At 44.2% G+C, this 144,179-nt stretch overlaps 3 protein-coding genes and 1 non-coding gene across 7 annotated transcripts in view; 3 read left to right on the plus strand and 1 right to left on the minus strand.

Moving 5' to 3' along the window:
• Positions 1–1,198: 1,198 nt before the first annotated feature.
• On the plus strand, positions 1,199–54,173 carry MAN2B1 (mannosidase alpha class 2B member 1). The gene is made up of 24 exons (XM_073622730.1): positions 1,199–1,397; positions 9,486–9,588; positions 15,563–15,736; positions 16,437–16,630; positions 20,726–20,858; positions 22,479–22,624; positions 22,769–22,885; positions 25,687–25,769; positions 25,856–25,976; positions 26,513–26,591; positions 26,725–26,834; positions 27,146–27,253; positions 27,731–27,847; positions 28,657–28,842; positions 35,525–35,622; positions 40,566–40,683; positions 42,061–42,179; positions 43,364–43,468; positions 44,192–44,279; positions 47,918–47,998; positions 48,421–48,657; positions 51,218–51,367; positions 51,488–51,590; positions 53,933–54,173. The coding sequence occupies exons 1-24, from the start codon at positions 1,317–1,319 to the stop codon at positions 54,061–54,063; spliced, it is 2,982 nt and encodes a 993-aa protein (XP_073478831.1). The 5' UTR covers positions 1,199–1,316; the 3' UTR covers positions 54,064–54,173.
• Positions 46,166–46,273, plus strand: LOC141135733 (U6 spliceosomal RNA). Its single transcript, XR_012243592.1, has one exon. It is a non-coding gene; the product is annotated as a U6 spliceosomal RNA (small nuclear RNA).
• TRMT1 (tRNA methyltransferase 1) lies at positions 54,147–94,883 on the minus strand. 3 transcript variants are annotated; one of them, XM_073622732.1, is made up of 17 exons: positions 94,738–94,883; positions 90,570–90,704; positions 86,619–86,674; positions 86,397–86,533; positions 83,814–84,001; positions 80,879–80,994; positions 80,178–80,290; positions 77,730–77,878; positions 77,550–77,633; positions 74,317–74,386; positions 73,731–73,865; positions 70,337–70,419; positions 63,663–63,771; positions 57,830–57,906; positions 57,615–57,734; positions 56,996–57,107; positions 54,147–54,460 (listed from the first exon to the last, which is right to left on the minus strand). In XM_073622732.1, the coding sequence occupies exons 2-17, from the start codon at positions 90,695–90,697 to the stop codon at positions 54,353–54,355; spliced, it is 1,785 nt and encodes a 594-aa protein (XP_073478833.1). In that variant the 5' UTR covers positions 90,698–90,704; positions 94,738–94,883; the 3' UTR covers positions 54,147–54,352. The 3 variants fall into 3 exon arrangements, with proteins under 3 accessions (XP_073478833.1, XP_073478832.1, XP_073478834.1); XM_073622731.1 differs by having other exon boundaries at positions 90,570–90,797; positions 94,738–94,881; XM_073622733.1 differs by having other exon boundaries at positions 90,570–90,769; positions 94,738–94,832.
• Positions 94,884–129,095: 34,212 nt separating this feature from the next.
• NACC1 (nucleus accumbens associated 1) overlaps positions 129,096–144,179 on the plus strand; it is a 60,174-nt gene continuing 45,090 nt past the window's right edge. For both annotated transcript variants that reach the window (XM_073622734.1, XM_073622736.1), the window contains exons 1-2: positions 129,096–129,214; positions 129,649–129,790. The gene's annotated coding sequence lies outside the window, so the exon portion shown is untranslated. The remainder of the gene's footprint in view (positions 129,215–129,648; positions 129,791–144,179) is intronic.

Raw genomic sequence — 144,179 nt, forward strand, 5'->3', positions numbered from 1 at the left:
CCACTGGGGACTCCTGATGTGAGTTGGGGCTCTGCTGGGGACATCTGATGTAAGGGGGGCTCTGCTGGGGACACCTGATGTAAGGGGGGCTCCGCTGGGGACATCTGATGTAAGGGGGGCTCTGCTGGGGACACCTGATGTAAGGGGGGCTCCGCTGGGGACATCTGATGTAAGGGAGGGCTCCGCTGGGGGCACCTGATGTAAGGGGGGGCTCCGCTGGGGACATCTGATGTAAGGGGGGGCTCCGCTGGGGACATCTGATGTAAGGGGGGGCTCCGCTGGGGACATCTGATGTAAGGGGGGCTCAGCTGGGGACATCTGATGCAAGGATGGACTCTGCTGGGGGCACCTGATGCAAGGACGGACGGCTGGTGGCAGGCGAAGTGGCTAGTGACACGCTCAGGGATCCCACTGATTCTGCATTATGGTGAGTTGAATGATTTCATTTTATATTACAATGTAATAATAGAAATAATGCACTTCAATCATCCTGACACCATAACAACCATGGTGCCGGGATGATTGAAGTGCTAACACCAGGTGTTTGGAGTATCTTTATCTGCTGATTGTTAAACTTTCTAGAATAGACATATTTCTATTGTTATGTAGGATCTGGGGCTGCTGTCCCTTCATTCCTCTCCCCCCCTTTCCCTCCCCATTCCTCAGTCATCTCTGACTCTAACCACACCCCATTTGAGCCACGCCCATGTAAGTCACGCCCACTATTTTGCGTAAACCACGGCCATTTTCCTTTGCGCGCCACATTTTTACTTTTCCCATGTGCCACGCCCACAAACGCATGCCCCCGCCCCCTAATTATAAAAAGATTCCGCCTACAGCCAAAAAAGTGTCCCTAAATTTTTTTTTACAATGTTGGCAACTATGGTAAATCTTCCGGAACTGAAACTGGTTATTAATTAATACAAAAGAAAAAGAGACACCAAATGTATGCAGAAGCTTCATTCTCCTCCCTGACTTCACTGAGACTTTTCTGGGACCTGCTTATGCTAGGATTACTAAAATCAAAACTAAAATGTGACTCTCTTCCTCTCTGTACAAAGGGGAATTCTCAGCACCTACTTCTGTCTCCGCCACACACACACACAGCGTGACACCGCCGCCCCCTGCTGGCAGAACGGCTACGCTGTTTTGTAGTGGCAAGCAGAACCCTGGTCACGTGACCAAGCGATGCTCGCCCGCTGATTGGCCGCCGAGCCGGGGAGAGGCTGACAAGTCATGTGATCCCGGTGTAAATCCCCAGCCGCGGGCACAGTCTGTGTGTGTTGTGGGGGAGAGATCAGACACGGACAGCCAGGATGAAGAGCTGCCGGGGGATCTGCCTGCTGCTGATATTACTGGTGACCTGTGTGCCTGGGATCCGGGGCTGCGGGGAGGAGGTGAGTGCCCCCGCAATTTGCCATAAAATGCGATCTGATCCTCCATTTATGGTGCATCCGGAAAGTATTCACATCGCTTCACTTTTTCCACGTTTTGTTATGTTACAGCCTTATTCCAAAATTGGTTAAATTCATTTTATTTTCCTCCAAATTCTACAAACACAAACAATACCCCATAATGACAACGTGAAAGAAGTTGGTATGAAATCTTTGCAAATTGTATTAAAAATAAAAAAAGGAGAAACATCCCGTGTATATAATAAGTATTCACAGCCTTTGCTCAATACTTTGGTGAAGCACCTTTGGCACCAATTACAGCCTCAAGTATTTCTGAGGATGATGCTACAAGCTTGGCACACCTATTTTTGGGCAGATTCTCCCATTCTTCTTTGCAGGACCTCTCAATCTCCATCAGGTTGGATGGGGAGCGTCGATGCTCAGCCATCTTCAGATCTCTCCAGAGATGTTCAATCGGGTTCAAGTCTGGGCTCTGGCTGGGCCACTCAAGGACATTCACAGAGTTGTCCTGTAGCCACTTCTTTATTATCTTGGCTGTGTGCTTAGTAGAGCTGCAGAATTAATCGTTAAAAAAAAAATCGTGATCTCGATTTACCCCCCCCCCCCCTTGATGATCTCTCCTGCAGAATTTGTTGATTCTTTCATATAAACAAGTGGAGAGACTTTATCTGCTCACTCAGCTGTCAAAAGAAAGCATCCGGGAATACATTGATTTACTAGATCACATCCTGTTCCATCTTTTGTTTTTTCGAATTAGACCTGTTCAGTTTGCTCCCCTAGGGGTGAATAGGTTTATTCTTGGAGGTTTACTAGGTAGAAACTGAATTAAAGATATGAATTTGAAGGATTATTCACGATTATTATACTGACTTAATGTATTTATCAAAAATGCATTCGCTATATTATGTAACTGTAATAGTGTGAATCCTGTTATACTTTTCTTAATGTCTTTATTTGTTATTTTATGTTCTGATAACTAAATAAAAAAAAAGAGAGCATTCGGGCAGCCTGCCAGGTCTTTAACTTGAAACATTTGAACTAAGCTTCCTTCTTAGATCAAAGAGATAAAAATTCTGTGTAAATCAGTCTGACAAGTTTTCAACAACCTGTAAATACAGGAAGTTTAACCATTTAAAGTCTAAATCTTTTTCTGACACTTCTTTCTTAAAGAATCACTAAAGATACTTTTTTTTTTTTTTTCTTCTTCTTTTTTTATAACAAACATGTTATACTTGCCTCCACTGTGCAGCTCGTTTTGCACAGAACCTGGTCTTCTGGGGTCCCTCGGCGGCTGTCTTGGCTCAAACCCCCCCCCCGCAAGGACTCAACACCTTCATGCGAGCTCCCTCACATGGTGTTGAGTGCTTGTGGGCACACTCCCGTGATATAGACGGCGGCCATAGCTGCTCACTGTATCACTTGGCCCCGCCCCCCAGCGCTCTGCGTCATTGGATGTGATTGACAGCAGCGCGAGCCGATGGCTGCGCTGATTTGAAACCATCCGCTCTAGCCAATCAACGGCCAGGCTGAGCGGCGAAGAGGATGTCGGGGGCGAGCGCGGGACTTTCGAGCGGTCAGGTAAGTAAAACGAGGGGCTGGGGGGGGGGGGCGGTATTGTCGGATGTTTTTTTTTTTTTTTCACCTTAATGCAGAGAATGCATTAAGGTGAAAACTTTTACCTTTACAACCCCTTTAGGTTAAAATCAGTATTTTTTGCTAGAAAATTACTTGGAACCCCCAAACATAATAAATATATATATATATATATATATATATATATATATATATATATATATATATATAGCAGAGACTCTAGGGAATAACATGGCAATTGCTGCAATATTTTATTTCGCACTGTATTTGCCCAGCGGTCTTTCAAATGCAATTTTTTGGGGAAAAAAAAATACACTTCAATTAATAAAATAAAAAATCAAAACAGTAAAGTTAACCCAATTTTTTTTTTTTTGTTTTAATATGAAAGATGATGTACGCCGCGGGAATCGTGAGAGAATCATGATCTATCTATTAAGCAAAAAAAAATTGTGATTCTCATTTTAGCCAGAATCGTGCAGCTCTAGTACTTAGGGTCGTTGTCCTGTTAGAAGATGATCCTTCACCCCAGTCTGAGGTCCAGAGCGCTCTGGGGCAGGTTTTCATCAAGCATGTCTCTGTACTTTGCTACGTTCATTTTTCCCTCGATCCTGATTAGTCTTCCAATTCCTGCTGCTGAAAAATATCCCCACAGAATGATGCTGCCACCGTCATGCTTCACTGTAGGGATGGTATTGGCTAGGTCAGTGGTTCTCAACTCCAGTCCTCGGGACCCACCAACAGACCAGATTTTAAGTATTACCTTGGGGAGTTGCAGACTAGAATACTGCAATCACTGAGCAGCAAGTGATATCACCTGTGATGTATTTCAGCTATCTTGCAAACCTGGCCTGTTGGTGGGTCCTGAGGACTGGAGTTGAGAACCACTGGGCTAGGTGATGAGCAGTGCCTGGTTTCCTCCAGACATGATGCTTGCCATTCAAGCCAACATGTTCAATCTTTGTTTCATCAAACCAAAGAATTTTGTTTCTCATGGTCTGAGAGTCCTTCAGGAGCCTTTTGGCAAACTCCAGGCTGGCTGTCATGTATCTTTTTACTGAGGAGTGGCTTCCGTCTGGCCACTCTACCATACAGGCCTGATTGGTGGAGTGCTGCAGAGATGGTTGTTCTGGAAGGTTCTCCTCTCTCCACAGAGAGACGCTGGAGTTCTATCAGAGTGACCATCGGGTTCTTGGTCACCTCCCTGACTAAGGCCCTTCTCCCCCCGATTGCTCAGTTTGGCCGGGCGTCCTGCTCTAGGAAAAGTCCTGGTGGTTCCAAACTTCTTCCATTTACAGATGATGGAGGCCACTGTGCTCATTGGGACCTTCAATGCTGTAGAAATCTTTCTGTACCCTTCCCCAGATCTGTGCCTCCATACAATCCTGTCTCGGAGGTCTACAGACAATTCCTTGGACTTCATGGCTTGGTTTGTGCTCTGAAACGTACTGTTTACTGTAGGACCTTCTATAGACAGGTGTGTACCTTTCCAAATCATGTCCAATTAACTGAATTTACCACAGGTGGACTCCAATCAAGTTGTATAAACATCTCAAAGATGATCAGTGGAAATAGGATGCACCAGAGCTCAATTTTGAGTGTCATGACAAAAGCTGTGAAAACTTATGTACATGGGATTTTTTTTCTATTTGTAATAAATTTGCAAAGATTTCGAACAAACTTCTTTCATGTTGTCATTATGGAGTATTGTTTTGTAGAATTTTAAGGAAAATAATTAATTTAATTTAATCCATTTTAGAATAAGGCTGTAACATATCAATGTGGAAAAATTGAAGTGCTGTGAATACTTCCTGGATGTCCCAACCATAGACTGACACACTGCGCTGAAGCTGATCACACACAAATCATTCTAATTTCTGGTGTCTTTATTGAACACGCCCATTAATAATTCACGGTGCTGGAGGAAAAAGTGATTGAAAAAAGAATGACTTCAATGATAGCTAATGAGTTGGTAGTTTTCACAGCTGGGAGTCCAATTAATTAGGCTGGAGGTGTGATTTAGCTCTCTTTGAAGTAATTCTACTTGCTTTTTCCTCCAGTACTGTGGATGGTTAATGGTTCAATAAAGAGATGAGACTTTAGGATTGTTTGTTCGTTCTTCTTGTTTGTTCGTTCTTCTTGTTTGTTCGTTCTTCTTGTTTGTTCGTTCTTCTTGTTTGTTCGTTCTTCTTGTTTGTTCGTTCTTCTTGTTTGTTCGTTCTTCTTGTTTGTTCGTTCTTCTTGTTTGTTCGTTCTTCTTGTTTGTTCGTTCTTCTTGTTTGTTCGTTCTTCTTGTTTGTTCGTTCTTCTTGTTTGTTCGTTCTTCTTGTTTGTTCGTTCTTCTTGTTTGTTCGTTCTTCTTGTTCTTTCTTCTTCTCTTCCCCCTGACAGCGTGATGAGAGAAAAAGAGTTTACATCCCGTGATCAGCTATCATTGTCTGACAGCTGATTACGTGGTAAGGGCCGGGATCAGCCCCTTACTCCGATCTGTGATCAGCTGAGTCTCATTGACTCGGTGATCACAGAGCGCGCCCCACAGGGGACACCCTCCCAGCAAATGAGGCCCGCGCTGTAGCCGTCTTTCGGCTATAGCGCAGGTGGGAAGTGGTTAATTTAATATCATGACTATACATTTATTGTCGACCATTATTGGCACCTTTTAGGCCTCATGTACACTGCTGCTGCTAAACAAACATTTAGGAGCAGTTGGGCATTTTTTTTTTTTTTCAGCTGCCCCTGAACTCTCCTCTGTTATCTTATTAGTACATGTTCACAGGGTCGTTTATAGTCGTTTCTAGGCAGTTGTTTAGAGGCTTTTTTTTAAACGCAAAAAAATGGGTTCAGAAGATGAGTTTAGAGGTGTTTCAAAGGCTAAACGCGGTAACTCGCGTTTAGCCGCATTTCGTTTACAGGCTTTTTTTTTTCATTTTTTTGGCTATTTTGGTGGAAAAAACGCTTCTAAACCTAAACACGGCAAAACGGACATTTTAATGTGGGTTACTATCTGTCAAGTTAAATCGTTCAGGAGAGGTTGTAAAAACGTCCCGTGTACAGGAAGCCTTAGTGCAAGAAAAATATATCCCTTTAAATTCTACGTGTGTCTTCACACTGGTCTGTTGCGCTTCCATTGTGGTGTTAAAAAATCTTGCTTCCTGCATTTTTTGGTCAGTTAACAAAACTGCACCAAATATGCACCTCCCCGTTGAAATGCATTGAAAATGCAGCAAGAACGGATCAATAACACACCTGTGTTATATTTTTGATGAGGTTTTTGAGTCGCATGACTAAAATCGTGGTAAAATTGCATGCATTTTCATTGCCATTATGGGCACCTTTTTCTCTTATCGGCAAAAATGCAGATAATATCATTTTCGGCTGACAGTGTACAAGGATATGGAAATGGTAGTGTTTTTATCTTTTCAGTATTTGAAAAGGTTTATTATGAAAACAAATACTGGGTATTAATGACTTTTACTTTTTTTTTTTTTTTTTTTTACGTGCAGCAAGCATAAGGACGCCTGATGTCTCTTCTCAGATTTTGCTGATGTGTATACTTGTTCTGGGTCAGAGACTCACAAAGTGCTGAAGCCTGATAGTCAGCCTGATACAAGCTGATAATAAGGGAGAAAAATATAGCACATGGACATTTTGGCTTATGGCAGCCGTCTCAACCTTTTTACCCCAGAGGGAACTAATGAAAATATTTTCAGATCTCGGGGAACCCCTTTTTAAAAAAAAAAAAAAAAAATAATAATTAATTATATGTACAGTCCATTAGCTTGATCACTGAACATTTTAAATATAACGTCTCGTTTACAATACAATCCCCACATTTATCATGTGTTTCTGCATGTGCATTTGCAATTCCTTTTTTGTGTGTTTTACTTGCATTTTAGGTGTATTTTTAAATGTTATAATTCTATTTTTACAAAGTTGCGTTTGCATCCATTCACATGTTTGCCTGTGTCCACGTATGTTTTCAGTTCTCTTCCGTTCATTCACGTGCGTTTGCAGTTCATTCCGGTGCTGAAAAATGCAACATACTATACTTTTATTCTACGCACATTAAAGTATTACAGTAGCGTAAACAAGGCTCAATGAAGTGCATTCATTTTTCTCACATATGTATTTGTACCGTATTCTTACTGCGTTTAAAAATGCACGCCACTGAATCTGGTGTAAATGATGACCTCCTTGGCATGTTTGACACCCTGGGTAGATTATTCTTTCACATCCTCCCACTCTATACATCATTTTTAGTTTTCATTCTAAAAAATATATCAAAAGCAACACAGACAGTAGAATTTTGTAGTGTCCCTAGTTGTCAGTGTAGATGTGGCCCCCTACATTGATGGTCAATGGGGAAGTGGCGGTCCTTCCATTGGGCATTTAAGCCCCCCCCCCCATCCATGTGTTCAGCCCCCAATCTACATGCTGGGCGCCGGATGCATGGATTCCAATGAGGTTGTGTGTTTTTTGAAGCACATGATTGGAGCAAATATTCCCTATTGTCACACTGATTCTCCTCCCAGCCAATCGGGAAGCAGGTTGTGAGACCCGTTTCAAGATGTGAGACCGGTTTCCCGATTGGCCGAAAGGAGAAGCCATCCTATTGGCTTATAGGAAGGAGACATATGGTTCGATGCCGAGGAGATGCATGGGAAGCCATCTCCAAATGTCAGCCCAGGGGCAGCACAGGATGAGTGAGCTGGTGACCTGGGGGGGGGGGGTTGGAGGGTATAGTGCACGGTGCGGACTGGAGCAATGGGGGGTGGGTCTGTGGTCAGGTCCGTCTGCCACCCCCGACCGATGGAGCACCAGCTTCCACTGTTGTAGGGTAAGAAAACTTTTTTTTTTAATGAAAGTTCCTCTACCCTTTTTATTTTACCTCTGTTCAGCCAGTCCTCACTAAGGATAAGCTCAGGCGTGTTCGCAAACAGCACGTGCAGAGCCCGCCAGGAAGTCGGCGCTGCGGAGCGCTAATCACAAGCAGTGAGACATTGTCCCAATGCGTGGCTGCAGAGATCAGGAAATTTCTTGCTGCCTGTGATTAGCGCTGTGCAGTGCCGACTTCCTGGCGGGCTCGGCACGTGCTGTTTGTGAACGCTCCTGAGCTCATCCTTAGTTCTCACCTTTCCAGTGTCTGTGTGTGTCTCTAGAAGTCCAGGAGAAATGAGCGTAGAAGCCATCTGGTGCTACTACTACGTATGCACTGGGCTGCTGGAAAAGGAGGACTGGCCAGCCAGAGATGAACATCAAGGTGAGAGGTGGTTGGACAGGGTCCTTAAACTAGGTAAGTATGGAGCTTTGGGAAAAGGGTTTGTCCTTCCACCATCATCTACTTGCTTTGCAGCTCTCAGAATTTGGTCACATGACATCTCAGCTGGCAAGTTGGTGCTGGAAAACTTCCCTCTGCCATGGGCTGTAATTGAAAGTCTGAATGCACAGCGAGGCGCTATATAATTCTAATCCCTCCTGATCTATGTATTTTTGACATTTTCCCCTCCCTACCTTCAGTTCTGTTATTACTGCCTAGTTTTTTCGGTTATTGCTATGTTTTCCTCCTGCATCATATTGGAAGCTGTGCCTCTTTCCTGAGGGGTGTCCCAGCCAAGTAGAAAATTCTCCTTCTTTTACTCTCATTATGTCTTTTTTTTTTTTTTTTTTTTTTTTTTTTTTTTTTTTCTTTGGGGAACTTAGTCACTTATATTTGCTAAATTATCTTTATTTGTACTTGGGAAAACTTTAATAAACATATTTGAAACAGAGACTAGAGTGAGGCATGGTGGGTGTAGGTTTTGGGTGAAATTCAGTGTTGGGGAAGATAGAAGGGTGTGGTGTCTGGTCAGAGGGAAGGATGAGGTATTGAATGTGTAGGGCCCAGGTGGATGGAGGATGTGATAGAAGGGTGGGTGTCTGGATAGAGAGAAGGATGAGATATATTGAGTGTGTGGGGTTCAGTTGGATGGAGTGGATAGATAGATGTAGATCCTGGAAAAGATGGAAGGATGAGATCTTGACTGTGTAGGGTTCAAGTGGATGGAGGATATGATAGAAGGGTGTGGTGTCTGGACAGAAGGAAGGATGAGGTATTGAATGTGTAGGGCTCAGGTGGATGGAGGATGTGATAGAAGGGTGGGGTGTCTGGATGGAGAGAAGGATGAGATATTGACTGTGTAGGGTTCAGGTGGATGAAGGGTTGGGTGTCTGGTCAGAGGAAAGGATGATGTAATGAGTTTGTAGAGTTGATGGAGAAGAATATGGAGTGTGTAGAATTTGGGTGAACAGAGGGGGGAGATGGTGACATGGTGAGGTCAAGGCATTGGCACTACAAGTGGATGGAATTGGCAATTTCTAGAGGACCAGATGGGGGAAGGTGCTACGTGTGTGCAGCAAAGGGTGTCTAAGAGAAGTGGATGAAAGGGAGTCCACCAGTGAGTTGGTAGATCTGTAATCTGAATAATCTGTCTTTTCCTATAGACCTGCCTAGCAGCTCCTGATGGCTTCTTGAATGTTCACCTGATCCCTCACACGCATGATGATGTGGGCTGGTTGAAGACCGTAGATCAGTATTATTATGGAGGTATGTGGACGATATTTCCTTCTCTAGCAGTTGCATCTGTGAATAGAAGATAAGAGTTTTGCAGTTTCCGCCTATTTCAGCAATTTTCTATCGACCTTCATAATTTGGTAACTGAACAGAAAGTTTCCTGTGTAGATTATCACAGATCTGTATCCTCTTTCAAGCAGGATGTTCAAAAATTTTCTCCTTTTACCACCCAAAAAATATCAACTCCTCAATGTCTAAGTCTTTATAGTTCCGTTTTTTTTTTTTTTTTTTTTTTTTTAAGTTTAGTAAACTGTAAAAGCTGGTTACAAACATTTGATTCAACATTGGGGTTGATTTACTAAAACGGAAGAGTGCAAAATTCGGTGCAGCTGGTCATGGCAGCCAATTGGTGTCTAACTTTAGCTTGTTCAATTTTTTTTTTTTTTTTTTTTTAAAAAAAAAAACCCCAAAAAAACCTGGGAGCTGATTTCCACGCACAGCTGCACCAGATTTTGCACTCCCCAACGTTAGTAAATCGACCCTATAGTCTTTTAAAATGGTTGTCATCCCTTCTATTGCCTTGTGGCATTTTATTTCAGATAAATGCTGTGTTGATATTTTGAAGTGTATCACAAATCCCATATACAGTGGAACCCCGGGTTCCGAGCATAATCCATTCCAGGAGTATGCTCATAATCCAATGTACTCGCATAACGAAGTTTTCAAAGCGAGTTTTCCCATTGAAGTCAATGGAAACGCAAAAAAAATAGTTTCCCATTGACTTCAATGGGATGCAATACCGCATGCGGGCAGAGGCGGGGGGTGCCGGAGAGCCTTGGAAACGGCTGAAAAGGCCAGAGGACACTTCGGCTGACCTCGGAAAGACTCACGAGCCTTTCCGAGGTTTGCCGAGGTCAGCCGTACTGTCCTTGGGCCTTTCCAAATGGCGCCGATCGGCGACTTTCGGCTCAGCTCTGGCGCCCCTCACCTCAGGCCAAAAGCGGTACTGCACACCGCTTTTGGCCTGAATCCTGCTCGTTTTGCGAGACAACACTCACAAACCGAGTTAGGATTTTTAGAAATACAGTGCTCAGTTTGCAAAACGCTCGTAATTATATATATATATATATATATATATATATATATATATAGATATATCTATATCTATATCTATCTATCTCCATCTCTATCTATCATATTTTTAGACAAAGTGGTAATGGCTTAGAACCTCGATTAGATTTGAATTACTGTCTGTGTCTCCACTTGGTAGGTCAACCCTCTCCTGGTGTGTTGACACCTGGCCTATAAGTGAGGGTAAATCCAAAATTTAGAGTTGTCACCAAGACAGCAACATAGGGGAATTTGTCTTCCTGTACTACTATATAAGTGGATATCTAGCTCACAATGGAAAGATATTGTCACTTCCTGTTTGTGTCTTCATGACAGGAAGTGATGGGTAATCTTGCCAATGGCAAAAAATGCTGCAAAGGGTTCTAACCCTCCCCTGTATCCAAAATGGGGGGGGGGGGGGGGGGGGGGAGGTTGTTCTTTAAATATTCTTTTATCTATGGGCAGCCCTGGGGTCTTGCAGAGCTGGGTCCTGGTTATAGTTCCAAAAATGTACAAGTAGATAAGACCAGCTCTAACCATAAAATAATACTTTGTGTTAATTGGCTCACATCAGAAACACAAAATTATAGAACTTTGAGAAAAAAATCAAAAATAAACCCCTGAATTTTTTTAGGGCTTGTACATATAATACCGTGCATAAAAACTCATGAAAAAAAGTGTGCATTGATAAGTGTTTACTTGCATTCTATGCCCACTGAAATTCGTTGATTATTTTTTGTCATGGCTTTTTTTTTCCCCATGCTCCTTCCTTCTTCCTTCCCCTTTTTTTTTTTTTTTTTTTTTTTTTTTTTTTTTTTTTTTTTTTTTTTTACTTTGCAGAAGTCCTGCATTGTGCAGGTGCAGAAAAACGTCGGTCTCTGCACATGGGGTGAATGAGCCCTAAAAAGATGATAATCTTTTGTTACTAAAGCTACGGCAGCCTAGATCACATGATCTGTCTATTTGCAGACAACAGTTCTCACTGAAACATGCAATTCATTTACAAAGGCCATACCATATACATTATACAGGAGCACAAATAGAAGAACAAAAATGAATATAAAAACCTTGCCACTTGCCGACTTACACGCGGGGTCCCTGGCTAACAGACTTGGAGCGACCTACAGTGCCTTGAAAAAGTATTCATACCCCTTGAGATTTTGTCATGTAAGCAAAAACATAAATGTATTTTATTGGGATTTTATGTGATAGACCAACACAAAGTGGCACATAATTGTGAAGTGGAAGGAAAATGATAAATGGTTTTCAAAATGTTTTTCAATTAAATATGTGAAAAGTGTGGGGTACACTTATATTCAGCCCCCCTGAGTCAATACTTTGTAGAACCACCTTTCACAGCAATTACAGCTCCAAGTCTTTTTGGGGATGTCTCTACCAGCTTTTCACATCTAAAGAGTGACATTTTTGCTCATTCTTCTTTGCAAAATATCTCAAGCTCTGTCAGATTGGATGGAGAGCGTCTGTGAACAGCAATTTTCAAGTCTTGCCACAGATTTTCAATTGGATTTAGGTCTGGACTTTGACTGGGCCATTCTAACACATGAATATGCTTTGATCTAAACCATTCCATTGTAGCTCTGGCTGTAGGTTTAGGGTTGTTGTCCTGCTGGAAGATGAACCTCCGCCCCAGTTTCAGGTCTTTTGCAGACTCTTAACAGGTTTTCTTCTAAGATTGCCCTGTATTTGGTTCCATCCATCTTCCCATCAACTCTGACCAGCTTCCCTGTCCCTGCTGAAGAAAATCATCCCAACAACATGATGCTGCCACCACCATGTTTCACGGTGGGAATGGTGTGTTCAGGGTGATGTGCATTGTTTTCCACCACATATACCCTTTTTTTTGCTTTTAGGCCAAAAAGTTCAATTTTGGTCTCATCTGACCAGAGCACCTTCTTCCACATGTTTGCTGTGTCCCCCATATGGCTTCTCACAAACTGCAAACAGGCTTTCTTATGGCTTTCTTTCAGCAATGACTTTCTTCTTGCCGCTCTTCCATAAAGGCCAGATTTGTGGAGTGTACGACTAATAGTTGTCCTGTGGACAGATTCTCCCACCTGAGCTGTGGATCTCTGCAGCTCCTCCAGAGTTACCATGGGACTCTCTGCTGCTTCTCTGATTAATGTTCTCCCTGCCCGGCCTGTCAGTTTCGGTGGACGGCCATGTCTTGGTAGGTTTGCAGTTGTGCCATACTGTTTTTCCATTTTCGGGTGATGGATTTACCAGTGCTCTGTGAGATGTTCAAAGCTTGGGATATTTTTTTTATAACCTAACCCTGCTTTACACTTGCATAGTTACATAAAGTAACGAACCCTCTACGTCAGGGGTCTCGAACTGGCGGCCCTCCAGCTGTTGCAAAACTACAAGTCCCATCATGCCTCTGCCTATGAGAGTTCGCAACAGCTGGAGGGCCACCAGTTTGAGACCTCTGCTCTACGTAGTTTAAGGTTAAACCTCTTTTCTAATTTTAATCAGTGGCCACGAGTCTTGTTAAACTCTCTTCTGCGAAAAAGTTTTATCCCTATTGTGGGGTCACCAGTCTGGTATTTGTATATTGAAATCATATCCCCTCTCAAGCGTCTCTTCTCCAGAGAGAATAAGTTCAGTGCTCGCAACCTTTCCTCATAACTAAGATCCTCCAGACCCTTTATTAGCTTTGATGCCCTTCTTTGTACTCGCTCCATTTCCAACACATCCTTCCTGAGGACTGGTGCCCAGAACTGGACAGCATACTCTAGGTGCGGCCGGACCAGAGTCTTGTAGAGTGGGAGAATTCTCATTTTATCTCTGGAGTTGATCCCCTTTTTAATGCCAATATTCTGCTGGCTTTGTTAGGCTCAGCAATGCCAAGCTGCTGCTATCATCTACTAGGACCCCCAGGTCCTTTTCCATCCTAGATTCCCCCAGAGGTTCTCCCCCCAGTGTATAGATTGCATTCATATTTTTGCCACCCAAATGCATTATTTTACATTTTTCTACATTGAACCCCATTTGCCATGTAGTTGCCCACCCCATTAATGTGTTCAGACTTCCCCACAACTTTATCCCTGACCTGTCTGGTGTTTTCTTTGGCCTTCATGATGCTGTTTGTTCACTAAGGTTCTCTAACAAACCTCTGAGGGCTTCACAGAACAGCTGTTTTTATACTGAGATTAAGTTACACACAGGTGGACTCTATTTACTAATTAGGTGACTTATGAAGGCAAATGGTTCCACTAGATATTAGTTAATGGTATCAGAGTAAAGGGGGCTGAATAAAAATGCACGCCACACTTTTCACATATTTATTTGTAAAGGCCATTTATCATTTTCCTTTCACTTCACAATTTGTGTCACTTTGTGTTGGTCTATCACATAGAATCCCAATAAAATACATCTGTTTTTGGTTGTAACGAACATGACAAAATGTGGAAACATTCCAGGGTTATGAATACTTTTTCAAGGCACTGTAATGGCCCGTACACACGGTCGGATTTTCCGACGGAAAATGTGTAGGCTCCATCGGACATTTTTCCATCGGAATTTCCGCCACACAAAATTTTGAGATCTGGATCTCAAATTTTTTGACAACAAAATCCATTGTCATAAATTCCGATCGTGTGTACACTATTCTGACGCACAAAAGTTCCACGCATGCTCGGAATCAAGCAGAAGAGCCGCACTGGCTATTGAACTTCATTTTTCTCGGCTCGTCTTACGTGTTGTACATCACCGCGTTCTTGACGTTCGGAATTCCTGACAAGATTTGTGTGACCGTGTGTATGCAAGACAAGTTTGAGCCAACATCCGTCGGGGAAAAAAAATCCAAAAAATCGGAATGTCCGATCATGTGTACGGGGCAGTTATTCTCTGTAAATCAAGTCCTTGCCACATGAGCTGTGTCTCTTCAAACACCGGCTGTATTTCACCACATAGGTGCTCCAGAGCTCCCCAGTCTGACACACGTACAGAAACTGGGTGCAGCAGACTGGGGTGGCTGAATCTAGGACTTTCATACAATTGTGCTCACCTTTGGGATGATTTAGAATGGAGACTGTGAGCCAGGCCTTCTCGTCCAACATCAGTGCCTGACTTCACAAATGCACTTCTTGAAGAATGGTCAAACATTCCCATAGACACACTTCTAAACCTTGTGGACAGCCTTCCCAGAAGAGTTGAAGGTGTTATAGCTGTAAAGGGTGGACCAACTCAATATTGAACCCTACGGACTAAGACTGGGATGTCATTAAAGTGTTACTAAACCCAGTAATGTGAAAATGGTTCATCTGCCCTCCACAGTGCCCACAGCTTATAAATCTTCTTTTTACATTAAAATATGACCACTATATACTTTTTTTTTTTTTTTTTTTTTTTTTTCTGATCTGTATACCAGGATTACGTGGATTAAACTGCAGAGCTTCTCCAGTGCTGAGAGTTCAGGTGGTGGAGATTTCCACTGCAGCCTCTATACATGCCCACATGTGTGATGTCAATATCATGTGACCTGGCTATCTCTCAGAACAAGTAACTGTTCTCTCCAGCATAAGACACAACTGAGCATGTGTAGGTCGGCTACTGCCTTTGTTAGCTGGCCTTCCCAAGCTGGACAGTGCAGGATCGGAGGATCTGTGCATACAGGATAAAACGGCCTTTTTACACAATGCAGAGGATTAACCCCTTAGGTCCCACAGTGATTATAACAAGCATGCTATGCTGCATATACAGACTGATTTTACTGTTGTGGGTTTAGTAACACTTTAAAGTTCATGTAAAGGCAGGTGTCTCAATAATTTTGACACTATAGTGTATACTGTGACATGTTTCCCATAACTGATGAGAAGATGAGCTGATTGATTTGGATTACAGATTTTTATTTATTTATTTTTTTTGTGTCTTTCAGTGAATAACAGCATCCAGCATGCTGGCGTGCAATATATATTGGACTCTGTGATCCCTCAGCTGCTTGAGGACCCCAAAAAGAGGTTCATCTATGTGGAGATGGCGTTTTTCTGGCGCTGGTGGAGGGAGCAGAAGGAGTCTGTGCAGAAAGATGTAGTACACCTAATACAAGAAGGTGAGCCACAGGGGGTGGCACTACACATCTACGCCATGGTTTTCTGTCTGGTCTTACAGTTGGGTGCCCTTTGACACTTGTGACATACTTGCTGTGTATTCTTCCTCACGTAGAAAAATCTCGATCACATTTTTCTCATTTCTACTGGGTATCTAATCCTAGAAATAAAGGAGCAGGGCTCTAAGGGAGGAGGGAATGGTATGTGGAGTGCTCTTGATGGAAAAATAAGTGCATTCCATAGGCTCAACTACGGGCACATAATTATTTTACAGATATTCCTCAGTAGCTGCAAAGGATAGAAATCCACTGTGTGTGCCCCATAAAGCATGCATTGATACAATGCCCACCTGTGAATGGGCCCTAAATGCTGCAGACACCATGTACCAAGAAGCTTACACAAGCCGGGTCGGTGTCCACAGTACAAAGCTACTGAAGGCCACATGACTTGGTGCTCTGGTGGGATCTCCTTGTTGGGATGGATGGTAAGTAATAATAATACCCATACACAGTCTTACTGATTTGAGTTTAGTTCTGCATTCACATACATATCGCATATAGTAATCGGGCAGACTACTTCCTTATGCGTTCCTGTTTTGAAAACAGAAAAATGAAAGGGTGACTATGGGCAATCGGAACAATTCTCCTCCTTTTTTCATTTTGTGGTCCTTTGAGACCTAGCGCTCTCCTCTCTGTTCCTCAGGTCGCTTGGAATTTATAAATGGTGGCTGGTCTATGAACGACGAAGCTGCCACCCACTACAATTCCATCATTGACCAGATGACTCTAGGCTTGCAGTTCTTGGAGAATACGTTTGGTGAATGCGGTAGACCACGGGTCGCTTGGCACATCGATCCCTTTGGACACTCCAGGGAGCAGGCTTCCTTGTTTGCACAGGTACGTGAGCGCTCACTTTTTGGAGTACCATTGTTCTTAACAGTCACTTTTTTCTTCCCTGTGTTGGGTTGATTTTCTTAACGTTACAATAGTCAAAAACTGATATTTAGCTATACTGTATATGCTTAATATTAAAGTGGGAGTATTTACCTATAGGTGCGCCTTACTATAGGATTACCTATAAGTACAGTAAAGATCTCCTCCTCTCTACATTTACTTGTGAATGGGCCAGTGACCTCACCGGTGCATGCTGTTCCTTCGTGGGTCCTGTGTCATGAATATCGGACCCATGCGCATGTGCAGGAGTGATGTCATCGCAGCGCGGCCAATCAGACGGCCGCAGGACGTGAACCTCGGAAGGAAGACTGGGTGAGCATGGAAGCTCTGTCAGTGGTGACAGTGCACCGCTTGGTTGGGATGAAAAAGTCCAAAGTAGACTGACACCTTTCGAGGGTGGCCCCTCTTGCTCAGAGCAAGAGGGGCCACCCCTCGAAATGCGTCAGATTACTATGGACTTTTTCATCCCACCCAAGTCTACTGGCCAGCAGATCCTGCTGGATAAGGCCAATGATGGACTTTGCATCAGCCGTTTGAATTTATCACTCGTTTACGAGTACACTATTTCACTTTTAAGAAATTTTCAGTGTTGCAAAAGTAATGTGCAAGACTGGTGCGCCCTCTATTCTTTAAGTTAAATCACTTGCTTCATTTGTAAGATATTCCCACTAGAATTCCTAGTTCTGTCCATCTGCTGCATCCAGTACAAAGCCAGTTTGGTCACTCTCCTCCATTTTTATGGAAAATCCATCCAATAATTGGGGACTCTGCCAGATAGTGATGTCTTCATTGCGGTTGTGTGAGGGGGACCTAAACCGTCCCAGGGACTGGCTTTTTTTTGGACATCTTGGGAGTCAATCGGTACCGGACTAAGGAAGCAGGCAGCGCGGCGGTTGTTCCATGACATGACTGGGATTCTCCTGTAGAAGAACTAAGCGCAAAAAGATGGGGGCGAACCAGGGAAAAACCATCAGTCTCGCAGGAGGATATGTAGTCTCAAAGGAAGAAGAAAGTCAAGAGAAGTCCTGCCTACTGAATGTCGGGTTGGATGGAGCTACCCTGTTTGGTCCTGGCCTCTCACTGGAAAGCCATGGTGTGACGTTACCAACTATTGATTATCATGTTGCCATACAAGCTTGCCAAAGCTGGTATGCGTTTAGTATATACGGTGGCGGATCTCCTCACGTGTTGGTGTCTGTGTGACCGAGTAACCTCACTTTTGGATGCTTTTTTCATACGGACTGTTCTACATCACATTCATGATTTTTTTTTTTTTTTTTTTTTTTTTTGTTATTGTTTTGGACTAATTTTACTACTTTTTCATGGTTTTTGCCACCTATATTGCTAACTGTGTTATATTTCTGTGGGTCCAATAGGGATCCCTTGACTGTTTTGCATATACATATTTTCACATATGTTTTTCACTGTTTTTTTTAGCGCTGCTCACGTTTTTTTATTATTGTGTATATCTAATTTTTTGAGCTGCAGCTTCGCACTTATCAGGTAGCGCGGTATATATTTTTTTTCTGTCTTATAAATCTCCTTATGTGCCCCCCACCCCCGTGTCACACAAAAGCAGTAGGGAACTGGCTGTTACCTGAGAAAAATCGGCTTGGGTAAAGACACCGCTGTATTTGTGCACAGGTAAGTGTCCTAATATTAAGTCAGCAGCTACAGTATTTTTAGCTGCTGACTTTTTAAAAAAAAATTTTCTGAAGGAGCCTGGAGCTCCGCTTTAATATCAGTCCTACCTTTTAGACTTGCACAATTGCATAGGTTCCACTCCTGCACTGAAATTGGGCGCACACACCCCCAAAACCCCAAACCTACATCCACATCCATACACGTGTCAGGGCACCTACGTGCGAAAATGGCTCCACCTGTTTTATATTGCTATGCATGTTGAAGTAAGAGTAATAATTCTAGGCCAGTTATTTGTAGAGACCCCTTTTTAGGGGTCTCCAAACTTTCTAAACATAGGGCCAGTTTCCTGTGCTTCAGACTTTAGTGGGGGCTGAATTGTGGCCATTGGAAGTGCTGTGAGTGGGAGGAATTGTGCCCCGTCATTGGTGTGAGTGGGAGGAGCTGTGCCCCGTCATTAGTGGGGGGGGGGTTGCGCCCCGTCATTAGTGGGGGGGGGGTTGCGCCCCGTCATTAGTGGGGGGGGTTGTGCCCCGTCATTAGGGGGGGGGTTGTGCCCCGTCATTAGGGGGGGGGTTGTGCCCCGTCATTAGGGGGGGGGGAGTTGTGCCCCGTCATTAGGGGGGGGGGGAGTTGTGCCCCGTCATTAGGGGGGGGGGGGAGTTGTGCCCCGTCATTAGGGGGGGGGGGGAGTTGTGCCCCGTCATTGGGGGGGGGGGGGAGTTGTGCCCCGTCATTGGGGGGGGGGAGTTGTGCCCCGTCATTGGGGGGGGGGGAGTTGTGCCCCGTCATTGGGGGGGGGGGAGTTGTGCCCCGTCATTGGGGGGGGGAGTTGTGCCCCGTCATTAGGGGGGGGGGGGAGTTGTGCCCCGTCATTAGGGGGGGGGGGAGTTGTGCCCCGTCATTAGGGGGGGGGGGAGTTGTGCCCCGTCATTAGGGGGGGGGGGAGTTGTGCCCCGTCATTAGGGGGGGGGGGGAGTTGTGCCCCGTCATTAGGGGGGGGGAGTTGTGCCCCGTCAGGGGGGGGGGGGAGTTGTGCCCCGTCAGGGGGGGGGGAGTTGTGCCCCGTCAGGGGGGGGGGGGAGTTGTGCCCCGTCATTAGGGGGGGGGGAGTTGTGCCCCGTCATTAGGGGGGGGGGGGGGGGAGTTGTGCCCCGTCATTAGGGGGGGGGGGGGGGAGTTGTGCCCCGTCATTAGGGGGGGGGGGGGGAGTTGTGCCCCGTCATTAGGGGGGGGGGGAGTTGTGCCCCGTCATTAGGGGGGAGGAGTTGTGCCCCGTCATTAGTGTGTGTGTGTGTGTGGGGGGTGGGGGGTGGGGTTGTGCCCTGTCATTAGGGGGGGGGAGTTGTGCCCCGTCATTAGTGGGGGGGGGGGGGTTGTGCCCCGTCATTGGTATCCATGGATGAAATAGTGCCCCATGGGCCAGATAGAAGCAAGCAAAGGGCCACATCTGGCCCCCGGCCACAGTTTGGAGATCGCTACTCTAAACTAATGACTCTTAAAGTGGTGGTAAACCCTCCTTCCTGACTTTTACCTATAAGTAAGCCTAGAATAAGGCTTACCTTATAGGTAGTGAAAATATCTTCTAAACTGTGCACGTTTAGGAGATATTTCACTTGTAGTGCGCCAATGATGTCATCGGCGCATGCGCAGTGAAGAAACAGACCTCCGTGCCATTTCTTCCCCAGCACAGGAGTAACGTCATGCGGCTCCGGCCAGTCACAGAGCCGAAGTCCATGGCCCCGGAAGGAAGAGGGGGTGAAGAGGGACGCAGCCTGCGCAGGGGACAGCGCGGGATTCGTTTGCAGGTAAGTGTCACATACTAGCGATGCATACCAGCCCATTATGCTTTTAATTTGCAGGGAGCAAAACCCATTGGGGTTTACTTCCTCTTTAAGGGCTTTTAAAGTGTTGCCCATGGACAATTTTGGGTCCAAAAGTTTTTGTTGCCTTTTCAAAATTGGGGGCACACAGTTTTAAGGTTTAATGTGTTGGGTATCTATTTACTCGGCGCAAGCTCATCCCCCCCCCCCCCCCTTTTTACAATTAAAAAAAAAAAAAAAAATGGGTAATATATTGTTTTTCTGCACTTAAGTTACCTTTTTTGTAAAATGCTTTACACTAAGGGTAATCAAATCATAAATTGCATTAATATCATGTGACAAAAAAAGTTGACTAAAACTATTCTATTCTCCAGGGTGTCTGCTTTCAGAAAATATATTTGGTGGTTTTAATGTTGATGTTCTAAGTGCATTCTCCAATGCGGATCAGACTAATAAAAGCTGAATTCTGATTTGGTTGGTCTGATCTATATGCCGTTGTGCATATTATTTTTTTTTTTTTTTTTTTCTTTCACTTGGCAAACAAATGTGCATGTCTTTTGACTTTTAACCATAGATGGGCTTTGATGGCTTCTTCTTCGGCCGTCTGGATTATCAAGATAAAACCAATCGACAAAAGACCCGGCAAATGGAGATGGTTTGGCGAGCGAGCGATGATTTAGAATTACCCAATGCTGATCTCTTTACTGGTCAGTAAGCAGATATCAGAATTATTATTGTTTTTATGTTCAACCTTTATTTTGAAGCCCCTACATATTCTTTAGGTCTATGAGTGTGCTTGGGCTAACTGCTACCTGAGGCGGCCATACTTGCCACCTCTCACCCTATGCCGTCCTGCTTTCCTGCAAACCTGTGAGATGCCGTTGTTTGCTTATATTTAGGAGTACAGGCTTCAGGGATGCCGTCCTGTCCTGGCATCATTGCCTAGTGAGCCACTGACCTGGAACAAGCAAGAACACACACTTTAGCTGCATGCCTACTCCTCCAAGTCAGTGACGCCCTACGTGGTGAGATCAGGATGACGGCCTCAGGCTCCTTCCAGGACTCATTAATAAAAGAAATATGTAGGCTGCCATGATTGACATCCTTATGAAAAGCCTGCTGTGCTTCATATTGATCCTTTGGCTTCAATACATATTGCTGACCTGGAACAAGCATGAACGGTTCTGTGCAATGCCCATTCTTCAAGTGGTTGTAAACCCTCACATATACCCAGTGAAGTGACTGGCTTTAGGTGATGCAGAGATGAAACAAATCCTCTTGCATTAGTTGTACCTGTTTATCTGCCACCCTCTCCCATCTACATCTGTTCAAAGTACAGAATTTACACAGCATTTCTCAGCTTCAGAAGGCAAGGGGCAGGGATCTGACGCCACAGACTGCACAGCATCAGCAGGGAACTGAGTGTAATCTGAGAGCTGAGTGGAAGTAAAGGACACTGCCCCCCCCCTACCCAGTGTCAATCACTTGCTCTGTAATGGAGGGTTGGGGGGTGCTGTCTCCTGGGATTGTATGTGTCGGTATAGAATGTCAGAAGTGACTTATGCAGATATCAGAGGAATGAGAGGGGAAACCAAAATCGTGCTAGGCCCTTTTGTATAGGGCCAAGTACACTCTATAGAAGGATATGCTTTGTTCATATTTCATATCAGAGGTTTACAATCACTTTAAGATTTTTCACACTTCACTAGCTGCATGCTTGTTCCAGGTCAGTGAGTGATTAAGTGGAACAGATGGTGAGCCTCAGAACCTGTGTGTCAGCTCGGCAGTGCCATTCCCATCTTTTGGATTCCCTGGTAACCTAGAACCCTGTCATTAAAGAAATATGTAGACTGTCCACGTTGCCATCCTTATCAATAATCTACTACCTGCCATATTGATTCTTTGTCTTCAATACTTTTCACTGACCTGAGGCAAACAGTGAGCTCTTGGTTTGTATATTTCGAGGGTAGGCAACCTCAGCAATCCAGCTGTGGTAATACCCTGGCCTCTGGGAGTCATGCCTGTGGCTGTTGGGCTTAAAATGCCTCGTGGGACTTGTAGTACCATAACATCTGGAGTGCCTAGGTTGCCTACCCCTGGTATACTTGTTTATACTTGGTGAGCTAGAACCTGAAGTCATAGAATCGGCATAACCGCTGACTTTTCCATAAAAAGCTTTGCAATGCAAGCCCTCTCTTTTTTTTGGCTTGTCTGTAACAAGCTTATTAAGAATAGTAACTTTTGTCCGTCTCCGTTAACCCAATGTATGTCTCTCAGCTTAAAACTGGACGTGTTTTAATGATATGCTGTGTTTTCTGTCCCCGCAGGGGTACTTCCAAATGGTTACAACCCCCCAGATGGCTTCTGCTGGGATCAGCTGTGCAATGACATGCCAATCATGGATGACATAACAATGGAAGGTTATAACGTAGATGTCGTGTTAGCCGATTTCCTGGCAGCTGTAGATAATCAGGTATCGTACAAAGACTGTGTGTACAAGAATTATGCTCTGTTCACATACCGTGGTGTAGTATTGTCGGGGAGGAGGGTTGTGTACGCTTCCTGGAAATGTCGTCATGGTGCTGAAACTCCTTATCTGTTCTCTATCTCCTGCCAGGCATCAACGTACCAATCAAATCACATTGTTATGACGATGGGATCCGATTTTCAATATGAGAATGCCATCCCGTGGTTTAAGAACATGGACAAACTGATCAGTCTAGTAAATGCTCGGGTGAGATGAGTCACGGCTATCACGAAACTAGTGCTCTACTGATGCATAGCTTTAAAGGGTTATAGTTTTCCTTTGGGATCTTTTCGCTTTGTGTTGCGTTAATGCACATGCTCCAGCTCAACGCTTTATTTTGCTATTTATTGTATTATTTATTACTTTATTATTGTGTGTGTTGTACGTTACACCAAAAAAATCATATTCCATGTGACATGAAAATTTTATAGATGGGGCAACTCCTATCCTCATATTGATTAGTGGTTCCAAATTAATAACTACCTCAGTAGGTAACAGACACAAAAGATACACTCCGCATCTTTCCAAATAACTGTCCTGCTTTATTATGATGAAATTGAAGGTTTTTATACACATGATTACATAGGTATCACAATTGTACTTTTATGGTAACAAGGGGCGTAACATAGGCAGACTAATTCTAATCAGGACTTGAAAGAATGAAAACATGTACTGAAAACATTATTTGTGCCTTGTACACAGTGAGGGCAGTGTGTAATACATACAAAATAGAATACAATTCTATACAGAACTTACAAATTTCCTTTACACATGTACAGTAGGAAAAATAATTATTTGATCCCCGGCAGATTTTGTAAGTTTGCCCACTTACAAAGAAATGAATTGTCTATATTTGTTATCAATTTTAAATGATTGAGATGGCATATCAACCAAAAATCCAGAAAAAACACATGATACAAATGTTATAGGTTGCAGTTCAGTGAGTAAAATGAGTATTTGATCCCCCTACCAACCATATGCTACAGTATGGGCTCATGTGGTCCTGTCAATTCAGGAAGGTGCTCTTAACGACAACTTATGTGTATAAAAGACACCTGTCCACAGAATCTTTCTTCCATTCAAACCTCACCATCATGGACAAGAGATGTCAAAAGACATCGGGGACAAGAGTGTAGACCTGCACGAGGCTGGAATGGGCTACAAGACCATCAGCAAGAAACTTGGTGAGAAGGAGACAACTGCTGTAGCAATTATTCGCAAGTGGAAGTAATACAAAATAACCATCCATCGCCCTTGGTCTGGAGCTCCATGCAAGATTTCACCTCATGGGGTAAGAATGATCATAAGAAAAGTGAGCCCAGAACTGCATGGGAGATGCTAGTTAATGATCTCAAGGCAGTTGGGACCACAGTCCCACAGTCACCAAACAAACCATTGGTAACATAATACGCTGCCATAGATTGAAACCCTGCAGTGCCCGTAAAGTCCCCCTCCTCAAAAAGGCACATGTACAGGCCTGTCTGAAGTATGCCAATGAACATTCAGAAGAATTGGGAGAAATTGCTGTGGTCAGAGGAGACCAAAAGCAGCTCTTTGGCATTAACTTGACCCGCCGTGTTTGGAGGAAGAAAAATGTTGACTATGACCCTAAGAACACCATCCCTACAGTCAAGCATGGAGGTGGAAACCTTATGCTGTGGGGCTGTTTCTCTGCTAAAGGTGCAAGCTGACTTTGTCGCATTGACGGTCCAATGGATGGGGCCATGTATTGTAAAATCCTGGATAAGAAACCTTCCCTCAGCCAGAACACTGAAGATGGGTCGTGAATGGATCTTCCACCATGACAAAACATACCGTTGAGGCAACAAAGGAGTGGCTCAAGAAGAAGCGCATTAAGATCATGGACCTTAATCCCACAGAAAATATGTGGAGGGAGCTGAAACTTCGAGTTGCCAAGCGACAGCCAAGAAACCTTTAGAATTTAGAGAAGATCTGTAAAGAGTGGACCAAAATCCCTCCTGAGATGTGTGCAAACCTGGTCACCAACTACAAGAAACGTCTTACTGTCCGTACTTTTTTGTCCCTTTTTTGTCCCTTCTATTTTTCTTGGCACAAGTCCCAGGATCCGGAGTATAATGCATTGAGGATCGAGTATTGATATCCACCCTTTCAAAAGGCAACCACCATCACCAGGCAATACTCGGAACATCCTCTTCCACCACCATCCAGCACTTTCCATAAGGCTTTGATTAAAGCCCCTGAAGGTAAGGGCAATGTGAGCTTAGTTGCATGCAGATCTGGCACTGTCGAGTATCTTTGCTCAATTAAATATATATGAACTTTTTTGAGACAGAGCACCACAGATGGTTTATGCACTGAAGATCTATTTTCAATATTGAACTTTCAGCTATTAGCATCAGCACATTGTTTTTTTTTTTATGTATCACTAATGGACTATGTTTATATTGCACTTGTTTTGTGTTTTTTGGATCACTTATATTTTTACCCCCACTGGCTTATTTAGTAATTGATACTACACAGGTCACGTTTAGAACATTTTGTTATTTAAGATACACAGTGTGCCTGCATGTCCTGTAATCAGTTCATCAGTCACTGCCTCCGCCCAACTCTGCTGCGTGACGGCGACTAAAAGCGGGATCCCTGCCATCAAAATCAAACTATCATAATTATGACTGTTCAGTTACTGTGGGTGGCCTTGGAACTGGAATGACCAGGCCTAACCTACACTAGAAGAGAAGCTGAGGACCTATGTAAGGGTTCTAGAATCCAAAGGGTCTTGCAAAGGTATATAGACAGGAAATAATTTGCAGACACTGGGTCCCTGTAAAGCAGAAATGTTGTTAAAATGTTTTAGACCTCTTCATGGTCACTTTAGTAACTATAAAGTTATAGCTTGCTTGAAACAACATCTTGTTACCATTTAAAAAAAAAAAAAAAGGAAGATTGTATAGTCTTTACAGTGTGTGTTTGTTTGTGTTTTTGTTTTTTTGTTGTTTTTTTATTTTTGTTTTTTTTGTTTTCTCCAGCAAGCAAACGGAAGTAAGGTGAATGTCCTGTACTCTACCCCAAGCTGTTACCTGAGTGCACTGAATAGGGCCAACCTCACCTGGTGAGCATGGAACTTGCGGCATGTTGGTGTGCGTCTCACCGCATACCTGTTATCGCTCTGTATTTAGACCTGTCTCTATGTTCCAGGCCAGTGAAGATGGACGACTTCTTCCCATATGCTGATGGACCTCACATGTTCTGGACGGGATACTTCACCAGCCGCCCAGGCTTCAAGGGCTACGAAAGGCTCAGTAACAACTTTCTGCAGGCGAGTGGACAGCAGGGCAATGAACATGTAAACGTCTAAAGGAGGTACTGTCCTTATTGCTCAAAGAACCAATCACATTTTTACTTTATTTTTCTAGTTCCTTTTTAAAGGGGTTGTAAAGGTTCATGTTTTTTCACCTTATTGCATCCTATGTCTATGGACGCAGCATTTATGACGGAGTGCACCCGCAAGCTAACCTCCTCATGATAGAGCTTCCCAGAGGGAGGTTAGCAATTTCGGGGAGGAGCTGAGACAGCCGCCGAGGGACCCCAGATCCGGAGGATCGGGGCCACTCTGTGCAAAACTAACTGCACAGTGGAGGTAAGTATAACGTGTGTGTGTGTGTGTGTGTATGTATATGTATGTAAATATAATATAATTTTTTTTTTTTTTTTTTTTTTTAACCCATACAACCCCTTTGAATGTGATTGTTTTGGGCAACAAAAAGGCAATACCTCCTCAGACATTATTGAAATGATAAAATGGATAATGCTATATCCTTTTCATGGCAACCATGTTTGTTATGCCATTACTAGGTCTGTAATCAGCTGGAGGCTTTGACTGGAGCAGCTGCAATACATGGACCATATGGGACCAGCAGCAGCTTGAAGCTCAGTAAGTCGTCTTATTAATTCAGCATCCTTATACAGTAACTTAATTCCCAAGTCTTCGATTACCCCTGTAATATCTTATTACAGTAACCCGGCTCCTGAGTGTCTTATTACCTATGATTTTTTACCAATCTTAGGGCGAGCCATGGGAGTAGCTCAGCATCATGATGCTGTAACGGGTACAGCAAAGCAGCATGTGAATGATGACTATACTTTGCGCCTCGATAAGGGTTGGAAAGCCTGTCAGGTAACTTTTCAAAACGTGGCACTAGATTAGTTCAAATTTTAAATATGCTAAATGCCAAGTAAATGAGAATATGGTTTATTAATCTATTGCAAAGGATATTCTGTTTTAACACATGTTTAGTATTTTACTGATATCTGTAACATTGCAGGCTTAGAATGCCGCTTTTGTATTCATTGACACTTCTTATTCATAAGAATACAGCCTAGAGACCAAATCACTAGAGACCAGTGATGTCACTGAGACACGATAATATTAGACCCAATCCATTTGTTGAACAGGATCTAAGACTTTTTCTCCATTTTCTGGTACAGGTTGTGGTCAGTAATGCTCTCTCCAGTCTGATGGGGACTAAAGAAAACTTTGTGTTTTGCAATCTACTGAACATTAGTGTGTGTCCTTTAACAGAGATCTCGAAATCCGTGAGTTGACTTTCAAGCATTGCTTTACATATGAATGTCCCAATAACACTGTAGGTGGTGTCAGTGCAGGTTGTTTCATGTTCATGCTTATGTTTTAACTTGCATTTCAAGAGATGGATTGGGTTTTACATATATAGTTCGTTTTTAGATTGTGTGAGTTAATACAGTCATTTTGGTAGTATTGCAGTTTTTTTTTTTTTTTTTTTTTGTAGGGTGTGGTGTGTGGGTTTTTTTTTTTTGTTTTTGTTTTTTTTTTTTTTTCCTTTCTTGTAGATTTTGGAGTTTGGGCCTTTTCACTGCTGATTTTATATAGATTTCTCAGTGTTGTGGCACATAGGATTGTACATGGTTCAGTTTTTTTAATAATAATGACCAACATTTTTCTCCGCAGCAGGTGTCCATAAAGCTCATTGATGCTTTTATTTAGTTTTGTAGCTCTTTTGTTATCTCGTTCAATTCTGACATCTCCTTCTGCAGTTCAATGTGGTTATCTACAATCCTTTGGGGCGTGCAGTCACGCAGTATGTTCGTCTTCCTGTGAATGGTGCGGCTTACGTGGTTAAAGGTCCTTCTGGTGAATCTATTCCAAGTGAGGTGAGATGAGCATGATACTGGTAAGACTGTTCAGTGGGTAGGTGCTCAATTCTTCTTCAGTGATTCAGGAAATGCTGCCTGCTAACTGTCCTTATGGCAGAGTTTTTTGTTGAGATCAGTCACCCCACCTGACCCGCTGTGTGCTGTATACCTAAACCGCACACATACACAATCTACTTTATATCCAAAAACAAATATGTAGTGCAAGAGCCTTCATGATTTGGATATAAATTAATTGGAGAGATTAGGTAGGTCCTCCTGTTACATAGTTTTGGTAGATCTAAAGTCGATTGTATAGGGAGTGTATGGTCAGATTGTAATGTGTATGATGAGCCTTAGTCCCCTTTCACACGGGCATTTATTCGGTCTGTTTTTAATTCATTCGTCGACGGATAAAAAATGAACAGCAATGCATTTCTATGGCCAAACAGATGTAAACGGACGATCATCTATTTACATCCACATCCATTCAGGTCTTTTTAAAAAAAAAAACGGAACAAGTCTGTCCTGTTTTAAACAGACCTGAATGAAGATAAATGGATGTAAACAGACGACGTCTGTTTTTGCATTGGTTGTTAGGAGTCGGTACTTGGCATGATAGCACCCCCCCCCCCCCTTTTTTTTTGCCTGCCAGGCTGCATGCTCCGTTAGGGTCTGGTATGGATTTTTGGGGGGGACCACACACTTTTGTTTTCTGCGTGAGGTCTCCCAGCCAACCCCCCCCCCCCAAATCCAAATGTGTGTGTGTGTGTGTGTGTGTGTGTTGCTTGATGTCCACAAGTTTAAAAGCAATCATCTTTTCCTCCTAGGTAGTTCCAGTTTCGAAATTTACAAAGGAAGTTCGCAGAAACAAAGGTAGTGCTGAGCGAGAACTGTTTTTTCCAGGCCAAATCCCCCCACTGGGCTTCAGCAGATTTACAGTTGAGAAGCTCCACGCTCAGGAACGATTCTTCCAGAAGAAGGCTGAGAAAAACCCATTATTGATTCAGAACAAGGTAGCTTATGTGTATTGTCATGTGACTGCATGGGGCAATGTTAATAAAGTGTTTTGGTTCACCTTTACCCAAAAACTGCCTATTCAGGTAGGGGACGCCGGAAGCTAAAAAACAAACTCTAGGGCCCTTGCTATATCTTTAAGTACCTCATGATGCCTGGCCAAAAAAACTCCCAGTAGATAACATCATCCTGTCCTGCTTTTGTTGCTAGGATGTTGCTAAGACACTCCCAGCCATTATTTATCACCCCCATCATAGAAGTGAGCTCTGAAACCCCCACACCTGTTATCCGCTGTCTCCTCCATCGCAGAATTGCTGAACTCGCACCTACTGTGGCAGGGGGGAGAGAGTGCATTTTAGGGGGTTTAGATTGGCTGGGATGGTCCTGGCAACATCCTAGTAACAAGGCAGGATGGGATGATGCCATTCCTGGGAGTTTTTCAACCAGGCTTTAGGATGGTATGTTAATGGCCTACAATAATAGTAAGTTCTTTATGCAATGTTTTGCTAAACCCACGACAGCAAAATCAGTCTGTATATGCAGCATAGCATGCTTGTTATACTCCCAGTGGAACCTAAGGGGTTAATCCTCTGCATTGTGTAAAAAGTTTGATCCGGTCTTCTCTAATCCACTTCTTTTACAGTCCTCAATCTATCTGCTGATAGAACAGAGCCTTGGGGACACGCTGCACATGTTCAGTTTGGTGTGCATAGCTAGAGCGTTTTTTTTTTTTTTGTTTTTTTTTTTTTTGTTTTTTTTTCCTTGGGAAAGTGCATGTGATCGGCACAGGGCCAAACCCGCACTGTCCAGATAGAGGGTCAGGGGTCCTGTAGCCTTATAGGACAATTGGGGGAGAATGAAAACTCCTCCTACAAGCTTTAACCAGACACTGATGGAAGTCCCAAGGCTGTTATATACTGCTGATGAGAAAAGATATTTAGCAGTTTATATTTACAAACATAATTGCATTTCCTTGTTCTGTGTACTGTGGGGGACCAGATATAGTGAATGCAGGGTCCTGGGTTTAGTAACACTTTAACTTTTTTCAAAGCTGCACAGTTTTTATCTACAGGCGCCCCTTGACTGTAGAGGCAGTTTTTTTTGGTAAAGATGAACTAACCCTTTAAGTGCAGTGATCCATGCCAACAGATCAGGTCTCTAATTGGCCTAAATCTAGACTCTTGTCTGTGTTGGTTCATGTATTGCCTAAGAACTCAATCCATTACTAATGGAAGAGTTGCTGAATTTGTTCTTAGATTGTTTGTTATTGCTTTGTTTACCTTGGTATGTAATTATCACTGGTTTCACATTTTAACATGCTTGCTTTTTTGTATTGTAATTCTAACTGGATTGTAATAAAACTGCATGTGACTGAGGGTCTTTCCTCAGTCACGTGATGATATTTTGGGATCCAGTTAGAATTTGGCAACTCAGGTAAGATGATGTGATGTCACAGGGAGTGGGGCTTCATCCTGGGAGTGGGGGCTTCTTCACACCATGTCCGCTGAGCTGTGATATTCTGCATGCCACCATATATTAGAGCTGCACAATTAATCGTTAAAAAATCGTGATCTCGATTCACCTCCCCTGATGATCTCTCCTGCTGAGTTTGCCGATTCTTTCATATAAACAAGTGGAGAGATTATCTGCTCACTCAGCTGTCAAAAGAAAGCATCAGACAGTCTGCCAAGTTTAGAACTTGAAACATTGTAACCAACTTCCTTCTTAGATCAAAGATATAGAACTTCTCTGTGTAAACAAATGACCTGGGCAATCTGCCAAGTTTGTAAATGCAGGAAGTTAAACCACTTAAGTCTAAATCTTTTTCTGACACTTCTTTCTCAAGTTAAAGTCAATATTTTTTGCTAAAAAAAATTACTTGGAACCCCCAAATATTATATAAAATGGCAATTGCTGCAATATTTTATGTCACACTGTATTTGCCCAGCTTTCAAATGCAATTTTTTGGGAAAAAATACACTTCAATAAAAAAAAAAAAAAAAAAAAAAAACAGTAAAGTTAGCACAATTTTTTTTTTTTTGTTTGTTTTAATGTGAAAGATGATGTTATGCCGCGAGAATCGTGAGAGAATCGTGATCTATCCTCTAAGCAAAAAAAATCGTGATTCTCATTTTAGCCAGAATCGTGCAGCTCTACCATATATGTGTGATGTGAATAGGACACCTAGAAAACAATTGTTCTCTATGTGCTTTATAAGTGTGCAATGGTGTGTAGAAAAGTGCAGCTCAATGGACATGGTGTGAGGAAGCCCTAAAGCTAGGCTACGATGCTTAAAGTGGTTGTAAACTCTTACAGACCACTTTGACCTACAGGTAAGCCTAGATTAAGGCTTACCTGTAGGTCCAAGAAATATCTCCTAAACCTACATGGTTTAGGAGATATTTGCAAAAAGACAGGCACCGCTGTCTACGGCGCATGCGTCAAAGACAGCGGCGCACTGAGCATGCAGCTGCTAACAGCGATATGCCATTAGTGGTGGCTCCCGTGCGGGAGTGATGTCATCGCGGCTCCGGCCAGTCACATCGCTGGAGCCACGATACCCGGAAAGAAGATGGACGCTCCGTAGCAGAGGGGACAGCGGTGACGTCGCAAGCTCCTGTGTCAGGTAAGCGACACATAATGGGCTACTATGTGATGCATGGTAGCCCATTATGCTTTACCTTTGCAGGGAAACAAAGAGGAAGTAAACCTATTAGAATTTTAATTCAGCAGTATATAATGAGTTTGGAAATTCGAAATAATTGCTTAAAAAAGGGGTTGTAAACCTTCGTGTTTTTTCACCTTAATGCATCCAACGCATTAAGGTGAAACACCTGTCAGTGACCGGCCCGCAAGCCCCCACTCCCCCCTCCTTTTACTTACCTGAACCCTCGAACTTAACCCACAGGGACGCGCTGACTCTGCCAGGGGCTCTCGATTGGATAGATTGATAGCAGCGCAGCCATTGGCTTCCGCTGCTGTCAATCAAATCCAGTGACGCGAACGCTGGACTCAGGAGTGCGCCCGCAACATCACCCCCTGTGGGGGAGGAGCTGCGAGAGCCGCCGGGGGACCCCAGAAGAGCAGGTTTGGGGCCACTCTGTGCAAAGCGATCTGCACAGTGGAGGCAAGTATGATAGTGTTTTTTTTTTTTTTTTTTTTTTTTTAATTTACCTTTACAATCACCTTAAATAATGCATTACAATTTAACAAAATTCATTCGATTTTAGTCGACTAAAAACACGACAAAGTCAAAAGGCTATGGCTAAAACTTAATTGAAATTTGAGGTCAAAATTAACACTGCACCACCGTGCAGAAACCTAAATGAAGTGTAATTTTCTGCACTTCAAATTTTTTTTTTTTTTTTTTTTTGCTAATGCTCTGTTTTAGCATATGAGCATCTGTTCATTTTTGTCCCGGAAAGACATATGGTGAGGATGTGGTACAACTCATGTATCGAATCATCAGTGTTTACACACTTTTTTGAAAAAAAAAAAAAAAGGGGAAGGAGGAGCATTGAGCCTTAAAGAGGAAGTAAACCCTAATAACATGTCTTTTATGGTATTAAGGTTTGAACATGCACTACAAACACAGATTTATATAGTGAGGGGGGGAAAAAAGTATTTGATCCTCTGCTGATTTTGTATGTTTGCCCACTGACAAATGATCAGTCTATAATTTTAATGGTAGGTTTATTTTAACAGTGAGAGACAGAATAACAACAAAGTTCTAAATTGATTTGCATTTTAATGAATCAAATAAGTATTTGACCCTTCGCTAAACATGACTTAGTACTTGGTGGTAAAACCCTTGTTGGCAATTACAGAAGTCAGACTCTTCCTGTAGATGGCCACCAGGTTTGCACACATCTCAGGAGGGATTTTGTCCCCACTCCTCTTTGCAGATCCTCTCCAAGTCATTAAAGTTTTGAGGCTGACGTTTTGTAACTCAAACCTTCAGCTCCCTCCACATATATTTTCTATGGGCTTAATGTCTGGAGACGGGCTAGGCCACTCCAGGGCAGGGTGGATAAAAATCAATAATTTAAAAAAAAAAAAACAAAAAAAAAACTTATTTTTTATTTTTTTTTTTTTAATCAAATTTATTTTAATAAAATGCTTTTGGAGTAAAAATCGATCTAAAGATTGTTTTCTATTTAAGACGCATTAATAATTTAGTTTATTCAGCATGAAATTGAGCTTGGTTATGTAGCATAAAGCTGTATATTCTGCAATATTTACATTTTTGGTGAACTCATTCAATGAATACAAGCTGAGATAACATGCACTGCATGGTATCTCACACAATTTCACAGTAACCATGAGAGAAAACAAAGTTTAGGAATATTCCTTAATCCCATTGTTTTGGAAATCTGTACATTGTAAACTGTATGATTGAATCGGTTCTGATATCGCTGTTTTACAAACCTGACAGCTTATTATTCTATATAGGGAATCTTCTTTTTGTTTGCAGATATTAAAGATTCTAAGTACAAGCAAGAATAGGTCCTTACATTTAAAGAGCACCTGTCATTTCAGATCCGTCATGGCAGCGCCTTTTAGCGGGCATCCATTCTCCTACTGCCCCATCACCAGCCATCCCATTAATGTGAATGGGACTGTCTGTGAGTCAACAGCGGGTCAGAGGAGGAGCCTCTGCGGGACAGAGATGACAGTTTGCTCTTTAAAAATTATGATTTAAATCGAGTTGATTTAAATCAAATCCACCCTGCTCCAGGATCTTAATATGCTTCTTCTTGAGCCACTTCTTTGTTGCCTTGGCCATGTGTTTTGAGTCATTGTCCTGCTGGAATACCCATCCATGACCCATTTTTCAATGCCCTGGCTGAGGGAAGGAGGTTCTCACCCAAGATTTGACGGTACATGGGCCCCGTCCATCGTCCCTTTGATGCGGTGACGTTGTCCTGTCCCCTTAGCAGAAAAACACCCCCAAAGTATGTTTTCACCTCCATGTTTGGCGGTGGGGATGGTGTTCTTGGGGGTCGTAGACAGCATTCCTCCTCCTCTTCCGTTGAGTTGATGCCAAAGAGCTCGATTTTGGTCTCATCTGACCACAACACTATCACCCAGTTCTCTTCTGAATCATTCAGATGTTCATTGGCAGGCCTGTACATGTGCTTTTTTTTTTTTTTTTTTTTTTTTTTTTTTTTAGCAGTGGGCCCTTGCAGGCACTGCAGGATTTCAGTCCTTCACAGCGTAGTGTGTTACCAATTGTTTTCTTGGTGACTATGGTCCCAGCTACCTTGAGATCATTGACAAGATTCTCCTGTGTAGTTCTTGGCTGATTCCTCACCGTTCTCATGATTATTGAAGCTCCACGAGGTGAGATCTTGCATGGAGCCCCAGACTGAGGGAGATTGACAGTAATTTTGTGTTTCTTCCATTTGCGAATAATCGCACCAACTGTCACCCTCTCACCAAGCTGCTTGGTGATGGTCTTGTATCCACCCTTGTGTAGGTCTACAATCTTGTCCCTGACATCCTGGGACAGCTGTTTGGTCTTGGCCATGGTGGAGAGATTGGAATCTGATTGCTTCTGTGGACAGGTGTCTTTTTATACAGGTAACAAGCTGAGATTAGGAGCACTCCCTTTAAGAGAGCTCCTAATCTCAGCTCCTTGCCTGTATAGAAGACACCTGGGAGCCAGAAATCTTGATAGGGGATCAAATACTTATTTCAGTCATAAAAATGCAAATCCATTAACTTTTTTGAAATGCTATTTTCTGTTTGTTCTGTCTCTCACTGTTAAAATAAACATTAAAATTATAGACTGATCATTTGTTAGTGGGCAAGCGTACAAAATTAGCAGGGGATCAAATACACTATTCCCCCCCCCCCCCCCCCCCCCCACTGTGTGTATATAACGTCTTTATTAATAAAACCACGTTTCATAAACAAACAAAAATATCCCTTTTTGACAAACAGAAGTACAACAATAGAGTATAAAAAAAAATAAAAAAATAAAAAAAACTGTATACTCTATTGGCTGTAATGCTATTGCACATATTACCTGAATTTATTACCAACATTAAAATATTAAGGAAAAAATAGGAAAAGCCTTTTACTAACTTTTTTTTTCCCAGCAGCTTTAGTGGATGCCTCCTACTTATTATTTTATGGCAGTGAAGTGTTAATTGTGATGTCAAATTTCGATTTAGTTGTAGTCCTAGTATTTTGTCTAGAATGCCATTTTTTAGTTTTAGTCATATTTTAGTCATCTGAATCTATAGACTAAAATAGTGTTAATTTTAAAATATTTTCGTTGACAAAATTAACACTGGTGTGCTGGCATGTGGTGCTATCTAGCATGCTGCAGAAAAATGGAGCAGGGCTATCCATTGTGCTGCAATTTTTGGCACTCCACCTCACATCAGCATTGCGGGGTGAACAGGGCACAAATAAAACCCTTTTTTTGTATTCTCTTCTTATGGTGACTGGCTTTTATCCAGTGCAGGAAATATACGGCTCGCTGCACATAGTGTGAATGAGCCCTCAGCCGTTGGGAAGATGATGCACTTTAGAAGAGAACTAGGGCATCTTCCTTTACGTACAGCCCTTGCGTAATGATCATACCGAATCTTACAACGCTGTCTTTATTTGAATGTCCTTGTGTATCAGTTTTACCTAAATAACCGTCTCTGTTGCTGATTATTCTTCCAGTTTTACAGAGTGGAATTTGACCCAGACACAGGGCTGATTAGCAAAATCCAGAATCTGGAGAAGCAGATTACCCTTCCTGTAAAACAAAGTTACTTAAGGTAAGAATATTTACAATGAATGATGGTAACTCATTTTAGGAGCAGGAGGTCACTGGTGTGGAGAACACCTGTCAGATTTGAAATACAGGAGCCCCCTTTGCTGACATTATTTTTAAAGGTGCATGCTCTGTTATCCATACCCTTCCTCCTTTGCTCAGGGAGTCTCTGACCCGGAACAAGCATGTGCATATCCGTTTTATGATCTCTGATTGACGTATACACCATTGCTTCAGATTAGGGACTCTCCAAGCTTTAGAGGAAGGATAGCTGCACGATTCTGGCCAAAATGAGAATCACGATTTTTTGCTTAGAATAAAAAGATAACGATTCTCGCAACGTAAATTCTTTCAAATTATACAAAAAAAACTGTACTGGTTAGTGTTGTGTGGTTTGTTTGTTTGGTTTTTTTTTTTATTCAAGTAATTTTTTCTAAAAAAAAAAAAAAAAAAAAAAAAAAGGCATTTGAAAGACCGCTGCGCAAATACAGTGTGACATAAAATATTGCAACAACCACTATTTTATTCTCTAGGGTCTCTACTAAAAAATATATATGTTTGGGGGTTCTAATAATTTTCTAGCAAAAAAAAAAAAAAAAAAGATTTTAACTTGAAACCAACAAATGTCAGAAAAAGGTTTAGTGGTTAAACTTTTTTCACTTACACCGAAGTCTATTCCATTGACAAATTGTTACAATGTTTATACTTAAGTTCAACTGATAAAGAATGTTTTAATCCTTGGCAGACTGTCTTTTTTTTTTTTTTTTTTTCCCCCCCTTGCTTTTGAGGGCTGTGACTTCAGAAGAGCAGAAAATTGTTTGCATAGAAAGAATTGGGAAACGCTTTGGTTAAGATCGCGATAACGATTCTTGGCGATTAATCGTGCAGCTCTAAAGGATACAGATGAAAGTCCTAGACCAGGGATATGCAATTAGTGGACCTCCCAGCTGTTGCAAAACTACAAGTCCCATCATGCCTCTGGGTGTCATGCTTGTGGCTGTCAGAGTCTTGCTATGCCTCATGGGACTTGTAGTTCTGCAACAGCTGGAGGTCTGCTAATTGCATATCCCTGTCCTAGACCATATATATATATATATATATATATATATATATATATATATATATATATATATATATATATATATATAATTATAAGCATTGCTAACCTGTATCTGAGAGATGTCAGGCTTTGGAAATTAGGAAATCTTACTTCATTGTAAGTGGTCAGTTTGGCAGTTCCAGACACTGAGGTTGGTGCTTACAAACACATGTGGATGAACCGTGTGTCAGACCTGTGCGAGAGATTTGATCATCGCTTGCAACTACAGGGCTACATAGGCTCTCAATAATGGGCTGTCCTCTAAAACACCTGACTGGGCATCAGTTATTCATCTCCATGGAGAAAATGGAACCCCTTGACTGTGTGTAATATTACAAATTTATTAATCACATACATCATTTTATTGGTATCGCAGCAAACCAAGGCTCCATGACACGGGATGCTGAGGCAAAGTCCTCTGAACGATTTTTTTTTTTTTTTTTTACACCTTGAAACCGGCGTTTAAAATGCCCGTTAAGCCGAGTTTGCATGCCGCGTTTAGTGGTGTTTTACCGTGTTTGTGCCTAGAAGCGTTTAGTTAAGATAACATCATAAGATCCTCCCCAAGCTCAAAAAAACAGTATAATTTAACTATTTCAGCCATTTTGTGAGACAAGAGTGAGTAGCAGCAGCTGAGAGAGCAGCAGTGTCCTTGTATTTAGCGTGTCACCTGCCACAAGTTGCGGCTTGTCCACGGATTGTCATTTGCCACGTCACCTGCCACACGTTGCGGATTGTCACTTGCCCTGTCGCGGATTGTCATTTACCACATCACCTGCCACAAGTTGTGGATTGTCCTCTTGCCACGTCACCTGCCACAAGTTGCTTGTTCAAATCTAACAACATATGGGTCAAATTCCAATTATACTTCGGATAACAGCAATGCTAGTGGTGTATTGGATTGGATCTAGGGTTCCTGGTCACATAAGATAACATGATGGGGCACTCTCCCACTGATACAAGGCACTATTCCTCCCATTAATACCAATGATGGGGCATTGGTTACACCTACTGACATTGCACCATTTTCTACTCAACACTGGACAAAGTCCACCCCCCCTAAAGTCTGAAGGACCGTAAATTGGCCCTTTGGAAGTATTGAAGACCCCCGATCTAGGTCATGGTGTCTGTATTGCACGGTCATGGCTGTTATTGATTTGCTTGTTTAGAGTCTAATAATCTGGCTGGATAATGTATTTTGTCTGAACCTTCTCTAGTTTTTCATTAGTAAGTAGAGTTTTTGGAGCAGGTGCCTAACACTGGCTATAGAGATGCCTTCCCATTGCTACGTAATACTCGTCTAAACTAAGGCAGACCATACACTGACCCAGTTTTGTGAGGATTCAAGGAATATTCTTTCTTCTTCTCCTCCTCCTTCTCCTCCCTCCTCCCCATCCATCCATCCATCCATTCCATAGAGAGACAGTACAGGGATAACTCGATACAAGAGGAATTGGAAGGCCTTGCTATGTTCTTTGAAGAGTCCAAATATATTAAATGAACACAAATCACATCACCGTAGTCTGGCAGAAAAAAAATGATTAATGATGGCAGATTAATTGGAGATCCAAAAAGCGGGCTTAGGTTCACATGCTTAGCAGAAAGGGATATTTAATGACCGTATTTATTGGCGTATAATGCACACTTTTTTTTTCCACCTAAAAATAGGGGGGAAATCGGGGGTGCGTGTTATACGCCGACTGCATACCTAGGAGGGGGACGAGTGCCGCCGGAAATCACTGAGCCGTCATCTCAAATCCACTCAGCTCTCCGCTTGGCTTTCACTCGGCTCGCACGTCGCACAGTCCCGCCTCCACCACCGGCATTGGAACAGTGTTCTGTCTATCACAGGAGCTGGTTTAATGCCCATGGCGGAGATGGGACTGTGTGACTGCTCAGTGATTTCCTGCAAGGAGAGATGGTGAGCTGCATTGATGGGGGAGATGGGCGCAGATCAGGCTGCAGATGGGCGCAGATCAGGCGGCACTGAAGCTGCAGATGGGCACAGATCAGACTGCATTGATGCTCACTGACTTTTTTTTTTTTTTTTTTTTTTTTTTTTTTTCCTTCAAAGTGGTTTATTTAAAAAAAAAAAAACAAAAAAAAAAACGCTTTTTTTTCCCTGAAACTTTCCTCTTAATTTGGGGGGGGGGTGTTATACGCCGATTAAATATGGTATAGATGGATATGCAATGTATTCTGATCAGTTAAACAGATCCAGCCCCAGTGTTAACAATGTCTCAACTGTTATAAATGAAACTCTGGAGTAATTGCCTATAATAAGTCTGTGCTGTCAAAGAATTTTGCTATTCTTGGCTTGATGCCACAAGGTTCCCCTTTAAGTGGTGTCCCCCAATGTAGTTGTGAATATATGGAAAGGGGTGCAGTTGGGATACAGGAGGCAGATTCTGCCTGCTTGTGGCCAGGAAGGTAGCAAATCTCACTTGCAGGATGATGGTATGGGACTCTCCAGCTTTTATGCTACACATTTCCAGGAGCAGGATGCTTCACTTTTCTCAAGAATAGATATTGGTCCCTGAATGGACATGCAAAGCTTCTTCATCAGACCTGCTACCTCGTTGGCCATGATCAAACGTCTTCCAGCCAATACAAACATTTATCACACGTGGTGTTGGTTGCAGTCTAGGTATTTGGCCATTGTTCAAAGTGCAGACTAACAAAGAACATCCATTTTTCCTTTTTGGAAGAGTTGCGTGAAACCATAACAAACAAGTGTTCCACAGGTCCATTTATAATTAGGGATGCACCGATACCACTTTTCTTTACTACGAGTACCGATACTTTTATTTTATTTATTTTTTTCTACTCGCCGATACCTACCGCAACTGTTTTTTCACCTCAGCTGTCAGCAATGGTACAAAGCATTGAAAAAGTTATTTTATAAATTCAATTTTTTTTTTTTTTTTTTTTTTTTTTAAATTTTGCGCTTTTTCAATGTTAATATATATGTGTAAAAAAAAAAAAAAATATTCACTAACAAAGCAAACAAAAAAAAAAGTTTTAATTATTTATAAAAAAATAAGCAGGAAAATGAAAAATGTAAATGGAGGATAATTTGGAGTTAAGGCTGATTCGGGTAAATTAAGGGTTAATAAGGGGTTAAACAGAGGGATATTTGCTCATCCCTTTTGATCTGAAGAAATAGATACAAAAAGAAACAATGTTTCTTTTTTATTTTAGTGTTTCAGCAGCTGAGAAATGTTGTTAATAAACATTGCCAGGTGCTTGCTTTTATTTATTTATTTTTTGACAGCTCCAATTACTGGACTTCTTTAACACGTCAGCTGTCAACTGAGGAGACCCCCTGACAGCTCAAAGAACCGAGCTTGAAAGTATCGGTTTCAGATATCGGTGCATTTGCACAAGTACCAATACTTGTGAAAATACTCGGTATCTGCACCTATCGGTGCAGCCCTACTTATGATCGTTTGAATATGATGTGTTTTTATAAAAATTTTTTTTTTTTTTTTTTGAGTCTTTCCAAAGTGTATTCGTCTAAGGCAGGGGTAGGCAACTTAGGGCCCTCCAGCTGTTGTGGAACTACATTTCCCATGAGGCATTGCAAGGCTGGCAGTTACAATTACTCCCAGAGGCACGATGGGACTTGTAGTTCTGCAACAGCTGGAGGGCCCCAGGGTTGCCTACCCCTGGTCTAAGGAGAGGAGGAATTGTATGCCAACTATAGAAAATGGTCTAGGCGGAGGATGGGTAAACTGTGCCCCCGTTAACGTATGCCCAGGGAACTATTTGTGTATGCTGCACTCCTATATGTAACTGTTCTGTATTCTCTAGCCACAAGTATAATTTCTTTTTTTCTGATCTTGTAGGTATAATGCCAGTATAGGTAACAAAGAAAGTTCTCAGACCTCAGGAGCCTATATATTCCGACCAAACCAGTCAGAGCCAATGCCAATATCACGGACTGTCCAGAGTTATCTGGTGAAGGTTAGATCTGTTCTGTTCTTCATTAACAATACTGTCCTGTATGCAACTGATCTGTAATTAAAGCCAGCCATACATGGGTCTAAAGTCACAGGGTTCAGCAGCAAATAACAATTTTTATTTAAAAGGTAATGCACTCACAATTCTGGAGGTAAAAAACAGTGTGCTGGCTCGCTTGTGCCTATATAAGCCTCAGTAGACATGGCCTGAAGGAGCATGCATGCCCTGAACACATCCCACTATGTCCTCTGCTGTCCCAACCCGGTAACGTCACAGCTGCCAGCCCTGGATGCCACCAGCGCGGCCTTGTCTGGTATGGGCTGATCTTTATGAAACCTTCTGTAGGATGACTATTGTTCCTAACTCATAGGAGTTGTTTTACTAAAGGCAAATAGACTTTGCACTTTTCAAAGTACAGTTGCTCCAGAGCTTGGTAAATGAGGGGAAGCTCTGCTGACTTCCATTATCCAATCATGTGCAAGCAAAAATGTTTTATTTTTTTCCTTGCACGTGATTGGGTATTTTTTGCAAAGTAAAGCTTTGGAGCAACTGCACTTTGCAAAGTGCACAGTCTATTTGCCTTTCGTAAATCAACCCCATAGTCTCTGTTTGTTTATTCTTATGATACTGCACTGAGAGAATAAGAGGAGGAATCTGCTTCTGTCTTTTCTGGTCCTTTTTTTTTTTTTTTTTTTGTTAGATTAATCCCAATATTCAAATTGTCTCACTCCCAATGTGCGGCAATGAAACTGGCACATTCTTCCATCTTTTTATATGGTCTTGTCTCAAAATACAAGAATATTGGAAGCAAATAGTCACCTTCCTCTATGATGTCATGGGGTCTCCACTAACCCTCGACCCGAAAACAATGTCTTTTTAGGTATATTTCCAAATGTATTGGATAAATTTACGCAAATATTCCTTCAAGAAACACTATTCTCAGTTAGAAAACTGATCGCTAGGAAATGGATGAGACCCGAACCCCCCCAATTTAACAGATTGGAAAAGGGATATAAACACGACCCTTCAATATAAAAAATTCCTTTATATTCATAGAGGTTGTCCAAATAAATACAGTAAAATATGGGACAAATGGCTACAGGAACCCACAACTTGCACATAAACAATATGCAACCAGTAATAATACATATATATGTACCTTTTTAAAATGGTGCTGATAACATTCTTCTTTAATTTACCTTATACTGTCACATAAGTGCCTTCCGAATATATGACACTCTGATATATGTACTGTAACTCTATTACATGTAATTCTATCTAAATGTTTACAAGGATGTGAAAGACTACTTCATACATGTAATGTTTGACCTTGCCAAATAAAACTTTTGAAAGTTAAATACAGTCTCACTCCTTCTGCAGAATTCCCTGGTGCAGGAGGTGTATCAGAACTTCTCGTCGTGGTGCTCTCAGGTGGTCCGTCTGTACTCTGATCAGAGATATGTGGAGCTGGAATGGACGGTGGGACCTATTCCAGTAGAGTAAGTTGTTCATTGTATTTAAAATCGAAAACCTATTGTGTGTTCATGAAACGGGTTATGATTATATATATATATATATATATATATATATATATATATATATATATATATATATATATATTTATTTCATCCAGAAGGAATTTTAATACAACTCTCATATATCTACATGTCTGCCAAGCTATATTTTCATTATTTCATCAATAGATTGTAGATTTGTTCCATAGTGATTAGTCATTCAGCAAAAAAAGCTCACTAAGACTACTGAGACTGAATAAATTACAGGGTCGGTCACCTACAGAGTTTGTTTGATTTTAGTTAATATGGGGGTAAGTTAACCTAAAGCCGACCATATATGGATAGAAATTGGCCTGGTTCAGTAGGGAACGATTGACTTCTATACAACCAGCCTGTTGGGTTTTCCCGATCGATCAGTGCTGCCGGCTAAAGCCTGCAGCACAGATCAGTGTATTCTGGCAGCGGGGTAGTATTGAAATTTTAGGAGTATTTAACTGAAGTATAATGTTCTAATATTCATATTCATTTTATTTTAGATGTATTGCCATCATCACTGGGTCTGTGTGCTCCTCTATAAAATGCAGGCAGGTCATGGCTGATGGCAGGGGTCAGCAGGGAGCTGTTCATGGCTTCTTGACAATATCACGGTACCCTGCCTCGGTATTCCTCTGAAGAGCCCCTATGTAAGCAGTGGGCTGTCTCTTGGGAGGAGTTATGCAGATATCAAATGTCTGATGGGTAGGTGATGGTCTGGAGGAGTGGGTGTTCCTAGGCTGGCTATATTTGTATATATAGCCCCCCCAGGTAATGCCCACTTGTGATTTTATGCCTCCAAGATTGAAAGAACTGCATTCCAATGGATGAAAGGGGTGGGCAAGGGACAGTCAGGCTGGGGAGGAAAGTGCTAGATGATGCTGGACCACTTCCATCCAAGAAATGAGGTGGGCTACTGTTTTGACTTGCTGCAGCTTCTAATAGAAACTGCCATATATTTAACAGTACGGTGAAAATTAAAGTAACCCATGGTAACCACAGATGGCATTTAATGGTAGAGGAGATTGCTGGCATAGTTGTACTAGATTGATGCATGTTGCATATTATCACTGCCCTTTGTATTGTTTCATTCAGTAAGCCTATTAAGTGATTTTAATATTCTTTTCTCATTTCAGGGATGATGATGTGGGGAAGGAAGTCATTAGCCGCTTTGACACAAATTTGCAGACAGGTGGACTATTTTATACAGATGCAAATGGAAGGCAAATCTTACAGAGAAGGTATTTCCCCTCCCAGTCTGTCACCTTTATGATGAGAGGCACAGACTCCATGTTGCATAGCTCCCCTGTCTGTGCCATCCTGTAATGGGAAGGATGCACTCCATGTCGTGTAGATCCTCCTGGGTGGAGTTACTTTGTGGTGGGAGGGACACACTCCATGTCACATAGCTCCTCCTGGGTGGTGTCATTATGTGGTGGGAGCAAGAATACCTTTTGGAACTCGACTCAGATAGTGATCGGTGGGACGGGGCGGGGGCAGGGATCGGTGGGACCGGGGCGGGGATCCGCGGGGGAGGGGACGGGGGCAGGGATCAGTATGACGTCATGGGACAGGGCAGTATATAGCAGCAGGGCATTGATTTAAAGTGGTCCTAAAGGCTCAAGGTTTTTTCACCTTAATACATTTTATGGATGGTCCAGGCCCACCTGCTTACCTGATGGAGCCTGAGGCCAGCATGGGACAGCTGCGTGTACTCCTCTATGAGAAGAGGTCCATAGGCGAGATGATGACACCACTGTTACGCATTGCAGCTTTGTGAATTCCTGTGTCACTATGACATTGCTGTCCTCCATAGAGCTGTATACATTGTATTTCTTTTATGAATTCTCCTGCATAGTTGTTGGTGGATCTGGAAGAGATTGTACAATGAGATAATAGTGTGTACGATCGTTTTTATTTTATTGTGTCTTAGTAATCAGTTATCGGTGGTGTTTTAATTATAGGAGAAATTCCCGTAAAACCTGGGCTTTCCATCAGACAGAACCAGTGGCCGGGAACTATTACCCAGTAAACAGCCGCATCTTTATCAAGGTGAGTGATATGTGGAGGTGCCCTGAGAGCGTCCATAGCCCCTTCTTCTCTGTAGGGTACACAATGTGGAAAACCTCGATCATTACACGTGTTGAGCTTGTTTGACATCCTATCTCGAAACCATCGGCATTCATATGGAGTGACAGACATTTTGAACAGTGTCCACATAATATTCACCATATATTAACTGTTGCCTGTTTTATAAACGTTTTTGGAGCATGTGTGCCATTATTTAGCTGGATATAAAGTGTTTGACAGTCTAATGTGGTAGAAGGTGAAAAGTTATTGGCCAATTTGCGGGTAAAGTAAAAACGGACAAAGATCACAATCCTGACTATTCTCACATTGCCAATAATTATTATTATTATTATTATTCAGGATTTATATAGCGCCAACAGTTTACGCAGCGCTTTACAATATAAATAATGGAGAGATGGGGCGTGTGTGTGTGTGTGTGTGTGTGTATATATATATATATATACACAAAATATGCAAATCCATCATACAGCACATGGCGATTCCCCCTTCACCTGACACACACACTAATATATATATATATATTAGTGTGTGTGTGTCAGGTGAAGGGGGAATCGCCATGTGCTGTATGATGGATTTGCATATTGAGTCAAGGGAAAATGACCATTTTGCTGTGGGGGTCGAATAGAGATCAGCCCTCTGCTGTATGGTGGGTGCACATATTGACATATACACCCAACGTGCAGCGCTAAAAAATATATATAATATACTAAAAATACGTAATAAACATAAGATATTATGTAAAATATCCCCAGTTATAGTGCAAGTGCTCAGTGTTTATATACACAGTCCTTAATATTGACAAGCAAGACATAAACCTATCAAAGAAAAAAGTGATACAAATGGTATCTTCATGCAATGTGCACTCTCCCCCTTCTGGTGTGCCCTCACCTTAAGGGCTTTAAAAACAAGCCTGTAGTAAATGGTAACAGCTTAGATGGTCGTGGTTGCACATATTGGGTGAAGGAAGAATCACCATGTGATGTATGGTGGATGTGCATATCCAGTGAAGAGAAAATTGACACACACTATATTACCAAAAGTATTGGGACGCCTGCCTTTACACGCACATGAACTTTAATGGCATCCCAGTCTTCGGTATTGAGTTGGCCCTCCCATTGCAGCTATAACAGCTTCAACTCTTCTGGGAAGGCTGTCCACAAGGTTTAGGAGTGTGTCTATGGGAATGTTTGACCATTCTTTCAGAAGAGCATTTGTGAGATCAGGCACTGATGTTGGACGAGAAGGCCTGGCTCACAGTCTCTGCTCTAATTCATCTCAAAGTCAGGACTCTGTGTAGGCCAGTCAAGTTCCTCCACCCCAAACTCGCAGAACCATGTCTTTTGTAGACCTTTCTTCATGCACTGGTCCAAATCATTTGGTGGTGGGGGGGGTTGGGGTTTATGCTGTTGGGCTTAGCCTGCTTAGTTCCAGTGAAGGGAACACTGAAGACGTCAGCATACCCAAGACATTTTGGACAATTTCATGCTCCCAACTTTGTGGGAACAGTTTGGGGATGACCCCTTCCTGTTGCAATATGAATGCGCACCAGAGCACAAAGCAAGGTCCATAAAGACATTGATGAGCGAGTTTGGGGAGGAGGAACTTGGCTGTCCTTCAGAGTCCTGACCTCAACCCAATAGAACACCTTTGGGATGAATTAAAGCAGAGACTGTGAGCCAGGCCTTCTCGTCCAACATCAGTGCCTGACCTCACAAATGCTCTTCTGGAAGAATGGTCAAACATTCCCATAGACACACTCCTAAACCTTGTGGACAGCCTTCCCAGAAGAGTTGAAGCTGTTATAGCTGCAAAGGGTGGGCCAACTCAATATTGAAATTAATGTGTGTGTCCTCATTTCGGCAGGACATATACTAAAATTTGAACGATTATAGAGAAGATTAGCATGGCCCCAGCGCAAGGATGTCACGCAAATTCGTGAAGCGTTCCTTATTTTTTTTTTTTTTCTTGCACCCTATGGAATAGTGACGCTGTAGCTTCCTGTGTACTATTGCCATGGCTATACTTAAAAAAAAAAAAAAAAAAAAAAAAAAAAAAAAGTTCATGTGCGTGATAAGGTGGTAGTCCCAATACTTTTGACAATATAGCATATGTACGATGGTTATGTGTTTCAGGTGAATGTAAAATGACCATGTGCTGTAGGTTGTACACACAAGTCAGATGAAGGGAGAAGCACCATGTGCTGTAGGGTGGGTGCGCTTATTACATGTAAGGATAATCACAATGTGCTGTACTGTATTGGGTAAATGGAGAATTTCTGTATGATGGGTGAAGGGAGACTCCCAATATGATATATTGTATAATGGGTGTGTGTGGCAGGTGAGTGAAGACTCGTCATATGCTGAATGTGTGTCGGGTGAAAGGAGAATCACCATATGCTCTATAGTGGGTATGCATGTCTGGTGATTATAGATCGGGGTGAATTTGATTGAAAGCAAGCTTTTTTACTAGTGATTTAAATCAACTCGATTTTAGATCCTAATTTTTAAAGAGCACCTGTCATCTCTGTCCTGCAGAGGCTCCTCCTCTGACTCTCTGTTGACTCACCGACAGTCCCATTCACTTTAATGGGACAGCTGGTGATGCGGAAGTGACACAACAAGGTGAGGGACGTGGCGGCAGCAGGTGATTGGATGCCCGCTAACAGACGCTGCCATGATGGATCTGAAATGACAGGTGCTCTTTAAATGTAAGGACTTAATTCTTGCTGGTAGTTAGAATCTTTAATATTTGCAAACAAAATGAAGGTTTCCTATCTAGAATAATAAGCTGAGTTTACCAAAAATGTAAATATTGTAGAATATACAGCCTCATGCTTCATTTCATGCTGAATAAAAATGATTAATGTATCTTAGAGGAAGTAAACCCTGATGGCTGTTACTTCCTCCTTTTGTTTCCCTGCAAAGGTAAAGCATAATGGGATACTATGCATCACATAGTAGCCCATTATGTGACACTTACCTGCAGGAGAAGCCCGCGATGTCCCCGTCTTCCTCACTAGTAGCGAGCGTCCATTCTTCACCCTTCTTCCTTCTGGGGCCGCGAACTCCCGGCTCTGTGACTGGCCGGAGTCGCGTGACGTCACGCCCGGGAGCCGCCTTTAACGGCATGACCCGAGCTAGAAACGGCAGTGTGCCCTTTCTAACTCCGGCGCATGCGCAGAAAAAATCTCCCTATGGCGATTTGCAAATATCTCCTAGACCGTGCAGATCTGGGAGATATTTCAAGCGCCTACAGGTAAAAGTGGTTGTAAAGGGTTTACAACCACTTTAAATAGAAAACTATCTTTTAGATAGATTTTTTTTTTTTTTTTTTTTTTTTTTTTTTTACTCCAAAAGCATTTTTATTGAAATAAATTTGATAAACATCAACAAAAAAAATCGGATTTAAATCAAGAAAATTTGTTTTTGATTTAAGAAAAAACAAAATCGTTGATTTTTATCCACACTGTTATAGAATGATCATTTACTGTATTGGTGGGTGTGCATGTTGGGTAAATATAATATAAAAAAAAAAAAATCTTAAATGTAGCAATGTTGTGGCAAAATCACAGGAGGAGTAAAGCGGTTTGTCTCTTCCAGGATAAAAATATCCAGCTGACAGTTTTGACCGATCGATCCCAAGGAGGGTCCAGCATTGTGGACGGCTCGGTGGAGCTCATGGTGAGTGCTTTTGAAAACACGCAAGCTTTAGTACAGTGCCGTAAAAGGGGATTCTGGACTTGGACTTGGCTTTGTCATTGAAAGGATTGTTGGAAGTATCAGATCTGTAGCCATATACATTTGAGACTGGGCTGGACATGTATACCTGTGTGTTTGTGGGTTTTTGTTTTTTTGTGATTGCTTTTCTTCAGGCCAATATGGGTTGTCCTGATTAATCTGTTGCATACTCCATTGTGTAAATTAAATGTAAAAACATGCAGCTGTGCAGACTTTTCACCACCAGGGTTCTGAATGACACAGGTAGAGGTGAGCAATTTGACTCTCCAGCATCAATCCTAATAATAAACCTCAGATTTGAGTGATCTCCTAATTCTCCTTGCTTTATCACTATTTAACAGCCATGGTGTGCTTTTTGTTGCCAGGTCCACAGACGTCTCCTGCATGATGATAATCGCGGGGTAGACGAGCCGCTGATGGAGCTGGGACAGTACGGGGAGGGTCTTGTGGTCCGCGGGAAACACCTTCTGGTACTGGACACCCCAGAGGCCTCTGCTGATGTTCACCGGAAACTGGCCTTGCAGCAGTACTTGTCGCCCCAAATTATCATTTCCACCGGTCAAGGGGCACCCTACAGAAGTCATCAGAGGTCAATCAACCAGGTGATTGCAATTAACTTTTCAATCATTTTCTGCTATAAGATGTTTGGTTGGTTTTTTTTGTTTTTGTTTTTTCCTTAAAATCCTTAAACTATTGAAACTTAAATAAGAATTCCAAGTTTGACTCTGCCTATACCAAACCTGTTGGAGCCCTCTAGAAGCTGGAAATGTAAGCAGGCACTGCTACTATGGTGGTCTCCACTTCTGGGTCCTGTGCCAAGTGGCTGCCTTTTTACATTGTGAACACAGGAGGTTGGCAGCTAGGCACAGACACCATTCAGAGATCAATTTGACTTTTCTTAATTAATGCAAAGCTTTCTCTGATTGGACAAGGTGAGGAGGCGGGGCAGTGGTGTCATGATCTCCCTCATCTAATTAGAGAATGGTTTGCATTTTCTCAATGAATGCATTCTGTGATTGGTGCTCAGGCCGAGTGGCCAACCTCCTGTGTTTACAATGTAGTAGGGCAGCTACTTGGCATGGAACCCGGAAACAGTGGAAATCACTGGAGTAGCGGTGTCTATTACAGTGATTTTCCAGCTTCTGGAGCGATCAACAGGTATGGTAAACCGCTCACATTTTTGTAAATATTTTATTATATCTTTTGTTGTGACAACACTGAAGAAATTACTTTGCTACAATGTAAAGTAGTGAGTGTACAGCTTGTATAACAGTGTAAATTTGCTGTCCCCTCAAAATAACAACACACAGCAATTAATGTCTAAACCGCTGGCAACAAAAGTGAAAATGTTCAAATTGGGCCCAATTAGCCATTTTCCCTCCTCAGTGTCATGTGACTCGTGTTACAAGGTCTCAGGTGTGAATGGGGAGCAGGTGTGTTACACTTGGTGTTATCTCTCTCACTCTCTCATACTGGTCCCTGGAAGTTCAACATGGCACCTCATGGCAAAGAACTCTGAGGATCTGAAAAAAAAAATTGTTGCTTTACATAAAGATGGCCTAGGCCAGTGATGGTGAACCTTGGCATCCCAGATGTTTTGGAACTACATTTCCCATGATGCTCAACTATACTGCAGAGTGCATGAGAATCATGGGAAATGCAGTTCCAAAACATCTGGGGTGCCAAGGTTCACCATCACTGGCCTAGGCTATAAGAAGATTAGTAAGACCCTGAAATTGAGTTGCAGCATGGTGGCCAAGACTTAACAGGACAGGTTCCACTCAGAACAAGCCTCGCCATGGTCGACCAAAGAGGTTGAGTGCATGTGCTCAGTGTCCTATCCAGAGGTTGTCTTTGGGAAATAGACGTATGAGTGCTGCCAGCATTGCTGCAGAGGTTGAAGGGGTGGGGGGTCAGCCTGTCAGTGCTCAGACCATACTCCGCATACTGCATCAAATTGGTCTGCATGTCTGTCATCACAGAAGAAAGCCTCTTCTAAAGATGATGCACAAGAAAGCCCGCAAACAGTTTTCTGAAGACAAGCAGACTAAGGACATGGATTACGGGAACCATGACCTGTGGTCTGATGAGACCAAGATAAACCTATTTGGTTTAGATGGTGGCAACCGGATGAGTACAAAGACAAGTGTGTCTTGCCTACAGTCAAGCATGGTGGTGGGAGTGTCATGGTCTGGGGCTGCATGAGTGCTGCCTGCACTGGGGAGCTACAATTCATTGAGGGAACCATGAATGCCAACATGTACTGTGACATACTGAAGCAGAGCATGATCCCCTTCCTTCAGAGACTGGGCCGCAGGGCAGTATTCCAACATGATAACGACCCCAAACACACCTCCAAGATGACCACTGCCTTGCTAAAGAAGCTGAGGGTAAAGGTGATGGACTGGCCAAGCATGTCTCCAGATCTAAACCCTATTGAGCATCTGTGGGGCATCCTCAAATGGAAGGTGGAGGAGCGCAAGGTCTCTAACATCCACCAGCTCTGTGATGTCATCATGGAGGAGTGGAAGAGGACTCCAGTGACAACCTGTGAAGCTCTGGTGAACTCCATGCCCAAGAGGGTTCAGGCAGTGCTGGAAAATAATGGTGGCCACACAAAATATTGACACTTTGGGCCCAGTTTGGACTTTTTCACGTAGGGGGTGTACTTACTTTTGTTGCCAGCGGTTTAGACATTAATGGCTGTGTGTTGAGTTATTTTGAGGGGACAGCAAATTTACACTGTTATACAAGCTGTACACTCACTACTTTACATTGTAGAAAAGTGTCATTTCTTCAGTGTTGTCACATGAAAAGATAGAATATATTTACAAAAATGTGAGGGGTGTACTCACTTTTGAGAGATACTGTATTTGCAGAGTAATGCCCTGTATGCATGGGCCAAAATCAGCCGATACAGTAGACTGCCAACATTTGGCCCGTGTGTACAGGTCTTTGTTCAACAATAGCCGATCTCACGACTGGCTTGTCAAATGCGCATGCTGGAAAACCGGCAACCGAACGGCATCCGATCAGTGCTCTTCAGTGTATCATTTAAAATGAAGAAGTCTGCAGAAAGCCCATAATCAGACTGGATGTAAAAGACAATAGCCCATTTATATAAAACCGTTCCACCCATGCTAACATTTTATTACTACTCAGTTTTCAGCTCTACGAGCTCCGCTCCCTGACAACCTCCACCTGCTCACCTTCGCTCAGCATGAGCCCAATACGATTCTACTACGTCTGGAGCACCCCTTCCAAGGACATGAAAGTGGTAATCACTCCCAGCCCATCACGGTGAATCTGAAGGTGAGACCATCACTGGCTCTTATTTTAGCTTAAATCTTTTCATTTTATCTTTGTTGCTGCTTTAAGTAACACAGACAATTCCTTTTTAAACACATTTTAACATATAACTCCCAATTCCAGGAGCTCTTCTCTTCCCTGTCATTGTCTGATTTCAAAGAAACAACACTGGCTGCTAATCTGCTGAAGGAGAAGATGAAGCGCATGCAATGGAAAACACAGAAAGGTGAGGGGCTGCTAAAGACAGGAAGTAAATATTTTTAAAGGACCTGTGATCAGATGCAGAATCTTTCTGGACAATCAGACTGACCCAGGATTGGTTTGTACAGCATCTTATTAACCGCTTGCTGACCGCCCTATAGCACTTTTACTGCTACAGGGCTGCAGCTTTGTGCAGGACCACGCATATATGCAATTCTGCACTTCCGCCTGCAGGGGGCATATGCAGGCCACTCCTGCTGTGATAATACACAGTAGAAGCTGATATGTGGGCGCCGGGCACTCAATGTCCCCAGGCACCTGCCGATCGTCAGTAAACACAGAATGAGGTTCTGCCTATGTAAAAAAGGAAGATTCCCCGTTCTGACAGGGGAAAAGGGATGAATTCTGTGCGTCTGCAAAGCAGGGACTAGAATTCATTTCTTCCCCTAGAGAAAGCAGCACACATAGTAAACACAAACACTGCCTAGGCACACATTTAACCCCTTCCCAGACAGTGTCTCTTCTTCTTCTTCTTCTTCTTCTTCTTCTTCTTCTTCTTCTTCCTCCTAATATAAATTGCTGATTGCCATTATTAGTATAAAAAAAAAATTCCATAGTTTGGTTTAAGCAAATGTTCTAGCGGCAACAATCAGTATATGCTTATTGGGATTTTTTTTTTTTTTTTTTTTTATTGCAGAGTAAAACATAATAAAAAAAAAAAAAAAAAAAATGAGATAGAGATATAGATAGAGAGAGAGATATTATTATTTAATTATCTTATCGTTTTTGTGCTATAAACAATACAAAGGTGGTATTCAAATACCACCAAAAGAAAGCTCTATTTTGGTACGGTGTTGCATGACTGTGCAATTGTCAGTTAAAGTAACGCCGTGCCGTATCTCAAAAAATGGCCTGGTCATGAAGGGGGGTGGGGGGGTAAATCTTTCAGAGGTTGAGGTTAAGTGGTTAAATGAAATCAGAACTGGTCTTGCTGTTTAGGATTAATAGATAAGGAAACCACCGCAATGACTAATTTTAATCATATTAGATGTCTAGCATTCATAGAAGCCATTACTTCTATGTTTGTCACCAAATGAGCTCAGTCTAATGCATGTACCATGATTTCCTATTGACCTATCGCATGAAAGGACCAATTGAAAGAATCAAGAGGGGACTAGTGAAAAGTGCTAATAAGGGGATAGATGGGAATATAAAGTTTATTTAGAAAAAAAATAATTTGAAAGGTTTCTTACACTGTTATATGAATTAAATAAAATTTAATTTGAAATACATTGTAGTTACTCAATGACACTTACAAAAGATCTGTAAGTGTCATCTTATAAAATAGCTGTTGCATTTGGACAGCTGCTGCTTTTGTGTTGTACAATGCAAATCCTTGCTGTTAGGCTACATTCACATGGTCACTGGTGAGATTCAGTAAAATCTTGCCAGTGGTATTATACAATGCCTGTGTGCCGCTAGCAACTGTCAGATTTTTACTGTGTACAAATTGATGACCATTGCCACTAGTGGTTGCATGTAACCACTCATCTGAGCTCATATATGATTTTTTTTTTTTTTTTTTTTTTTTTTTTTTGAGCAACTAGTGTTTTGCTTCAGGTGACAGAATGCTCATATGTAAACAGGAGCCATTTAAATGAATGGGATTTGGTTTGAGTCTTTTAGAGCTTGAAGCAGAAAATCACTCAGGTGTGAACGGGGCCTAAAGGAAACCTTTACAGTAGGAAGCTCTTCTATAAATGCTAGTTGCTTGATTGCTTTACAGACCCAATGGTGTCAATACTTGGTGTCACTGACCTAGAACAGGTATACTAATCAGGAGTCCTATCGCATACTGCATGCTTGTTCTGGGTCAGTACCTTTTTTTTTTTTAAAGCGGTAGTAAAATCAGAATTTTTATTTTAACGTACAGGTAAGCTTAGAATAATGCTTACCTGTAAGTTAAGTGAATATCTACTAACAGTGCACGTTTAGGAGTTAATCTAGGGAGCAGTAGCTGACGACTTCACCTCTTAAGGAATGGCATAACTGTAAACAGTGACGTCATCGCAGCTCAGCCATTCAAGCAGCCCATATATAGCCGGAAGGAAGACCAGGTGAAGATGGAAGCTGTGACGCAGCACCACTGGAGGGCTTCACTTCAAGGGAAGTCTTACATAGTGTGCTGGTAGCCAATGCATACTAGCCCATTATGCCTTTACCTTGCAGCGTTTTTTTTTTTTTTTGTACACTTTACTACCACTTTTAGAAGCCAGGGAAGTAGCATTTTCAGTAGTAGGTCAGCACAGGCAACCTACATATCTCTCTCAGCACAGATACACCTTAACCAATTTATCTTCTTTCTAGGCTCCATCCCAAACCCTGAAAACAGCAGTTTGGACCTGGACCCCACAAGTGTCACTCTTAAACCGATGGAAATCCGCACGTTCCTTGCGACAGTGCAATACAAAAAATATGCAGAGTGGGACAGCCCATAACGGGGGTGGCTGCCTGAAAACAAAGTGCCTTGCTGGATGTATACTATACCACTATCTACCAAAATGTAAAAAAATAAAGTCCATTCTATTTTGTTACGCCAACATAAAAATTCTGCCTTTTTATTTTTCAGAGTGGTAAATAAAATTTGATCAATATAAAAAAAAAAACAAGCACGCTGCCATGTGAGCTCTGTTGTCAGAGTCCAGCTACATTAACAGGCTGGAGAGTTCATAAGTTTATTAGATTGCCACATTCAGTACTGCAGTATCCATGCAGGTAAAGTAATCCTCAGCAGGGTGGTGTTTCATGTTCTGATACAGGATCATCTTGGGGCTTCATTTCCGAATCTGGGAGCGTGTGAGAGTAACGGCAGTCATCTCCGAGGTCACAGGAACCCTTAGAGGAAAGGAAGGAAAAATATGTAAAAAAAAAAAAGTGTAACTTTAAGAATATAGCCACTAGAGGAGCATACAATGAACAAGCACCTACAATAAATCTTCTCTGAAAGCCTTTGTTACTATGTACAGCTGTTTAGACAGTGCAGCTGTACTTGTATAAACATGTGCATGAATGTACAACCCTGACCATAGACCTCCTATGTTTTGGAGGTTGTACGACTGTGTGCATGCATGGGTTTACGCAAGCTCTATGTGTGGCCGTACGCAGTAGCTGGGGCTCCCAGGGAAGATTTTTTGCAGGTCCTGTATATTTGGGCTCATTAAAAAGAATGGACTGCTACTGCAAGTCATACCGGAAACTTTTTTTCTAACGCAATGCACTACCATGAATTGCCTTGTGGCACCCAACAAAACAGGTGTGTTGGGTGCCAGGTGTGTGTAACGTACCATTCAAAATTAATATTGACTCACTTTACATGTGGTACTGTGATGCAAAAGTGTATGTCCCCAGTGGTAAAATAACCCCTTTTAGTTTCTGTGTGACCTGTGACTGGTATGGAAAATCCAAAATGCTACTTTTGTAACCACAAAAATCTTTCAATTGGTACACCTAATCCCAAGTCATAACTATCTAAAAGGATTTTTGTCACTTCCTGTTGCCCTTTTTTTTTTTTTTTACAGGAAGAAAGTTAAAATCTCCCACCAGGGCACAAACTATGGATACCACTTAACGGGCCAGGCCTATTTTTCAAACTGCTTGTTTACAAGTTAATCATTCGTTTTTTTTATTTTTTTTTTGCTAGAAAATTACTTAGAACATATATATATTTTATATCACCCTAGAGCAGTGATGGCGAACCTTGGCACTCCAGATGTTTTGGAACTACATTTCCCATGATGCTCAACTACACTGCAGAGTGGATGAGCATCATGGGAAATGTAGTTCCAAAACATCTGGGGTGCCAAGGTTCGCCATCACTGCCCTAGAGAATAAAATGGCGGTCGTTTCAATACTTTTGCACACCGTATACGCACAATTTGGGAAAAAAAAAAACACTTTTTTTTAAATTTAAAAAAAAAAAGAATCTAAAAGTTAGCCCATTTTTTTATTTATTTTATTTTTTTTTTAATTGTGAAAGATATTACGCTGAGTAAATTGATACCCAACTTGTCATGCATTAAAATTGCGCCTGCTCGTAGAAAGGCGACAAACTTTAACCCTTAAAAATCCCCATAGGTGACGTTTTAAAGATTTCTACAGGTTACTAGTTTTGAGTTGGAAAAGGTCTTTTGCTAGAATTATTATTCTTGCTCTAACAATCGCAGCGATACCTCACATGTGTTGTATGAACACAGTTTTCATATGCAGGCGTGACTCGTTTTTGCTTCTATGCACAAGCTTGGCGGGACAGGGCGCTTTAAAATTTTAACTTTACTTTTAAACTGTCCTTAAAAAAAAAAAAAAAATTTTGGGTCACTTTTATTCCTATTACAAGAAATGTAAACATCCCTTGTAATAGGGAAAAAAAGCATGACAGGCCCTCCTTTAATGTGAGCTCTGGGGTTCACAAAGACCTCAGATCTCACATTTAAGCTGGCCATACACCTATAGATTATCTGCAGATTTTCTATGGTTAGATAGAAAATGTGCAACAGATCTCTCCATGTTCGCTAAACTGTGTGGATGGAGGAATCTCCCACTTTTTCCATCTACCCATAGAAAATCTGCAGATAATCTATAGGTGTATGGCCAACCTTACACTTAAATGCAATAATAAAAAAAAAAATAATAATTTCCCTTTTTTAAGACCATTGGGCGGAAGTGACGTTTGACGTCGCTTCAGTCATCCATGCTACTGCGTGGGAGAACATCGGATTGTCTCCACCGCTACCGACGGCTCCGGTAAGTGGCAGGAGGGTATCCCCTCTCCCACGCCGATAAAAGTGATCTTGCGGCGAATGTGCCGCGGAGACCACTTTTATCTGAAAGCGGACCGCCCTCCATTGAAGAAAATACCGGGGTTATGGCAGCTAGCTGCTGCCATAACCCTGGTACTCTACTTCAAAGAACTGTCGTATAATGACGGCGGTTTGCGGGAAGTAGTTATAAATAAAATTAAAAAAAAAAAAAAAAAATGCACATTTATTTCATACAGAAACCTGCAGAGGACTTTGAGCTGGGGAATGCCCAGAGGCTCTGTTATGTAACCTTTCTTTTATTTATTTAAAAAAAAAAAACCCTGCAGTGGATTGCGGGTGCGCTATATATATATATATATATATATATATATATATATATATTATATATATATATATAGGCGGTCATTGCTGACCACCTCCTGAAGATGCAAGGTTCCTGGCTGTCATGGTATTTCACTACATTCAATGACCTTGAACAAGTATGCAAATCAAGAGTTTGAAATTCACTGGCCTCATGCTTGGTGTAGTTTATTTCTCTCGGTAAAAGTTTGATAGCATATTCTATATGTAGTAGTCCATTGGATGGAGAGCATGTGCTGGATAGAAATCTGACCTGTCTGAATTTCTTGCAAGGAAACTGTTTCAAGTCTATATCCTCTGGAGAGAGTTTCCTCTTGTTTTGGTGTCGCTTTCTTCTCTCTTCCAGACTGGTTGAAATGCCTCCCCTAACAAAATAAACGAATAAGAAATCAAATACTACTACGCTTAGTTTTTTTTTTTTTTTTTTATTTATGTTTTTTCCTATGGAATTTCATTTGAAAGAGAAGAATGGTTTTCAGTAAAATAAATTAAAAAAAAAAAAAAATCATACTCCACTAGGTGGATGCAGCATTGGTCCCCTAGTGCTGCATCTACCTAGTTGAGTATGATTTATTTGACTATTTCTCTTTCAAATTTTTTATTTATTTTTTTTTTTTTTTTTACATGAATGGGACTGTGTGTGCATAGAACACTTGTGCTTCCCCTTGTGGACAACAGAACCTTGACACACACACACATTTACAGTATATCAAACATTGTTGCTCTGTGTACATATAAATTACATACTATACACACAACCTGGGTTATTAAAACACTGATAAGCTGACCACTTTCACACGTAGATATTGAAAGCATTAAGACTACAGCTCCCCTTGCAACCCGTCATCAAAGGTCATGTGATGTCTTATTACCCGGCTTTAGCGCGTGCTTTTGGGCCCCAATTAGCCTCGGGGTTTTCCTGGAACCTCTTTAATCCCATTTTTCGAGACTTCGGATTGGCATCTTCCCGCACCCCAAAATTGGCCTGGATGCTGTAAAAATCCATTCCCACAATTACAAGCAGCTCATCCACAACATTTCCAGTGTACATTGTTAGGAGAGGAACAGTACATAAATTATTACTGACCTGGGCTCTGTGCTTAGGATGTGATGTGCTGGACTTGTCTCAGACAACCTTTCCCTTTTCACAGGATTCTGCTTTTCCTATAAAGAGACCATGGACACAACCTTTTTTGGGTCAATTTTCATTTTAGCTGAAATCTGCTTATATTTTGCCCTCCTAGTTCCCTTTTTTTCCCAACTTCACCAAAATGCTAATGACATTTTTAAACAAAACATTCCCTCCCCCCCCCCCCCCCCCCTTTTTTTTTTTTCATACCTTTTTAGTCCCAGTGATGTCATTATTGGGTCTTTGATTCTCTATGCAATGCAGGCAAATCATGGCATGGGAGGGGACAGCAGAAGGGCTGAAACAACTAATCGATTATGAAATTAATCGATTTAATCGGCCAGTAACATAATGGGGTTAAAAAGAAATAAAATGAACCCTTTATAGCACAAAGAGCAAATCGTTATTGTAAATATAACTTTCACAGTTCTACAGTAAAAAAAATATGAACCCCTTACAGTAGTGATTATCTAAAGAGCTAATTATATATATTTTTTTTATCCCTATTATGTTACTAAACATCTTACACCTGGTTCACATCTATGTGTTTTTTGGTGCTTTTTGCAGAAACGCACTACAGTTCATTTACATGGTTTCCTATGGGACACGTTCACATCTATGCTTTTTTCAGCCGCTGCGTATTTGGAAAGGGTCAGGGACATTTTTTTTTTTTCTTCTTAACGCAAACCGGTGCTTTTTTGGTTCAATATACTTAAATGGAGAAGCTGCTAAAAAAGCATGTAATGCGTTTTCGCAGCAATTTGTGTTTTTAAATTTGCCCAACAACAAATTGTCCAAAAAAAAAAAAAATGCAAAAACGCAAATCGCAGCAAAATCACGTGTGCAAAAATCAAAACGCACTGCAGAAACAGATCAAAAGCAAACTGCATAGGTTTGTACCGAGCCTTATGCTGGCCACACGGATCAATTTTCAGACGAAAACTCTTTGTACATTCACAGAATGAAAAAAACTGATCTCTGAGTCTGATGATATTTACCAGATTCACCCTTTAATAGTATATATCCTCTAATAGTATATCTCTTCTAATTGTATATACAGTACATCTCTTCTAATTGTATATACAGTAGGGCTGCGCATCTTCACTGGTCTCACGATTCGATTACGATTATCTGGTCAACGATTCGATTCCGCGATGCATCACGATTACCGACGAGCTTCCGCTTGGGCCGCCTAGGTGGCCCTTCCACCCTGCAATCTTCTGGGACACATCACAGTTCCCAAAAGATTGCCCGGCTATGCAGGACAGCGCAGTGAGACATGCGCACCCGGCTGTGAAGCTGCGAGCTGTCACAGCCGGATGCCCACAGTAGTATTGCCAGCGCTGTGGACAGGCGGGGGAGAGAAGGGAGGGTTTGGGTGGCCACGTCGCTGGATTGTGGGACAGGTGAGTGTCTTTTTATTAAAAGTCAGAAGATGCACTTTTTTTGTAGCTGCTGACTTCTAATAAACAAAAAATTGACTGGAACTACGCTTTGAATTAAAAATAACCTCACTCCCTAAAAAGTGCAGTAATCCGGTGCACTACAGGGTACAGAGATTCACACACACTGCTGCTGGGAGGTCAAAAGGGAAAGAATCCACAGATGACAAACAGCCCTGTGAAGTTCTCTGTGCTGACCAGTGGCGGCTGGTGCTCAAAATTTTTTTGGGGGGTGCAAACAAACTGAAAAATACTGAACCTCCCCCGTCAAACGCAGCCACTTGTGCCCGTCAAACGCAGCCACTTGTGCCTGCCAAACTCAGCCAACTGTGCCAAAACGCAGCCACCTGTGCCCAAACTCAGCCACTTGTGCCAGCCAAACTCAGCCACCTGTGCCAAAACGCAGCCACTTTTGCCCGCCAAACTCAGCCACCTGTGCCAAAACGCAGCCACCTGTGCCCAAACTCAGCCACTTGTGCCCAAACGCAGCCACTTGTGCCCATCAAACGCAGCCACTTGTGCCCAAACGCAGCCACTTGTGCCCAAACGCAGCCACTGTGCCCAAACGCAGCCACTGTGCCCAAACGCAGCCACTTGTGCCTGCCAAACTCAGCCACCTGTGCCCAAACTCAGGCACTTGTGCCCAAACTCAGGCACTTGTGCCCAAACTCAGCCACTTGTGCCAGCCAAACTCAGCCACCTGTGCCAAAACGCAGCCACTTTTGCCCGCCAAACTCAGCCACCTGTGCCAAAAACGCAGCCACCTGTGCCCAAACGCAGCCACCTGTGCCCAAACGCAGCCACCTGTGCCCAAACGCAGCCACCTGTGCCCAAACGCAGCCACTTGTGCCCACCAAACTTAGCCACCTGTGCCAAAACGCAGCCACTTGTGCCCGCCAAACTCAGCCACCTGTGCCCAAACTCAGCCACCTGTGCCCAAACTCAGCCACCTGTGCCCAAACGCAGCCACCTGTGCCCAAACGCAGCCACCTGTGCCCAAACGCAGCCACCTGTGCCCAAACGCAGCCACTTGTGCCTGCCAAACTCAGCCACCTGTGCCAAAACGCAGCCACCTGTGCCAAAACGCAGCCACTTGTGCCCGCCAAACTCAGCCACCTGTTCCAAAACGCAGCCACCTGTGCCCAAACTCAGCCACTTGTGCCCAAACGCAGCCACTTGTGCCCAAACGCAGCCACTTGTGCCCAAACGCAGCCACTTGTGCCCGCCAAACTCAGCCACCTGTGCCAAAACGCAGCCACTTGTGCCAAAACGCAGCCACTTGTGCCCGCCAAACGCAGCCACCTGTGCCCAAACGCAGCCACCTGTGCCCAAACGCAGCCACCTGTGCCCAAACGCAGCCACCTGTGCCCAAACGCAGCCATCACTGACCCCCCCCCCAATTACTTTCTTTTAATAAATATATTACAAAGGATGGTGTGCCCCCGCTGTATGTGCTTTTAAAAAACGATGTCACTTCATACCAAATTTCGCCGGTATACGATCATGTGACTCCCGGCCGTCCCGCCCCTCTCCGCTCTCCTCTTCCCTCTCCGCTCATGTGTCTCCTGAGTCCTGACGTCAGCGGGGAATTCTCAGTCCCGCCCGCTGACTATAGTTATCGTATCAGAAGAGAGGCGGGCGGGACTGAGAAATCCCCGCTGACGTCAGGACTCAGGAGACGGAAGCGGAGAGCGAAGAAAAGAGCGGAGAGGGGCGGGGCGGGCCGGGAGTCACATGATCGTATACCGGCGAAGTTCGGTATGAAGTGACATTGTTTTTTAAAAAAGCACATACAGCGGGGGCACACCATCCTTTGTAATATATTTATTAAAATAAAGACGGTTTAAAAATTTTCTCGAGCGCTTTCCCGGGAGGGGCGGGGCTACTAATGACGTCACCAAACATCGATTTTCAGGGTTTTATGCATCGATGCCGCATCGGGGACACCCGAATCGCGATGCAACGATTACTTTCAGCACCCCTAATATACAGTACATCTCTTCTAATTGTATATACAGTACATCTCTTCTAATTGTATATACAGTACATCTCCTCTGTCTTATTCTCAGAGTGGATTAGATATTTTGCTCCCTAACCATAAAGTTGGTAATTTATATTTACCACTGCATTGAGATATTTAGGAATACGTTTCCTTTTTTTTTTTAAAAACTTTACATATATTAAACACCACACTTTTTTTTTTTTTTTTTTTTTTTTAAGGTTATTAACCGAATAATCGATTAATCGAAACAATTGGCCAACTAATCGATTATGAAAATAATAGTTGCAGCCCTAGACAGCAGGGTGCTGTACATGGCTCACAGCACTGTGCTTCAGGAGTCCTCGGACCTGATGCAAGTAGTGGGGCGGCTCTTGGGAGGAGTTATGCAAATATCACAAATGTCTTGATGAGCGGGTAACTTGTTAGGGCTGGAGACTGCGCTGGACTCAAGCGGTCATTGGTGGGTGATAACTTGGGCGAGCAGGAAAAAAAAAAAAATCCTTCCAGTGGTTTGTGCCCACTTTGAGTATGGTGGCGGTGAGCCCTTGTGGGTATGGCCTTAGGGTCATTTTTTTCATATGTAGACTTGGAAAGGTAAGTAGAAAAGGAGCCCTTGGTGTCCAATAAGATGCAAGTTGGAAGGTATGTTGAGAATATCAAAAAGGACATAAAACCAACGCGTTTCAGGGGAACAGGGACGTTCCCCTTCTTCAGGGCTGTTGCTGCATTCGCAAAAATGTGAAGAATTCCCAAACAGGTGTGTCAATGGCAAACAATCGGGGTTGACTGTTAAAGTGTCAACTGTGTTTGCAGAGGCAGCAAACCTCTCAGGATCTGATGCAAGCAGTGGGCCGGCTCTTGGGAGGAGCTATGCAAATATCACCAATGCTTTAATGAGTGGGTGTCAAGTCCGGAGGTGTTGGCATTCCTGGGCAGACTGCGGTAGAAACCAGACTGCCCGAGGTAACATCCACACGTAATGCTGAGCTTTCATAACCAAAGGAACTGAAATTCAATCAATAAAAAAGGGGTGGGCCAGGGACAGTCAGGCTGAGAAGAAAAGGGCTAAATTATTTTTTTTTGTATCTGCCTAGAGTTAAAGTGATTGTAAAGGTTAATATTTTTTTATTTAAAACAAAACATGGTATACTTGCCTGTTTGTGCAATGGTTTTGCACAGAGCGGCCCTGAACCTCCTCTACTGAGGTCTCCCACCAGCGATCTTGGCTCCTCCTTTTCTCCAAGGGCCCCTACAGCAAGCTGATTACTATGGGGGCACTTGTGCAAGCTCAATCTTAAGCTGAGTTGACACACACAGCACAACTTGTGTCTCTCTCTCGCTCTCTGGATTTGACCTACTGCAGCAGGAGTCAATGGCTCCCACTGCTGCCAAGTATCACGTGAGAGGAGGTGCTAAAGATGGATCTAGATGGGACTCAAGTAAGTGTTTACAGGGGGGGACTTCTGAAAGATTTTTTTTACCTTAATGTAGAGAATGCATTCAGGTACAGTGGAACCTTGGATTAGGAGCATAATCCGTTCAAGGAGAATGCTTCTAATCCAAAGCACTCGCATATCAAAGCAAGTTTCCCCCATAGAAGTCAATGGAAATTAAGATAATTCGTTTCGCATTGACTTCTATTACATGCAATACTGCATGTGGCCAGAGGTGGGGGGGGCGCCGGAGAGCCTCGGAAATACTCGGGGGCAGCTCGGAAACACTCGGGAACGGAGTATTTCCGAGTCATTCAAGTATTTCCGAACGGCTCAGAACCGTTCTGAGTATCCCCGGCGCCCCCCCACCTCTGGCTAAATACAGTACTGCACCTCCCATTAGCTTGAATTTTGCTCGTTTTGCGAGACAACACTCGCAAACTGAGTCAGAATTTAAAATAAAAAAAATTTTAAAAAGTTGCTAGTCTTTTAAAACACTCGTTAACAGGTTCCACTGTAAATAAATAAATAAATAAAAAAATAAATAAAAGAACCTTTTGACCAATTCAAGCTGGCCATACAATAGTAAAATTCTGTTCAAAATGCTTTAAAAACTTTCAAATTTTCTAAATATTTTAGTGGGGTCAAATCTACGTTTGTTTTTGATTGCGACAAGAAAAATTGGAGGAAGCACGATGGACCACTTTTCCTCAAATGAACAAATCCGTGTTTGTGGTTTTTCGTTGGAAAAGTTACATTCATTCCAAAAAAAGAAAAAAAAAAAAAATCGAATGTCAGGTCACTGAAAGTACTGAGAACTTTCGTACGAATGTTCATTAAAAAAAAATCCACTAGTGTATGGCCAGTTTAAAACTTTCACAGATACAAACATAAAAAAAGAAATGAGGACTCACCCAGCACCTCATTATATCCCAGATGACAGAGGGTGGCGCGTCAGTTTTGATGGCGTTCTGACAAGCATGTGACAGGGAGACCTTGTACCCAGCATGCAGCAGGGCAGACCTGGAACAGAGGACAGTTCACCATATAATACAGACTTATGAAGGCATATCGAGGTGAAAATACATCTCACAATGGTAATACTGTAGTAGATCTCTATGTCGGTAAAGGACTAGGGTATTAGGAACTTGGAATGGCTGGCCTTGGTTGGGTTTTTTTTAAAACCTGCAATTTTCAGGGCAGTCATGCTTGCATCAGAAAAGTTGCTGATCCAGAATAATTATGCAAGCCAAGTGTATGGGCAGGGGAATGGCTGCATGTTTGGTAATCACTCACTAAGCAGCGAAGGATGGAGATGACTGAGAAAGTCCCTTATCCTGGCTCCCATATGTTGTAGTTAAAGAATAACTGCAGTCTGCTTACATAATTTGTAATAAAAACATCTTTGCCATTCTGAAGCTTCCATGCATATTATTTTATATAAACTGTGATTCTGTACTTGCCGAACATGCTGCAGAAACCTCCGTCCACCAAGTCTGGCTGCAACCATTTTAACTGTGGGCAGCTGAAGCTGCTGCCTATTCACTTCCTGGATTTACACAGACACACCTCCAGCTCTGCAGCTCTCATTGGCCCTCTTATGACTCATCCCCCCTCCCTTCCTGGCAAACGCTCAGTAGAGTGAGAGAGAGAGCTGTGTATGATGTCATAAGCCTAGGCTAATGACCAGGCAAGAAAAAGGAAGTGGGCTGTACAAGGTATTTACTGGCAGAAAAAAAAAATGTTTTACTATCCAAAGTTAAAACAACAACAAGGGCAGAAGATTTAATAGATGTAAATATGAAAAAAATGACTGAAGTTCCACTTTAAAGTGAATCTGTGCTTTGTCCAACAGGGTTGATTTAACCATTTCAGCTCTCCCCCTGTATGTCCTCTATGGACCAGAGCAAATTTTTACATTCCGGCTATTGGCCAGTTTGTTCAGCAAAAAATCTTACAAAAATATATAGACAAAAAAGTAACAATATTTAGATATACATAGTTAGTCTGGTTAAAAACTAAAATGACACAAGTCCCTCCAGTTCAACCAATAAAAGGGTGTGTGTGTGTGTGTATATATATATATATATATATATATATATATATATATATATATATATATATATATATATATATATATATATATAAAAAATACAATCCCATATACACAATCCTATACCCACAGTTGATCCAGGAGAAGGCATATACAAGAACACTTATTTCTACTTTGATTAGTGTTGGATTGGAAAAAAAAAAAAATAGTGTTACTTAGATGAAATGTATCGAATTTTATTCTAAAAATGAATCCTGTTTAAAGTGACACTAAAATTATGATTCTGGTACAAAGTATTGCAAAGTTATTTACAAAGGCTTTTTTTCCGATTTTGTGCTTTTTTTTTTTACTGCGACACTGAAAAAATGAATGAATAAAAGTTTAGAAATATTAAATTAAAAACAGAAATAACAAATAAACAATAAAAGAAAAATGATAGGTAAGGGAAGGAGAAGTTAACTAGGATTAATTACAGTAAACCAAGGGTTAAATAGGAACAAATTTTAATTAAAAAAATAAACAAAAAAACACCACACCCCACTTTTCTTTTTTCTGGTCAGGTTATTTTAAAGCGGATCTTCAGCCTAAAAACGAAAGTGCCTCCTGCTCACCCCTCCTCCACTCCACTACCTGTATAGTGGCTACTTTTTTTTTTTTTTACACTTTTTTTTGAGAAAGAAGTGTTTGGATGTCATGTCATGTGCAGAGAAGAAGATGGGCGGGATCTAATGGCGTGTCATCGGGAGGCCCGCCCACACAACCCGAAACAGCCAGCGGGCCTCTCGATGATGTCAGAAACAACATGGCAATGCAGAAAAGAGCAGTGGCAGGAGCATGAGAGGATATCAGAAGGACAATGGCTGGAGCTGCTAGATGGGAAAGTATCTGAAATGTGCAGATCCCACCTCACTGTAGGGGGGGGATAAAAAAAAAAAAACAGTGGAGAGAGGGGGCAGGGCTGGAGAATCTGCTTTAACTGACATCTGCAGATGAACTGAACAGGTAAATACAAAAGATAACAGTGTTACCTTGTATCTCCATCTCACGTCTGAACAATGTTTATAAACACTGAGTTCTATCATTTTGACAGCCAGGAATTGCTGCAGATGTGAGGGAAATGGGGGAGATGGTATTTACTACAAGCGCTACGCTCTTTTTTTCTTTTTTTTGTAAATTTGCAGTGCTTGCTGTACAGCTGTGACCAAAAGTTTTGAGAATGACACAAAAATGAATTGACAAAGTCTGCTGCTTCAGTGTTTTTAGATCTTTTTGTCAGATGTTTTAGCTATGAGAATTGAAATTCCCCGGGAGTACGGAGTGTGGGTGGAGTGGAACGCCCAGCCAATCCAGGGGCGCTTCAAGGCTCGTTGAAGTTGTCCTGTGGCATGCGTTTCTACGAGGACTATAATGTCCGCTCTGTATGACTTGAGTATATTAAATATCGCTGTGCGTTTGATTTCATCCCGGAGCCCCCGGACGTTCCAGGAGAGAAATTTTACATTAGCCATAATGCTCTATTGGCAAATATTGGAAGGATGAATGTGAAATATTATGGGGGCATGCACCCCACCACACTTCGCACCATGGTAGACATAACTCTGTTCTTTTCCTTGCAGGGAAATGACTATGTATTAGCATCCTGAGACAAGAAATAACATTAAACATGTTTCTTGAATTAACATTACCCTTTACCCCCCTCCCTACCCTCAGCCTCCCAAACTTGACTGGGGTATGCATCCCAAAACTAGTGCAGTGACAAAAAATTAATCGCATATAGCAATCAAGGAAAAAAAAAAAAAAAGTATTGCACTTTTGAACGTGCCCCCACCAGCAGGAGCCCATTTGGCAACGCCGGTGGCGGTATAACCAGCAACCTTTGGGTGCGAACAGATTCTGGATAGTAATCCAGCAATGGAGAACGTGTATCCTCTGCGACCCACTGCCGTGGGTATGTCGCATTAACCTGAGCCTATGCTCCGCTGTGGCATCAAAACTTAAAGTATTTTCACCAAAAAAGGGGGAAAAAGAAAAAAGGAAAAATAAAAATGAGGAGAGGTGTCCAGGGTTATGGTGTGGTCTTGAAGCACCCCCCGTGTCGGGGTGTGATGGTTTAGCGATGGGGAGAGACGAGCAGTTCCATGTTCCAGACTATGTGTCATCACCAATTGCAACATGTCCGCTGCAAAGACCATCTATTGAGGTTAATTTGGCGGCCCTGAATATGGGCTAACGGACGTTCTGAAAATTGGAAAGTCATGATGACGGAAGTCCAATCAGAACAACTTTGGGCCGGGGGACCAAGTAGCATGTAGGTATTGGGCTTTAGTCATTGTAGATTCAAAGTATTCCTGATCATGCGGTGGTGTTATGTAGGCGGGTATTATATGGTAAAGGACGGTGGGTATAATAGGTGAGGTAGGAAGATGTCCTGGTAGAATAAAAGAAGGCACTTACATCAGTATTAGGGCGATAGGGCTGTCATGCTGGGCGATTTCTTGCAGCATCCTGTTGATCTATCCATTCCGAGGCCATAGCAGGATCCTCAAAAAAGTGCGCTCGATCTTCTCCAACCACGCGGAGGCGAGCTGGAAACAGCATTGCATATTTAATGTGGTGTGCACGTAGGCGATGTTTGACCTCTGTGAAACGTGCTCACTGCCTCTGCACCTCAGCAGAGAAATCCGGGAATGCTGATATGAATCCAGATTGAAAGGGAATGTTGCCCTTGAGCCTGGCCATTCGAAGTACAGCGTCACGATCTTTAAAGTTCAGTAGTTTTGCAATAAAGGTACGGGGTGGTGCTCCTTTGGGTGGACGGCGTGCCGGCATGCGGTGAGCGCGCTCCACCACAAAAGTAGTAGAGAAGGTATCTCTGCCATATGCGTTTATCAGGATTTTCTCAAGGAAGGTGGCAGGGTCTGCACCCTCCGCGCCCTCAGGCAGGCCAATGAATCGCAGATTGGATCTGCGAGACCGGTTCTCAAGGTCATCATGCTTCTGTGCAAGTTGCTGTATCTGTCTCTGCAAGTCCTCATAAGAATGCTGCAAAGGATGTAAAATGTCCTCCGCCTGCCCTATCCTGGTCTCAGCTTCAGTGACCCTCTCCCTTAGTTTAGTCATATCATGTCTAATAAGGGATATGTCCACCTTAACTTCCTCAATTTTAGACGTTAGGGTAGTCTGGCATAATGAAATAGCTTCCAGTACCTTAGCCGTTCCGTCTGCTGTTGGATCTGAGGGGGGTGCCGCGTGTGTTGCTGGCGCGGCGCCATCTTGCTCCTCTGTGTCCCGCTCCGTCCTCCGGTATCTGTCCAGGGAAGAGGAGGCCGCGGTGTTTCTCTTTGGAGGGGACATGATCCGGTATGTCTGCGCCGCCGATACACAGAGTTTGGGTGAGTTTCAGGCTGATTTTAGGTGCAGGATAAGGGTAGAAGGATCGCCACAAGCGGAGCTCTGGTCACACACGTCCTCTCACATTGCTGTCCAGGCCACGCCCCTCCTTTTTGTCAGATGTTACTATGGTATACTGAAGTTTAATTACAAGCATTTCATAAGTGTCAAAAGCTTTTATTGACTATTACATTAGGTTTATTCAAAGAGTCAATATTTGCAGTGTTGACCCTTCTTTTTCAAGACCTCTGCAATTCACCCCGGCATTCTGTCAATCAACTTCTGGGCCACATTCTGACTGATGGCAGCCCATTCTTGCATAATCAATGCTTGGAGTTTGTTAGAATTTGTGTTTTTTTTTTTTTGTTCACCCGCCTCTTGAGGATTGTCCACAAGTTCTCAATGAGATTAAGGTCTGGGGACTTTCCTGGCCATGCACCCAAAACGTTGATGTTTTGTTCCCCAAGCCACTTAGTTATCACTTTTGCCTTATGGCAAGGTGCTCCCTCGTGGGAGGAGGCATTGTTCCTCAAACTGTTCTTGGAAGGTTGGGAGAAGTTGCTCTCGGAGGATGTTTTTGTACCATTCTTTATTCATGGCTGTGTTCTTAGGCAAAATTGTGAGTGAGCCCACTCCCTCGGCTGAGAAGCAACCCCACACATGAATGGTCTCAGGATGCTTTACTGTTGGCATGACACAGGACTGATGGTAGTGCTCACCTTTTCTTCTCCGGACAAGGGTTTTTCTGGATACTCCAAACATTTGGAAAGGGGATTCATCACAGAAAAAAAAATGTCTTTACCCCAGTCCTCAGCAGTCCAATCCCTGTACCTTTTGCAGAATATCAGTCTGTCCCTGATGTTTTTCCTGGAGAGAAGTGGCTTCTTTGTTGCCTTTCTTGACACCAGGCCATCCTCCAAAAGTCTTCTGCTCACTGTGCGTGCAGATGTACTCACACCTGTCTGCTGCCATTCTTGAGCAAGTTCTGCACTGGTGGTGCCCCGACCCCACAGCTGTAGGAGACGGTCCAGGCGCTTGCTGGACTTTCTTGGGCACCCTGAAGCCTTCTTCACAACAAATGAAGCTCTCTTCTTGAACTTCCGATAATGGTTGATTTAGGTGCAATCTTAGCAGCAGCAATAATCTTGCCTAGGAATCCCTTTTTGTGCAAAGCAATGATGACTGCACATGTTTCCTTGCAGGTAACCATGGTTAACAGAGGGAAAAACAATGATTTCAAGCACCAACCTCCTTTTAAAGCTTCCAGTCTGATATTCTAACTCAATCAGCATTACAAAGTGATTTCCAGCCTTGTCCCCATCAACAATGACACCTGTGTTAAAAAGAGAATCACTGACATGATGTCAGCTTGAGCTTTTGTGGCAGGGCTGAAATGCAGTGGAAATGTTTTTTATGGGATTAAGTTTTCATAGATTTTCATGGCAAAGATGGACTTTGCAATTAACTAGCAATTCATCGGATCACTCTTCATAACATTCTGGAGTATACGCAAATTGCCATCATAAAAAAAAAAAAAAAAAATGAAGCAGCGGACTTTGTGAAAATTAATATTTGTGTCCTTCTCAAAACTTTTGGCCACCAGGGATATACAATTAGCTGACCTCCAGCTGTTGCAGAACTACAAGTCCCATGAGGCATAGCAAGACTGACAGCCACAAGCATGACACCCAGAGGCAGAGGCATGATGGGACTTGTAGTTTTGCAACAGCTGGAGGTCCGCTAATTGCATATCCCTGCTCTATACGATACCCCAGGGGGCCTATTCACATGTCTGCATTCTGGTAACGCAAGTCACATGCACTGCCATTCATTTTGCATTGGACGTCATTATGAATGGCACCCCAATGCATTAAAGGAAATGTACCTGTGTTGCAATGCACGGTAGTGCTTTGTGGTGCATTATCTTACCAAAGATGGTTCATGTCCAATTTTCATTATGTTCTGCCATTTATTCCAATAGGCTGCCTAAAAATAACAGGATGTGCATTTTTGCACTTTAATGAGCCCTAAAGCTTTTCCTATGGCATTGCTTGCCTTCCCCCGCCTGTTTCCTATACAGCATAGTGCCATCCAGGAGGATCACAGCTGTATTATATCACATCAATCTATAAGTTGGATCCTCACCTGAATGGGAGCAGTCCGGGGGTGCTGCAGCGGATTGTACTGCTCAGATTGTCCAAGGTGTAATATAGCGGGATATCCAACTCCTGTCATGTGGAAACAATATAAAAACGGGTATTATATCCGCTGTGAGGTCAGATACATTTCGCACGTGTTGAACAGCAGGTTCTTCCCTTGAAGTAGTGAAATTGCAATTTTGATAGGCAGAAAGTGAAAATTATACACTTCCCAAGTCAAAGCTTTGCTGTTCCCTCCAGCCCACTACACATTCCTATTAGCCAGTCACTATGATGAACTACCTCACTGACCAACAGTACCATGCGGGAGGGAGGAGGCAGCAAACCCTGATACTACAAGAAGTACAGAAGCTCTGCCCTGTCTGGATGACCTGGCATTTTGGCAGTATGGGGGCACTTAAAAGGAATATCTGTGGTGGCAGATGACACTTGAAGCCATCATTTGTAAACTGTTCCCGGCCGGCATGACGAAACTGTGCAGGCGGAGCCACACAGTTGCACTAAAAAAGACAGGATTCTCCTGCAGGAAACACCACACAATTTAGTGGAATGGCAGTGTGGGTTTTAAAGATGGAGCATGTGTTGCACCCTAAACATGGGTGGAATAGGAAACATGGTCCAAAACAGACTATTCTTTTAAAACTGCTATAGGAAAAAGTACCTGCATACCTTTCAGCAGCTTCTTTTTTTTAATGAAAACTGAGAATATTTTTAAAGCAAACCTTTAGGAAAAGTAATCTGTAAAGATTGGGATGGAAGCACCCGTGACCAGAGCAATGCTGGAGGGGATCATTTGACAGGCTGCCATAATGTGCCAATATGTGGTGCATACTAGAACATTATGGCCAACAGCTCAAAGTGGCTCATTTGTATATATATATATATATATATATATATATATATATATATATATATATATATATATATATATTTTGCAGTTTAATTCTAGTTTAAAAGATCTCCTGCAATCCGACGGCTGATGATCTGTCAACTGGCTTACCGCCCCCAATGCGCACCGAGAAGCTGGGAGACTGAATGAAGGTAGCTGGCTGGGCAACTGTCAGCCTTAATGTGACTACACATTAAGGCTGTAAAGACTACATGTCTCATATCTGCCACTGCAATAGACTAGACTGGCATAAGTGCAGTGATGTCACCCCACATATACTTCCTCTAGCCTCATAACAGAAAGTCCATACCTTCATGCGGACCTGGGCTGGGGGGGGGGGGCCTTGTGTTGTACACGGACCTCACTGATCACAGTTGCAATGCTCTGAAGACTTCAATGCAACCATTCATTGATGTGGACATTACATTTTTACAAAAGCTGTATACCTTTTATTAGCATAAATTTGCAGCTCATCTTAAAGCGGAGCTCCACCCAAAAGGGGAAGCTCCGCTTGTTTCCTTCCTCCACCCCTCCGCTGCCACATTTGGCACCTTTTGGGGGGGGGGGGGGGGCGGGTATTGGTTTTTGACAGGTACCCGCCCCCACTTTCGGGTGACCTTGCCTCGGCGAGGTCCCCCGTAATTTCGGCCCCCCTCCTCCTTTCCCTGCTGCAGGGCTATTCACAAAGCGCAGCGTGCTTCGCGCATGCACCGTAGAGAGCCGGCTTTGAAGCCGCAAGGCTTCACTTCCGGTTTCCGTTACAAGGAATGGCGACGGCGGCGACAGCACCCGAGGGCCAATGGAAAAATCAGCTGGGGTGCCGACATTGTCCTAATATTAAAGTCAGCAGCTACAGTATTTGTAGCTGCTGACTTTTAGTTTTTGATGGGGGGCTGGAGCTCCGCTTTAAAGACGACGATTTAAGTCCCCATTGTCTAGCTTTACTTACGGTGTCTGAGCTCAACACTCCAACTTGAATGTCAAAGATCACCTGAAGTTAACTGCCTGATCTCACACAGAGCCTACTCAGATTAGGACAGGGAGGGTCAAAGGTTAGACAGCTGATAGGACAAACTGTCAGGCTTTACAGATCTTTTAACTTTGATAGCTCCAAGAATCATCCTCAGACACATCAAGAAAAAGATACACAAGAGAAAACTAAAATAACTCATAGGTAACCTTGCATACCGGGGTTGGACACTTGCACAAGCTCTACGGCGGGGTCAGCAAGCTGTCGACTGCAATCTATCCGCCGACCATGGGCAGCCGACAGTTAGCTCACAAACATGGCCCTGCATTGCCGATACTTCTCTCTCTCCCCCCCGCTCTCCTCTTACTGCAAGCAGGAATTATCACAGAACTGAATAGATGGTGGGAGATGCCAGAGTAAACTTTTCACATTAACCAGCAGGTGATTAGTTGCTAGGAAGTTGGGCGGTCCTAGCAACCAATCACCAGCTTATTAATGTGAAAAGTTAACTCCGGCAGCTACCACCCTCCATCTAGTACTGTGATAACTCACAATCTCTGCAGTACACCAGTGTCAGGTAGGAGAGTACTACCTATACACTGTGGTGTGTGTGTGCGTGTGTGTGTGTAGGTGTAGGAGACAGAGGACACTGCTTTGGGGGTGCAGAAGGGCACAGAACACTACAGTGGGGGTGATGTGAAGGGGGACAGAGGACACTGCTTTGGGGGTGCAGAAGGGCACAGAACACTACAGTGGGGGTGATGTGAAGGGGGACAGAGGACACTGCTTTGGGGGTGTAAAGGGGCGGAGAACATTACAGTGGGGAGGTGATGTGAAGGGGGGGACAGAGGACACTGTTACGAGGGTGCAGAAGGGCAGAGAACACTACAGTGGGGGGTGATGTGAAGGGGGACAGAGGACACTGCTTGAGGTAGAGGGGGGGAGGGTTAACAGGACACTGCTATGGGGGTGTAGAAGGGCAGATAACATTACAGTGGGGAGGTGATGTGAAAGGGGGGACAGAGGACACTGGTTTGAGAGGGGGGAGAGGACACTACAGTGCAGTGGGGGGTTGTGAAGGGGGCAAAAGACACTGCTATGAAGAGGGAGGAGCAGAGGACACTACAGTAGGGGGGGGGGGGTGATGTGAAGGAGGGCATGGCAGGATGACACTACTGTATGGGAGGTGCCGAGGACACTACGGGGGGTATGATGTAAAAGGGGAGCAGAGAACACTACTGTGTGTTTTTATTGGGGCTTTGCTTTAGATGCACAATGGAGGGGTGGGATTTACTAAAACTGGAGCTTGCACAGTCTGGTGCAGCTCTGCATACAAACCAATCAGCTTCCAGGTTTTATTGTCAAAGCTAAACTGAACAAGCTGAAGTTAGAAGCTGATTGTGCTCCAGTTTTAGTAAATCTCCCCCATAGTGATAGGAGAAGATGTATGGCAGCACATCTAAGCATTGTAATCCCTTTTGCCTTGCAAGACTTCCACATACAAGACATTCATGCTCTCACCTCGGTGACCACGCTGAGCATCCCCTCAATTCTTTCAGACGTCCCGAACCTCTTTGGGTTGCGCTCTGAAGCGGACAGAACTCTTTGCACAAACTCTTTGTCATGGAGTGCCTCGGCCCAGATGGGACCTCCCACCTGCAACAAAAATAAAGCTATATCAGTCACCAAGCTCAGCACCCATGTTTCAATTTGATTGTACAATCTCCTTCAGATCTACCAACAACTATGTGGTGCAAGTAAGGCTATTGCTATCAAATGGATGACCCCCCCCCCTTGCCTTACCCCAGTATATCCCAGTAGAAACTGTTAAATCATATCATACCATATGTAAAAGTTACGTATGAAAGTTAAAACGATTTCCATAAAATATGGTACTTATGGTGCGAATCCAATCTTACACTATGTAGTGCAAGAGCCTGCCTGATTGTATACAAATTGAACAGATCGTTTAGGTAGGTCCTTGTATTACATAGTCTTGGTAAAAACTAAAAGCAGACTGTTTAAATATTATACAATCCCAATTATATGTTTGGTGAGCATTAGTGATGTACATATATGAACACAGAGCACATGGATGAAGCAGTACCTGATGTCGCTGCCGGCAAAACTCACAGTTCATTCCCACAGGAGGACCACAGCCAGCTGAGTGCTTCACGCTGTTGGGGGAAGAAGGCTTTATTTAAAAAGAAAACTCCAGCCAAAACAGAAGAAAAGTTTTATCATGGCGATGCACCCACGCTATGGGTCCTATTTAAGTGGAAATCAAAACAAAATTAGATTAAATGGCTGCTGCTGTGTTATAGGTTTAAAGTGGTTGTAAAGTCAGAAGGTTTTTAATCTTAATGCATTAAGATAAAAAAACCCTGTGTGCAGCAGCCCCCCTAATACTTACCTGAGCCCCATCTAAATCCAGCGATGTTGCAGGAGTGTCTCGGCTGCCCAGGACTCCCCTCCCGATTGGCTGAGACAGCAGAGTGGCGCCATCGGTGTCACTGCTGTCAAAGTCAGTTAGCCAATAAGGAGAGAAAGGGGGCGTGGCCGAACTGTGGCTCCGTGTCTGAATGGACACAGGGAGCTGTGGCTCAGCTCGGGATGGCCCCATAACAAGCTGCTTGCTGTGGGGGCACTGAACAGGAGGGAGGGGCCAGGAGCACAGAAGAGGGACCTGAGATGAGGATCGGGGTCGCTCTGTGCAACACCACTGCACAGAGCAGGCAAGTATAACATGTTTGTTATTATTAACTAAAAAAAGAAATAAGACTTTAGTATCACTACAATATATAGTGATACTATATATACCCTGTGATATGAATCCAAAGGAACTACAGCGCTGCCCCTGCGTTATAATCCATAATACATTATAAAAAAGCAATCTTCTAAAAACTCAAAAAAAGTGATTCTGCAGTATCAATACAATTCATATAGTCCATAAATATCACCATTTACTGTTTCATCTACTGTTGGTGAGTAGGTGAACATAGGAGGGGAGCATGTCATTATGAGTCCTCAATGGAACAGGATCAATGGACACTTTCATTTTTGATTAAGCACGGAGCACTTTATAATAATTTTTGAGCACTATTGATATTTATGGACTATATGAATTCTATTGATACTGCAGAATGACTTTTTTTTGGAGTTTAGAAGTTTGCTTTTTTATCATGTATTATAAATCAAGGGCAGTGCTGTAGTTCCTTTGGATTCACACCACATTAAAACACCTGTTTGATTGAGCAAGCCCTACATTGTTGCCTGGAGATTGTACTAAAGAAGTGGAGAAGGAGAGACCATATAGAAGAAAGGTTTTACCAAGAAAGACCAGCATTCAACTGCTAAAAAAAAAAAAAAAAAAAAAAAAAAAAAAAAAAAAAAACCAACAGTTGAGGGTGTTACAGTAGCGCTTCCCTGGGAATCTAACTCCCAGCACATTGCATCAGTCCATTAAAAAAAGGCAAGAAAGCATTGGTCATTAATGTGCACCCAAACGTTTTAATTTTCAGTTTTAGATGGAGCGGGGAGAAATTCACCCTTTTTTTGCCCTGGGACTATGGTCATCAGGATAGAAAAGTACAGCAGTCACCAAAACGAGAGGTGAAGGTAAATTTTCAAATCTTCCAGTAAGATTCAACTGTGCCATGTTCCAGCTGCGGCTCTTCTCCTCTATGCAAGGCTACTAGCTCTGTCCCATATGACCAGCATATGTCTTGGTTGGTATTCAAGGAAAATGTCACCAAGCTAGTTCTCAAGCCCCCTGGTGTCTCCTAGTGACATCCAGAACATGCTCTAGGACCCCTGCATGTTCCCCACTCTAGCAATTCTCTAAGACAGTGGTCTCCAAACTATGGCCTGGGGGGCAGATGCAGCCCTTTGCCTGCTTTTATCCAACCCTTGGGGCACAATTTACATCCACTGATACCATCAATGGGGCACAAGTCCCCCCCCCCACCGACACCAATGAAGGGGCAGAATTCCTCCCAATGGCACCAATGATAGGGCCCAATTCCTCCCACTGACACCAAAGACGGGGCACTGTTTATTCTCCCTGACGTTGGGACCTTTTCTACTCACTCAATGGCCACAGTCCGGCCCTCCTTAAGTCTGAAGGACAGTAAACTGGCCCTTTGTTTAGAAAGTTTGGAGACCCCCTTCCTCTGAAACCTGTGTGATTGCCTGTGCGTTACAGCCAACAACTTACATGCCAACACCTGTGTAATTTTCTGTGCTCTCCAGTTGGTAACCAGTGTACCTGCACCTGTAGCTTCCTTGTACACCCCGGGCCAGCATCCAGTCTACACTTCTGTCTCCTATATACTTCCTTCTATGCTTAGTATATCCATGTTACAAGAGACTTGTAACTATTACTCCTACTGAGCTCAGCCACCCTGTGCTGCAATAGACTTTCTTCCATGTACTGTCTGTTCTCAGTCTCCAGTAGGTTGCCTGCTTTGTTGAGTTTGAGGAATGCAACCTGGGAGTCGTCAGCAAAGCCCATCATCCCATGCCGGGTGCTCTGGTGAAGACAAGGCAGCTACTTAACCCCTGTTTCTCGGTCCTTCTAGGGGCTCTCACCTTCACTGAATGAGCACAGGCACGCTGAACCCATTTCCTTCAGGACTAAGGCTATGTTTCCACTATTGCGTCCCCAAAGTCGCGCGATTTTGCCGCGATTTTTTACTGCGATTTGAAGCAATGCCTGTATCTATGGACCTCAAGTCGCATCAAAGTGGGACCAAAGTAGTGCAGGGACTACTTTGAAGTCGCACAGATATGAACGGTACTCATTGGAAATCATGGGAAACAATTTGTCATGCGACTTTTCAGTCCCAAGTCGCATGAAAAGTCGCACTAGTGGAAACAGAGCCTAAAGGGTATCCAGTCACCACAGGGGTCTTTTGCCATGTCTTTGCAAGGCTCTCCGATATGGTTTTGATAGGTTTTCTTTTCTTGGTTTGGCCTGAGTATTTGCTATAGATTTTTATTTTTTATTTTTAAAGCAGTATTAAACCCAAAAGCTCACATTTATTAAATTGCAGCTTTATATTATGCATTAAGATTAAGAAACCTTCTGCCTTTACAACCATTTTAATTCCACAATGGGTTTTTGATTGTCTTTTCATTTATTTATTTTTTTCAATAAAATTGTATGTTTATTGTAAAATTATATTTCTTTTGTGTCATCCTTCAGATTTTCTAATGAAAATTGTGGGAGTGGAGGGATTGTCACAATTCTTGGATGACTTTGTGATTATAACTTGTACAAACCTTAACCCCATTCTTGAAGTGATTACTTTACAAATCTTCAATAAGAAGAGAACTCACTTGTTTCCATGGGCAATGGCTCTACCCATACGCTGCAAATGGAACGTTCCACAGCCCACGCAGTTGTACACCAAGGTTTGTTTGCTATATATAGAAACGGGAAGGAAGCAATCACATTTCATGGACTAGAACACAAAACTGCTTCAGGTCGTCTGTAAACAGTGAAAACGATCGGCTCACCTGGCGGACATCTTTACTTTTGCCTGACCTGTGAAGACTCGCACAAACACGCGGATGTAGAAATCGGCAGAGATGCTGATCAGGGGGACTATGTAACGTTGGTAACAGTTGGAACGCAAATCCAAGGCGTGTAACAGGATGCGCAGAGCCTGAAGAAGAGACCGGCCTCATTTAACAAAAAAAAAAATGTATGAAACAAAGAGGTGTTCCTGCTAACATACAATCAGACGCTCCCTTTGTTCTTCTAACCTGTTTTATACATAAGAAACGAAGGACTGGATTGGCTCGTAAAGGCATCACACATGGTTCTTCTTTCAAGACACTTTATACCAGGGGGCCTCAAACTGGCGGCCCTCCAGCTGTTGCAAAACTACAAGTCCCATGAGGCATTGCGAGGCTGAGAGTTAGCAGTACTACTCCCACAGGCAGAGGCATGATGGGGCTTGTAGTTTCGCAACAGCTGGAGGGCCACCAATTTGAGACCCCTGCTTTATACAGAAGGCCCATGCTTATTTATCAAAAACAAACAGTGATGGAAGGATGAACACAGTGACCAGTAATTTCAGGCTTCGTGCATTTTAAAAAGGAACAATTGAAGTTTCCTTTAGTAACCAATCAGATGCTCGCTTTCACTTGTCTAGACTGCATTTAAAGTGGAACTCCAGAAAAACATCATAATACTAAAAACTGACTTATATGTCTAACATACATGTCCTATCTTACTCTTGGAGCTAAAACCCCCCCTCCGGCACCAAATCACAACACCCATCAAATGGATGACTACAGGACAAGTTGCCTGAAGTTCCGATTGTTTAAAACCGCCTTCCACAGCCTACTGACCGAGCAATGATGGAGCAGCGCACTTACTGATGACATCATCCCTGTGCACCACTCTCATGTAAGCACAGTGCAAAGTAATAGAAACACAATTGGCTCATGGTTCCGACTCAGGGTGCTAATATAATGATAGACTAGGGCATTTGTACCGACTGTATATAAACAAAATAATATTTTAATAGATAAATAACTGGATTATTACTTTTTATTTTTTTATTTTTAAGTAGAAGTCTGAAATTCCTATTAACACAAAAAAGAATGGGGAGGATTGACTAAAACTGGTGCAGCTGTGCTTAGTAACCAATCAGCTTCTAAATTCATCTTGTTCAATTGAGCTTTGATGATAAAACCTGGAAGCTGATTGGTTACCATGCACAGCTGCACCAGATTCTGTTTGCTCCAGTTTTAGTAAATCTTCCCAATGTGTCTCTCTACAGGGAAACAGAGATTTTCTGTGGGCAAACTGATGAGTGAAAGTTGCTTGAGGGTTATGGAACACGAGTCAGCAGGTTCAAACCAAATGACAATTGGATGACAACATTGTCAACAGTTCAAAAGGAGTTGTAAACCCTCGTGGTTTTTCACCTTAAAGCATTCTATGCATTAAGGTGAAAAACCTCCTGTGCTGCAGCTGGCCCCTAGAGGCCGCCCCCCTTTTTCTTATATGAGCCCGATCAATCCAGCCGCTTTCTCGGGTCCTCAGTGGATAGATTGATAGCAGCGCAGCCATTGGCTCCCTCTGCTGCCATTTAAATCCAGTGACCCAAGTGGGTGGGGCCGTGTCTTGCTATCTGTGTCCATGGAAAGCGTCTCTCCGTGGACGCACTCGATTAAGAGGAGGGGAGGAGCACCTCCGGGGGACCCCAGAAGAGGATTGGGGCCGCTCTGTGCAAAACCCTTGCACAGAGCAGGTAAGCATAATGTGTTTGTTATTTAATAAGCATTTACAACCTATTTATGATATGCTTGGTATGTATTAAAGTCAGGATATTGCATACAGATTTTCCTTAGAACTCTCTTATCTTTATTTGATTAGGTGCATGGTTTAGATTTTTCTGTATGCCATTACTACCTAAAAGGTGGAGCTACGGTCAATTTTATAAAATAAAATTAAAAGTCAGCAGCTGCAAATACTGTAGCTGCTGACTTTAATATACAGACATTTACCAGCCCAGAGATTCGGAGCGGTCATCATCTGGGCCAGTTCTTTGCTGGTCTTCGGGGTCCCCAGCGTCGCCATCTTGCTTGTGGGAAGCCGGTAGTGACTTCCTAGTGTTTCACAGATGGCTTCCCCAAAGCGATGTGCTTTGCGAGTTGTCCCGCAGCCTCCTGGGACATGCGACGTATCCCAGGAGATTGCAGGTGGGAGAGGGGATGAACTTCTATGGAAACCTAGAGGCTACCTGCCAGAAATAGGTAACCTCTCCCAGAAAAAGATTCTAATATAGGAGGAAAAAAGGGGGGTGGAGGAGGATCAGCGATCTTCCCTACTTAGATTAAGTTGCATACCAATCACGCCTTTTGATGGTCTACTAGTTACATTTATCTTCTTATTTTTGCATACAAGTCAGCAGGTTACCTGCCCTCCCACAAACTGGACACATAACTTACCATTTCATGACAGAACCTAGACTTTAAGGACATGGCTCCATATTTCGCGTAACACGTCTCGCCGTTATTTCCCGCTAGCACTGCCATATCAGTGCAGGTAACACACAACAGCCCTGCAGGATGAAGAGGGGGGGGGGGGGTGAGGTTTCTGGCTTAACTGTAAAGGTACAGGAGACAATCTAACCATGGTCCAGTCAAAAAGGCTAAGGGGTAGCAGCACTAATGACCTAGTTAATTATAATAAAATAGAAAAGTCAATATTAATCCTGGCCACCCCTTCTCTGGTACCATTCAAGAGGTATATAAAAGGGCATTGTGGCGTTTTTTTTTTGTTTTTTTTTCTTCAGTAAGCACACAGTTATAATGTCTTCTTTAAAAGATTTGTTATCACAATCTATATATTACCATCTAAACTGGCTGGGCCTTATTCCTACAGGAATTTAATTCAAAGCCCAAATGAACTTTCAGTTTAAATCAGCTACATACATATCAGATGCATCAAAACAAAAATGTTTTCAATTATTTATGGTTCTTTTTCTGTAGCAAGCAGGCACAGCCCGAATAGAAATGCCTGCAATATGTCAGCATGCTGCAGAGTGGGACCCTTTCTCTCTGGGGAGGGGAGGTAAGCAGTGGTCTCTGACAGTTGTAAGTCTTTTAGTTGTGCTCATCTTCATGGATATCACAGAACAATCACCTACCTCCATCACAGACACTCTGCACTGCTGCATCCAGAAACATAGCCGGACTTCCATAGGGATCTAGATCTATGACATCAAATCGATCTTGTTTCGCCATCCTATTGTACATCAACAGCCTGAAAATTTGGGAGCAGAGAATGTTAGCTTTCTATACACAATTCCCTATTAAGTATACATTTATGTAACACTTCAATGCGCCCAAATTATTTCACAGTCTCTATATTCCATCTCATTTGTCACTAAATCTGGCAGTCAACAGATAACATTGCTGCCCCTAATGCCCATCTATACCATCTTCACACCACGCTGTGTGTGTCAAAAGATGCGCACAGCAGTGTTCGGGAGCGAGCTTGCAGGTGCACTCTTATAGATTTTTGGCACACCGAGAAAAGGAACGCCAACGGGGGGGGTACCCAAGAAGCGTAGGTTCTGGACCGTTCTGTGCAAAACCACAGAGAAGGTAAGTATACCATGTTTGTAATTTTAATATTAATAAAAAAACAAAAACCTTAAGCTTTACAAGTGCTTTCATGAAGTCCCTGAGAAATACATGATAAACTCCATCCTGCCGATGTAACACATATATGAGGCCCCACTGCACTGGGCTTTTTTTATCCGTACATATATGCTCATCTCCCTTTGTGCGTGTCACACGGCACACTCCCAGCACAGAGACTGGGGTCTCACCAAGTGCCCCCGGCCCCGTACTAATGATCGGGACCCGGAACTCCAGATTGCGGGTCATTTGATCGATGTGGCAGCCTATCCCCTTGCCGACCGGCTCACGCCGATATACGTCGGCAGAATGGCACGTACAGCCATATTAAAGTACCTGTACGTTGCCTTTTAGGATGCAGCATTGTGGGCGTGCGAGCTCCGTGAGTGTGATCGCGGGTCCCGCAGACTCAATGTCCGCGGGGATACCCGCGATCGTCTCACGGAGAGGAAGAACAGGGAAATCCTGATGTAAACAAGCATTTCCCCATTCTGCCTAGTGACAGGACACTGATCACAGCTCCCTGTAATCGGGAGTGGTGATCAGTATCGTGACACATGTAGCCCAGCCCCCCCCAGTTAGAATCACTCCCTAGGACACACTTAACCCCTGCAGCGCCCCCTACTGGGTAACCCCTTCCCTGCCAGTCACATTTACACAGTAATCAGTGCATTCTTAATTGCACCGACCGCTGTATAAAATGTGAATGGTCCCAAAATAGCGCCAAAAGTGTCCGATCTGTCCGCCATAATGTCGCAGTCTCGATAAAAATCGCAGATCGCCGCCATTACTAGTAAAAAAAGAAAAATTATTAATAAAAATGCCATAAAACTATCCCCTATTTTGTAGACGCTATAACTTTTGCGCAAACCAATCAAACGCTTATTACGATTTTTTTTTTTTACCAAAAGTATGTAGAAGAATACGGATCGGCCTAAACTGAGGGAAAAAAATGTTTTTTTTATATATTTTTTGGGGATATTTATTATAGCAAAATGTAAAAAATATTGCTTTTTTTTCCAAAATTGTCGCTCTTTTTTTGTTTATAGCGCAAAAAATAAAAACCGCAGAGGTGATCAAATACCACCAAAAGAAAGCTCTAATTTGTGGGGAAAAAAGGACGTCAATTTTGTTTGGGAGCCACGTCGCGCAATTGTCAGTTAAAGCGACGCAGTGCTGAATCGCAAAAAACGCCCTGGTCTTTGGCTAGCCAAATGGTCCGGGGCTGAAGTGGCTATGATAGTAGCGGTGACTGATGGCTCATCCATCCCTCCTGTACCCCCTGCCAACAGCTTCTGGCTTTCAAAGGATACAGATGATCTGCTTGCACCACGTTAACCCTTGTGAGTGCATTCCTCTTTCAACCATTGTGTTTTTAATCGTTACAGTGAGATGGCAGCGCCTTCTCTTTTTAGTTTTTGACCTCCCTGGCGGTATGATTATTTCAGATTTTAGGTGCTGAAAGCGGTACAATTATTTTGCACAGAAATTTGGCATTTTATATTATAGGCCTGTAATTCTTTGGAATGATTCACTTAAATCTGTCCAAACAAGAGTCTAGTAGACATCCCGGGTATGATAAAGTTTGAAAAACAAAATCAAAAATTATAATATAATAAAATAAACTATAAATAATTATAACAAATAATAATACAAATTATTCAATAATGTAATCAAATCAAAAACACTGAAATTTGCTCAGTTGCAGAATTGTCGCTTTCGTTACTTTTAGTGTTTGATGACGGATCTCCCCACAAATCACTATCACTCAATTCTGCGAGTGATTCTAATTTATTATCGCTGTTTTCTAGCTGGTCTAAAACTGCTTTTGATGTAAAGGGACAGTTTTGGTTGCTATGGACAATCTCCAGTTTCCAGGCAGAAAGAACAGTTTTTATAATATAAAACTGCATGCAGGACACTGGGCAGACCACTAGGGACAAAGGAGATGTGTAATTATTTGATACAGTACTGTAATGTGTAAGATTACAGTATGCTGTATCTATACTGTATTTTTTACTTTTTGAATTTGGCGCCAAACTCTGTCCCCGTGCGTCGCAACGCTCGCAGGGAACGGAGCTCGGCACTGTGAATCGAGCGAGACACGGCGGCTCGCAGATCACAGCGGGGAGACATCGCAGGATTCAGGGGACAAGGTAAGTAACCTCTACATGGATCCTGCGATGCGATCCCGAGTCTGGCTCAGGGTTACCGCTTTTGGTACTGAAAATCCACCCCGAGCCAAACTCGGGAATACCGCCAGGGGGGTTAATTTTGTGATCTCAACCTATTAAATTCCTAGGAAGCTGTGACATCACCGCAGCACAAAGCACTGATGCCTCCGGTTTCTACGCTGCAGGCTTATGAAAGTTGGTGCAGCCCATAAGGATGGAGATCTCCATAGTTTCACCTAAACGCTACTTTTTAATGCAACCTAACCTGGCATCACTGTAGCTGGCTGTCACCAGGTTCTCCACGTCGTTGTACTTTATATTCCGTTTGATCAGCTCTACGGCACTTGATGAGAAGTCATTGGCAATGACACTTTGAAGGCCGGGCACTTCTTTGGCAAAGCGGATCGAACGCAAACCTGAGGCTGCAAGGCCCTCCAGTACACGGAGTCCTTCCTGGAAGAGGGAATGATCAGTTATTGTGGGGAAGAATCAATCTGGACATACAGGATTGTTCTGGCACTATGATCTCAGTGTTGCATACCTTCGGCACAGACAGACTCCGGGTGCAGAATGAGGAAGCAAGCAGAAGAATAGGGCTAAAAGTGTTTCTAAAGACTGAAGGTTTTTTTTACCTTCATGCATTGTATGCAGTAGTGCCTGCAGCCCCCCCCCCCTCTCCTGGGTCTCTACCTCCTCATTGGCTGAGACAGCAGCGGTAGTCATTGGCTCCTGCTACTGTCAATCACAGCCAGTGAGAGAGTGGGGGCAGGGCTGAGCCATGCTCCATGTGTGAATGGACACACAGAGCAGCGGCTCGGGAGCGAGCCTGCTTAGGTGCCCCCATAGCAAACTGCTTGCTATGAGGGCACTAGGCAGGAGGGAGGGGACAGGAGCGCCAGTGGGGGACCCGAGAAGGAGGAGGATCAGGGCTGCTGCACAGACCAGGCAAGTATGTTATTTTTAAATCAAAAAAATCTGCCTTTAACTAGTGCTATGGCTTATTTTAGAGAGTAATGGGGTTTTAGGCGAGGTGAGGGGTTAGCAATACTGTCAGGGTTTTACTGTGGTCTGCGTCTCCATAACTAAGATTCACCCTCTCAAATTGTCCGGATCACCAATGTCACCGGGAAAGAAATTGAGGGGAAACACTTGACCATCATGCCGTCCTTCCTGTTCTGGATGTCCTCCAAAAAGCCAAGAGATTACAGATGAAAAAACAAAAAACAAAAAAACATTAACTTTGATGAAAAACGTGCTTTACAATAAGGGAGGTTATTTACTAAAACTGGAGAGCGCAAAATGTAGTACAGCTCTGCATAGAAACCAATCAGCTTCCAGTTTTTTTTTGTCAAATCTTAATTGAACAAACTGAAGTTAGAAACGGATTGGCTACAATGCACAGCTGCACCAGATCTTGCACTTTCCGGTTTTAGTAAATCAACCCCAATGGGTTACTATCAGTCCAAATATAGATAAAGTAAAAAAAAGTATATGCAAAGTGAAATTTAATCGGATATTTAGAGGCCCTTCAGATCTGAACTTTCAGTAGACATGGCTCCTACCAATACTCATACATGTTGGAAGTGCAGCATAGAGCTTCATTCAAATCCACCTTTAAAAACAGACTCCAATATGGCTGCTAAAAGGAAAATTATTAATCAGCAGCTATGTCTAGATTTCACCTCTATTTAACAAGATCTCCATAATAACATTCATGACGTGGAAATGCCAGTTCTTGCATATGTCTCCCTATGAGTTAATGGACAAATCGATCTTTGGTACAATGGTCCATTGATTAATTCCCCCAACCCTAAGTGAAGCTCACCTGCTCTAATATTTACCTTCCTCCCTTAAGGGGTTGTAAACCCTTGAGATTTTTCACCTTAATGCATTCTATGCATACCTCTTGTGATGCAGCTGCCCCCCAGAGCCCCTTTTTTACTTACCTGAATCCGGTCTTTTAGCGACAGGGACGAGCACACCAGCTCTAGCCACTGTCTCGGGTCCACATTGGATAGATTGTTAGCATCCCGCTGCTCTCAATCAAATCCAATGACGCGGGAGCCAGGGGGGGGGGGGGCGCGAGTCCTGCTGTCTGTATCAGTGGACGCAGCAGCAGGACACGAGAGCGCGGGCACGCGCCCACACGAGTGCCAGTGCGCCGGAGGGAGAGCGGCTCCCCAACGGGGCACTCGAGAAGGAGGAGCCAGGAGCAATGCTGAGGGACCCCAGAAGAGGAGGATCGGGGCCATTCCGTGCAAAACTACCTGCACAGAGGAGGTCAAGTATAACATGTTTGATTGTTTTTTGTTTTTTATTTTAAAAATGAACCTTTACATATCCTTTAGCCTGGGTTCACACTGCCGCGACTTTGAAGCTGACATTCCTGCGCGACTTCATTGCATACGACTTCTTTAACATTAGTGAATGCAAATCATATTGAAGTTGCACCAAAAGTAGTACAGGAACCTTTTTACAAGTCAACTGTTCAATTACAGTTAATGGGGCGCGACTTGTCATGCGACTCTGAACTCTCAAGTCGCATGACAAGTTGCGGCAGTGTGAACCGGGGCAGATCCAGAGATCTTCACTGTACAGACTTGGATTCATATAGGAATTCTGCACACCTGCCATCCACAAACCAATGAAAATGTCGCTGAGATGGCCTCAATAGTTTGGGAATGGTGGGAAGTATGCAACTCCAAGTCACAGAAGTCAAAGCCTCTGTTCAGGAAGCACCCAGGGGTATCCGTGCTCAGGAGAGGACATGGGACACAATACATGTATTTGAGGGAAATCTAATGGGTTTGCAAAAAAAAAAAAAAAAAAAAAGAAAAAAGAAACTTACAGGGCAAGATTCCCCAACAGTGACAGTGCGGCGACTGGAAGGGGCGGCATTCTCTGGGAAAGGTACATCTCCATCATCTCCATTATCTGAAAGATTCACAACCACCTTCTTGCTCTCCCTCTCACCTGGCACCACGACTGCAAAAGGACAAAAAAATAATAAATGAAAGGAAAGGCCATATTGGCACAAAGTACATAATGGGCAATCATTTTAAATACTCACTGTCTATTCCTTTTTCGGCAAGCTGCATGCGAGCAAATTCCGTAAGCACAGCACATCTGTGGGGAGTAATCACAAAATATCAGCAAAAGTTGTAAACTGAGAATATTATAAAATGACACATAAGCAGGACACCTGCAGTGAAACATAAACCAGAGATCACATAATACAGGCAGCTCAACTCTTCTTGTAAAGTCAGTGCTTTGGACCCATCTATTCAGCCATCCTACTGATCAATGAGGCCATCATCTCCCATTAAAGGATCACCAGAATACTTAGCAGGTGGTAGATGGTGGGATCTAAAGTGACTTTACAGGATAACTCTTCATCTTCATGCAAGTTAACCTGCCTATATCTTCTGAGCTACCTGCTGCAGGTATGATGTACAGGAAGTTAGAGGGGGACATAATTATCAAACCCTCATCATTTATTTTGTTTTTATCACATCATAATCTCACCAATCTAATCAGTTGAGGACCTTAGGCATGCTATGTACACCCACAGCATACGTAGAACACTCCTTCTCCGCCACTTTTACTGGCAATTTCCATCAGGCTGGGGTCACACTATTGCGAATTGGATGTGGAGTTTTCACCACATCCAATTCGCAGGTCAAGAGACTATGACCTGCTCTTGATGGAGCCAGTTCACACATCTCCGGGACGGCTGCGGAGCGATTTGCAGAAGAACACCGTGTGCCTTCTGGTCCAAATTCAGCCAAAAATTTGGACTGAAATCAGACCTGAAACGGAGAACAGGGACGCATCGGACCCCTGCTGCCTTTCACACTGGGGCGGTAGGGGGCGTCGGCGGTAAAACAGCGCTATTTTTAGCGCTGTTTTACCGCGGTATTCGGCCGATAGCGGTGCGGTTTTAACCCCCCACTGGCGGCCGAAAAAGGGTTAAATCCACTCGTATAGCGCAGCTATAGCTGCGGTATTGCCGCGGTATAGCCGCGCTGTCCCATTGATTTCAATGGGCAGGAGCGGTGAATACACCGCTCCTTCACCGCTCCAAAGATGCGGCTGACAGGAGATTTTTTCTTCTCCTGCCAGCGCACCGCTTCAGTGTGAAAGCCCTCAGGCTTTCACACTGAACAAACAGCGGAGGCTGTTTTGGGGCGGTTTGCAGGCGGTATTTTTAGCGCAATAACGCCTGCAAACCGCCCCAGTGTGAAAGGGGCCTTAGTCATAACCAGAGCCTCTAAGGCTTCTCGCACACGGATGTAATAACTTACTGATAAGGCGCAGGATGCTGCTGGCAGAAAAATCCTGAGTAAAAAAAAAAAAGTTATATTCCAGAGAGACCTTGCATATAGGTGTGTAAACGTGCTTATGTATATACATGCATACAATTCTTCTTCATCCTCTTCGAAGTCAGTGTTTCAATTTATGTGTATACGCTCATATATACTTGCACACATACAAGTAAATTACTGTACAATTTTCTCTTTTCTTAATGGCTCTGAATTCAGGGCTGCATTATGGATTTTAGTATGGATATGGATAGTAGGTGAGGTTGAAAAAAATACACAAGTCCATCAAGTCCAACCTATGTGTGTGTGATTATATGTCAGTATTACATTGTATATCCCTGTATGTTGCAGTCGTTCAGATGCTTATCTAACAGTTTCTTGAAACTATCGATGCTCCCCGCTGAAACCACCGCCTGTGGAAGGAAATTCCACAGTCTCAGTCGCAGAGGCTTTTCATCATGACTCTGACCGAAATGTTTCGTGTTGCCTCTTGCAGGAGGTGACTGAGCCCCTCTGGTCCTCTTTGGGATCTCTGAGACCTTTTCAGGTCTCACAGACTTTCCCCCCTACACCCCCTCTTGGAACAGGCGGTGTATGCTGATTGGGAACATCCTGACAAGATTTGTGTTCCTTCTAGGAGATTTGTAAGACTGCTACCTGCTCTTCAGTGCATACGTTTACAAAATTTTATCAAGTGGATGTTCGAGCAGCCGAGGATTCGGCTTTCGGCCGCAGTGTACTGCGGGTTGCCGTATAAGGTCTGATGGCTATTGTTTGGCAGGGTGTCCCCCACCCCTCAAGGCTATTGCTCTGGGACGTCCCAGCAGGTAATGACTATTAGCCTGACTCTGTGTCCCATGATGTATGAAAAAGAAAATAGGATTTTTTTTGTCATACTTGCCTGTAAAATCCTTTTCTTTGAGTACATCATGGGACACATAGATCCCTCCCCTCTTTTTTGAGGATTCAGTGCTTTCTACGAAACTGAAGTACTTCCTGTATGGGAGGGGTTATATAGGGGATCACTTCCTGTCTAAAGACCTTTGGTCTACCAGTGTCCATTCACCTGGAGAAGAAGTGTAACCCAGCAAGTAATGAATATTAGTCTGGCTCTGTGTCCCATGATGTAAGAAAAGGGAAACTGTGCAAATCATCACAACTTATTTGAATATCCAGGTGGATTATACCTTGTTTTTTTCAGGACAAATTGGGCTTTCATTTGGTGGTAATTTTTATTTTTTTATCATCAAAGGAAAACTGGCCCAAAACAATAAAAAAAAATAAATCATTTTTTTTTTAAATGTAGTTGTATATTTCTTGCTACTACCATAACCTACCACCAAAGAACAACCCAAAACAAATTCTCCTACTCCTGACGATCACAGCGATCTCGCATGTGTATGTTAGTTGTTGTATGTATCCGTAGTACAGCCCAGAAACAATAGTGCTCAGTTTGCCTTGATCTCGTTTTTTAAATTTTTTTATTATTATAATGTTTTCTTTCTACACACACTTTTTTATTTTCTACCCATGCAAGGACAGAGAAAGATGCAATGCATCTTTTTCTTCTATTCAGAGAGACAGAACACAGGGGAGAGGGCTTCACAGTTACTGATCTTGGAACTTGACTGGTCTGCACAGAGTCCTGACCTCAACCCAATAGAAAACCTTTGGGATGAATTAGAGCGGAGACTGCGAGCCAGGCCTTCTTGTCCAACATCAGTGCCTGACCTCACAAATGTGCTTCTGGAAGAATGTAAATCAAACATTCCCATAGACACACTCCTAAACCTTGTGGACAGCCTTCCCAGAAGAGTTGAAGCTGTTATAGCTGCAAAGGGTGGGACAACTCAGTATGGAACCCTACGGACTAAGATTGAGATGCCATTAAAGTTTATGTGTGTGTGTAAAGGCAGGCGTCCCAATACTTTTAGTAATATAAATATATTTCACACATAATTATATATATATATATATATATATATATATATATATATATATATATATATATTTTTTAATTTTATTTATTTCAGGTACTTATATAGCGCCGTCAATTTACGCAGCGCTTTACATATACATTATACATTCACATCAGTCCCTACACCCTGAGTTGCTAAATGTTGTACCTTCATTAAATATAACCACATTACTACACTTAGAGGCGCCTCTCTCCTCTTTTATACTCTGTGGCTCCTGCTGGATTTTGCTTCTAATCCCCTTGTGGAGGCTTCCATTTGTGGATGGACATTTTATGGTTACACAACCAATCACATTGCTATAATCTTTTTATATGGACTATAAACTGAAGGACTTATGATTAAATAGTTGTAGAACAAATTATCTGAGTTTCCATTATTTCTTATGGGGAAATTCGCTTTGATATACAAGTGCTTTGGATTACAAGCATGTATCTGGAACAAATTATGCTCGCAATCCAAGGTTTTACTGTGAGTGTGTGTGTGTTTTTTTATTATCATTATCAATTAAACATGCGCATATCAGAAATATAAATTATTGCTCTACTCTAGAAAAGGTATACGGGTACATGAGCTGAAGTGTATCAAGAATCAGATTTGTGGTTGGAGTTCCTTCTTTTGGTCTTTGCTATTCTTTTACATTTTATATTCCAAGCCTTCCTAGAGTGTAAGCTCTGCGGTGCAGGACGACTCTTCCCTCCCTAGGTACTGTATACAACTTACGTCAGGTCTCTGTTGAACTCCTGGACGGGGTTGTAGAACACTTGGTTGGCACTGGGGTAGAGGACGCTGGCTTTCCCCTCTGTAATTATGGTTTCTCCCGACTGCTGAGATGCTGCTGGACCCTCCATCCTGAACCTGCAGGAAATCCTTGTCAGTTGTCTTATTCCAGAACACAGAGCAGGAGAGTGACTAGCGAAGAGCTGAAAGATGGCGGCACGCATCACACACCTGAGAGAGCAGTACAGTTATATGACCTAACCTGTAGTAAACAACCTGATGTCCTGAAGAAGGAGAGTAGCGAAACCCTGTAATTTGTTCTTCCAGTGTTGAAGGTTTTAAGGAATCATTTACACCATACTGCACATAAAATTGCACTAAACACACTGAAAATGTATGAGCGATAACACATTTGCATGCAATTTTACGCATGTTGTGTTGCTCTTTTATGTGCAATGCATTTATCAGCACTGGTATGCATTTTAGTGTCCTTTATTTTACAGAGGATAGCGTTCACCTAAAAAAAAAAAAAAAAAAACACCATTCTTTGGAGCATTCTCTTGTAAGTCCAGGCTGGAATGATGACGACGACGACGACATGTCCCCAATGCCCCAGGCTCATAGTTAGGCCTGTAAAGAGTAATGTGAACAGCAAGCTGTTACAAAGCCTTTGCAGAGCTGTTGGCAAGTTTTGTTTAGGCTTTTGAAGTACCGTTCAGCTTCAGTTTGTAAATGTTGAACACAAATCCTAATGGGAGTGCTGATTGACACTTTAAACAAGCTGATAGCAGGCTTCAGCACTACCTGACGTTTGTTGAAGGCCTGCTAGCAGCTTGTTTAAAAAGTGTCAATCCGCACTCCTATTAAGATCTGCGTAGAACATTTCCAAAAGGAGCTGAAGGGCACTTTAAAGGCTTAGAGAAAGCTGCACGAAGCTTGACGAAAACTTTGCAAAAGCTTGCTGTTCACACTGCTTTTATACAAGCTGAAGACCGTGTGAAAAATGACCTAATGGGTTAAAATCTGCCAGCTCTCATTTAACCCAGATAAAGCCCAGGAGGAGGACTCAATGGGCAAAGCTGGAGGATGGAGAAGGCACAGATTGTTTGAGCCTCTTATTTTTTTTTAAACTTATGCTGTAAGAGGGACACAGGCTATTGGAAAAAATAGTCTGGAATTGGACTTTAAATCGGAGTTCCACCCAAAAGTGGAACTTCCGCTCATTGTACTCCTCCCCCCTCCGGTGCCACGTTTGACACCTTTCGGGGGTGGGGGGCAGCATACCTGTCTTTCACAGGTATGCTTTCTCCACTTCTGGGAGCCTCAGCCGCGGGTATTGACGTCACAGCTGGGGCTCCCTCCTCCCCCCCCCCCGTCCCCGGGCCAGTAGGAGAGAGGAGCGGAGTGCATATATTTTTTGGGGTGGGGGTTAGTGTTTAGGTGAATGGGTGTACCTTCATTTCTTCCGCTTTTTTAACAAACTTTTTTTTTTCCCCCTAGGAGGAGATATAAAGACTTCTATGCGATTCTTTTTGTGACAGGTTGATGGTTAATGAGTCTATTGATTGCTTCAAATCTGACAGCCAACAAGTCAGTTTGTCAGATTTACACACATTCCTGGCTGCTGTAACAGTGTATGTTTATAGAACCCCCTGCTGCTGCCGACCTATGACATACATCTGTGGCAGTGAAAGGGTTGAAGTGGAATTCAAGGCTAGAACTTTGCCTAAAACAGCTCCCACCGCCCTTCTAACACCTATACTAACTACCCTGTAGAAGAGAGATGCCTATACTTACCCATTCGCAAATGATCTCCCCAGTGGCTGGCTTCAATGCCTGCGCGGTGACATCACCCATAGCCTTACTTTGGCCATCCGTTGTCGGCTGTGCCTCCTCTTCCCTGAAGCTGGCCACTGGGAGCCGGTCATGTGACCAGACTGCTCTGAGAATAGGTAAGTATAAGCATCTCCCTTCTATAGAGTAGTTAGTATAGGTGTTGGGAGGGGGGGAGGGGGGGTAGGAGCAGATTTAATTCTCTTAAAGTAATTGTAAATGTTTTTTTTTTGTTTTTTTTTTTTTCTTAATAACAGCAAACATGTTATGCTTACCTGCTCTGTGCTCAAGGATTTTGCAGAGTGGCCCCGATCCTCCTTTTCTGGGGTCCCTCGTCGGCGCTCCTGGCTCCTCCTCTTCATCGGCTGCCCCCACAGAGACCCGCATTCCCTGGGGGCACCTTACGAGTCCCACTGCTACGTCCATTGACACAGACAGCAGGACTCGGCCCCGCCCCCGTGTCACTGGATTTGATTGACAATCTATCCAATGAGGACCCGAGACAGCAGCTGGAGCCGTTGGGCTTATGCTTGACGCTGGAACCATTTGGCTCAGGTAAGAAAAAAGGGGGGGCCTGGGGGGCAGCTGAAGCACAAAAGGTTTTACAACCCTTTAAAATTAGTTCTAGCCTGAAATTCCACTTTAACCACCCTATAGAACTTCTACCGCTACAGGGAGGCAGCTGTGCACAGGATATATTTTTATATATCTATCGATCGATCGATAGATCGATCGATAGATACACGAGCCTGCATAGTTGGGGAAGGAACCCATCCTGTGTCTCTGCAAAGCAGGGACTAGAACTGATCTCTTCCCCTAGAGAAAGCAGCACATGTTTAACCATTTGATATGCCCCTAGATGTTAACCCCTTCCTACTCAGTAGTCATTACTACAGTGACAGTGTAAATTTTTAGCACTGATCACTGTATTAGTGTCACTGGTTCCCGCAAAGTGTCAGTTAGTGTCTGATGATAGCCTGTCGCAATATCGCAGTCCTGCTATAAGTCGCCGATCACCGTCATTACTCGTATAAATCAAAATTACATAAATATAGCCCATCGTTTGTAGACGCTATAACGTTTGTTTAAACCAATCGATACACGCTTATTGGGATTTTTTTTTTTTTTTTTTTTACCAAAAACGTAGCAGAATATATTTTGCCCTAAAATTTATGAAGAAATTATTTTTTTTTTTTATGTTTCCTAGTAGAAAAAAAAAAAAAGGGTCTGTTCTTTTTGTTCATAGCGCAAAAAATAAAAAACGCAGAGGTGATCAAATACTACCAAAAGAAAGCTCTATTTGTGAGAAAAAAGGGACTATGTTTGGGTACAGCGTTGCACAATCGTCAGATAAAGCAACGCAGTGCCAAATTGCAAAAAATGGCCTGGTCATGGGGGGGGGGGGGTAAATCTCCCAAAGTGTTATAGTGGTTATATGACGGTGTCAATTGGTAGCTCTCCTACGAGTGGACATTATTGTATTTTATGTGTAAGTAATTTATTTTAAAGCAGCAATCCTGACTTTTTTTTTTACCTAGGCTGGAATTGTTCTTTGCCCAGTGCATGCACAGATGTGCAGCGGGTAGGGTTGCCACTTTTTCTTCAAGCCAAACACTTTAGCGGCGCAAAGTAATTTTTTTTTTTTTTTTTTTAGTATACACTATAGGTTTGTAACAGACCTGGGACACCTTTGGGCATTGCAAAGAAACTAGTAACGTGGCGCACATAGCGCCCCCTCACCCTCCTCTCAAGCCCTATTCAGAGCCACAATCCTGTCTGAATAATGTGTCCAGGTTTCAGGTGGTCTGAAACCTGGACACGTGATTCAAAACCCGGACTGTCCGGGTGAATCCTGGACAGGTGGCAACCCTGGCAGCGGGGGCTACCGGTCACAGGATTGCTAGAAAGAAGCCCATCAGGGCAATCCCAAACCTTCCCTGTCTTTGCGCATGCATAGAAAATGACCTGTGCGTTCGCAGAGGCACCGACAGGCTCTGCCAGGACCCGGAGGCTTGGCACAGCCCGCTGGCACATTTTCGTGTGTGCCACAATGGCAGCTTTGGAGGGGGATGGAGCCACCTGAGAGTCACTGATGTCTACAAATCTCTTCAGTTTCACTCCATTCAGTACTTTCACTACCAAATCTCCACCCCCTGCACACCCCTAACCTCCTGATCCCCACCATACACCGTTCCCTCCTTCCCCCAACACTCCTCCATCATCCTCCACCAGCCTGATACTATGGAAGTAAAGCTGAGCAGTGCAGCTTCGTCTCCTCCCACTCCAACAACTCACACACCGACCCCCCACACCCGATCTACACGCCGCTGTCACCTACCTCCGCCGATCACTGATCAACTTCTCATTTCAGCATGTTTACAAGGGCGCCGCCATCTTTGCACACCGTCAACGAAACGCCACGTGACAGGAGCCCGGCCAATCAGCGCTTGACACAGACGGAAGGCGGGGAGGCTCAAACATCCTATACTATAGTGAGAGTTTAGTGGTGTTGTACAGCCGGGGCTCGGTCGCCACCTGCCGGCTGTTTGCTGGGACTGCAACTTTGACAAAAAGTTGCAACTTTGACATTTGACATAGATTGTCACAAGGGAGTTTGTTTGTTTCCCTTGCCTACCAGGCACATACACCCTCTTCCTGCCCAGGACAATTCTCAGCTTTCAGCGCTGTCACAATTTGAATGACAATTTTGCGGTTGTGCTACACAGTACCCGAATTACATTTTTATCATTTTCTCCACAGAAATAGAGCTATCTTTTGGTGGTATTTAATCACTACTGGGTTTTTTATTTTTTACAAAAAAAAAAAGACCCAAAAATGTGAAAAAAAAATAATTTTTACTTAGTTTCTGTCAGTAAAATTTGTAATTAAGTAATTTTTCTCCTTTACTAATGTGTGCTGATGAGGCGGCACTGATGGGCACTGATAGGCTAAACTGGTGGGCACTGATGAGGAGGCACTAATATGCCACACTTATGGGCACCGATAGGTGGCACTGATGAGAACTAATAGGTGGCACTGGTGGGCACTGATAGGCGGCACAGATAGGCGGTACTGATGGGCATTGATGGGTGGCACTGATGGGTGACACTGATGGGCATTGATGGGCAGCACTGATAGGCGGGACTGATAGCCAGCACTGACTGGCATCACTAATGTGCACTGATTGGGGGCATTTGTGGGCAGTGGTGGGCACTGATTGCTGGCACTGGTGGGCACTGATTGCTGGCACTGGTGGGCAGTGGTGGGTACTGATTGGTGACACTTTTGGCGCTATAATGTAATCAGGGCACTGATGATCAGTGCCCTGATTACATGTTTTGTTGCCCCCTGCGAGGAGATGCCGCTGATCGGCTCTACTCGCCACACACTCAGTGCAAGGCGAGGAAAGCCGATTACCGGCATCTCCGTGTTTACATGTGACTGGCTGTGATTGGACACAGCCGATCACATAGTAAGAGCCCTTGCACACTGGGGTGGGGGCGGCGTCAGCGGTAAAACGCCGCTATTATTAGCGGCGTTTTACCGTCGGTATGCGGCCGCTAGCGGGGCGGTTTTACCCCCCGCTAGCGGCCAAGAAAGGGTTAAATACCACCGCAAAGCGCCTCTGCAGAGGCGCATTGCCGGCGGTATAGCCGCGCCGTCCCATTGATTTCAATGGGCAGGAGCGGTAAAGGAGCGGTATATACACCGCTCCTTCACCGCTCCGAAGATGCTGCTGGCAGGACTTTTTTTTACCGTCCTGCCAGCGCATCGCTCCAGTGTGCAAGCCCTCGGGGCTTTCACACTGGGATGACAGCAGCGGCACTTTCGGGGCGGTTTGCAGGCGCTATTATTAGCGCAATAGCGCCTGCAAACCGCCCCAGTGTGCAAGGGCTCTTAAAGAGCCGCAGAAGCGGCTCTTTACAGAGATCGGGGTCGCACCATGTCCTAGCAACACGGAGCGGCCGCGGGCGCGCGAGAGCGGGCGTTCTGAGACACCGTCATATGACGGTGGGCGGGCGGCAACTAGTTCATAGTTGCCAACAGTCCCGATTTTCCCGGGACAATCCCGATTTTGGGACCCTCGTCCCGATTGGAGGCTGTCCCGAATCGAGATTTCTATCAGGAAAATCGGGAATGTTGTTTTTTTAATTTTTGGAGCAGCTGGCTCCAGCAAAATGGCCGCCGGCGCCACAGCTAGATCTTCCCCCTAGTGTTCAGTGAAGAGAGGAAGGGGGCTCGATCCGTGCAGCCAATGAATCGGCTTCTTTAGCTGCACGGATCGACCCCTCCCCTCTCCACTGAACACACGGTGCCGGTGTCTTGCTGAGAAAGTTCCCCAGCTATTCAGCTCGGCTATTTCCGCCGGCTCATACTGCGCAAGCGCTGCGCCTGCGCAGTACAGGGGGGTCCTTACTTGCCAAGGGGAACTTTCTCAGCAGAACACCAGCCGCTCCTGGACGGGTGGTGGGGGGTGTTATGGGAGGGGAGGGTCTGCACTGGCACTGGCACTGATGGAGGGGGGGTCTGCATTGAGAGGGGCCTGCACTAATAGAGGGGGGGTCTGCACTAATAGAGGGGGATCTGCACTGATAGAGGGGGGTCTGCACTGATAGAGGGGGGTCTGCACTAATAGAGGGGGGGCTGCACTGAGGGGGGTCTGCACTAATAGAGGGGGGGCTGCACTGAGGGGATCTGCACTAAGGGGGTTCTGCACTAATAGAGGCGGGTCTGCACTGAGGGGGGTCTGCACTAATAGAGGGGGGCAGCACTGAGGGGGGTCTGCACTAATAGAGGGGGGGTCTGCACTAATAGAGGGGGGGTCTGCACTAATAGAGGGGGGGCTGCACTGAGGGGGGTCTGCACTAATAGAGGGGGGGTCTGCAATGAGGGGGTCTGCACTGATGGAGAGGGGTCTGCACTGAGGGGGTCTGCACTGATGGAGGGGGTCTGCACTGAGGCGGTCTACACTGATGGAGGGGGGTCTGCACTGAGGGGGTCTATACTGACTCTGCTGGGGGCACCTGATGCGAGGACAGACTCTGCTCGGGGCACCTGATGCGAGGACAGACTCTGCTGGGGGCACCTGATACGAGGACAGACTCAGGCGCCGCAGCTAGATCTTCCCCCTAGTGTTCAGTGGAGAGAGGAAGGGGGCTCAATCCGTGCAGCCAATGAATCGGCTTCTTTAGCTGCACGGATCGGCCCCTCCCCTCTCCACTGAACACACGGCACCGGTGTCTTGCTGAGAAAGTTCCCCAGCTATTCAGCTCGGCTATTTCCGCCGGCTCATACTGCGCAAGTGCTGCACTTTCGCAGTACAGGGGGGTCCTTACTTGCCGAGGGGAACTTTCTCGGCAGAACACCGGCCGCTCCTGGACGTGTGGTGGGGGGTGTTATGGGAGGGGAGGGTCTGCACTGGCACTGGCACTGATGGAGGGGGGGTCTGCACTGAAAGGGGCCTGCACTAATAGAGGGGGGGGTCTTCACTAATAGAGGGGGATCTGCACTGATAGAGGGGGGTCTGCACTAATAGAGGGGGGGCTGCACTGAGGGGGGTCTGCACTAATAGAGGGGGGGGGGCTGCACTGAGGGGGTCTGAACTAAGGGGGTTCTGCACTAATAGAGGGGGGCTGCACTGAGGGGGGTCTGCACTAATAGAGGGGGGCAGCACTGAGGGGAGTCTGCACTAATAGAGGGGGGGTCTGCACTAATAGAGGGGGGTCTGCACTAATAGAGGGGGGGTCTGCACTAATAGAGGGGGGCTGCACTGAGGGGGGTCTGCACTAATAGAGGGGGGGGTCTGCAATGAGGGGGTCTGCACTGAGGGGGTCTGCACTGATGGAGGGGGTCTGCACTGAGGGGGTCTGCACTGAGGCGGTCTACACTGATGGAGGGGGGTCTGCACTGAGGGGGTCTATACTGACTCTGCTGGGGGCACCTGATGCGAGGACAGACTCTGCTGGGGGCACCTGATACGAGGACAGACTCAGGCGCCGCAGCTAGATCTTCCCCCTAGTGTTCAGTGGAGAGAGGAAGGGGGCTCGATCCGTGCAGCAAATGAATTGGCTTCTTTAGCTGCACGGATCGGCCCCTCCCCTCTCCACTAAACACACGGCGCCGGTGTCTTGCTGAGAAAGTTCCCCAGCTATTCAGCTCGGCTATTTCCGCCGGCTCATACTGCGCAAGCGCTGCACTTTCACAGTACAGGGGGGTCCTTACTTGCCGAACTTTCTCGGCAGAACACCGGCCACTCCTGGACGTGTGGTGGGGGGTGTTATGGGAGGGGAGGGTCTGCACTGGCACTGGCACTGATGGAGGGGGGGTCTGCACTGAGAGGGGCCTGCACTAATAGAGGGGGGGGCCTTCACTAATAGAGGGGGATCTGCACTGATAGAGGGGGGTCTGCACTAATAGAGGGGGGGCTGCACTGAGGGGGGTCTGCACTAATAGAGGGGGGGCTGCACTGAGGGGGTCTGCACTAAGGGGGTTCTGCACTGAGGGGGGTCTGCACTAATAGAGGGGGTCTGCACTAATAGAGGGGGGTCTGCACTAATAGAGGGGGGGTCTGCACTAATAGAGGGGGGGGCAGCACTGAGGGAGGTCTGCACTAATAGAGGGGGGGTCTGCAATGAGGGGGTCTGCACTGATGGAGGGGGGTCTGCACTGAGGGGGTCTGCACTGATGGAGGGGGTCTGCACTGAGGGGGTCTGCACTGAGGCGGTCTGCACTGATGGAGGGGGGTCGGCACTGAGGGGGTCTATACTGACTCTCCTGGGGGCACCTGATGCGAGGACAGACTCTGCTCGGGGCACCTGATACGAGGACAGACTCTGCTGGGGACACCTGATGCAAGGACAGGCTCTCCTGGTGGCACCTGATGCAAGGATGTACTCTGCTGGTGGCAGGCGACGTGGCAGGTGACACGCTCAGGGATCCCACTGATTCGGCATTATGGTGAGTTAAATGATTTAATTTTATATTACAATGTAATAATAGAAATAATGCGCTTCAATCATCCTGACACCATAACAATCATGGTGCCGGGATGATTGAAGCGTTAACACCAGGTGTTTGGAGTATCTTTATCTGCTGATTGTTAAACTTTCTAGAATACACATATTTCTATTGTTGTGTAGGATCTGGGGCTGCTGTCCCGTCATTCCTCTCTCCCCCTTTCCCTCTCCCCCTTTCCCTCTCCATCCCTCATTAATCTCAGACTCTAACCACACCCTCTTTCAGCCACGCCCATTTAAGCCACGCCCACTATTCCATGGAAACCACGCCCATTTTTCGCCACGCCGCGCTTCGCGCGCCGCACTTGTATTTTTATTGCTAAGCCACGCCTACAGACGAATGCCCCACCCCCTAATTATTGTTCGGCTCCGCCTACAGCCAAAAAAGTGTCCCACATATTTTTTTTGCAATGTTGGCAACTATGTTAGTTAAAGTGGTTGTTAAGCCACTCTAATGCCGCGTACACACGGTCGGACTTTTCGTCTACAAAAGTCCAACGGACGCTGACGGACTAAAGCTGGCTGGTAATCCGATCGTGTGTGGGCTTCTCCGGACTTTCAACTGACTTTTTCAGCCTCAAATCCGACGGACTTTAGATTTGAAACATGCTTCAAATCTTTCCGACGGACTCGAGTCCGGTCGAAAAATCCGCTCGTCTGTATGCTAGTCTGACGGACAAAAACCCACGCTAGGGCAGCTATTGGCTACTGGCTATCAACTTCCTTATTTTAGTCCGGTGTACGTCATCACGTAAGAATTCGACTGACTTTTGTGTGATCGTGTGTAGGCAAGTCTGTTCGTTAGAAAGTCCGCAGCAAGTCCGTCGAAAGTCCGTCGAAAGTCTGTCGGACAGGCTGTCGGACTTTTGTAGCTGAAAAGTCCGACCGTGTGTACGCCCCATAACATGTATACACCATCAGTACTGCCTCCTGATGTAGTGTCCCCCTCTGTGTGTGATTTATAAAAAATAAATGCTGCAAATACCTAATTTCGCTGCCGAGATTACGATCACATGACTGGCCAGCTTTCTCCTTTCATCCTCTGAGAGATGCAGCGGGCGGGGCTGAGATTCCCCTACTGATGTCAGTCTGGAGGAGAGGAGGAGAGAGCTGGCTGGTCATCTGTGAAATGAGGTATTTGCAGCATTTAAATTTATAAATCATACACAGAGGAGGCACTGCAATAGGAGGCAGTGCTAATTGTGTATACAGGTTAGTGTTATGCAAGCAGCAGGAGGTGGAGGGGCAGCACTGTCATGAGCAGAGGGGGGAGGAGGACACAGGAGCAGAGAGGAGACAGATAGCAGGGCTGTGGAAGACAGAGGCACGTAAACTGACCACTGTGTCTCGTCTCAGCAGCCATGATACACAGTGGTCAGTTTACAGAGGGGAGGGCAGAAACTGGCAGGATCATCCAGGTTTTTTAGGTGTTACAGGGGTCAAAATGACACAGGACAAGCACTGTGTCATATAACATGCTTTAAAGGTGCAGGATCCTTTTTTTTGGGGGTTAACAAACGCTTTAATCACCACTGGGTTTTTTATTTTTTGCTTAAAAAACGAAAAAAGACCGAAAACTGAAAAAAAAAAAAAAAAACATTTTACATGGTTTGTTATAAAATTTTGCAAACAGGTAATTTTTCTCCTTCATTGATGGGCACTGATAAGCTGCACTGATGGGCACTGATGAGACTGCATTGATAGGTGGCACTGATGCATACCGCCCAACTGTTTGAGATGGGAATGAGGGACACCTACTAGCAAAAATGTGTAGGCATAGGACACGCCCCCTCCCACACCCTCTTAAAGGAGAATTAACCTAAAAAAAAGATTAGTAAAACCCACAAGGGCTTTTTTTTTTTACCACTACTATTCCTTTATACTGGCTTTTAAAATTTACAAATGCAGCAATTTAGATTTTGGATGATAGGTTTATCGCTGGGAAACACTTTTTGAAAGATAAAAAGTGCATTTTATATACAACTATATAGATCAGACCAAAATGAGGGACAAATGAGGAGGAATGAGGGATAGAGAGACAATGCTCCAAATCAGGGACACTAATGAGGCTGCACTGATGGGCACTGATAGGCGGCACTTCTGGGCAATGGTAGGCACTGATTGGAAGCACTGGTGGGCACTGTTGGGACTGCACTGACAATCAGTGCCCTGATTATCAGTGTAGATGTTCCTTAAACACAAGCCGGTTATCGGCTCCTTTCTCCCCACGCTGTCAGTATGAGGAATGGAAAGCCATTAACCGGCTTGTGTTTACATCGTGATCAGCTGTCACTGGACACAGCTGGTCACAGGGTACAGGGCTGCTGAGATTGGCACTTTACCCTGATCTGTGATCCAAAGGACTCAGCAATCACAGAGTGCGCCGCCGCCACACGATCACGGGAGGACGTCCATGGACGCTCTCCCCGCTTAGTAAGCCCATGCTGTAGCCATCTTTTTTCGGCTATAGCGTGGACGGGAAGGGGTTAAAGTGACACTAAACTGATTAAAAAAATAAAAGTTCTACTGTTTCACCAAAGCGTCTTTCGCCTTTGGGATTTTCTTTCATTGTCGGCCTAGAAAAAACCCTTCGGCCATCCGTGAGATGTTTAATTCACAGCTGGACTCATGGCGGCTGAATCAATTGATTCATTTTCTGCATACCCTGGTACTAAAGGGAGTGTCAACCAGATCACAATCCCTGCTTAAAAAGCTTTGTTTAGAGCCGGGTCCCTCCACACATGGAGTGTCCGAAGCATACAAACTACTCCTTCAGCTCTCCGAAGGCTTTGCTTCCCCCCTTTCTGCTGAAGTTGGAAAGGGATTTGGGTTTTAACACTTCTGAACAAAGAGAGCGTATCCTCTCTCTTTGTATATTGAGTTATTGGGAGATTCTGGTGACAGGTACTGGGATATCTCATTGAGTTACTGGGAGATTCTGGTGACAGGTACTGGGATATCTCATTGAGTTACTGGGAGATTCTGGTGAGAGGTACTGGGGTATCTCATTGAGTTACTGGGAGATTCTGGTGACAGGTACTGGGAGATTATATGCAAACTGAGAAGAAAAGGAAGTTCCCCTGATTGGTCTCCTCCCCCTCCTCTACTTGTTTTAGAGTTGTTGTTTTTTTTTAGAGAGTGGGTACCTATTTTTTTCAAGTACCCGCTCCCACTTCTGCTCGGTTTACCTAGGCGAGCCCAGCAGAAGTTCAGCCCTTCTGAATACAACAGCTACACTCAATCGCGGAAACCTCTTGGCACTGGGAAACCGGTGCTCCGGCTCAAGTTCCGCCACACGATCCAACAATTCAATCAAACCTCTGCTACTCTGTTATTTGTCGTAATAAATCTGACGCTACAAAGTGAGATACTGCAAATAACAAGCTGACGCGTTTCAGCTAAGAAGCCTTCTTAAGCCGAAACGCGCCAGGATGTTATTTGCTGTATCTCACTACGTAACCAATAAAGATTTATACCTATGGCTCACACAGAGTAGTCAGCTCGATTGAATTTCTGGGACACGAAACCTGTCCCAGGAGGCTGCGGGTCCATTCACAAAGTGCTAAAAAATCTGAATGGTGCCTCTGCACACGGCTATACACCCTTTCAAGCAAACTTTGCAGAAAAACAGGGATTTTTTTTTCACATACATTACAATACATGTTTAAGCTGGCCAACTGCATCAAAGTAATTCCTCTCTGGCCAGTCCCTACTCTGCTCTGCAAAATGCAAATGCCCCAGTGCATATAGTGCCAATATGGGGCAAAGAGACACAAGTTGTCAGAGAGCTACAGGTCTGGTCACTGACCTGTATTGCAATAAAAGACTCAAATCCCAATAGCATATATATATATATATATATATACATATACATATAAAACCCATCAGGTGCTAAATGGGTGTGATGGCATGTTAACACCAAAAAAGTCTGTGCACACTGCTTTACACCCTTTCTAGCAAACTGCATAAAGACAGAGTATTTTAGTTTACATACATTGCAATGCATATTTAAGCTGGCCAACTGCGTCACACACATGCGCAGCAGGGAGTCGGCTGTGAAGTATCAAGATCTCACAGCCGGATACCTACAGTCAAGATGGCAGCACTGGGGACCTAAAGACGAGCAAAAAACTGGTCCAGGTGAAGACAGCGCTGGATCCCTGGACTGGTGATTACCTTTTTATTAAGTCAGCTACTACAGTATTTGTAGCTGCTGAAATTTTATTTTAAAACTGAATTTCCTCTTTAAGCTGGGTACGCACTAGAAGAATCAAATGAAAATTTGTACAAAAATCCTTGGTGCATTTAAATGTCATTTGAAAGTAGTTCAAGACTTTGTTTGCTTTTTAACATTCAGCCCCTGTTCACACCAGTGCGACTTGTCATGGAATTTGGCAGATCAAAATCGCATGACAAGTTGCACCCTATTTATGCCTATGGAACTGTTCAAATCGGTGTGACTGATTTGAAAAAAGGTTCCTGGACTATTTTTGGCGATTTCAAGTGCGGCTTGCATTGACATCTGTGCATGAAAATGCACCGATGTCGGCAAGCCGCACGTGAAATCGCACTGACCGGTGGCTTTGAAATCGCGCTAAAGTAGTGCGATTTCAAAGCCGGTGTGAAGCGGGGCTCAATAGACTTTACCGAACATAAACCACATTTACTGTTGGAGATTTGTACATTTGAGAACATTTTTCATTCTGCTCCTTTGAATTTTCTCATCAAACAAATATCGATTTGACCCCATTAATGATTAGAAAATCGAACAAACGTTTTAACAAAGAAAAATATCCAACAAAATTCTACTAGTGAATACCCAGCTTAATCCCTTCCCACTGACCGCCTCCTGGCCCTTTAAGGGTTTTAAAAGTCGGGAGGCAGAGGTGGGCATTCGGGTCACGTGACCGCTGTGATTGGCTGTCACAGCGATCACATGAACGGAAAGCTTCCGATAGCTAGTATGCATCGGGAGCTTTCCGGTAACCACTGGCTACCGTGCTGGGAGCATGCAGGGAGCACGCTCTCAGCGCGGTAAGTGGTTTTTACACAGGTCCCGATGCATACTAGCTATCGGAAGATTTCCGATCATGTGACCGCTGTGACAGCCAATCACAGCGGTCACATGACTCAAATGCCCGCCTCCCCCGGATTTTAGAACCCTGAAGGGGCCGGGAGGTGGTCGGCAGGAAGGGGTTAAGCTGGGTATACACTAGTATTTTGTTGTACCTTCACACTGAGCAGCCGCATATATGCGAGCGGCCAGCGTGAAGAGGTTAAAGTAGTTGTAAACCCACTAAGAAAAAAAAAACTGCAAGATAAAAGCATAATGAGCTAATATGCATAGCATACTAGCTAATTATAACATACTCACCTTAGATCGAAGCCCCCGCAGCGGTCCTCCTATATTGCTCCGGCCGGCGACATCGCTCCTGGATTAACTTCCGGGTATCGCTGGCTCTGGTGCTGTGAATGGCCGGAGCCAATGTAGGTACACTAGCTGAAGCAACGGCACGAATGAGCCATTGCTTCAGTGCGCAATATACCGATGACGAGTGGCGACCCGTGCATTGCGGGCGCACAGGTGCCGCCCCCCCATCCTTGCTGCTGCCTCCCTATCCATGCCCTCTGGCCCCTGTCAGGACGCCGGACGCATGGACTCCTATGGCGGGGGCAGGAGGGGGTGTATTTTTTTTGAAGCACCTGATTAGAGCCAGAGGCTCTAATAGGCTTCAAAAAAGGGTGGGCTCGGGGCGCAGAGAGTGCGCCCTGATCCCACCCAATTGTGTGACCATAGCGAATGAATATTCACTATTTTCACACCGCATTGCCTCCTGGTTAATCTGGAGGCAGGTCAGTGAGACCTGTTTCCTGATTGGCCAAAGCGCCAAGGCGTCCCTATTGGATGCCAATCGCTTTGGCGGAAGTGGGACAGAGCGGAGGAAGCTGACTAGAGAAGAGACGCCGGAGAAGAGGACAACCGGTAAGCGCCAGACCTCCTGCATGGGAAACTTTGCTTTAATTGTGCTGCGACCCACCTGTACTGTGAGTGGAGTGTCCCGAGACCCACCCGTGGGGGGGGGTTGTGCTGTCCTGTGAGCTGGGTGTCCCGAGACCCACCCGCGGGGGGGGGGTTGTGCTGTGCTGTGAGCTGGGTGTCCCGCGATCCATCCATGTGGGGAGGGGGGAGGAACCTGTGCTGTGAGCTGGGTGTCCCACGAACCATCCGTGAGGGGGGGTTGTGCTGTGAGCGGGGTGTTCCGCGATCCACTTGTGGGGGGGTGCTGTAAGCGGAGTGTCGGGGGGGGGGGTATTGTCATGCTGTCAGTGTGTCAGTGTCTGTGGTGCTGATCTGTATACGTATCTGTGATTCTGATCTATATACCGTATCTGTGGTGCCAATCTATATACGGTATCTGTGGTGCTGAGCTATATACCGTATCTGTAATGCTGAGCTGTATACTCTGTTCTGTGATTCTGGGGCTATATACTCCTAACACTATGGGTGGAATACAGGGGACGGAGTAAGTGGATTCTATAAGGGGTGGGGCTTATGAGAAATGGGAGGGGTCAAAAAGGAAGGGAGGGGTCTGGCGCCCCCCCATCCTAAAACTTCACCAGCCGCCACTGCCGATGACTTCGGCACATGCTGATACAGGAGATATCTCCTAAACCATGCAGGTTTAGGGGATATCCTGGGTAGCTACAGGTAATGCCGCGTACACACGAGCGGAATTTCCGTTGGAAAAATCTTGGATGGTTTTTCCGACGGAATTCCGCTCAAGCTTGCCTTGCATACACACGGTCACACAAAAGTTTGCTGAACTTTTTCGACCGTCAAGAACGCGGTGACGTACAACACTACGACGAGCCGAGAAAATGAAGTTCATTGTTTCCGAGCATGCGTAGGAATTTTGCGCGTTGGAACTGGTACAGACGATCGGAATTTCCGATCGGAACTTTTTCCGACCAAAAAATTGAGAACATGCTCTCAATCTTTTGCTGGCTGGAATATCACCACCAAAAGTCCAATGGAGCATACAAACGGTCGCATTTTCCGACCAAAAGCTCTCATCAGTCTTTTGCTGGTCGAATTTCCGATCGTGTGTACGCGGCATTAGCCTTATTATAGGCTTACCTGTAGTAAAAAGTGATTTGTAAGGGTGTACAACCACTTTAAGATTAACAGGTCAGTTGTATGGTCTCTGTCGCATCCCTCACAGACTCGCCCACAGTTCATGTAGGGTGCTGTAGTGAATTGGTAGATAGGATTACCATGCAATCATAGGAAAATAAAGGGTCCTCGCCAACACTCCTTAGTAATGGAGGGACAGAGGAATGTTGTTCCAACTCAGGGACATTTTTACGATGAGGCACTGGACACGGTTGGAGCACAGTAAGGAATTTATCATCACTATTATTATTATTGGTTGAACTGGATGGTCTTTTTTCAACCAGACTAACTATGCATCACTTTTTTGGGACTGTTTTTTGCTATATACTTCTATGTTTCTCAGCATATGTTTATTAATGTATCACTAGTGATGAACAAGAGACACTTATTAGTGCTTTAAAAAGTATTGATTGGTTTGTTATTTTGGGCACATTGATAGCGCGGTTCAATTAAAGGCGAGTATCTTGACGAGTTCATTTCATTTGGGTAGTGTTGCATGATCGAGCAATTGCCAGTGAGAGAAGCACAGTGCTAAATAGCAAAAAATGAACTGGTCATGAAGGGAGTAAAACCTTCCACTGGTTAATTATGTATACTGATTATATTATACTATATTGATTGCTGACTCTACACAGAAGGAATGTGAAAAAGCGGAAATGAAGGTGGGTGCTTGTCACTGTTGGGAATGTGGGCAGGGCTTACCACTATTGGAAATATGGGTGGGGCTTGTCACTGTTGGGAATGTGGGCGGGACCTGTCACTATTGGAAATGTGGGTGGCGCATGTCACTGTTGGGAATGTGGGGGGGGGCTTGTCACTGTTGTGAATGTGGGCGGGACCTGTCACTATTGGAAATGTGGGTGGAGCATGTCACTGTTGGGAATGTGGGGGGGGGGGGCTTGTCACTGTTGGTAATGTGGGTGGGACCTGTCACCATTGGAAATGTGGATGGGGCATGTCACTGTTGGGAATGTAGGTGGGGCTTGTCACTGTTGGGAATGTGGGCGGGACCTGTCATTATTGGATGTGGGCAGGGCCAAAACAAAACTGATCCAGCCATCACATCTAAGGATTGGTACGCTTGCAATTTATTACATTTTTGTTTTTGGATTTAGGTATGCCTTAATGTGGAATTCCTGCCTAACATTAACAATTCTTAAAAATATCCTCTCCCTTCTAGCTACCTATCCTCCCTACCCTATGTAAAAAAGATCTGTAAACTTACCTTTTTTCAGTCCACTCTACTCTGGTCACATGATCCTGCAGCACCAGCGTTGTGTCAGTGAGCGGTGGCTGCAGGGGAGAAGAGCAGCAACAATGGCTGGGCTATGGGTTCCTTACCCTTCCCCCTTCCTTCCCCTCTCCTTCCTTAGCTCAGTTCCTACTCTCTCATCATCATAAGACCAAGGTATCCTACATGCCTGCACCACGCCTATCCAAACCCAGTAAAACTAAAGCCCCGTAAACACGACTGGACTTTCCGACAACAAAACCGTGGATTTTTGTTCGAAGGGTGTTGGCTCAAACTTGTCTTGCATACACACGATCACACAAATGTTGGCCAACAATTCCGAACGTACTAGACGTACTAGACGTACTATGTGGTTTTTCAGCCCTTTAGCGCCACCCTTTGGGCTCCTTCTGCTAATTTTGTGTTAGTAAAAGTTTGGTGAGTGTTGATTCACGCTTTTCTTTTTGCGTTTTTCATTTCGTGCTTTTCAGTTCGTTTCTTGTCGGAAAATTGGAGAACCTACTCTCAAACATTTGTTGGCGGAAATTCCACCAACAAACGTTCTATGGAGCATACACACGGTCGGACTTTCCGACAACAAGCTCACATCCAACATTTGTTTTCAGAAAATCCGATCGTGTGTACGGCCCATTAGAGTTAGCTAGGTCTTTCACTTCGATCATTTTATTGCAACTCAACATTTGCATAACAGTTTCATGTTTGTAATAAAATGATACACCCTACATTTGTTGACTAGACTTATCTGTATCCATCATAAAATGCTCACGGCTAAAAATGTTGATGTTTGCATGGTGTGCAATTTATAAAAAGAAACTCTAAACTGAGGAGCTGTAAAGGCTTGAAAAGACCTCACTGTTTTGTGACCACACAATTTTATGGCTTGACATGTTTGGTATCTACTTACTTGAAACAATCTCATTTTAGATTTCACAAAATAAATTGGAATGATATTCTGTTTTTTGTGTGCTAACATTACATTGAGCGTATTGAAAATATACAGTAGGTTCGATGCACCGTTAAAGTGAAACTAAATTCTGTAACACTTACATTAGCTTCAACGCCAGCGAGGTCCCTTACCAGCGCTGGCATCTTCTCCCTGGCTTCTTCTGGGTGCTGATCTGCAGCTATCTTGAGGCTGCGCAGGATGATGTGGCTAAAATGACTTTAGTTCCACTTTAGCCACTTGCTGACCACAATACATATATATACTGTACATTGCGGTTTGCAATTGGTTTACCGGAGGGTTATGGCTGAAGCTGTCAGCCATAACCCTGTTATTTCCTTTTTAGCTGGTGGCTGGCTTTCTCATGAAGGCAGTCCGAGTGGCTCATTTATATAGCACCACTGAATTGTGTGATACACTTCAAGAGCCTGCGCAACACCAATTTTCACATTGTTATACTGTTTGCATATTCTGAGAACACAATTGGATGGATGCAGCAGCTCATCTATCAACATTATTATGTTATGGTTTTTCACCATTTATCTAGCCATTAGGTCACTTGCGTTGATCATTATTATTATTATTATTATACAGGATTTATATAGCGCCTAGACTTGTGCACAATGGAAAATTTAGTTTAGTTTAGTTTCGTTGTCATTCGTAAAATATATAATTTTGTTCTGTTATATTCATTATGTTACGTTAATTCGTTTTCGGATAATTCGTTATTTCTGTAGAGTGTCGATATTCGTTATACTCAATCTTGAATCATGTCAAATTAATTTGTTATATCTGCTATAATTTCTTTCGTATTAGTTGAAATTCGATATTTATGTATGTACAGTGGCTTGCGAAAGTATTCGGCCCCCTTGAACTTTTCAACCTTTTGCCACATTTCAGGCTTCAAACATAAAGATATAAAATTTTAATTTTTTGTGAAGAATCACCAACAAGTTGGACACAATTGTGAAGTAGAATGAAATCTATTGGATATTTTAAACTTTTTTAGCAATTAAAAAACTGAAAAGTGGTGCGTGCAAAATTATTCGGCCCCTTTACTTTCAGTGCAGCAAACTCACTCCAGAAGTTCAGCGAGGATCTCTGAATGATCCAATGTTGTCCTAAATGACTGATGGTGATAAATAGAATCCACCTGCGTGTAATCAAGTCTCTGTATAAATGCACCTGCTCTGTGATAGTCTCAGGGTTCTGTAGAAAGCGCAGAGAGCATCATGAAGACCAAGGAACACACCAGGCAGGTCCGTAATACTGTTGTGGAGAAGTTTAAAGCCAGATTTGGATACAAAAAGATTTCCCAAGCTTTAAACATCCCAAGGAGCACTGTGCAAGCGATCATTTTGAAATGGAAGGAGTATCAGACCACTGCAAATCTACCAAGACCTGGCTGTCCCTCTAAACTTTCAGCTCAGACAAGGAGAAGACTGATCAGAGATGCAGCCAAGAGGCCTATGATCACTCTGGATGAACTGCAGAGAACTACAGCTGAGGTGGGAGAGTCTGTCCATAGGACAACAATCAGTCGTACACTGCACAAATCTGGCCTTTATGGAAGAGTGGCAAGAAGAAAGCCATTTCTCAAAGATATCCATAAAAAGTCTCGTCTAAAGTTTGCCACAAGCCACCTGGGAGACACACCAAACATGTGGAAGAAGGTGCTCTGATCTGATGAAACCAAAATCGAACTTTTTGGCCACAATGCAAAACGATATGTTTGGCGTAAAAGCAACACAGCTCATCACACTCAACACACCATCCCCACCGTGAAACATGGTGGTGGCAGCATCATGGTTTGGGCCTGCTTTTCTTCAGCAGGGACAGGGAAGATGGTTAAAATTGAGGGGAAGATGGATGCAGCCAAATACAGGACCATTCTGGATGAAAACCTGTTGGAGTCTGCAAAAGACCTGAAACTGGGACAGAGATTTATCTTCCAACAAGACAATGATCCCAAACATACAGCAAAATCTACAAAGGAATGGTTCACAAATAAACGTATCCAGGTGTTAGAATGGCCAAGTCAAAGTCCAGACCTGAATCCAATCGAGAATCTGTGGAAAGAGCTGAAAACTGCTGTTCACAAACGCTCTCCATCCAACCTCACTGAGCTCGAGCTGTTTTGCAAGGAAGAATGGGCAAGAATTTCAGTCTCTCGATGTGCAAAACTGATAGAGACATACCCCAAGCAACTTGCAGCTGTAATCGCAGCAAAAGGTGGCTCTACAAAGTGTTAACGCAAGGGGGCCGAATAATTTTGCACGCCCCACTTTTCATTTTTTTATTAGTTAAAAAAGTTTCAAAAATCCAAAAGATTTCGTTCCACTTCACAATTGTGTCCCACTTGTTGGTGATTCTTCACAAAAAATAAAAATTTTATATCTTTATGTTTGAAGCCTGAAATGTGGCAAAAGGTTGAAAAGTTCAAGGGGGCCGAATACTTTCGCAAGCCACTGTATATATATTCGTGATAATGATTCGTAGTTTGGAAAGTCGTTCGTTTATTGATTCTATTAACATACACACTGACAATATCTCTTCTCCTCTGCTCAAATACAATACAACACCCTTCTCACTCAGTTCTCAGGAATGCACTTTGCCAGTAATCCAGCCTCCAGCACAAAATTAATCAGCTGATTGGACTGTAAGATTTACTTTGAGTTGACCTTTTGTTTCATTAGATCTTTACCGAATTATCGAATCATGTTGAATTCATTTGTTATATCCGCTATAATTTCTTTTGTATTAGTTGAAATTCATTGGTTTTTTATTCGGACAGTTGGATGCATCCAACTGTCCGAAAGATGCAAAATTCGTCCGAATTTCGATTCGTTACGAAACAAATTGCACGTGTCTAATAGCGCCAACAGTTTGCGCAGCGCTTTACGACATGGGGCAGACAGTACACTTACAATACAAATCAATACAGGAGGGATCAGAGCGCCCTGCTCGTTAGAGCTTACAATCTAGAAGATCATCACATTAATTGTTTTATTTTATTTACACTTGGGTAGCGCAGCGGTACATTTGTATACATTCAGAGTTTCCTTAAGAATTTGATGGAATTTTGCCCCATCCATTTTCCTTCTTTTTTTCATTAAAAGGTTTTTTATTGAGTACATCAGACAGGGAAAAATAAGTCCAACAACATACATTTGTACATTAAGAATAGGCTGATGAACACACCAATAAGAAAGTGGCAGCATCTAATAGGGGCCTAGCGAATCGGTGACTGTGAACATAGCTCCAACTCCCCTATATTGGACTGAGTATAGATACAGCAATATAAAACATTGTTATCGCCACAAGTCAGGTGTACCCAAGCAATTTTTTAAACATGACAGAGAAGACACTTCATCCCATTTTCCTTCTATCCTGACAAGTGCTCCAGTCCCTGCTGTAGAGAAACACCCCCATAACAGGATATTACCACCTCCAAGCTTTACTGTAGGAATGGTGTTATTAGGATGGTGAACTGTATTGGATTTCCGCCAAATATATAGTTTGGTGTTGAGGCCAAATAATTACATTTTAGTCTCATCTGACCATAACACCTTTTTCCATGTGGCCTCAGAATCTTCAAGGAGCGTTTTTAGCAAAGCTTAGTGGTGACTGCATGTGGCCTTTCTTGAGGAGTGGCTTTTTTTTTCTTGCAATTCTCCCGTACAAGCCACATTTTGTGGAGAATTTGTGATACTGTTGTCACATGCACACAATCACCACTCTTTGTCATAAATTCCCACCCATAAATTCCCACCCATAAATTCCCACCCATAGTTGATTGTTTGCTTCAGTTGCTCTGCCAGGGACTGGAATGCTCCAAGAAAGCTCTTTTCATGCTGAGCTAATCAAAATGACCACAGCTGAAAGTCCAATGGCTTTTGTGTGCCATTGAGAAGGTGATTTGCTACACCTGATTGAGTTTACAAGTCATTTTTAGGAGGGGAGTGATCCTTTTTCCAATTCAGTGATTCTGTTTTTTTTATTTTTTTTCTGACATGTTGGTGTTTTATCCCTCACTTGAATGTTATACGTTGCATTGAGTAAATATATCTGGCTAAAAACAACAACTGTGTCTGTCTTCATTTCAAGCTGCAAAGCCACACACGTGATTGTTTTAAAGGGGGGGGTGATTCTTTTCTACACCCACTTTATGTGTATACGTGGCAGGAATGGGTTAAACTGCAAATGTCAGTGTTGCTGTAGTAGGTTTTATACATCTTACAGATGCACCACTTCATAGGCAGGTTCAGGGCACCCCCGGGTATGTAATTTAAAAGAGTTTTGCATTTTTAATGTTTCACTTTAACCGCTTGCCACCCGCCTGCTGTCATATGACGGCGAGGCGACTCTCGTTCTGGGAGGGCATCATATGACGCCCTCGCCTTCCCTACCCACCTACACGGATCGCTGTATAAATGTGAATGGTCACAAAAATGTGTCAAAAGTGTCCGATATGTCCGCCGCAATATCGCAGTCACAATAAAAATCGCAGGTCGCCGCCATGACTTATAAAAAAGAATAAATAAATAAATAAAAATGCTATAAATCTATCCCCTATTTTGTAGACGCTATAACTTTTGCGCAAACCAATCAATATACGCTTATTGCGATTTTTTTTTTACCATAAATATGTAGAAGAATAAGTATCGGCCTAAGCTGAGGAAAAAATTTGTTTAAAAAAAAAAAAAAAAAAAATGGATATTTATTATAACAAAAAGTAAAAAATATTGTGTTTTTTTCAAACTTGTCCCTCTTCTTTTGTTTATAGTGCAAAAAATAAAAAACACAGATGTGATCAAATACCACAAAAATAATGCTCTATTTGTGGGTAAAAAATAATAAAAATTTCATTTGGGTACAGTGTTGTATGACCGCGCAATTGTCATTCAAAGTGTGACAGCGCTAAAAGCTGAAAAATGGCTTGGGCAGGAAGGGGGTTAAAATGCCCTGTATTGAGATGGTTAAAGGGGTTGTAAACCCTCATGTTTTTTCACCCTAATGCATCCTATGCATTAAGGTGAAAAAACTTCTGGCAGTGACCGCCCCCCCCCCCCCCCCCCGTTTTACTTACCTGAGCCCCTTTATTCACTCGGCGGAGACGCGCTCTCTCTCTGCATGGGGTCCCGGCTCTTGATTGGATCGATTGATAGCAGCACAGCCATCGGCTCCCGCTGCTGTTAATTTAAATCCAATGATGCAGGCGCCAGGGGGCGGGGCCGAGTCCGGCATTCGTGTCTATGGACGCAAATGCTGGACTCGGGAGCGTACCCGCACGGTAACCCCCCAGGAGAGCATTTCTCCTAGGGGGTTATCTGATAAGAGGAGGAGCCGCGAGAGCCGCCGAGGGACCCCAGCAGTGGGGGATCGGGGCCACTCTGTGCAAAACGAGCTGCACAGTGGAGGTATGACATGTTTGTTATTTTTTTTAAAAAAAGATAAAGCCTTACTTTAAGCATCATTAAAGTCACTGCTCCCAAATATACACATATACAGTATCTCACAAAAGTGAGTACACCCCTCACATTTTTGGCAATATTTTATTGTATCTTTTTATGTGACAACACTGAAGAAATGACACTTTGCTACAATGTAAAGTAGTGAGTGTACAGCTTGTATAACAGTGTAAATTTGCTGCCCCCTCAAAATAACTCAACACACAGCCATTAATGTTTAAACTGCTGGCAACAAAAGTGAGTACACCCCTAAGTGAAAATGTCCAAATTGGGCCCATAGTGTCAATGTTTTGTGTGGCCACCATTATTTTCCAGCACTGCCTTAACCCTCTTGGACATGGAGTTCACCAGAGCTTCACTGGTTACCACTGCAGTCCTCTTCCACTCCTCCATGAAGACATCACGGAGCTGGTGGATGTTAGAGACCTTGCGCTCCTCCAGCTTCCGTTTGAGGATGCCCCACAGATGGTCAATAGGGATTAGGTCTGGAGACATGCTTGGCCAGTCCATCACCTTTACCCTCAGCTTCTTTAGCAAGGCAGTGGTTGTCTTGGAGGTGTGTTTGGGGTCATTATCATGTTGGAATGTGCCCCAGTCCCCGAAGATCATTCTCTGCTTCAGTATGTCACAGTACATGTTGGCATTCATGGTTCCCTCAATGAACTATCGCTCCCCAGTGCTGGAGCAGTCATGCAGCCCCAGACCATGACACTCCCACCACCATGCTTGACTGTAGACAAGATATACTTGTCTTTGTACTCCTCACCTGGTTGCCGCCACGCATGATTGACACCATTTGAACCAAATAAGTTTATCTTGGTCTCATCAGACCACAGGACATGGTTCCAGTAATCCATGTCCTTAGTCTGCTTGTCTTCAGCAAACTGTTTGTGGGCTTTCTTGTGCATCATCTTTAGAAGAGGCTTCCTTCTGGGACGACAGCCATGCAGACCAATTTGATGCAGTGTGTGGCGTATGGTCTGAGCACTGACAGGCTGACCGCCCACCCCATTCAACCTCTGCAGCAATGCTGGCAGCACTCATACATCTATTTCCCAAAGACAACCTCTGGATATGATGCTGAGCACGTTCACTCAACTTCTTTGGTCGACCATGGAGAGGCCTGTTCTGAGTGAAACATGTCCTGTTAAACCTGCTGTATGGTCTTGGCCCCCGTGCTGCAGCTCAGTTTCAGGGTCTTGGCAATCTTCTTATAGCCTAGGCCATCTTTATGTAGAGCAACAATTCTTTTTTTCAGATCCTCAGAGAGTTATTTGCCATGAGGTGCCATGTTGAACTTCCAGTGACCAGTATAAGAGACTAATTCCGCGTACACACGATCGCACATTCCAACAACAAAATCCATGGATTTTTTCAGACGGATGTTGGCTCAAACTTGTCTTGCATACACACGGTCACACAAATCTTGTCGGGAATTCGGAACGTCAAGAACGCAGTGACGTACAACACGTACGACGAGCTGAGAAAAATGAAGTTCAATAGCCGGTGCGGCCCTTCTGCTTGATTCCGGGCATGCATGGATCTTTGTGCGTCGGAATTGTGTACATGCGATCGGAATATCCGACAACAGATTTTGTTGTCGGAAAATTTGAGATCCAGATCTCAAATTTTGTTTGTCGGAAATTCCAATGGAAAATGTCCAATTGAGCCCACACACGGTCGGAATTTCCGACAACAAGCTCCCGTCGAATATTTCCAGTCGGAAAATCCGACCGTGTGTACGGGGCATAAGAGAGATAACACCAAATTTAACGCACCTGCTCCCCATTCACACCTGAGACCTTGCAACACTAACGAGTCACATGACACGGGGGAGGGAAAATGACTAATTGAGCCCAATTTGGACATTTTCACTTAGGGGTGTACTCACTTTTGTTGCCAGCGGTTTAGACATTAATGGCTGTGTGTTGAGCTATTTTGAGGGGACAGCAAATTTACACTGTTATACAAGCTGTACACTCACTACTTTACATTGTAGCAAAGTGTCATTTCTTCAGTGTTGTCACATGAAAAGATATAATAACATATTTACAACTCATGGGGCCCCCTAGCATCGGTTTTCGTCCATCGGACTAGCATACAGACGAGCGGACTTTTACACACGATCAAATTGTCCGACGGACTCAGGTTCGCCGGACCAAGTATGCCGTAAAGTCCGATCGTGTGTACGCGGCATTAGAAATCAGTAATGGCCTTTTTCTAGGCTAATTGGCAAGGAATAGCAAGACAATGGCATGGGGCAGTGTGCACAGCCTGGAGTACCAAAGGAAAAAAAAAAAAAAAAAAAATATATATATATATCTATATATAGATATATATATATATATATTTTTTTTTTTTCCTTTGGTACTCCAGGCTGTGCACACTGCCCCATGCCATTGTCTTGCTATTCCTTGCCAATTAGCCTAGAAAAAGGCCATTACTGATTTCTAATGCCGTGTACACACGATCGGACTTTATGGCATACTTGGTCCGGCGAACCTGAGTCCGTCGGACAATTCGATCGTGTGTGGGCTCCAGCGGACTTTTTTTTCTCAAAAGTTTGACGGACCTAGAAATGAAACATGTTTCAAATCTGTCCGACGGATTTGAGTCCGGTCGAAAAGTCCGCTCGTCTGTATGCTAGTCCGACGGACGAAAACCGATGCTAGGGCAGCTATTGGCTACTGGCTATGAACTTCCTTGTTTTAGTCCGGTCGTACGTCATCACATACGAATCCGTCGGACTTTGGTTGATCGCGTGTAGGCAAGTCCGTTCATTCGGAAAGTCCGTCGAAAAGTCCGCCGGAAAAAGTCTGCCGTAAAGTCTGCTCGTGTGTACGCAGCATAAGAATTAGTCCTGGCGTACGTCATCACGTACGAATCCGTCGGACTTTGGTTGATCGTGTGTAGGCAAGTCCGTTCATTCGTAAAGTCCGTCGTAAAGTCCGCCGGAAAAAGTCTGCCGTAAAGTCTGCTCGTGTGTACGCGGCATAAGATTTGGCTTCCATTGACTTCAGTTGAGTTTGAATTCAACAACTTAACAGGAGTAAAATTTGAAGAAACCATCCTGAGCCCAACCCAGGTACTTTCTGCATAGCATAGCACCAGGGGTGGACTGACAACTCATGGGGCCCCCGGGCAATAGGAGATTATGGGGGCCCCCAGGCAATCAGAGATTATGGAGCCACACAGTATACACACACATAGTATACAATCAAACAGTATACACAGTATACAATCACACAGTATACACATACATGTACACACAGTATACACAGACATGTTTCTATTGGCTGAGAAGGTACTGGAGAGGTGGGGCAGCTATAATCTGGGGATTTTTAGACCAAAAGGATGTCGGTAAGGGACATTTCAGAGACAGATAAAAAAAAAACACAGATTTTTACATACTGTCCCTGGTTTTACTGAGGCTGGCAACCCTGATGGGGCCCCCTAGTGGCCCAGGGACCTCGGGCAGTGCCCGACTGGCTCAATGGTCAGTCCGCCCCTACATAACACTAGTATAAGCCTATCCCACTAACATGCTCTTACAATAGTCTCTAGAAATGATGGGAAAATGTATACGGGAACTATGGGAAAATATATACAGCATATATACTGTATATAGGAGGTATGTGAGATACCCCCAGCTGTGTGGCGGGTTATTAGGTAAACACTTGCATGGAAAAAGGGGCACGTGATATAATGATTTGCTTAACAACACATCCTCCTTTTACACAATAAGTCTCTATAAACATGTAATGCCTGTATTATTCACAGGTTGTTCTGCCGGTTCTGCAGCACTTGTGGTGACAAGGAAATCTGGATGACTGCACACTTATCTATTGATCTTGGCTCTGCCATGTGGAAGAGAAATAATGTCAAAAGGTGGAACTGGCAAGGATCAGCGGGAGAGCAGTGAGTCTAAAGAAGCCATGATGCCATAAAAGCGGTTCCAAGGTAACTTGCATTTTAGAATTAAGAAATAAACATATATTTAGCTGCCAATACCAAACTACAGCTTATTATGAATGACAGATGTAGTATTACAAATGCAAAATGAATACATTTTTTAAGAAAAAATAAATAAAATAAAATGAAGTTCAATCTGTTTAGTTTGCCTTCCCTGGTTCCTCCTTTACCCCGTCATCAACATGTCAATTACATTTTTAACTAAATCTATTTTATTTTTGTATTTTTTTTACACACCTTATTTTAGACTCTTTGATGTCACCACTGGGTCTCTGTACATCTCTATGCAATGCAGACAGACCATTGCTGATTCCTATAAACATCACAGCACCCTGCTAATTACTCCTCCCAAGAGCCGTCAGTCCTGATTTAAGCAGTGTGTGCCTTTATGTGCGGGTGTCAATCTGGCGGAGTGTGCCCTAGTAGGCAGGCTTCATATGCAGATCACCCTAGGTTCTTATTATTACACAGGATTAATAGAGCGCCAACAGTTTACGCAGCGCTTTACAATATAAAAGGGAGACAATACAGTTATAATACAATAAAATACAAGAGGGTTAAAAGGGCCCTGCTCAGAAGAGCTTACAATCTAATAGGGTGGGGCAGGTGGTACAAAAGGCTGTAACTGTGGGGAATGAGCTGATGGAAGTGGTAAAAGATTAGTTGGAGACGTGATAGGCTTTCCTGAAGAGATGAGTTTTCAAGGATCGCCTGCAGCCAGCCAGAGTAGGAGATAGCCAGACAGATTGGGGTAGTGAGTTCCAGAGGATAGGAGAGGCTCTGAAGAAGTCCTGGAGACGAGCATAGGGGGAGGAGACAAGGGAACTAGAGAGCAGGAGGTCTTGAGAGGAGCAGAGAGGACGGTTTTGGGTGATATTTGGAGACAAGGTTGGTGATGTAGCTCGGGGCAGATTTGTGAATGACTTTGTATGTTGTGGTTAGTATTTTGAATTTAATTTGCTGGGTTGATCGGGAGCCAGTGTAGGGATTGGCAGAGAGGGTTGGCAGACACTGAGCGGTTGGTAAGGTGGATAAGTCTGGCAGCAGCATTCATGATAGACTGAAGAGGGGAGGAGCCTATGGAGAAGCAGGCCAATGAGAAGGGAGTTGCAATAGTCAAGGCGAGAGATAACGAGGGAGTGAATGAGGAGCTTGGTGGTTTCATTAGTTAAAAAGATAAAGTAAGGATACCCCCCAAATTGGGACTTTAAATTGGCAAAAACACTAATGGAATAAGTAAAATTGTTTTATTGATACAAATAGAAACTAAAATTATTATTGATTATTAAAACAAACATGTACATCAAACACACATAATACAATATCTTGCAGTAGAATACAGAAGTACGTATATAGAGTAGTTTCTCTCCAGTAACCGAAAAATACTTTCCGGTAACCAGATCCAGGGAAAGCTATCCGGTACCCAACGCGTTTCAGGTTCAAAGTCCTTTCATCAGGGGTATTTGTATAGGAGATTTTAAATTCTAATGGAAAACAAAGGATATAGTAAAACATAACATAGTTTGTAATGCAAGACATAATTTTAACAGACATAACGAGCATGGTGTACCTCCATCTTAACAAAGGGAAACAGGCAGTGGAGTCTTGCAGCTTCACTGCCCGATTTCCTACTGCGCATGCGCGAGGCGCGTGGCGCTTTGTGAATGGCCCCGTTGTTTCCTGGGACACACACATGTCTCAGAAGGCAACGGGGCCGCTCGCCGAAGAGGAGGAAGCGCCGCGGAATAGGAAGAGGCAGATTAGGAAGACTGCCTAGCAACAGGGGTTTCAGGTAAGTTAAAAAAAAAAATAATTTATCAAATGTTTTTTTTTTTTTTTTTTTAAGAATATTAATGCAATTTTTTATTTTAGGGTGGCCCTCCGCTTTAGGCTGTAAGTATGATGGAACATCCTGGTAGCATAACAGACATCTATGCTGCTGTTTGTTTTCACACATAAAAACTACAGAGAATCTCCCTATTAGGGATATCTACCTTCAGGGATAAACACAAATGCTAAATCCCTGTGTGCAGGGGGTCCATAAGACACGCCATCCAGTCTGGCAAAGTCTGCAGTGTGCGTACAGCAGGAAAGGGTCTTATATATGGCGCTGAATGCCCGCGCATGCCCACCGTGATCGCGCGCTCATCGTGCATGCGCAGGACCTTGACCGTTGATTTGCTGATGGTGGAGAGCAGGGCACACCCACCCCGGCTGGTGGGGCATGGCCATGCGTTCCTGAAGCCTGGAGTTCAGCTTCATCCCTGGTTCACATTGGAGCGATTTGGCATGCGATTTGACATGTCAAATTGCATGCCAAATTGGCAGCAATGGCACCATCCGAATCGGTTTCTGTACTATTTTTGGCGATTTCAGGTGTGATTTCCATTGACATCTGTGCAGCAACCCACACAGGTGTCTCTGAAATCGCCCCCCGAAGTCAGGACTGAAATGCGGGAATGAAATTGTGCGAGTTCTGCTGAACTCGCACAATTTCATTCCCGCTATCATTGTGAACCAGGTCTTAAAGTCATTCTAAAGGTTAGATCTTTTTAATAATAATCATGTCATACTTACCTGCTTTGTGCAATGGTTTTGCACAGAACAGCCCTGACCCTCCTCTTCTGGGGTTCCCAGCCAGTGCTCCTGGCTCCTCCTCCCTTCCGAATGCCCCCATAGCAAGCGCTTGTTATAAGGGCACTCCTGCAAGCTCTCTCCTGGGCTGGGCTGTTTGTGCCCATTGACCCACATAGCCCAACTCATCGCCGCCCTCTGCTCCCTCCTCACGGAACTTGATTGACAGCAGTAGGAGCCAACGACTCCCGCTGCTGCTGCTTCCATGTCCAGTAAGGGGAGAGAGAGAGAGATAGAGAGAGAGCAGTGCTACTGCTTTTGGACAATGTGCTGGAATGATATAGAACTTGCAGAAAATACCAGCCATTATGGGAAATAGTGATTATTAAAGTGTACCTAAAGGCAAAACTTTTTTAGTTTTGGATAGAGGGGAGATGGATTAGAACACCTGTCAGGTTTTTATTGCTGTCTGTTTCTCCATTCACCCCCTCTATATATCCTGTTTACTGTTATCACTGAGAGTGAAAGAAATTCCAAAATTTGGGTTGTCACTAGAACAGGAATAGGGGGGATATCCTCCAAAGGGGACACCAACTAGGGATTTCCTCACTTTGGAGTAGCGTTGCCACCTTTAGCGGAGCACAGCAATTTTTTTTTTTATATTATAAACTATACATATATTTTGCAATTACGGTAAATAACATTTCTAATCATATGAAGTTAATCACAAGAGTCCCCCTTTACATCAGAGTCCACAGAGTTCCCCTTTTACATCTGAACTCGCAGAGTTCCCTTTCACTGTAAGGGGGGACTCTGCAGACTCTGAGGTAGGGGAGAACTCTGGGGACTCTAACATAAGGGATGCTCTGGGAATCCTGATCTAAGGGGGGACACTGAGAATTCTGATGCACAGTGAGGACTCTGATGTAAGGGGGAACACTGTGGCCTCTGGTGTAACGGGGAACTCTGATGTAAGGGGTGCTCTGAGAACCCTGATTTACCTTAGTGTACTCACTCAGAGGCAGGTGAGAGAAGGGGGAGACTTCAGTCACAGACAGGGATGGATGGTGAGCTCACCCCTGAGTCAGCACCTCTCATCTAGATGTATCTGAGGCTGCTGGACTTCAAATTTCCAGTCCCCACTTTCCTTTTTCTGAGGCACAGTGCTGGGGATTGGAGTGTGGGCAGATACAGAGGGGTAGGGGTGGGAGGAAGAGGAGCAGATCGAGCCCTCTCTCCTCTCCTGTCTGTATGTTGGGGGAATTGTAAGTGCTAGCTTTGGGCTGTGTGAAAGAGAGTAACAGACACTCTCAGCTTAGACAGCTGCAGCCAGCAACCCTGCTGGGAGGCCATAGTCCAGTCTGAATAATGTGTCCGGGTTTCAGGCAGTTTGAAACCCGGACACATGATTCCAAACCCGAACTGTCTGGGTGAATCCTGAACATGTGGCAACCCTACTTTGGAGGGATTTCCTCTCACTTCCTGTTGGCTATGGGACAGGATGTGAAGGGGAATTTCTCCAATGGGACACAGATGGCAAAAATAAAACTGACAGGGGTTATAACCCTCCCTGCCCACTGAGGGGTTTTAACCTGAATGTATTAGGTAAAAAACCTCAGCCTTTCCAACCATTTTAATGTAAAAAAAAAAAAAGTCCCCAACCGCTACATACACGAATATACAATAGAAAACATGCTTTTTAGGACATCCAGGGCCATCATTCATGATGAAAACAGAACTAAACCCTCCTATCCTTTACAGCCAATGAGGCTGCCATGCTTGATCTGCTGTTGCCATGGTGCTGCACATGTGATTAGCTATGACACCAGCCATTTGATGGCTTGACAGTTCCGTTGAGATCACAAGCAACTGTGACAGTTATCATTCACGGCATGCCTTGAATGTAACTGTTTTGGGAGCCCGCACATGTGCCCCACAGCAAGTGGCTTGCTATGGGAGCGCACAGACAAGAGAAGGAGTGTCGGCGGGGGGACCCCAGAAGAGGAGGATATGGGCTGCTCTGTTCAAAACCATTGCGTAGAGCAGGTAAGTATAACATGTTTGTTATTTTTGTTTTGAAAACCTTTCTTTTATTAAGCTTTTTTTGATATTTACAGTGCACAAAAGCGAAAGAAAACACAAGCAGTTAGCCTGCGCATGGGGCACTGCTCGAAAAGAAGCATCAAAATATCAGAAATTTCACAAAAATTCCTATTATTTCAAGTGCTGCACTCAAGCTCATTTACAAATGGAATAATAAGGATACAACACCCACCAGGTTAATCCCATGAATACTTTTGAGGGAGTAACTCAACTGGTATTGTCCTGCAGGGGCCCAACTTTTGGATTTCTTCTTTGCGGTTTACTACTGCTTTAACTCTTGGTATAAAGGTAGGTTGGAGTTAAAGTGGTAGTACAGTCCTCATAGTTTACTTGTACCTACAAGCAAGCCTAAAATAAAGCTTTCCTGTAGGTACAGTATTTATCTCCGAAAAGGAGAACCATTTAGGAGCCATTTATTATAGTAGCAGCCGGTGACATTGCTGGCGCACTGCGCTCTCAATGGATGGTGTGCCGTCCATTGAGAGCGAGGCATGCCACGGCTGTGACTCGTATGTGACTCGTATGCGTGCGTGGGAGTGACGCCATTGCGGCTCGGCCAGTTAAACAGCCGAAGCCCGCAAACCTGGAAGGAAGACCGGGTGAAGGTGGAAGTGCCAGGGAGCCGTGACAGAGCATCCCTGAAGGGCTTCAGTTCTAAGGTAAGTCTTTCATAATGTGCTAGTATGCGATGCATACTAGCACATCAGGCTATTATCCTGCAGGGGCTCAATTTTTTTTTTTTGCAGTTTACTACCGCATTAATGCCCTGTACACACGGTCGGATTTTCCGACGGAAAATGTGTGATAGGACCTTGTTGTCAGAAATTCCTACCGTGTGTAGGCTCCATCACACATTTTCCATCGGATTTTCCGACACACAAAGTTTGAGAGCAGGATATAAAATTTTCTGACAACAAAATCCGTTTTCGGAAATTCCGATCGTGTGTACACAAATCCGACGGACAAAGTGCCACGCATGCTCAGAATAAATAAAGAGATGAAAGCTATTGGCCACTGCCCCGTTTATAGTCACGACGTACGTGTTTTACGTCACCGCGTTCAGAACGATCGGATTTTCCGACAACTTTGTGTGACCGTGTGTATGCAAGACAAGTTTGAGCCAACATCCGTCGGAAAAAATCCTAGGATTTTGTTGTCAGAATGTCCGAACAAAGTCCGACCATGTGTACGGGGCATAACTCTTTGAATAAAGTTAGGTTGGAGTTAACTCTTGTTGTAAAGGTAGGTTGGAGTTAACTCTTGATTTGAAGGTAGGTTGGAGTTAACTCTTGCTATAAAAGATAGGTTGGAGTTAGGGTTGCCACCTCAAAAAAATGGCAACTGCCACCATGTTATTCTACAGGGTCTCTGCTCTTGGAAAATATGGAATGTTTGGGGGTTTCAAGTAATCTTCTGGCCTAAGGCTACATTCACACCGGCAAAGATGGAAGATGGGTGAAAATGGAAGAGCCAGGGAGCCGTGACAACGCACCACTGGAGGGCTTCAGTACTAAGGTAAGTCTTTCATAATGTGCTAGTATGTGATGCATACTAGCACATTATGCTATTATCCTGCAGGGGCCCAATTTTTCTTTGCACTTTACTACTGTATTAACTCTTGGTATAAAGGTTGGTTGGAGTTATCTCTTGCTATAAAGGTAAGTTGGAGGTAACTCTTGCTATAAAAGTAAGTTGGAGGTAACTCTTGCTATAAAGGTAAGTTGGAGTTAGCTCTTGCTATAAAGGTAGGTTGGAGTTATCTCTTGCTATAAAGGTAGGTTGGCGTTATCTCTTTCTATAAAGGTAGGTTGGAGTTAACTCTTGCTATAAAGGTAGGTTGGCGTTAACTCTTGCTATAAAGGTAGGTTGGAGTTAACTCTTGCTATAAAGGTAGGTTGGAGTTAACTCTTGCTATAAAGGTAGGTTGGCATTAACGCTTGCTATAAAGGTAGATTTTGAGTTAACTCTTGCTATAAAAGTAGATTGGAGTTAACTCTTGCTATAAAAGTAGGTTGGAGTTAACTCTTGCTATAAAGGTAGGTTGGCATTAACGCTTGCTATAAAGGTAGGTTGGAGTTAACTCTTGCTATAAAAGTAGGTTGGAGTTAACTCTTGCTATAAAGGTAGGTTGGCGTTAACTCTTGCTATAAAAGGTAGGTTGGAGTTAACTCTTGCTATAAAAGTAGGTTGGAGTTAACTCCAACCTATCTTTATAGCAAGAGTTAACTCCAACCTACCTATTATACCAATAGTTAACTCCAACCTATCTTTATAGCAAGAGGTAACTATTGGTATAAAGGGTAGGTTGGAGTTAACTACATGTTTGTTATTTTAATAATAAAAAAACTAGGCTTTACAATCACCTGTGTAGCACCCTCTAGTGTTCTAGAAGTGATAGTGTTGTTTTTTTGGAAGAGTAGGTAAATTGCCAGGCTTGGTGTGTTTTGATCTGGGTTGGGAGTAACTCAGAGCAGCGCTAGTGACTCACAGGTAACATCACCAAGACCTCTCACTTCTTTCCAGAATATTCTAGTATCTTCTGGAAAGGATCTTCTGGAAAGGAAGGAGGAGAGGAAAGGTGGAGCTGCCTAGGGTATTTTGAGGATCCCTGACCAATCCCCAAATTGGATTGGCAGGGGGCAGGCTTCCTTAAATACCCAGGGTCAGCCCAGCTGGGGAGGAGTTGTTCGAGTGGAAGCTGGAGATGGAGTGCTAGGCTTTTGGGGCCTTCGAGGGAGCTCCCCAGTCTGGGGGGGGGGGTGAAAAAACCTTCTCACGACACACGGAGGGGTCCTGGATAGGTGGCACAGGAGCAAAGAGATGACAGCAGGAGAACACTGCCAGGAAGTGTCTCCAGGGAGGAGCAACAGGTCACAGCCAAGAGGGCTGGTGAGTGACACACAGCGAGAAGACTGGGGAGGCACGCCTGAAAGGACTGTGAGATTGCAGTCTGGGATGGGTGCAGAGCCAGTGGAGTGGACTGTGGTGGCACGGGCAGTGGAGAGAGGCAGCTGCAGCCAGGAGGGCTGGCAGTGCCTGAAGAGGTGGTACTAGGAGCATTAGCCACAAGGACAGCTAGCACTGGGACTTTCTACATTTTTTCTACACCATAGGGGCCTGCTGTCCCTGCCTGTAAAGCGTATTCACTTTGAGCCTGGCTGAGCCAGTGTCCGGCCTGCAAATCAGTGCTAGCTGGTCCTGGAAGAGAAAGCAAGTGATGTGCTGGAGGTGTTGAGGAGAGATAGTCTGCAAGCAAGAGTTGTACTGGAGCTGAAGTGTGGAGGTGTATATACAGAGAGAGTATATAGGTTGAGTCCCATACTCCATCCAAGTTTAATACCCCTCAATAAAATAAAAACCAAAGTTCAAGGCCTGGTTTTCTGCCTGAGGGTGAACGTGAACTGTGTGCCTGTCTCGGCAGGGTGACAGATGGACTACAACACTCAGCAGCCCCTACATGGGTACCGCTACACTTGAAAAGATAGATTTGATAAACAGCAGCACAAAAATGGCAACTGACACCATGTAATTCTACAGGGTCTCTGCTCTTGGAAATTATGGGGGTTTCAAGTAATCTTCAGACATTCACACTGGTGATTAAGGCCGGTGTGAATTTTAGTGGCAGGAATCTTCTGATTCTTGCTGCGGCTCTCAGTTGTCCAGCAGTGATCGCTGCGGGTAATCGCTAGCTTGCAGAGAGCTGCGAATAGCTGCAGCCACCGGCAACCTGTCATTATAGTGAACGGGGCCGGCGACCGCGCCTAGCCGCTGAGAGCTGCAGTGGGAACTGCCGCTACAATTTGCACCGGCTTTAATCGCTGGTGTGAATGTAGCCTAGGAGGAACATTTTATCATGCATGTATAAAGGGCTCTGACGGTGAAAGGGTTAGCGGGAGCCCAATAGCATACCCTCCCAACTGTCCCGGATTCCACGGGACCGTCCTGCGATTTGAAGTAAGCCCCAGGGTCCCGCGGATCTGGGCTGGAGTCCATAGTGGTATCCTCAAAGGATGCAATGTGTGTTCTCACCACAGCACCAAGTGAGGATTCTAGGGAGAATATCTGGTCGGCTTTCTCTTACCCCCCTTCCTCAATTCAGTCATCGGTTGTTAGGACTGCCGGAGTCCTAGCTACTGATGACATAATTTGCAGGCTACCTCTCAGCTCCGCTCCCCTCTTTGGCTCCAGATCCTGCCTCTCAGCGGTCCCCATGGCGGGTCTCAGCGGCTCCAGATCCCACTTCTCAGGGTTCCCTATGCCGAGGCTCAGCGGCTCCAGATCCTGCCTCTCAGCGGCTCCAGATCCTGCCTCTCAGCTGTCCCTATGCCTGGTCTAAGCGGCTCCAGATCCCGCCTCTCATCGGTCCCCATGCCGGGTCTCAGCGGCTCCAGATCCCACCTCTCAGCGGTCTCCATGCCGGGTTTCAGCGGCTCCAGATCCCGCTTCTCAGGGTTCCCTATGCCGAGGCTCAGCGGCTCCAGATCCTGCCTCTCAGTGGCTCCAGATCCCGCCTCTCAGCGGTCCCCATGCCAGGTCTCAGCGGCTCCAGATCCCGCCTTTCAGCGGTCCCCATGCCGGGTCTCAGCGGCTCCAGATCTCGCCTCTCGGCATTCCCTATGCCGAGGCTCAGTGGCTCCAGATCCCGCCTCCCAGCGGCTCCAGGTCCAGCCTCTCAGCGTTCCCTATGCCGAGGCTCAGCGGCTCTAGATCCCGCCTCTCAGCTGTCCCCATGCTGGGTCTCACAGCTCCAGATCCTGCCTCTCAGCTGTCCCCATGCTGGGTCTCAGTGGCTCCAGATCCCACCTCTCAGCGGTTCCCATGCCGGGTCTCAGCGGCTCCAGATCCCACCTCTCAGCTGTCGCCATGCCGGGTCTCAGTGGCTCCAGATCCCGCCTTTCATCGGTCCCCATGCCGGGTCTCAGCGAGTCCAGATCCCGCCTCTCGGCGTTCCCTATGCTGAGGCTCAGTGGCTCCAGATCCCGCCTCCCAGCGGCTCCAGGTCCCGCCTCTCAGCGTTCCCTATGCCGAGGCTCAGCGGCTCCAGATCCCGCCTCTCAGTGGTCCCCATGCTGGGTCTCACGGCTCCAGATCCTGCCTCTCAGCAGTCCCCATGCTGGGTCTGCCCACAGTGCTGCCCGAGGTGTCTTTCCCCGCCTGTCAGGACTGTAGCATGGAGACGGAGAAGTGCTGTGAAACTCCTCCTCGGCTCCATGCTACACTCCTGACATTGCCTCCTTTTCGTCAAGCCAAACCCGATGACTTTAGCGGCCTGGGACACCTTTGGATGCCCCGAGGAGAGTAGTAATGCGGTGCACATAGCGTGCTGCAGTGAACAGTGGGTGTGGCCAAATTACTCTTGCTGACATAATTGCCCTGCCTCCTCCCCCCCCCAGTGATGCCGAACCTACCACCAGACATCTGCCCGCAGCTCCCGGACGGCAACAGATTTGTGTGTAACTATCTCGGTTACTTGGGGAGCCACAGCCTAGTCTGAATAATGTGTCCGGGCCTCAGTCTGCCTGAAACCCGGACATGATTCAAAACCCGGACTGTCCGGGTGAATCCTGGACAAGTGCTAGCCCTACTCTAAGCTGTCAGCGGCACGGTGCTTAAAAAAGCACCTACCGTTTTGAATTTGTAAGAGCTGGGGGGGGGGGGGGGGGGCGATGACGACTAGTAAGGGAGTTATACTGCCTTAGGACAGGATTCCCCTTCGGTGGGGGTTCTGTTGGATGTTCTCTAACTACATGCGAAGAATGACGTCAGATGTGCTACAATAATAATACAATGTTATAATAACCGAACATTTTATTAATAATAATGATGGATAATAACACGGTCCCCGAGTATTCTCTGCTTCTTCCCGTCTTTATCGATTTCTCCGTCCGTTCAGCGTTGTCTGAATCGATCGCTCGACCGTCGGCTTTTCTCTCCTTTGTTTGGATTCCCTTTCTGTCTATTCTTGGAAGCTCGAGGTTCCACTCGTCTCCCCTGGGTGTCTGCTCCGTGATTCCGCGATCTGCTCGCCGCCCTGCCTATCTCGCCCATTGTCTGCTCGCGAAGCTCGGCGCTCCTTCCACCGCAGGCGGCTCGATGAGCTCGGCTCTCCCCCTTCCTTCCTCCTCCAGTGCGGGTCCTGAGCTGGCCCCGGCTCGGCGCTCCATTGAGGTTCCTGTGTAGTCTGTCTGGTCGATGATTCGGCGATCGTTCTCTTCAGCCTGCCTATGCGATCCATAGTCTGGGGCTCCGATCAGCCGTCTGCCTTATCCGGGGTCCACCTGATCGTCCCTCAGTCGGGTTACTGTGCTCGGTACGTAGCGCCCCGCGTTGGTTTCTTCCCCCACGAAGATCCCAGCTTGCCCGCTCCATGTATCGGTGACTGTTTTAGCCCATTTCTTTTCTCTGCTGTCAATCACTCGCCGCCTCTTTTCCTATCATCGCACCTCTCTATTCAGCCGCACATTTATACCGTAACTACACCGCCGAGCCCATCTCTATTCATCGCGGTCGCCCGCCGTCTATCTCATTCATATCGGCGCTCGGTTGCTCTCCCCTGTCCGCCGTCTCATCCACTGTCTGGCTCGATGCGATCGGCTAGCTATTAACCTCGACTGCCTAATCTCCCTATAGTCTGGCGCGATGCGCTCCTCCCTCTGCTGATGCTGCCTTGCCTATCTTTTCTTATGCCGTCTGGCTCGCTGTGATCGGCGCTCCTTTAACGCGGCCTTGCCTATCTCTCCACAGTCTGGCTCAGTGTGATCGGCGATCGCTGTGTCTCTCCTTAGTTGGCGATGAATGGCTGCTGGCGGAGCCGCTAAGAGCCGAGCACCGGAGGCGGGAACCGGGGACCGCGGACCGCGGTGAGAGCAGGAGGACCAAACAGCGGGTGAGTGAAGGCCTCTGGTGTGCGTGTGGGTGGCAGGAGTGAGTCCAGAGCCGCCATCTTTACTTTTCCCCCCTCTCCTGCTTGCAGTGGTCGGCTGGAGAACTCATGTGACTCTGTGTAGGGGAGGGGGGGAGAGCACCGGGTACAGAAGACACCCCCACCCCCCTGACACGGGATCGGGGACCCCCAACCCACACCCTGAACCATGTGCAGACCAGGGGGGAGGCTGGCAACCAATCAGATTCTAGGTTTTATTTTCAAAGCTTAACTGAACAAGCTGATGGTAGAATCTGATTGGTTGCCAGCCATGCACAGCTGCTCCAGTTTTGATGGTTTCACCCCAATGTAGATTATAGGGACCCCCCATATTCTAATGCCCCGTACACACGATAGGATTTTCCGACAACAAATGTTGGATGTGAGCTTGTTGTCGGAAAGTCCGACCGTGTGTACGGGGCATTAGTCTTATATTGGGGATATATATATATATATGTCCTGTATACAGGTTCTAGCCATGGGGGGCATACAATGTAGGGACCCCCAGACTCTGTGTCATATCAGTATACAGGGGGCACACAGTGTAGGGATCGACCGATTATCGGTGCGGCCGATATTCACTGTTTTGGTAGAATCGGTCACAAACGTACCCGATATTACTTCAAGGGGTTTTACCAGGGTGATGCATGCAGGTGTCAGCCCACTACCGTTCTTTAGAGCGGACTGTCAGCTTTATTGTCATAACAACCGGCAGTGGCGTCTCTAGGGGGTGGCTTTTGGGGCTATAGCCCCGAGTCTCTGCAGGGGTCCCCAAGGGGAGGTGAGGCTCTTTGGGGACCCTGATGTAAGTGGGGGGCTCTATGGGGACCCTGATGTAAGGGAGAGGTTCTCTGAGGGCCCTGATTTAAGGGGGAGGCTCTCTGGGGGCCCTGATTTAAGGGGGAGGCTCTCTGGGGACCCTGATTTAAGGGGGAGGCTCTCTGGGGACCCTGATGTAAGTGGGGGGGCTCTATGGGGACCCTGATGTAAGGGAGAGGTTCTCTGAGGGCCCTGATTTAAGGGGGAGGCTCTCTGGGGACCCTGATTTAAGGGGGAGGCTCTCTGGGGGCCCTGATTTAAGGGGGAGGCTCTCTGGGGACCCTGATTTAAGGGGGAGGCTCTCTGGGGACCCTGATTTAAGGGGGAGGCTCTCTGGGGGCCCTGATGTAAGGGAGAGGCTCTCTGAGGGCCCTGATTTAAGGGGGAGGCTCTCTGGGGGCCCTGATTTAAGGGGGGGGGGGCTCTCTGGGGGCCCTGATTTAAGGGGGAGGCTCTCTGAGGGCCCTGATTTAAGGGGGGCTTTCTGGGGATATATATACACACACACACGTATATTATATACATGTGTATGCCTGCCCAAGCGTATGACTTTCTTTACTACGCTGCTATGGGCTCTAGCCCCAGATCTTTTGTAGACCTAGCAACGCCCCTGACAACCGGCTTGGCTCAGCTGTTATTACAAGCAGCGGGAGGGGAAGTCTGTCCTGCCGGGAGGCCCGAGCGACCAGCTGACACGTCCGCCGGCTGGCCAAAGACATAAACACAACCGATGCTTCGGTCGGGTCTCGGATCTAGTAACCCGGAGGCGATGTCATGACATCACTTCCCGAATTACTGGCATCCTAAAGGCGCCAGTTTTAAAGACATAGAAAGTATTAAACGGCGATCTTGACGTTTTGAATACTTTCAAGTGCAGAGTTGGGGTTTGGGGTCTTTATAGACCACCCGACCCCTGCATAAAGAGTACCTGTCACTGCCTATTACTGTCACAAGGGATGTTTACATTCCTTGTGACAGCAATAACGGTGCTAAAAAAAAAAAAAAAGAAATGTAAAAAGGACAGTGTAAAAATGTAAAATGTACAGAATATCGTCAGAGAATGAGAAGTGACCGAAATATCTGTATCGTATCGCCACAAAAAAACCCCGATATCGGTCGACCCCTAATACAGTGTATGTTATAGGGACCCCCAGGCTCTGAGTCATAGTATGCCCATGTAATTTTGGCAGCAAATTTCGATTTAGTTTTATTCTTAGGGCTAAAATGGCATTTTAGTTTTAGTCCTATTTTAGTCTTCTGCAATTGTTTTAGTTGTATTTTAGTCGACTAAATCTTCAGTACATTTTAGCCACTTAACGACCGGCCACTGTATATATACGTAATTTTTTTTTAAAGATGGATATCTCGGTAACGGCAGCAGCTGCTGCCACAACCGAGGTATCCATCTTTAGGGCCGGCGTTTCTGTACACGATAATGGTGGTCTCTGCGGCGGGTTCGCCGCGAGATCACCGATGTCGGCGGCGGGAGAGGTGCCACCCCCCCTCCCGCCGCTCTCCCGCGCCCTCCGCCGCTTACCGGAGCCTTCGGTAGCGGCGGAGGAGATCGGGACCTGTCACTGCTGAGGTATAGGTATAGAGACGAGTGAGGCCAAGATGGCGCCCACCCGTCTCTATACCATAGGACGGCTGGAGCGACGTCATTACGTCGGCTCCGCCCACTTCTCTTAAAGGCACAATTTTTTTTGTGTCATTTTTTTAAACGACTTTTTTTTTTTTTTTTTTTTTTTTTTTTGCATTTTAGTGTAAATATGAGATCTGAGGACTTTTTGACCCCAGATCTCATATTTAAGAGGACCTGTCATGCTTTTTTCTATTACAAGGGATTACAAGGGATGTTTACATTCCTTGTAATAGGAATAAAAGTGATCCAAATTTTTTTTTTTTTAAAACAGTGAAAAAATAAATAAAATAAAGTAAAATAAATAAATTTTAAAGCGCCCTGTCTCGACAAGCTCGCGCGCAGAAGCGAACGCATACGTGAGTAGCGCCCGCATATGAAAACGGTGGTTAAACCACACATGTGAGGTATCGCCGCGACTGGTAGAGCGAGAGCAATAATTCTAGCCCTAGACTACCTCTGTAACACAAAACATACAACCTGTAGAATTTTTTTAAACGTCGCCTATGGAGATTTTTAAGGGTAAAAGTTTGACGCTATTCCACGAGCGGGCGCAATTTTGAAGCGTGACATGCTGGGTATCAATTTACTTGGCGTAACATTATCTTTCACAATATAAAAAAAAATTGGGCTAACTTTACTGTTGTCTTATTTTTTTATTCAAAAAAGTGAATTTTTTCCAAAAAAAGCGCGCTTATAAGACCGCTGCGCAAATACGGTGCAAAAAAAAGTATTGCAATGACCGCCATTTTATTCTCTAGGGTGTTAGAAAAAAAAAACAATATATATTGTTTGGGGGTTCTAAGTAATTTTCTAGCAAAAAAAAACTGTTTTAAACATGTAAACACCTAAAATCCAAAACGAGGCTGGTCCTTAAGTGGTTAGTTGACTAAAACTCATTTTAGTCGTCAAAAATCTAATGGGTGTAATTAAATTGTAATGCATCTGTTAGCATTTCTTCTACAATTTCCAAACTCATTATATACTGCTGGAGTGAAAAATCTAATATGTTATTATTTAGGGTATTGAGGTATGAACATGCACGGCAGATCAGCGTTCATTTTGAAGTCAAATTTCCAATTTAGTTTTAGTCTTAGTCCTTTGACTAAAATGGCATTTTAGTTTTAGTCCCATTTTAGTCTTTTGACTAAAATGGCATTTTAGTTTTAGTCGTATTTTAGTCATCTCAGTTGTTTTAGTCGTATTTTAGTCAACTAAAATAATATTCATTTAGTTGACTAAAATGTTTTAGTCGACAAAATTAACACTGCAGTATACAGGGGGCACACAGTGTGTGTTATAGGGACTGCCAGATTCTGAGCCTTATATTGGAGATATATATAGACAGGTCCTGTATACAGGGTTCTGCCATTTGGGGGGGGGGGGGGGAGCATACAATGTAGGGACCCCTAAGGCTCTGAGTCATCAGTATACGGGGGGGGGGGGGTGGGGGGGGGTACACAGTGTATGTTATAGGGACCACCAGATTCTGAGCCTTATTATATTGGAGTTTTATATTTAGGCAGGTCTGCATACAGGGTTAAGCCATGGGGGCTGGGGATAGCATATAATGTAGGGACCCGTCAGGCTCTGAATCATATAAGTATACAGGGTGCACACAGTGTATGTTATAGGGACCCCAGATTCTGAGTCTTATTATATTGGAGTTATATTTAGGCAGGTCCTGTATATAGGGTTCCACCATATGGGAGGGGGGAAGCATACATTGTAGGGACCTCTAAGGCTCTGAGTCATCAGTATATGGGGGGGGGGGGGGCACACAGTGTATGTTATAGGGACCACCAGATTCTGAGCCTTATTATATTGGAGAGATATATAGGCAGGTCTTGTATACAGTGTTCTGACATTTGGGGGGGGGGGGGGGGGCATGCAATGTAGGGACCCCTAAGGCTCTGAGTCATCAGTATGCGGGGGGGGGGGGCACACAGTGTGTGTTATAGGGACTGCCAGATTCTGAGCCTTATTATATTGAAGTTATATTTAGTCAGGTCTGTATACAGGGTTAAGCCATGGGGGGCTGGGGATTGCATACACTGTAGGGACCCATCAGGCTCTGAATCATATAAGTATACAGGGGGCACACAGTGTATGTTATAGGGACCCCAGATTCTGAGTCTTATTATATTGGAGTTATAGGCAGGTTCTGTATACAGGGTTCAGCCATAGGTGGGGGCACAGCATGCAATGCAGGGTCACCTCAGACTGACTCGTATTATACTGGAGTAGTATACAGTGTATAATATAGGGACCCCCTTCCTGACTCTGAGCCCCATACCATTATATGGAGTAGTATACAGAATCCAGAGCAGGGAACACACTGCATACAGTGTAGGATTTCTTAGGCTCATGTTATACTGGAGTAATATACAGGGAATATGCAACATACATCCCCCCCATCACCCCCCCACCCCTTCCCTCTCCAGATTTTAGGCCATACTATTATATGGAATGATGTGCAGAGTCCAGACTAGGGGACACACAACACAGTGTAGGGTCCCTTAGACTCTGATTCATGTTATAGTGGAGTTATTTACAGAGGGAATGCAACATACTTCCCCCATCCCTTCCCATCCCTTCCCATCCCTTCCCATCCCTTCCCATCCCTTCCCATCCCTTCCCATCCCTTCCCATCCCTTCCCATCCCTTCCCATCCCTTCCCTCTCCAGACTCAGAGCCATACCATTATATGGAGAAATATGCAAAGTCCAGACCAGGGGGACACACAGCATACAGCAAATATTATAGGGACCCCAGACTCTGAGTCATATCATTTTACAGAAGTATTATACAGACTAGTCTCATATTGAGTCCAGCCCAGGGAACCAAGAACATACAATGTGTATCTGTTATAAGGGCCACTCTAGTATAATATGACTCAGTGTATTAGAGAACAATACAGACAAGTCTGATATACAGAATCAAACCCCAGGGTCATAGAAGGTACACTGTATACTATACATATACAACCCCCCCCCCCTCAGTCTGTGAATCATATCATACAGACAGGTCTAATATACAGAGTCCAGCCCCGGGGACATTCAGCATATATAGTGGAATATACTAAGACCGGAGCAGCTGTGCATGGCAGCCAATCGGCTTCTATCTGTCATTGTCAAAGATTACCGGAAGCTGATTGGTCACTGTACACAGCTGCTGCAGATTCTGTCCTCTCCCCAATGTATATCTACAGTATTATAATGACCGATCCCTTCAGTCTCTGAGTAATATACAGCATCAGTTCTAGGGGTCACACAGCATACAATGTATAGTGTAAAAAAATCATATTGGAGTACAATAAAGTCATGTTTAGTATATAGAACTAGCCCCCGAGACACACAATATACAATGCTTCTCTTCAGGCACCCCTCACCCCAATACTCTTGAGTCATATCATTTTTCTGTAATAGAAAAACTGGTCTTTTATATACAGGTCCAGCCCAGGGAACAGAAACCATTCTATTCATATCTGCTATAGGGACCCCCCCAGTCTCTGAGCCATATCATGAATACTGGAGTACACAGACCATACAATATATCTCTATTACAGAAACCTTCTCAAACTCTATATCACTGTACTGGAGTAGTAGTATTCTCAAATATAGAGACCCCTCCACCTCTTCCTTTTAGACCAGGGGTAGGCAAACTGCAGTTCTCTATCTGTTGCAGGACTACGTGTCCCACGAGGCATTGCAAGACTGACAGCCACAATCGTGACTCGCAGAGGCATGATGGGACTTGTAGTCTCGCAACAGCTGAAGAGCTTCAGTTTGCCTATCCCTGCTTTAGACTCTGAAACATATTATAATGGAGCACAATAATGACAGTTCCCATGTATCGGGGTGATAGAGAGTCCAGCCAAGGGGAAACAAAACTTATTGTATTTGTTAAGGGGGGGGGGCAAAACTGATTTATACTATACTGGAGTATAAAGAAAATACAAGGGTATTACAGAATTCTGCCCAGGGGGACACGTAACCTGCAATGTATCTTTTATAGGGCCCTCTGCCCCGGAGTCTTATCATTATTTTGGAGTCCAATACCGACAGGTCCCATTGACAGGGGTGATACAGAGTCCATGTAAAATACAAAGTTATGTCATATACAGTGCTGTGAAAAAGTATTTGTCCCCTTTCTGATTTTTTTTTTTGCATGTTTGTCATTCTGTATATTCCATAAAGATAACCAGAGTATATACAAAATGCAGTTTTTAAATATTTCATTTATTAAGGGGAAAAAAGCTGTTCAAACCTGCCTGGTCATATGTGAAAAAGTAATTGCCCCCTGAACCTAATAACTGGACGTGCCACCCTTGGCAGCAACAACTGCAACCAAGCCTTTGCCATAACCGGCAATGAGCATTTCACATCGCTGTGGAGGAATTTTCGATCACTCTTCTTTGCAGAATTGTTTTGCTTCAGCCACATTGGAGGGTTTTCCAGCATGAACGGTCTGTTTAAGGTCATGATACAGCATCTCAATGGGATTTAAGTCCGGGCTTTGACTAGGCCACTCCAAAATCTTAATTTTGTCTTTTTTTGAGCCAATCAGTGGTGGACTTGCTGGAGTGTTTTGCACGATTGTCCTACTGCATAACCCAAGTGTGATTGAGGTCACAAACTGATGACCGGACGTTCTTCAGGATTTTCTGGTAGAGCGCAGAATTCATGGTCCCATCGATTATGGCAAGTCGTCCAGCCCCAGACCATCGCGCTACCACCACCATGTGTGATTGTTGGTATGATGATGTTGTTATGAAATGCTGTGTTAGTTGTACGCCAGATGTATGGAGATGCACACCTTCCAAAAACTTACATTTTTGACTAACCCAGTCCAAACATATTTAAGATGTTATTTGGTAAATGTGAGGTGAGCTTTTGTGTTTTTTTTTTTTTTTGGTCAGCAGTGGCTTTGGCCTTGGAACTCTCCCATGGACACCATTTTTGCCCAGTCTCCTTCTTGTTGTTGAATCATCAACATTGACCTTACCTGAGGCAAGTGAGTCCTGCAGGTCATTAGATGTTGTTCTGGGTTCTTTTATGACCTCCTGGATGAGTCTTCGTCATGCTCTTGGAGTAATTTTTGTAGGCCGGCCACTCCTGGGAAGGTTCACCACTGTTCCAAGTTTTCTCAATTTGTGGATAATGGCTCTCCCCGTGGTTCACTGGAGTCCCAAAGCCTTAGAAATGGCTTTGTAACCCTTTCCAGACTGATGTATGTCAATTACTTTCTCATCTGTTCTTGAATTTTTATAGATTGTGGCATGCTGTGTTACTCTTCGAGATCTTTTAGCGTGCTTTACTGTGTCAGACAGCTTCTATTTAAGTGATTTCTTGATTCAACAGGTCTGGCAGTGATCAGACCTGGATGTGGCAAGTGAAATTTCACTCGTCTTTCCACAAAATGTGGTAATCGCATTTCATTCATGATTTATCAAGGACGGGGCAATTACGTTTTCACATAGGGCCATGCAGATTTGGACAGCTTTTGACCCAAAAATGAAATAATTAAAAAAACGCATTTTGTATTTACTCGGGTTATCTTTGTGTAATATAAAAATTCAGTTTGATATGAATTATTTAACCACATGCCAATCACCGCACGCCGATTTACGTAGGCAAAAGGGCATACCCATATGCCCCTTTGAAATTCCCGCCTAGCGGGCGCGCTGGTCCCGTAAACTCAATCTCCGCCGGTGGCCCGCGATCGTGGCACAGAGAGGCAGAACGGGGAGATGCCTATGTAAACAAGGCATTTGCCTGTTCTGCCTAGCAACATGACAGGGATCGCATGACTGCGCAGTTGTCGGCTAAAGCGACGCAGTGCCGAATCGTAAAAAAAAAAAAAAAAAAATGCTCTGGTCAGGAAGGGGGTAAATCCTTCCGGGGCTGAAGTGGTTAAAGTATTACTAAACCCACAATAGTAAAATCAGTCTGTATATGCAGTAAAGTATGCTTGTTGTACTCGCTGTGGAACCTAAGCGATTAATCCTCTGCATTTTGTTAAAAGGCTGGTTGATCCTGTCTGCTCTTATCCTCCCCTTCTTCCACAGTCCCCAATCCATCTCTTACTTAAAGCGGGATTCCGTCCCTGGAAAAAAAAGATTTAAAAGTCAGCAGCTACAAACACTGTAGCTGCTGACTTTAAATAAGTACTTACCTGTCTCTGGTGCCCGCGATGTCGGCTGCCCGAGGCCGACCCGTCCCTCGGCTCTCGGGTCCCGGCACCGCCATCCTAAGTAAGGGAAACAGGCAGTGGAGCCTTGCGGCTTCACTGCCAGTTTCCTACTGCGCACGCACGATCTGTGAATGGCCCCGTGGTTTTCTGGGAACACACACAGTTCCCAGAAGGCAACGGGGCTGCTCAGCTAGGAGCAGAACACACCGCGGAATAGGAAGAGGCAGAATAGGAAGACTGCCTAGCAACAAGGGTTCGGGTAAGTTTTTTGTTTTTTTTTTCAAATGTTTTTTTTTTTTTTTAATTTTTTTTTTAGGATTTTTGGTGGAATTTTTATTTTCAGGGTGGCCCTCCACTTTAATACATAGCCTGAAGACACTCTGCACATGCTCAGTTTGATGTGTATTACTAGAGAGGTTTTTTTTTTTTTTTTTTTTTTTTCTTCTTTGGGAGGGTGCATGTGATCAGCACAGGGCCAATCAGCACTGTCCAGACAGAGGGCCAGGGGTTCTGCAGCCTCATAAGACAGTCGCTGTAGCATGAAAACCCCTCCTACAAGCTTTAACCAGACACTGATATAAGTCACAAGACTGCTATATACTGCTGATGAGAAAAGGTGTTTAGCAGTTTTATATTTACTAAAATAATTTCATTTCCATGTACTGTGGGAGACCAGATAAAGTGAATGTGTTTAGTAACTCTTTAGGTGTGACAAATGTGCAAAAAAGGAAGAAAAAAGATGAGGAATGGGGCAAATACTTTTCCACAGAACTGCACATTGTGTTTTACTTTACTGCTGCCTAATGATACCCATAACATCTAATGTATTCCGTGTATGGGGCTCAACTGCTATCTGTTTGCATATTATATAATCAAAAAGGGTATAAAATACAAAAATGTCTCGTGTATATATATACAACATAGACGGTGTAATATATTTTATGCAAATATTACATGATCTCTCCAGAAAAATCTTTACATAAAATTTAAAACGCCTGGTAGGTGTGGTTTAAAGTGGTACTAACCCAAAAGCAAACGTTTAACACATTGCAGATTAGCAATTCTTTATTGTGATGGCTGCATTCGTTTTTCATTTTTTTTTTGCCTTTCCCCCTTCATTTTTACCTTTTTGATTCGGCCAGGAAGCCCTTTTATTTTTCAACTTCCTTTTTAATAGATCAAGCCGTCCAGCTAAATTGGCTGTTAGTGGGTTGAGACAGACTATTTACCACTGACAGGGGTGCTTACAGTGGTCAGCTTTTATTTATGTAAAACCTTTATCCCAAAAGGAGAAATAGAAACTGTTGCTGTAACTGCTCAAAAGCGGTATCTTGAATCTGGAGTTTGGTTTTAATTTTTGTTAGCGAAGTCCTTGTGAATCTGCTATTCTTACACTACCCTCTCCCCAGACTGACAGTGGCTGTCTAAAGGAGACACCCGAACACAAGAAGAATGTTCCTTGCAATATCACTAAATGAAAAGAAAGGAAAAAAGGGAGCTTAAAAGAGATTTTTTTTTTTTTTTTTCTCTTTCAGAATCATACTTGGCTAGGTGGATGCTGCATCGGTCCCCCACAGGCTCTAACTCTGAGAACCGACTCATCAAACAATTGGTTCTCGGGGCTCCCTGAGCAGAGAGCTGGTGACTGTCAATCAGCAGCTCTCTGCTCTGCCCCCCCCCCCCCCCCCCACGCTCACTGGAGCACTGGGCTGTGGAGGGGGCGGGAACTGCAAGCCCAGGCTCTCAGCAGCTCAATGAGAAGCTGAGCCGGGTGGCGGTCAAGGCATGTAGGTGGATCCCGACTCCATTGTGGTGATCTTGCCCGAGCCTGGACCACCTCTGATGTCTGCAGACATCAGCCCGCTGTCTGCTGAAAGCAGGTGACTGTCAGTCAGCAGCTCTCTGCTCTGCCCCCCACGCTCACTGGAGCTCTGGGCTGTGGAGGGGGGCGGGAGCGGCAAGCTCTCAGGCTCTCAGCGCCTCGATGAGAGGCTGAGCTGTGTGGCGGTCCGGGCATGTGGGTGGATCCCGACTCCATTGTCGTAATCTTGCCCAATCCTGGAGCACATCAGTGATATCAGCAGACAGCGGACTTCAGCCCGCTGTCTGCTAAAAACGGTCACAGGAGTGCAAAACGAACTACACTCCTGTGATCCATAGGAGGGGTACAGCCAAACAAGCTTTGGCCGTTCTTCACCTTTTAAAAAAAAAAAAAAAAAAGAATGCAGTCACCACATTTTAAGAATTGGTAAGCTGCATTTTATATATATATTTTTTTTGATTTAGGGTTGAGAGGTAGTGTTGGATGTAATAGCAGATTTAGATACTCACACTTTATAATGAGTTATGGAAAATAGTTGTTTTCCTTTTGGGATAAAGGTTTTACATGAATAAATAAAAGCTTATCATTTGAAGCACCCCTGCCTGTGTTAAGTGGTTTGTCTCGTCCATGTAAACTGATACATTCTGTAGGTGAGCTTGTGACTTACTGGCTGGATCAGATTAAATAGAATAAAGAACGCCTAAAAAAAAAAAAAAAAAAAAAAAAAAAAAAAAAGCAAACTAATGCAGCTACCACATCTATCTGCTTTATTGCAGGCATTGCAAAATACACATTCTGCCTTCCAGTTCCTATATGTGATATGTAGTCTGGACGGGGGGTATGCATAGAGGATGTTGTGTAGCCCAACTCTTGGACCGCTAACTCCTTACATAGGCTCACAATATGAATGGTGTCATCCACTTAAATATCTCGCACACATAATATATACTGTGTATGTGTATATATTCAGTGGGTATAGAAAATAATCACCACCCCCCCCTTTAAAATAACCACGTTTTGTTGGCAGCCTGAAATGAAGACCAACACAGTTTTTGTTTTACCCAGAGCTGCATTTACTCCAGAACACCAACACATCAGAAATAAATAATAATTTAAAAAAAAAAGTATATAATAATAAAAAAATTATAAAAGACTTTCAGATTTTTTTTTTTTTTTTTTTACTGCTATGCAATAGAGAAGGTGCCCGGCCTCATGTACTCTACTGCTGCTAAACAGACGTTTTTTTTGAACTCTCCTCTGTTATCTTATCAGTACATGTACACAGGGTCATTTATAGTCCTTTCTAGGTGGTTGAGTTTGGAACACAAAAAAAAAAAAGGGTTCAGAAGCTGTGTTTAGAGGCATTTCAATCGCTAAACGCGGTAACTCGCGTTTCGCCGTGTTTCGTTTACAGGCGTTTTTCTTTTTTTGGCTATTTTAAAACGCTTCTAAATGCAAACGTGGCAAAACGGTTACTATCTGTCAAGTTAAATCGTTCAGGAGAGGTTGTAAAAACGTCAATGTTTGGTAGTACAGCTAAAGACAAAAGGTCCTTTCAGAAGATTATTACATTGGCTCAGAGTATCGTTGGTAGTCGGCTTCCTACTCTGAGGACATTTATCATAGTCGTTGTGTACAAAGAGCTTTACTGGAAGGCCTTTATAGCACAATTATGTTAAGGAATAGTTTTTATCCTAATGCAGTGGCATGGCCGCATAAGAGTGTTTGGTTATTTTTCAATAGCATATATACCGTTGTGCTCAAAAGTTTGCATACCCTGGCAGAAATTGTGAAATTCGAACTCTGGGTGGCCCTGTTAGCACCATCCAGCTCGACAGAAATTGAAAAATCAAAGGAGCTAGGTGGAGAATTGTAGGCCAAACAGTCACTGCGTCCAATCAGATGGCAGTCACTGTTCAGGTATTCAGGCAGCCGCAGGTGTACAATAAGTGAATATAAATAGAAGTGTGGATGGGGGAGTCTAGTGATTACTTTTGATTCAGCCTGCAGGCCGAACAACAGAAAACAAAATGTGTATGGCTAACCTTAGTTTGCTGCCTGATATCCTTGTCCGGTGGCATCAAGAACGTTTGAGTCATTGTCTAGAACAGGGATATGCAATTAGCGGACCTCCAGCTGTTGCAAAACTACAAGTCCCATCATGCCTCTGGGTGTCATGCTTGTGGCTGTCAGAGTCTTGCTATGCCTCATGGGACTTGTAGTTCTGCAACAGCTGGAGGTCCACTAGTTGCATATCCCTGGACTGGAGGGTCCAATCGGATCCGCCTGAAAAACCTGACAGGCTCACCTGATTGGACAGCCCATGTGAAAGGGGCCTTAGAGGCAGGAAGCAACTTTTTTTGACATTTGAAACTGACTCTGAAAAATTAGGGCTCAGGCTTATTTATGACTTTTTTTTTCTCATAAAGACTATACTCCTGCAGCACTTTATAAGAACAGGGTATGATTTACAATCCCTGGACCCAAAAAAAGATTTTCAGCTTAATGCCCTTATCTTATTTTATACACACTCTAAGGTTGATTTAGTATTGGATAGAGTGGGGCAAGGTTGGACCCCCTGTCAAGTTTTATTGCTGTGTCCCCATTGGTTTACCCTTTTGTACTGGTGCCCATGGTCATCCCAAGAAAGTGAGGGGGGGGGGGATCCAAAATTTGAGAGTTGTCCCTAGAACAAGAGCTGAGGGGAAACCTCCCAATGGGGACACTTGTTCAAGGGGGGGGGGAGTGTACTTCCCCCTCACAGCAAAAATAACCTGGCAGCAGTTTTAACACTTTTTGGCTATACCTACCTCTTTGTCAAATACAGTAATAAATACGGTTTTGCCACTCCCTGAGCAGCGCTGGTGATTGGAGCACAGTGTTCAGGTGGGGGTTTCAGGCCACTGGGGAGCCAGGCTGCTGTGTTCTGTGTAAGAGCAGAGGTCCGACTCTCCGGTATGCTGCCAGGGTATGTTAACCTTATGCTAAAAAAAAAAAAAAAAAAAGCACAGAGAAGCAAATGCTTTATATGCAGCATAATTTCATATAGTAATAAATCAAAAGGGTTCAGTTGGGCTTTTTAAATTTAGGTACTATTTGGATTGTTGACAGGACTGCAGAAACACAAGGATTTCTCTATCCACGCATGACTTTTATTTTAATTTATATTTTATTTTATTTTCATTGAAAATATATATATATTATTATATTTATAATTTTTTTTTTTTTTTTGGAGACCTGTATAAAGCAAATCGCTGCACGCACTTAAATGTAGCTTTTTTTTTTTTTATGTACATAATCTGTGATAGAAATGATCTGATCTATTTGAGCAGCTCCCGTATTCTGCAATGATTTGTTTTCATCTTTTGTCTTCTGCTGAGGCCCTCTTTTGTACTGGAGTGTGGAGCTGGGGACTCGCAGGCCTTGCAATGTAGGGAGTGCTTGTGTCCCTGTAAACACTTATTGTTTGCCTTTCTACTTAGCTCTATGATAATGAGATCTTAGCAGGAGGAAGCAGCATAGCTGGCAGACAAATGTGCTCGGCGGGTGAGGGGCATTGTCATGCCTTCTATTAAGGTTGTGTGAACACATTCCTTTTATAGTGTAAAGCTCAAACCTGGGTTCATTTTGGATAGAGTAAAGCCCAGCCATACATTCTGCCGGTTTAGTAGGGACCAGCCGAATTTAAATTTGTGTATGGGCACCCTGGTTGTACACAAGTCGGACTATCGATCGAATTGTGTACAACCAGCCTGTTCAGTTTTTCCCTGAACGAATAATGCTGCCAACAGGGAAGGCTCCTCACTTGCAGAACTCAATAGCCCTACGGGAGGGATTCCCCCGTGAAGTCTGACTGTGCTGATGGGAAAATGGAGCAG

The sequence above is a fragment of the Aquarana catesbeiana genome, linkage group LG03, assembly GCF_042186555.1.
Source record: "Aquarana catesbeiana isolate 2022-GZ linkage group LG03, ASM4218655v1, whole genome shotgun sequence".
NCBI lineage: Eukaryota > Metazoa > Chordata > Amphibia > Anura > Ranidae > Aquarana > Aquarana catesbeiana.

Coding starts and splice junctions, on each gene's coding strand:
- MAN2B1 (XM_073622730.1), top strand. CDS start 1,317: ATGAAGAGCTGCCGGGGGATCTGCCTGCTGCTGATATTACTGGTGACC. Junction 15,737..16,436: donor AGTACACCTAATACAAGAAG/GTGAGCCACAGG, acceptor TCTGTTCCTCAG/GTCGCTTGGAATTTATAAAT. Junction 51,368..51,487: donor CCATCACGGTGAATCTGAAG/GTGAGACCATCA, acceptor TCCCAATTCCAG/GAGCTCTTCTCTTCCCTGTC.
- TRMT1 (XM_073622731.1), bottom strand. CDS start 90,790: ATGCGTGCCGCCATCTTTCAGCTCTTCGCTAGTCACTCTCCTGCTCTG. Junction 86,675..90,569: donor GAGTTCAACAGAGACCTGAC/GTAAGTTGTATA, acceptor TACTCCCCACAG/ATGTGCTGTGCTTACGGAAT. Junction 63,772..70,336: donor CCCGGACTGCTCCCATTCAG/GTGAGGATCCAA, acceptor CCTCTGTTCCAG/GTCTGCCCTGCTGCATGCTG.